Below are 140,615 nucleotides of genomic sequence, written 5' to 3'. Positions count from 1 at the left end.
CGTTGATCAAGGCTTGATCACAACAGGAGGGCATTGCTGCATCCTGCAGCGTGAATGGGGGGCTCTGTTGTATAATCACATCTTGCTGCGTGCAGAGGCTTGGGCCCTTTCCAGGGCTTTCAAATTGAAAGCATGAAACAGATAATGTAGGATTTTTAATTAACTGGGAGGCAGCCAATCTTAAAGCCCCACATCTCTCTCTTAGCAACCAGCTCCTCCTCAGCTTCTGTTAAACACATGCAGGGTGGAGCCCATCCATATGCTCCCCTTAAACGTTTCAAATCGTGGTATTCCTCAGACTGTGTTTTAGTCCAGCAGGGCACTAAAAGTTAAACACATCGTAATGCTGATTCAGTTAATGTTTAGTTGTAGAAAATTCAGCAGCTGTGAAACATGGATGCATTTATGGAAACTTTCTTGAACAACAGAAGGGAAGCTTTATTTATCGGTGTCAGTCAACAGTTAAGTTGTTAGGGAGGAGGTGTGTGTGTGTGGTGGTGGGGGTTACAGGTCTCCATGGAACCATGGAGGACAAGCTGCTGTCATTGACCACCAGATTGCAGCTCTTATTTTAGAGGACCTTGCATTTCCACTCCGTCACAATAATGCCTTATGTGCTCCACTTCCTGTTTCTCAGGCCTGGGAGGAAGGAACTGTGAGCTTGTCACACGGTAGTCACCATTTCCTCCCTCCCTACATCCCAACTACCAACCCCCCCTCTTCTGCACTCCCTACCCCCAAACTTCAGACAGTGTTATGTCCTTCAGAGGGGAAAGATGTCTGCACCTTCAGCATCATAGCAGGATGTGTCTGAGCTATTTTTAAGTTCAAGTCGGAAAGGTAGTGTACAGACATAAACACAAACTTTAGGATGGCCAGCTGTGTTGATTTAGCATTTGAATATGGAGGCTTAACTGTGTGACCAGTTGTTATTTTGACTGAGCTGTACCTTTTAAATGTCTCTCCAAAGAAGGATGAGCATTTTAACATGACACTTTCATATTCTGAACATTGTGAAAGTATTTACAATCCTTGAACTTTTTCACATTTTGTCATGTTACAAAACACAGACTGTGAGATGCCATTGCAGAATCACTTTTGGTTACGGTTGCAGTGGCAAATCTTTGGTGAGGTCTCAACCAGCTTTGCACATCAACGACTGAAAGTCGTACCAATTATTAAATGGATTTAAGTTTACATTTTGACTGGGTCATTCTGACAAATGAATGCACTTTGATCTAAATATTTTCATTATAGTTGTGAACTTTGATCTTTAGTTGTTTTCCTTCTGGAAGGTGTCTCTTTAAGTTTTAGCTTTTTGTTTTTGATTGCCCCAAACTCAGAACCTTTGATTTCCCCTGTTCCTGCTGAAAGAAATATCCTCCTTATGTTAAACATGACATTCTGACAATTAGGGTGAACATCTACATCTGGGTAAGTTTTCATTTTAACAAAAGTCTTTCCATTTATAAGTAATGAATTGGACAGTGTTTTGTCTAGGAATATTTTTTACTAACCTAACCTTGCTTTAAAATTCACAACTTTATCCCTGATCTGTCTTCTGTGGGCCGTGGCCTTCATGAGGCTGCTTGTTCTCTGACATTTAGTTTTTTGATTCAGTGACTTCTGAAAGCAGTTGTTTTCAATTATTTTTTTACTCAGAGGTATCAGAGTAAAGGGATGGATAAGAATGCATACTGCTCTTTAAAGTTTTTAAAATCCAGGGCTCTTCTTCCTCAAATTATAAATTCCACTCTACTTTGTGTTAATTTATTTCATAATATCCCCCCAAAAACACATTGAAGTTTGTGACTTTAATCTTTTAAACAAATTGGAAGGGTATAAATATTTTTCAAAGGTATTGTAGATTCATAACACATCACAGTCTTTAATTATGTTTACACCACTATTCCGATTTGACAGATGAATGTCAGACTGTATCTCAGATCACCTGCACTTGTGGCGCCCTCCAAAGAGCACCCAAAACAAAGGTGTTGGCTCCCTCCCTCCATCCATCTTTATAGAATTACAAAGGAACACAACGGGTTGATGGTCCTGAGCAACCCTGGTGGGGTTAGGCCTCAGATTTCTCCATAATTAATAGGCTGTCATTAATTATTAAACACCAGGATAACTTACTAAAAACCACTCCCTTTAAATAGCACCTTGTTAAACAAACATCTTGTTAGCTGTTTTTCACTTCTAAGCATGTCATTAAAATTTACTGTCGAGTCGCGCTGAGTAAGTGTGCACTCAGATCACGGTGCATTTCTTCAGTACTGCTGAAGTTGTGGAAACGTGTCCTATTGGACTGCTGGATCATGCATAATCTTGTTATTGTTTGTGTGCATTTTTTAAATTTATCCCCATCATTGATTCCTGCTTTAGAGATGTGTTTCTTCTAGATGCCTTTGGGAACAGCAACAAGATCTGTTGATCAATTAGTCTTACTAGACTTAGAGCGTGTATTCAGCAGTTCTAGACCTCCTAAAACAAGCTACATAAATGTTGACAAAATAACACCGGTTTCATTATTCATGGAACCACATGTAATTCCTTTGTATTCCTAAGAATGAAGGACTATAACCTTATATCAGGTTTCGTGAAGCTGCTGGGTTGTGTCCGTGGACTCTGTCTCCCATCTCCCATCTGCTGATAAAAACCTTTTGTTGAACCCTGCTTACTCCACCAGTTCACCTCTATCTTTTCTCACATTACAAAATGACCCTCTTTTGCTCTCCTCAGTTGATTTTCAACTGGAGAATTAATATTTAACGTGGGAAAGATCGACCTTTCCAGATGGTTTCTAAACTCCAACAAAACTAAGAAACAAAACCATTCATCAATATTTTAGCCCCCTTCAGTAACTTTTTTTAATGTATTTTGGTATTCTGCAAATCTTACTCAGGAAGAACTCATGAATGTTTATTCAAACATACCCAGATGCTCGGTCACAGTTTGGATCTTTATGAACTGCTATGCGATGTTTATTCAGCCAGAGTGAAGCACCGTGACTGGGAGGGGCCTCTCCAAAGGACTCGGACATATTGTGACCTTCAGCTGGTACAGACAGGATGAGTGACAGGTGATGGACCTGATGAGAATTCGACTTATGCGTTGAAAGTATTTCTTAGGAATGTCACCATCTAGTTTGCCTGAGTTTACATGCTGCACCAATGAGTTTCATTTTTATACCAAACCTATCTTAGGTAGGACATGTAGATTCAAAACAACAACTCTTAAAAGTCTAAGCCTTCCAGGGATAAAATTAATTTGGTTCCATCAAACATAAAGTCATGAGACAGCTAAAGTTGTTGCAGATATCAAGAGCTAAGAGAGATTAAACCCAAGGAAAATATTTACTGTAATACAGATCTTTTCAGGTTTAGGTGTTATTGTTTTTTGCAATTAAATGATTCAAACCAATAAATCTTAATATTAAAAGACAAAAATAGCTTGAGTAAATTCAAAATGTAGTTCTCAAAGGATTTAATTTAACTTGAAAAGATATCCAAAGTGGACCACTGTTCTTCGTACAATTGTTTTTATGCAACAACATATGAGGACTTTTGTGAATGAATAGCCTGTTTAAGGTCAGGTCACAACATAATAGTCTGATTTAAATCTGGGTTTTGACTATGCCACTTGTGAGCTGCCTTATTTTTGGTATCCAGAATTAGACTTGCTGGTGTGGGTTGCTGAAAGTTTTGCTACATAATCCATGTGTGCTTGAGCTTAAGGTCACAATATCATTGTTCGACATTCTCCTTCATGATTTATGATTTCAGTAATTATGCAATCATTTCTGGTCTTCTAGATGTGTTTTTGGTAAATGTAAAACTGGATTCATTTGTTCTTTTAGACGTCAGTGCTTTTTGCCCTTTCACTCCTCACTGGATGCCATGACGTCTTTTTCCAATTGTTGAATCATAAACACTGATCTTAACTGAGGTAAATGAGGCCTTCAGTGCTTTAGATGTTCTAGGTTCTTTTGTAATTCCTCCTGTTCTGCTTTCCATTTTTGTGGATAATGGGTTTCACTATGTCTTGCTGAAGTTCCAAATCCTTAGAAATTATATTCGTAGCCGTCTCCTTGAAGAACAGATGTCTCATCTGTTCAAGTCAGTTTTTTTTTATTCTTAAGATCAGGGCATAATATGTTGCCTTTTAAAGTATTTTAGCCTATTTTTAATTCTACACATTATGCAATAATCAGGCCTGGTATGACTAATGAAATTAATTTCAAACTTATGATTTAACAAAAAATATATGTTTTTAGTTGTCTTACTCTGAGATAAGCTGCATATTGATATGGGAAACATGTTAGCACAAGGTTAAAGATAAAGATGTGTTATTTGTGATGTCAAGATGTAAAATCAATTCTTTTGTGACTTTAAGACAAAAAAAGGCCTCATTGCTTTAAAAAAGTGCATTTTAATGGTATAGTTCTAATTTTGGATATCACACTAAGCTACACATGTCTGATTCAATCAGGTTTTGGCAGGTTCCTCATAATTAAAGCCTGCATTGTGTGATGTGTGGGTGTGCACACAGATGAGCGCTGGCTTCAGTCGCAGCGAGGGCCTGGAAAAAGAAGGGGTGGAGCGGGCTTCTTGTGGTTGGCTGAATTAGTGCCCGATGGATTGGCCTGGCAGCTGCTCTGTGAGCCTGGCACCTGAACAGGCCAGCGCCAGGGTGTTTTGTTGCCAGGGGCCGAACTGCAGACAGTCAGGGAGGTGGAAACACCAGACACATCAAACACAAAACTCTTTCACCAAGTGCAAGCTTTGTCTTTCAAGCAGCTTGCCACACTTGTGTTGCTTATACCGGCAGTATCATTGGATTAGCATAGGATTAAATTTGGTAATTAGAAAGGGCAAATTCAGTTCATGTCAACAGGGAAATAATTGAAGCCACACTAAGCTGGTCTAAGAGAAATAAAAAATGAGATTCTCATGTATTTAATTTGTTACATTAACTTCTCTGTGCTTAGCTTAAAGTTTTCAGGAATTGAATTGATGTCTAAATTATTCACTTAAATTAGTCATTCACACTTTATTTCACTTGAAAAGCTCTAAGTGGAAAACTGAATGCAAAACACACAGGATTGCCATCTGTTACAGCACCTGCAATAATTGGTCACCATATGGGAGTTATACATCAGCTGAAGCCTACGTCTGATGTATAAATATACACATAAAGTCTAATGAAGCCATACATCTGGTTTTGTTTTTGCTGTGAAGTTACCTCATTCATACTGTAGTGACCACGAATACTTCACATTTGACCTTTCACACAGTTTTAGCTAATTTCTTCAAGTACCATGAAAATATCCACGATAGTCCTTTTAGATTAGACAAGAAAAAAATAACTCCATTTCCACACCGGTGGTGTCCATAGTCTTTATAGCTGTGATGTTTTTTTGATTTTGAGGTGTTTCATCAGAATAATAATTTTTCAAATGTGATTAATTGCATGTTGGAAACTTGAATAAGAGAGCCACTACAACCAGGAGTGTCTTATCTACAGTGATGTTTATGCTAATGAATTCTCTCTAAGTCAAACAATGTGGAAGGAAAAACGTATTTCCCTCTTTTTGGCTGTTTAATGTGGCCACATGTTCCCCAAGTCTTCTTCAGATGATCTCTTTTTCTGGAAGCTCCAGGTGTTGTGTGTGTTGACTCAGAGCAAAACAGATGAAAAGAAACAGAAACTCAGAACAAGCAAACAGGAAGCTGAGTCACATCAAACCAAGCTTGATCAACTTGCCAACTTTCGTTTACATTTTAGGCTTTGTTAATTTAATCTAATTTCTATTTGAAATGCCACTTCTCTACTGTGCTTAGTAATGCTCAGTGATTTTCTTTACACGATTATTTTCTTCCTTCTGAACTATTTAGGTTCTGGAGTGATCCAAAGTTGAAAACCATGAAACATCAGAACGACCCCAAAGCCAAGAACACAGATGTCCACAGAATTGTAGGTTCACATATAAAGAGGCCTTCCTTGAAGACAGTTATTGGCTAAGAAAGGTAAAGTTCCCCTTGGTACGAAAACTTTTAACCCCTTATTTTTCTCTCTCAAAAACCACCCCCTCAAAACCAAAACCATTTGGAAATTCTTGGCTGTGAAGCCCTTCCTTTAAACTCCGATTGAGACAAAAATGAAAGCCATATATTGATACTTAGTACTAACTCAGTATCAACAAAATTTCCTGTCTTAGTTATAGTAGCAGTAAGATTTAGAATTAGTTTTTTTCTTATTGTGCTTTTTTTTTTTTTTTTTTGCTTAAATAAATTACATAAAACTAGACCACTGTCTAATCATCACAACCTGACTGGAATAGTTTCCTTGGACACCTTCTGGATTGATTTATGTTCATTGTAGTAATTTAAAGTTGCTTCAGTTCTGCAATAATTGATTTTTTAGCACTACACATCTGGTCATTTTGTCCCTCATTAAGCACCAAACTGCCAGTGTTAGAGTCTCTCTGCATTAAGACCCTAAAGGCAGTTTCTAGGTTTTAGTGAGTAAATGGTGTGATTTGGTTAGACCTGCCTTACTATCCATCTTGGCCCAGATGCCAAGGCTTCTGTCCAGCTATGGCACCTGACTTGATCAGTTGCTCTCTCAGAGTCACAGACAGCTGTATCTGAATAGTCACAAAAATAAAGGTATGGTTAAATGTGTGTTGATAAGACCCCTTACTGTGTTCGTTTGAAGGAACTAGAGATTCACACCAGGTACAGAAGTTTTAAACGGTTATAAACTCTTGATACTTGGGGAAAAAAGATGGACAAAACAGAGAGACAGAATTTAAAAAGTTATAAATGTGGTTTTAACTGTTGGTACCTTGTAGCGCACTCATGGTAAATTATGTTTTTACCATGTCATGGATCACAGTGGGCCAAATGGGGAGCAGCTGTTCATCTGTGTGACCGGTTGGCTCTCCTGTGACTGCTTTTTCTCTGGTTCTGTTGGATCCCACTTCCCTTTTGTTTGACTACTCACACTTTCACAGTCAAAGCCATGGCCACCGCCACCAAACATGACTTCAACAAGACAAGCTTGGCCTTCTTTGAGATGTGTTTTGGTGGTGCTATGGTCAGCTAATTTGCTGGCAAGCAGCAATGGAAAAAGTGAATTTTTTAGACTGAAGTTCTTTAAAAATGAGCAGATGGTCTTTACTTGTCTGTCTGAATTAGTGGAATGAACCACTGGGTACATAGTAGGACATTTGTGTGCAAATTGTTTTTTATCCCCTCTGTTTTTAGAAAAAAAAATGCAAAATGGCTTCTAAATGTGGGCAGAAAACTGCTTAACCCTACTGAGACCAATGTTTTTTGTTCCTGCTGGTATAATGAGGATAAAATGTAACAAATTAATGCAGCATAAAAAATGGTAACATTTGTTCTGTTATCATTGAAAAATAATGCTAAAACTGCAAACTAAATCTCAGTTATTTTATCATACATACAATCAAGAAAAAAATAGTTACTATTTTACTGTAGTTAACAGTTATATAAAATGTAAGATACATCATAACAGAACTATCATAACACTAGTTCTAATTGGTTATTTAGTAACGCAACTTTGAAATAACCCTATTTACCCCTTATAATTTAACTGCTGATACAATACAAAACCCAAAAAGTAATAAAAGTTTGGATCTTGTCAGTAATAATGTTGGTATGTGGTATAAGATGCTGCTACTCTCCACTTATACCTTATTTGTAATTATTGCTGCAATTAACTTTGTTTTTAAAACCATTAGTTTTAAATCCAGATAAACTTCTTTTAGTACAAGAACCTTACTGTATGTGTGTTTTGCATGAACTGTAAAAGCTGGCACATATCAGAGTATGATGTTTTCATGACATCAAATTTCACACTGATAGAAAATGTTTGCACTTTTTTATAACTGTAAAATAGAAGTACTTTGGGATTCATCTCTTCATGGGAATTTACAGTTTTCTGGACTCTAGGGCTCACTTTTATGTTTCTCATACATACAAAAATGTCTGTATATTGTTTAAATAAAGATAAGTACCACAGGCTACTTCATGTCTCGAAATTTATGGCTGCATAGTGCTTGTGTATCAAAGACGTAAAAGGAGGCATTAATGCAGACTTAGTTTCCCATCAAGCTTGTGCCTTTGCTTTCTGAGGCAGAAGGGCCACAGTACTTTCCTGTCATTATTAGGACTCCAGAGGAAACAAAGAGAAACAAAATGGTTTCCAGGTTTTACTTTAATCTGTACAGGGAGGAGGAAAATTTGGTCACAGGTGCCAATTTCAGATTAAAGAAACACTCAGCTGTGATGAACTAGAATAGATGAAATTACAGTTGGGGTCATAATGACATGTCTTAGTGACATAGAAAAAGTGCTTTTTGCTCTAGTAATGATCACACATGCACATAGCTCCTAACTGAACATATTTTACTTCTGAGATTATCAGTCTTGCATCCAATATTCCCCTGGGGTGTCAGCCAGAGGCAACCATTAGAACAATGCTCATTGTGATGTGTGACAGCAACAAACCTTTGCAATTCTGTGAGTTATACCAGGGGATGATACCCACATCGGGGGGAAATGGGTGTAGATTAGGAAGGAAAATGACACAACATCCAAATTTCATTGTGTTGCAGACAAAACTAAACCCATGTTTAAAAAATTTCAGATCTTCATGGTCCTTTTTGTTTTTCAGTGTGCTTGAGAGACAGTTCAAGAGGTACCTTTAACAGATGTCCGCAGTTTAATAATTTCTATAGCTCATGATCAGCAGACAATCTGGACTCCAATTCTTGTCCCCTTTTCAGGAGACCCGTATTGTCTGAGAAGGTGCCACACTGTCTGTGGAGGTTCCCTTTCTCCCCTGTCCCATGATAGCTTTACCAGCAGCAGATGACTCGCGAGTTAATCTCCCACAGGACAAACAGGAACCAGTGTCATTGTGGTCTAGGTTCTTATCTGATTCTAGTAAGACTGTGTTTTTGGAGCTAAATGCTGCAGATGTCATTTTGGCAGTCTTTAAGCGCTCTCTGTGAAAGTTAAGGTATACGAGCATTAGAAATGCAGCTTCAGCTTTGAGCAGAAGGAGTGCTGTAGTTTGGTACAAAGACTGAAGCCCAGGAGACACTCTCAATTCAAAGATATCTTGTTAACAGCAAAGAAGCGCCAAATCACCGACAGAAACAAGGAGAAACTAGTTTTCCTTCAGTTTATACAAAAATATGATCAAACTCATACAATAGGTTTACATACACCCGTCATGGACTTTATGGAATTAACTTTGGTCTTGATGCAATGTTGATGCATTTGAAATGTTCTGATGTGAAATAATAAGGAACAAATCCCTTAGAAGAAACAAAAATTGTGCACCTTTCAGTGCACAATTTGGACTTAATACAAACTTTCTGCAATCCACAAGGATCAGAATTATATATACAGAATTTAATGTATGCTTGCCCACACTAATATTCATATAAATGTTCCTTAGCAATGGCAGAAAAACTAAAAGTTTTTTTTTTTTTTTGCTCTAATGATTATGGTATAAATCTTGTTGGATATTTGACCACTCCTATGATCATAAATAGTAGGTATGATTTAAATTGGCTGATTAGACACACAGCTTTCAAGCAAAAAAGCACGTTTAATTAAATTGAGGTGAGGCCATTTCCAGAAGCTTATGGTTAGCCTCCCTTTTCCATTTAAAAACCAGTTTTTGTTTGATCATTGATCCCAACTATATTGAAGATCTATCCATCTGACCCAAACTGTTACCCTCAGATGAAAGGAAATTGAAAAATATGTCCAGGAACAAACCAGAAACCACTTAAGCTCAGTCATAAGTAGGGAGCTATGGGAACTCCAGTGTCACCGTCCACAATTAAGAAAGTTTTGATATCAATATAGACTGAAAGGGTACTTAAGAAAAAAGAGACCCTATTCTAAAACCAACACCTACAAACCTGACTGAAATCTGTACCCGAACCTTATAAGGTCAAATAGCTCTGGATAAGTCTTATGTTTAGAAGAATCCTGAAATATTTGACTACAAAGCCATGATAAATCTTTAGAAGAGTAAGATTGTTGATGGGTCAATAATGATTTGCTAGGAAAAGAGCGCTTTTACCAACATAAAACAAGTTTTGCTATATGACTAATATAACGTCAAATTCCAGAATCCCTATATTTTTCTATATTTTCCTTGCAGCTTCTCTCTTTATGAGATTTTGTTAGTCAGTGGCAGTAATGGGACTAAGACTGATGGCACAGGGATTAATTTTTGTTGACAGAAAGCTTCATTTTCTTCATGATGGAGAGATTTTACAGATTAAACTGGGCCAACATAAACAATTTTGAAAGCTTACATAATTAGATGAGATCCAAAATCTGATGGATTCTTGTTACAGTATGTAAACTGTTCCAATGATGAGCTTTAAATTTGCTGTGTTTTTCATTTCCCAAGAGCTTAATATTTCCTGATAAGAAACTAAATGCATGCTTATTCCAAACAAGGCATGCAGTATTTTTCCCTGTAAAAACCAGAAACATATGCAATACATATCTTAAAGTGAATTTAATATAATTTGACATAAACAGTGAAAACATTTCCCTCCTCTTTTTGTCCCGTTTGGTTTCCAACAGTTTCCCTTAACTCAAGAAAGTGGAATTTTGAAGACTGACAGTGAAATATTTATTAATATAATTATGCATCCATTTGTATAAGTGCTGTTATTAACTTTAATTTTTTACCATATGTAACCAATAATCATAATTCTTGTGTATTTTATACCTGCTAAAAGCCAGATTACAGTCTATGTTTTTCCCTGATCTCAAATATTGAAATTGGGAGAAGGACAATTAAATAAAATAAATGTTATTTTTAAGAGGTTTTAACACAATGAGTAATCTATGGATTGAGACAGAAACAAAATTGCATTAGTAGTGTATTCAAAACATACATTTAACATTTAACCTCAGAATAAAACCTGACCACACTGTATGCCATTTGTATAAAAGATAAATAAAAGAAATGAAAAAATAAAACTCCAAAAACATAAAACATCCAGGCTACAAGGGATCTAAAATGCCCACGCACACCTGCTAATAGAGGTTTTTATGATGTAAAAAAAGAGACCATGATGAATCATTTTTAAAACTTTCTTTAACATTTAATGTGACATGTATGCTGAATAGTTCAATCAAAAAACAATGTCTGCAAACTTTGGGTGATGTTTAGTTTCATTATTGTGTTAAACTGGCCAATTTGAATTGATACCCAAAGTTCTGGCTGGTTTCCTTCAGGACAAAACATTTTTTTCCACAAACATTTGGGAAATTTTAAGCAGGACTGGATGTTTTCTTTGAAAGAAAATCTTTTGTTTTGTTTCTTTACTCCTTCATCCACAAATGTGGTGAGAAGAGGATGTTGTACAGTAGAACATAGCCAGCCTGGTACAAACACCTGCAGCATCACTTTTGGATAATACTCTGGATTTTGTTTTCATCTCCTGGTTGATATCTTTGAAAAATGAGATGAGTTTGATCCTTCATTAACTCTCTACAAACTTTGTCTTTCTTGAAAGGATGCAAATGTCCCTAAAAGTTTACAAGGACAGGTGAGTTCCACCTCATCTTAACTAGATTCATTGTTATTTATGTTAGGTGTGCAACAAAGAAATGTAAATGCTGAAACAAAGGTGCTTCACCTAAGTATTAGTGTGAGGGTGTTTATGCTTATGCAACCAGGTTATCACAGCTTGTTTTTCATTACTTGCTCTAACAAGTTTTGTTTTCTTTTCAACTGAATTGTACATGATAAATCTAATATTAAATAAGGGAAAAGTTATTAGATTATTTATTAGTCTTGTTTTTTAAACCACAAAATTCTGGCTTTTGAACTTGAGTGTGTATAATTGTAAGATTCAGTTTGTATGTGAGTTTCGTAGCCTGAGGGGAACTACTTTCATGCTAAATTACAGTAATTCATGGTTCTAATGACTGCAAAGATTTCAATTCCCTCTCCTTGCAACATTTCCTTATCAAAGCAACTTCGTAAAACAGTTACTTATTTGGCCTCATATCAAAAGCCATTTGAAGCTCCACTTGTATCAAAGGCTAATCTAAAGGCTGTTTGCCGAGCTGAGCTGGTTCCCAGCACGGTTCGGTCCGTCTGGAGGTAGCACAGAGCGACCCGTTTGCAAACAGAGCCTCATGTATGGCCTTCCCCCAATGTCCAGCGGGGGATGACTGCTGGCATAGTTTGGGGGCGAAAGGGTTCCCATGTCACAGCTAAGGGCATATTGTTGCTTTGAGCATGCTTTACAACATGTTTTTATTTTTACTTCTCTGACTAGCCTCTTGACTCTTGAGAGACCTTTAATTTCTGGTCCCACTCCACTCACTGTCAATCTCAGCCTCCCCTGGGGTCATTTCTATCCATGGGAACATTGGTTGTGACAGTGGATCCCCCTGGGAGATGGTACAGGGTAGATCTTGACAGAAGGGCATAGTTTTGTCATTCAAAAATCGTCTATTGCAGCTAAACTGAGACAGTTTGGGGTTATGGGTAGGTATTTCATTAGGATTCAACTCCTTGACAGCCTGTAGCTCTCTGCACAGCCAGGCCACTCCGTCTTTATCTGAGACGTCATGATTGGAAGGCTGCTTTGCGACCTAAAGGAGGGGGTCTATGCTCCAGGACCTTGATGATCTAGGTGAGAGCAGGATGGCTGATTAAGAGCCAGGATGTGCGTTAGACATCCTCTGATGTTCAGGAATTCTCTCATTAAAGAAGGTCATGTTGACGGCGAGAAAGAATCAGCCGGCGGAATAAACAGGGGTGGCTCCTCCGGCAAATTCAAATAAACACACTTCATTTACTCAACATGGAAATGCAGCTCACAAATATGTACATGTCTTAATTGCGCAACATCCTGCAGACCTTTCCAGAAATGTTCCTTCTGATTTGAAGGACAATAGGACATTTTCTATTATTACTTCATTTATAGTCTACTATATGTATAAGTAGACTAGAACTGCTCTTTGGGGTTTAGTTTATCAGAAAACAATATAAATGTGATGATGTCAGGAAGCTGAAACATGATTTAGAAAAGTGTAAAATGAGAAAATACCTTCCAGCTAGCCCGCTGCAGAGCGCTCTTTCCTCAATAGCCTGAATTGCTGCAATTAGCCAGACCATTGACATATTTGTTCGATGTACGGTTCAGTGCTAGAGCCACGCCAGGGCCCTGATCTTGTTAATGTTGCTGTTTTTCTTTTCCCCCTTTTTCCTTTTCCTCACTCCTTTCTTTCTCATGTCTGACAAATTGTTTCCAACTAATTTACGATGTTTAAACTGTGGGAGAACAATACCTCATGGACAAAACACGGCGTAAGTTCCGCCGCATGTCCCCGAGAGGAGCGAGGCGCTCGCAGGAAACACTTGCTGAGATAACAAGATAGTTAGGAAAGCAGGGGCTGCTGAAGGTCCATTCAGAGGGCTGCAAAGAGGAAGAGAGGGCACTGGACATGGACATAAATGTCAGTGATAACTTAAGTCTAAACATGAACACCATATACATTTGAAACCAGAAGTTTACGTACACTGAGTAAAAGGATGTGTTCACCTTTTTTGTTTGAAGTTAAATCAGACCAAACATCTCCTGTTTTAGATCAAGTGGAGTTCTCAAAATCATGTCTGCTCTCCAAATGCCACAATAATCAAAGAAAGAATATGTCAGATTTATTATTAATGTCATATAGATCTACTTTTCTCAGTTATCCTAGCAAACTTGTTGGGGTGTGCTTACCAGCTTTACCCAATAGTGATATTTTTACTTGTTTTTCTTTGGAATATGGTAAAAATTTCAGGCTGAATGGATGATGGAGTAATTGTGGTCATTAATTCGGAAGTCTTCCTACAGATTCTCAACTTAATTCAGATCTAGACTGAAACATTCTAACAAATTAATACAAGTCAAAATAAACTATCCCATTATAGCTCTCCACACTTTTCAGTAAAATATTTTAAAGCCATTTACCCCTTTTTTTCCCTTCTGCTTCACAATGATACCCATAATTATGTTGGACTGTCACTTACAATGCCAATAGAAGACAGTGAAGTTTGTGTTGGTAACATGACAAAATATGAAGAAGTTCAAGGGGTAACTTCACAGCACACATTGAGATTAAAATGTTCAGACTAAGATTCCCTCGACTTAACATCAGAACAACCTCAGACCAGATCAAACACTCATGATTACTTCCAACGATGAGGCAGCTATAGATTACAAAGCAGGGGGCAGAAGTGTGTTTATTTGCTTAGACAGCCATGCAAAAGATCAATGGATCAGTCTCCATGTGTCTTCCACACGTGCTCACACTGTTCAGCCCTCTCTCCTGGTGACAGCTGATGTTTGACCAAACAGTTTGGATGCACATCTGCACAGGCTGATTATATGTATTTAGCCCAGATAATAATTTCTGGACCTTGTGCGCCGTGTAATTACAGGCAGCACCTGTGTCTAGCCCACCTGCAGTCATTATTATGAATGCCAAACGGCAATTTAACCATAATTATATCAACAAGGGTACAGAAATGAAACATTGAACTACTGTATGGCTTCACTATTATAAAAATATCCTACGCTTGTTGTACTAGAAGTACTGTCGCTGCAGGGTTCCCAGAAACCAGCAAACAGGGAAATTTAGTTCTTGCCAGCTAGGTTAAGGTTGAGCAATATAGGTGACATGGAGGACAGCAGAATCAGGGTTATCAGTCAAGCTAATTGATGAGTGTACTTGTTGTTGCTGTGCCCAAGTATAGGCCAGAAGAGGAAAAGGAAGGCAGTCTTCAAGGCTGCCATGTTTGTGTTGTGAGGATAGGGGTGAGAGGTCGGTTCAGAGCTCCGACTCATTAGCTTGTTGCTCTGATCCCCGTGTTTGAGTTGAAAGAAGGAGGGTGTGGGTGATGCACAAATTCAAGTCATTCTGGTGAGAAAGAAGACGCAAGGAAGTGACAAAGCTCTCCTAAGATCAATGAACGTACTGGAAGAAGGAGTGGCCCTGGAGGCAGGCAATATGGGCCGGGCCACAGGGAGCTGCGGGGAGACAACGTAAACAAGGAAACCACCTGATGTGAGCGGGGTCAGATAAATGCTCTGCTCCCCTCACAGGCAGGTGCTTCCTGAGTCCTGCTCTCTCAATCAGCCGAGCTGCACTGCCCCTGTCGCTGCTCGCTCTTCTTCTGTTTTCTCAGTCCGAGGCGACGTATCGTGATAAGCAAGTATTTGAGATCGAACGGACACTGCTGCCTTTTTTCTTTACACATAAGATCCCAAAGCAAACAGTGTGGGAAGAGTAAAAAACAGTGCACATAAGGTGATGGTGGCCATAAAGGCAGTAAAGATAAGAACAGCTTGCTCTTTGTAAATACATAAAATGGTAGGAACATTTAACAAGCAGATAAATGGCCTTCAGCTTCAAAAGGGACAGTCAGATGATATGTGCAGATTGTACAGACTATTCTGCTTCCAACCTCTTTTCTCTAAGCTCACCTCTTCTCCTGCTCGTTTTCCTCCCCTTCGTTCCTTTTCGCTTTGCTGGTTGGTCTTGGATTGTTTTGTGCTGTCCAATGAGGAAGGAAGTCGGTGTGAGAAAGTGCCTGTTTTTTTGGGACCAACAGGAATTGGCCTCATCACAAGAGGTTCCTTTTTTTGCTGCTGGAACAATGCACTGGCGTCACACCCCTCAACTGGACCTCGGCATTTCACATGGAAAAATGTTCCCAGAATTCCGCTCCCAGGCTCGGGGTAAGGCCGAGGATGGGGTGAGGGCGAGAGGGCGGGAGGTGGAGGGCGAGAGGGCGGGAGGTGGAGGGCGAAGGCTAACTGTTAGCACAGTTTGACTGACAGACACTCGTCCCAACCATGACCAAGGAAGTCTCACTTCTATATTCATGACGTCTGAGGAGAAGCTCATAACATCCTTGAATGTTTGGTCGACCAACTTTTAATGAAGCCTTCAGAGACATCATATAAACCTTATTATTCAACTCTTTCTTTTGCTTGTCAACTAAGGTCGATCAGAATAAAAAAAGCAAATATTAACCACTGTTTGGTGTTTGGCTGATCTCACAACAGAGTCAGCTTCTAGAAACACTGACATGAGCCTCATTTCAGGAAAAGCATCCCCACAGCATGATACCGCCACCACTATGTTTCAGTGTAGGTATGGTTTGTTCAGGGGGGTATAAGAATGCGCTCTCTCCATGTATGCGTATATACTGTACATGCATCCTGCTATTTGTTTTATGTGTTTTGCCCAACAGCTTCTGAGTAAGGTCTTGCCAATTTATAGAAAAGTATAAATATGAATTGAGACAGAAAAAGTTCAAGTCTTTCCAAGATTTTTTATAGAGTTTTTAAGTGCTTTTTAAGGTTCTGTTTCAAAACATAACAAAAAATATTATTTTTACTATGTATTATTATTATTATTATTATTATTATTATGTGGGCAATTGTACCTTAAAATTTCAAATTATTTGTTAAGACATAAGTTATTAATTGGATTGTAAAAATGTTGCAAAACTGTATTTGTTTTGTAATCAAATTTTATGTACTTAAGAAGGAAGTAAACAAAATTTCCCACACATTAAGTGACATAATAAAAGCAAAATGCAGTTTTATTGTTCATAACAAGCTACACATGAGCTCAAAAGAAGCTTTCCTGCCGGAAACTATACTTGGGTCTATTACATGAGCCCCCAAAACTTTTGTATTATATGGATTGCAATGCTTTGTTCATTTGCTATTGCACAGAGGTTTCAAGAAGCTATTTTTTCTGCACTTATAGTATCAGAGCCATTTATCATTATGACTTGAGTCATTATGGTTTATATAAAAACACAAACCCTGAGCAGAAAGATTGATTTACATGGCACAATAAATGATTTATGTATATCAATTAAGAATGGACTGGTTCCTAAATGAAAACATTAGAAAATGAAGTGTGTGCTTGTAAATCCATTTGCTCTGGCACCATATTTTAGGTTTGTTTGACATAAGGAATAAGATTCTAATAAGTGACCTATCAAAGGTCTGATCTGATCTATCAAAGGTTTGTACGATGGGGTTTCTGAGACATGACAGATGTTACAGAGTAAGCTCAGTAGATCAGCTGAAAAGATGTCTAATGTAACACGATGCCCACTAACTTACTGTCCACAGGAACAAAAGCTGGTCCTGTGAATGCATACATCTGTAATCTGTACAGAGCACTGTCGACAAGACCATCTATAAGTTCTGAGCTGACTTTGATAACAGTCTCTTCACACAAAAGACTTTGCATCTGTTGTTTGCCTTGCAACCTGGAGATGAGTTTGTGTGCATGAACCCACTGAGTGCTCATAAGGTCAGCTCTAGTTCAGCCACATGTATGAAATCCAAACAAGAGTCATGTTTCATGATGATAATGGCTTATGACTGGTGGTAAACACAGGTACAGATAAGTGGACTTTTTTTTTTTTAGACTTACTAAAAAATTACTTTGCATCCACATGTATCCACAAGCAGGTTTTAAATGATAATTGTATTTATTCATTAGAGGGAAAAAAATTCAAAACCAACTTGGTTCTGATTGAAAAGCTCACTTGTATCGTGAATTTACTGGGTTTCACCGTGCTTTTTGCTTACTTTTTACAAGCCACACCAAGTCCTGATTACGATTACTGCCTAAAGTGTATTAAACTGAACTAAAGAAATCCAAGGATCTGGAAAGATTTACAAAGGCATTGCTAAGGCTTTGGATTTTAACAAACCACAGTTTGAGTCATTTTCCTAAGTAGAGATGATAACAGATGGTGGTCAACCTTCCCATGAATACCGGCCCAACCAAAATTACTCTATGAGTGTATGAACAACTCAACCAGGAGTTCACAAAAGAGCCAGGATCAACATTTAAGGCACTACATGCTTTACTTGCATCAGTTAAGGTTAGAGCTCATAATTTAACAGAAATAAATAGTCTGGGCAAAAACCGCATCCATGAGAGAGTTCAGAGGCCAAAACCAAAACTGAACAAAAATAACACAGAATCATATGTTAGTTTTGGTATAAAACATCTTGATGATCCCAAGATTTAAAAAAAAAAAAAAAATCTAATGCAGACTGAAGAGACAAAGTGGAACTTTTTGGAAGGTGTTATATTACATTGTGGGATATGTCATATAAAACTAATGCTGTGTTTACTGTATATCTCAGACAGGGTAGAGGATTGGGTGGTACAGCAGGTGGCCGTGGTTCTGGAGGTTCCCAGTTCAAATCCTGTTCTTGCTCTGTGGCAATCCCTACATGGACTGTACCTGGCTCCTTCCTGACAGCGGGGGTTTACTTTTTGATCTATTATGAATGACTAAAAAATACAGTAAATAAAATCCAGGCTTTAGAAGATCTTAGTCAAAGTGTTTGATGCTTGAACACCCTTTGATGTGACTTAATTAAATCAAGAGTGGACCACAAAAGCTGTAAAAGGGGCTAACACTTTTTTTCACTCACAAAAGAGAAAACTGTAAAAAAGACCTAACTAGTATAAGAAGTAGGATCAAGAGTAGCCCCGAAACAATTAAATAACAATTGCAAATTTAAACTCATTAATGGAAAAAAACAACAAAAAAGGCCATCTTGTATAAAAAGAGTGATTTACTGTTGTTCTGTGTACAGCTGAGGTCATGTGTCCATGCTCGGGAAGTTGGGGGGAAAAAACAACAGATAAGAGATCATTAAGTCTCTGGATAATTAAAGCAAAGCTGCGAGCCCTTATCACTCCACATCACAGGATCTAACAGCATACCGAGGTGAAATTACATGACGCTAATCATGCTGATGGTGTCCAGTGATTATGATGAATTTCCCCCACAGAGACACTGAGGCCAGAGCTTTGAAAAACTTCTGAAGATTAATATTGGCTTTCCTTTCAATGGAAGATCCTGTTTCTCACAGCAGAAAGGAAGAAAACGGAATAAAAGCCATATAAAACTTTATGAACACAGAGTACAAAGCATCCAGTTAATCCACCTGTTCACACCTCCTGTGAACAGGTAGATTGACGAGTGAATTGCAGGCCAGGGATTTACAATCCCAGGCTGTTTTCCTGGCTTGATGACATTGACAGCCCTCTTCACACCAGCACGCTTTTCCTTCAATTCCATTATCTCTTTCCTTTTCCTGCTGTGCGGTTTTGTCCTGCGTAAAGCGATGATGCTTTGACTCTGGCGAGGGAGGATTTCCTCAAAGCCCCAGTAGCTTCTTCTGAACAACCTCACACTGGTGATCGCTCGAGGATTGCGTGGACATTGAAAACATGTTTGGGTTTCACGTGCGGTGCCTGGGAGAGTCCTTTATTTTCTGTTCAAACACCAGCAGCAGGAGGACAATAGGACCAAGAAAAGGGCACGAGCATCTGCTATAATGAAACCCTGATGTGGGCTTTATCATTTTATAGTTAAGGTCGATATAAGAGAAGGGTATTTGAGTAATTTACGTAACCTTCCTGAACTGAGGAATAGAGTTGTGTTAATTCATCCAGAACAACTTTTTATTGTTTCAAAGTGGTGATGTTGAGCTGTAATTTGTGCTGCTTTCACTGTGCTGTGCAAAAATTTTACCACTTGGAACAATGTTTGCATTATGTCCCTTCATGATGACAAGCCTCAATGTACTTCATTGGACTTTTACATAAAAGACAAACAAGTGGTGAATTAAAAACTGAAAAGTTTGACCCCCTTTTACTCTCATACCTCTAAATAAAATCAAATGTAACCATCTGCCCCCAGAAGTCAACTTATTAATAAAAAAGTCCATCCATATACAGTGTGGAGACAACCTAGGATTGTGCCTTTCCCTGAACACACCATCGCCACCTTAAAATATGGTAAAGGTTTATATGTATGGTATCACTGATAGTACTTAGACTGTCTTTAGTGGTACTCACAGTAGATGTTGATAACTATTTGTACTGTAAGTACAAATTGGCAGTAATGTTGGGCTAATAACTAATAGCAGCCAAAAAAGAGAAGTAGCTTTGACAGTCTGATGCTAGTTTGATGTAAAATTAAGTAAAACGTTAGGATGCACTAGAATGTGAACTAAGAGCAACTGCTGGTGGCTACTTATTCTGCGTCCTCTTTACCTATAAATTGCATCTACAAACAATATCTAACCCAGCTTGTCAGTTGCGCTTTTAAGTTTCCTATTGCTTTTATTCATTTCTGTCAATGGAGAGTTGGCGCTTTCCAGTTGCAGTTAAGAAAATTGAGGAACTGCATTGAATTTTATCTCGACCTTAAATTTTGATCATTTCACGCATTTTGATTGGTTGAGGAGCAACAGTGGCTTCTCCCAGGCACTATGTTTCCCACTGTGTGGGAAACTTTTAATGAGACATAAAGCCCAACCCTGCACTTATTATTATTATTTAAATGCGTGGCAGCCATGCTGAATTTCCAGTTTAAGTTAGTGAGGAAGCTTTTCAAGTTTTTCAATTGATTTTTTTCATCTCTGAACTTTAACTTTTGTTTTTTTAAACATGCTGCACAAGTGGATAAGAATACCGTTCTCTGTTGATTTTGTTCACAACTGTGCCAATGTGCCACACCGAGTCCCAATGAAATGCGCTGATGTTCAAGGAAAACTGATCAGTTTGCAGGCATGATGTAATGGTGACACCAAATGTCCTTTTAAACCTCCACTCAGATATAGTGACACCTGCGTGAATCATGTTATGATGTCAGCGAGTGAAGCGTGTTGTTTGTTGTGTTGTAAAGATGTAGTGGTGCAGACACAGGCATATTTTGTCAACAGCATCGAAAGAGGGTGGTTGGAAAGTTCCAAAAAACCTGAAGGTCTCTTATTAAAAGGCAGCCACCATATCAGATACTTTGAACTGAAGCTGAAGCTTTAAGCTGATTGAAAACAGACCATAATGATACTCTTCACTTAGTAATCTGTTTCAGATGTTTAATTGCTTACGAGATGAAACAGATTTTCTTGGTTTATGGATTTCTAGTCCTTGCCTCTTCAAGTACAGCCTAATATGCAATGGTTTAAACAAACTCGTCTCTTAAAGAGGTATTTTCTGAGCATGCTGGGGGAGTATTACGTTACAACAGGACAGCGTGGTGCTTTGAGAAAAGGAAGCAAAGCCCTTGTTTTTCTAATTGCAACAGCAGGTGATTTCTCCTCCCAGAATAGCATGCTCAGATGCCTCGAATCCACTGGCAGGCGCACATCAAAAGCCTCCCATTGATTGGCCGAACAGATTGGGGCATAGAGATCAAATGTGCTGTAAAGAAGTGTTAAACTGCTCCACATCAAATGGGGGCAGATTTCTAAGAAATTGGGGGGTGAGGTAGGGACATCTGTTACCACTGTAGCTAATTTCTGACTTCACTCGCCCATTGTTTGTGTTCACCGAACGGTGGCCACAGCAGGTCAGGACTGAGAACAGAGGTTAGATGAAGAGAAGAAAGTAGAGCTAGTGTGGAAAAAAAACAACTGATATTTTGTAGTCATTTTACAAGGTTAACCTTTCACATTTGTGTCCAGTTTACAGGAAAAAACCTATAAACAAGGTATGTTTTTGTATATATGCATTCAGCGATGGAAAATTCCACCTGAGATTTTTTAATATTTGGAAAAAGTGTGTGACACAATCATCATATTTTTCATATATTTTGTAAATAAGTATTTACAGTTTGTTGATGTGACATTTTGAGCAGCTTAAAATTTCCTTGCAGTTCCATTCATAATATACTTACACAGTTTGTTAACTTCCATCCATCCATCCATTTTCTGTTCACCCTTGTCCCTAATGGGGTCGGGAGGGTTGCCGGTGCCTATCTCCAGCTACGTTCCGGGCGGGAGGCGGGGTTCACCCTGGACAGGTCGCCAGTCTGTCGCAGGGCAGTTTGTTAACTTTCAACCACAAATTTCCATATATTTTATTAGGATTTTATCTGATACAGCAAAGTAAAGCGGGGCGTAATTAGAAAGAGGAAGGAACATGGTGCAAGTTTGGCTTGTATATATATTCAGCCTCCCTTAGTCAAAACTTTACAAAACCACGTTTCACTACAACTACACCTACTACACCACTGCAACTACAAAACTTCAAACAAAGCTAAAAGTTTTGGGGGGATGTTTTTCATTTTTGCCACAGATGTTCAGTTATGATTAATCTGGACTTTGACTGGGACATTTACACCATTATTCTTTAATCTAAGTGCTGGAGCTCCGAATGTGTGTTCAGGTTGTTGTTCTGCTGGAAGGGGAACCTCTGCCCTAGTCTGGAGTGTTTTGCAAACTCTAACAGCTTTTCTTCCAAGGTTTTGCAGTATTTAGCTGTATCCATCTCCCTACAAACTCACCAGCTTCCTTGTCCCTGATGAAGAATAGGATCCCGCTGCCACAGCATAATGCTGCCACCACTTTATTTTGCTGCAGTATTATGTTTTCATATTTGTTCAGTATTCATCTTCATACCAATTTACATGTGAGGTATAAAGATTTTTTGTGATCTGATCACTTTCTTCCAAGTGTTTGCTGGAGTTTCTACTTGATTTATTTAGATATGCCTTTCTTTTTGTCACTCTTCCATAACCAACTCTTGTTCTGCTGACAGATTCTGCCACCTGAGCTGGATCTCTGCAGCTCATCCAGAGTAACAATAGCCCACCTTCCTTTCTTTTATTAGACTAGACAGTAGGTTTGCAGTTCTTTTGTACTGGAACTGCAAATGACCTCCCCCTTTATCATAGTAAATGGGGGAGGTGATTCATAAAATTATTTTTAAATCCATTTACCCATTTTCATCCACTTCCCAGTAATAAACTATCTTGTGTTCTATCACATAAAATCCCCAAAAAATAAATTAAAGTTTGTGGCTTTTTAACACAAGAACAATTTTTTAAAAGGTGCAAGGAGGATTAATGCTTTTGCAAAGCCCTGGAAAAATACCAACTCATCTTGTGACTGATGGGATTTCAAACATGTTTTAAGAAACTATAACTTGTAATAATGAAGGCTGTCTGGGAACAGGCATTAGTCTTTCAAATAAGCAAACAACTGCGGCAGACGGGTTCTCATTAAAAGCAAGTTTCCTAATAAGTTCATACAAATCCTTTCAACGCCTTTCACTTCCAAATCAAAATGTTATTTTTCATGGTTTAATGCCAGCTGAGAAGACGTAGAACAATCAGGAGTCAGCTTCACAAAACAGTGTCAGAGAGAAAAATGATGCTCCACACAAAGCTGCAGATGGAGCTGCGGTGGGCCAACGTCTGTCTCTAAGGCTGTGTTTGTTCTAGCCAGAAAAAGAGCCTGTTATTGTATTGTTTGCATTGGCCTGGAGTAAATAACCCCCACACTAAAATACGCTTTTAATTCAGGCCCAGGGTTTTTGCATTGTTTACATAGCTACAATCATATTAAAAGGGAGATAAAAATCACACAAATCAATATGTAAATATACAAAGGGAGCCCAAATGCATCACCAGCATGGCACTTCTCCATATCAGATCCAAGCCAGTGTTTTTTCTTCACGCAGCCAAACCAAGCATCACTGCGTGTTTAGCACAGTCCATTTGCTTTACATGGAAATGTAACCTGAGCTGCAGAAGAAGAAACTTTACCCACAGGCCATCAAATATTAAAGTGTATGTATGTTTTGACGTGCAAGAAAGGAGGCACCGTTACTCTACACATTTCTCCCATATCTGAAGAGATTGATGAAGCTCTAGAGTCTCTGGCGGCTTCATAAACTAGTGATTTGGCCTGCAGATTAGTGAATTAAGGTCAGTTCTGAACACAAACCAGAACAGGAATACGTGCTTTAACCGCTGCAGAAGGCTGCGCTGATCCAGCACAGGATCTGTGTGGTACAGTCAATGGTGGGAACGGCAAATACTTCAATACAACAGAGTTATGAGATGTCCGGGCCTCTTACTCACGCTGCTGCACACTCAATAGTCCATTGTCTCGTGCTCTGAAGTCAAACCTCAAAACCTATAAGTCAGAGGTGGGGGGTAAGACATGAAGTCACTTCAGCAAGAGAGCGGTTTCAAGCCACATACCTTTTTGGTTGGGGAACTCTCGTCGAATCCTGTTCCCTCACTGTAAATCCTCCCAGAGAGGCGTCTCTGCTGCTGGGGTGATAAAGTTAACAAAGTCTGTGCCCTGCATGAGCTTTCATGTGATAATACACCCATATGGAATTTGAATTTATTTACTCAACAGCCTTTATATACTCCTCCCTGAGTTCATTTTGTCTTTATCCCTTTTGGAACAACATGCATGCAGACGAATGGCTTTAATATTATTTTTTAAACATGGCTCTTGTGCTTGTTAGGTCAACAAACAGTCTGATAGAATGATAGTCTGATAGAATGTCAGCTTTAATTTACAAGCTCAGAGCATGGTGGACTGTGCAGTAAGAACAACTTGATTTGTTATTTTTTTTGTTTAAAATAAGCATAATAAACAACTTTCTGCGAAACGTATGGTGTCTTTTCCCCCTTGCATCACGTAAGTGTGCCTGGATGGCTTTTCCAAACCACTCAGAAAGAGAAATAAATCAAACTGGCAGAACTGGTGGTATAATATTACCTATAAGAAGTATTTGTCTCCAAACATTTACAGTGAGAAGAGGAATAGTTATTTTTGCTTCGCTATGCATCGGTAAGTTTCTCAAATTGGGGTTTCTCAGCTGATTTAAGACGGACAAAGTGTTTACAGTATGTCTATATTATCTTATATAGAGTTCTTTTTTATCTTCTAAAATAAACACGAAAAAGACAAAGAAATAACACGAGTCTGAAACATAATTTCTTTAGTTTCCCTTCTTGTGACAAAAAAAATTAGGAGTTTGAAAAATATTTCCCTTCGCTTAGAGCTTTTTACTTTTTACTTTTTGTCACGTTTTTTGTCACAACCTTCAATGCATTTTATTAGGGTTTCATTTAAAAGACCAACACAAAATAGTGAATAAGTATAAAATCCAAGGAAAGTCTGAAAAGTATGGTGTTTATTTAAATTTATATCCACGCTATGATATCTTTACTGTGTTACCCCAAAATAAAATCCTGTGCAACTATTTGCCTCCAGAAGTCACCAAATTAAGAGTCCAACAGTGCCTAATCTAATTGCTGCTGTTTATTAAAGAATACTAGTGAACAAAAAGTATAACAAAGAACGAACAAAAAAGAAAAACATAAAACATGAGGAAAAGGTGATCTGGTCAGATGAGGTCAAGATGAACTTTTTTAGCCTACCTACAAAACACACACATCACAATGAAAACCCACACAGTGGTGAAAACATCACACTTTGCTGATGCTTTTCTTCAGAGTGATGGGGAAACAAGATCTGATGAGAACAGATGGAGCTAAAAACAGGGAAAGAAAAGCTGCAACAATCTGAGCTGCAGTGGAATTGTTCAGATCAAAGCATGTCCATCTTTTAGGTTGGATCAGCTAAGAGCTCATACTTTGTGACGCTCTTATTAGATCTGAAAAGTCATTTTCACAAACACTGAGCTCTCAATGAGCTTGAGCTATTTTATAGAAAAAATAATTTCCTATACATGCAAAGCTGGTGGAGACATTTAAAAGGTTGATCTAACACAAATTTCTGATTTGTTTTCTGATCAGAAAACCAGTTTTCTGATTTTATTTAAAAAGCATTTAAATGTATAATTATTCTTTGGTTTCACAATATGCCCTGCCCTGTGTTAGTCTATCGCAAACAATAGATTGTGGCTTTTTTCACAATGCTCTACATCCAGAGGAGAAATATGTGACAACAGGTGAATTTAAAGACACTTTTATAAAGACTTGCACTTGATATGTTGATGTTTACACTCCAAGCAGAAAGGAAGGTGGAGAGGACAGTGGGTGGTGTTAACTGCCGGTATATAAAGCAGGAGGGGTCAGACGCCCCTCACTGGGAGCCACCATGCGCTGATGCTCCGTCACATGCTCTCATCACTGTTGGCAACACAAGCCCCGCATCAGCACAGCAGAGTCAGACACCAGCCGACCGGCACGATGGATGGGCCACATAAAGACCGCAGAATGACTCACTTGTGGATATTGACGTTACTGATGATAGTTTAACGTCTAGCACTGGATAGATAACTCGGTCTTTTTGAACTTTTTTTCCCCTCTTCTGGATACGGATTGCGGAGCTGGATTTTATCCCAACAGGGTTTTGAAGAAGGATTATATTTATTGAGATTATATTTTATTCAGTGTTTTCTTACTTTTTCCTTTTTTTTCTTTTATTTCCTTTTTTTTATTTTTTTGCTCTTTTTATTTGGAATTGAAACATTTTTGTGGAAGGGTGAACTGATTTCTGGGATACGAACATAAAACTCTAAAGGATGGCCGATTGGTTCACCTCTATCACCGCAATAGTTATGATGTTATTTACTCAGGTATTTTTTAAATTTTTAATTAATATCTATATAAAAAGATATACATCTGTTCTGCGCTCACTCTTAATTCCCTCTTAGGTTTTGGGATCAAGCGTGTTCGAGATAGATCTTCACCACTTTCAAAATACAAAAGCTTTGCTGGCAAACGGACGCAGCTGCAGCACGGATGGCTGCAGGACTTATTTCAGGGTTTGTCTGAAGAACTTCCAGAAGGAGGTGTCTCCTGGAAGGTGCATATTCGGCAGAGCGAGCACACCTGTCCTGGGGACCGACTCCTTCAGCATCCAACCGGACGCGACCGTGAGGCTGCCGCTCAACTTCACCTGGCCGGTGAGAGCACGCGCTGATCACATTTTAAGGCAAAATGTCAGGAACTCCTCGACTTTAATTACATTATTATTTACCTTAGTTTATACTTCGTAAAAAATAAGGTAGCAAACAATACCCAATTTTTAATTCTGATTAATTATATATAAAACTAACAACAATAACAAAAACACGATAATGTATATCCTAACCTTGAATATTTTAATGTTATGATTTTACCATCCATTTTGCTATAAAATTTATTCTAAAGTAAAAGCCAAACTATGCTACTTAATGTTCTTGCTTTATATTATCCCTTATAATGAATCGAAAGCACGTCTAAATATAATATTTAAATACTTTTCACTCTTGTGTATGAAAATGAACAAAAAATAATGCAACTTAAACAATTCTGAAACATGCAATAAACTGCTTACCAATCTTCGTTTAGTTTTATTCGTGATTTTGAAAGGATTTCTCTTTCCTCAGGGTGCTTTCTCTTTGGTTATTGAAGCTTGGTATTCTCCTGCAGCGGAGCAGCCCGGAGGTAAGGAGACGCCTGTTGCTTTTGTACCGCTAGAGGGAGACAAAGGTGTGATTGGACTAGGCGTCAAATGTTTGTTCGAATGTTTGTTTTCTCAAGGAAATCTTTTCCATACGAATGTTTTATTTGTTGCATCTTTTCGGTTGGAATATGAACTTTTAGAAAAATCATGGGTACTTTTCATACTTTCTCTGCTAAATCTTAGGGAGACATTGATATAAGAAATAGAAAAACGCAGTTTCACCCTCTGAAATAACACATTGCGGGCTTAACTGCATTTTGAGTTTATGCCTTACTTTTTTCTCTACAGATTCCAGCAACCCTGAATCATTGATCAGCTCCTTTGCCACCCAAAGCCAGCTGGGGATAGGGCCTGAGTGGTCCCAGGTTGAACAGACGGGGATGGGGACGCAGACGGAGCTAAGGTACTCATATCGAATCGTCTGCAAAGAAAATTACTACGGGACCACCTGCTCAAGAATATGCGCTCCAAGAGACGACCGTTTCGGCCACTACACCTGCACACCTGATGGTCAAATAGACTGTCTGCCGGGATGGAAGGGAGAATACTGCGATAAACGTAAGCATGAGTGGATGAGGACAAACACTTTGATTTGCTTTTGCTGAAATTGTGATAAGGATGGTGGTCTTGACTTTGGTTTTAGAGAATGATAGGTTGAAATAAGGATGTAAAGATGCTGCGTTGATAGTTTAATTTATGTGGATGTATCTTTTAATCATTTGAACTGTGTGTTCATAATTGTTCTTTTGTCTTTTAAGTATTTGATTGTAATTGATGAGAGATCAACATTTTTAGTCTAAAGTCTTCATGTTTTACATAAACAGTTACATGCTAAAAATTAACTCAGCTGGTGATAAGAGATACAACTGAGCTGTGGATGTGGGTGATATGGCTCTCTGCCCAGGGCGCCCTTATGTTAGAAGGATGCCCAGCTTTAAAAAATCATATGTTTCAGTTGCACCAAAAGAACTTTGTTATTGCTTTTTTGTATGTTCAATCAATGGCCAGTGGGCTCCCTTGTGCTGTGCAGTAAAAACATTGAAATATTATATGATCATGCAATGGGAAAGAAAGCATATGTTTCCCATTTTATGCTATGGCCAATTAAAGGGCTACTGTATAGTTTATTTTTCTTTAAAACTTTTCACTTCATATTACTTTACTTCTAGTTTACATTCCAACACTAATCAAACCTGGAGTGGATTATTCAACAGGGGCTGGATTTCAAAAGGCAGAATCAGGTGGATAAGATCAGTTTTGGCGCCTATTTAAACACGTTTCTGTTACACATGCAGATTACAGTACAATGACAGCTAAATTCACAGAGACTTCAAAGCTTTCACATCTTCTGTTTTAGGTCTTCAAAAACAATCTTTGCTTCATTCTCGAAGAAGAATTCTCAAAACACCTAGTTTCATAAGAAAGTACACAAAACGCTAACAGTAAATATGGTTGGCCTGTATGTGGCAATGTAACAGTCACTGAGATGTAACATGTTTCAGATGGTGTGCATCATTATCTCCATAAAACATGCCAAGATCAAATGGGTAAATAATTCATCTTTAGCATGTATAATGCCTTTGTAAAAGATATGTTTTATATTTGGTGCACCAAAACCTTCAAGGTTTTCTACTTTCCTGAAAAGCCAGTGCTTAAGTCAGAGATTCATAAACATAAAAAGAGCATATTACATACACTTTTTTAAATCATTATTAGCTGATTTAGATTAAAAGAAGTGTTAAAACGGAAACATATGGACTGACCAAAACTAGACTGAATAGTTACCTATTGATTACAGATTTCTGAAACCTTTACTCTTAAAGAAATAGCTCACCCCAGGCTCCATTCATCCAAGAACCGCCACTGCTGTTGAGCCTTAATTTAACTTTCTCTCTGGGCGCGTGCGCTTTAATCCCACGCGGTGGTTGAAGCAGCAGCACGCGCTGGGGTTAATCGCGGCATTATCGGACGCCACGCGCCACTAAATTGAGGGTTTCTTTTGTTGATATGGCGCGGGGCAGCAGCTGCAACCGGGGCTCGAACCGTCCTCTGGAAACAATGGGTGCAGCTGTCCCTGCAAACAGGCATCTGCTGCGCTACAGCAGCACGCTGAAAGAGTGTAAAAGCTGTGCAAAATCAGTACAGCACAAGGGAGCAAGTATAATGGGCCTGCAATGAAAGATTCACATATAATAGTAGGAGATCATCATACCGTGTTGAAATGCTTATTAACAAAATTTTTATATAAATACTTAATGAATAGAGTGAAACTTTTAATTCCCATTTTCAGCCATCTGCCTTGAAGGCTGCAATGAAAGCAACGGGACCTGTCAAATACCAGGACAGTGCATGTAAGTATTAAAGTGTGATAATATGTAATGTTATATTAAAGACAAAAAAAAATTGCCACTGTTAAAGTGTAATAATGCTGTAAGAAGAAGACCTCTGGGTCTGTACTCTTTCAATTGTTCCTCTGAGTTTTGTTTATGTGTGAGTTTAAGTTTATGTTTGAGCCAACTGTCCTGTTTTGTGTGAACAGATGCAGAGAGGGCTGGCAGGGACTGTTTTGTGATGTGTGTAAACTTCATCCGTCCTGTAAACACGGTACCTGCGAGGAGCCGTATCAGTGCACCTGCAAAGAGGGCTGGGGTGGCATCTTCTGTGACCAAGGTGCTCCATCATTCTCAAAAACAACAGGATGTTGGATGTTTAAGATAAAGCAATGCAGTCTGACATTTCCACTCCTGTTTTTTTTTGTTTTGTTTTGTTTGCAGATCTGAACTACTGCACCAATCACAAACCCTGTGCCAATGGGGCCACGTGCATGAACACTGGCGAGGGTTACTACACCTGCGCCTGCCTGCCCGGCTTCGCTGGGGAGAACTGTGACTTAGAGGTCATGGAGTGTGACAGCAAGCCCTGCCACAACGGAGGCCGCTGTGTGGTGAGTCCGGAAGTCGCTTGCTCTCCTTTCCCACAACACAGGCTTTCCTGTTTTTGTTTTCGCCTTGGTCTATCTGCAGCTCCAGGAGGATGCTATCGATTGTCAAGTCAGTCGATGACCCAGTTCACAGACTATGTACTGGAAATAGAATTCAGACTAAGAAGAATGGAGTTTGTCAGGGCAAGATACAATAAAAAAAAACATTTAACATTTAATTTTTTTTAATAATTTCCCCCTTTTTCTCCTGCAGGACTCAGAGACAGGCTACTCATGCACATGCCCAAACGGGTTTGAAGGGCCACACTGTGAACACCGGATACTGACTTGTGCAGACAGGCCTTGCTTCCAGGGTGGCAAGTGCAAAGAGCAGGACAATGGGAGAAGTTACATATGCGAGTGTCCAGCTGGATACACTGGACTCAACTGTGAGAAGAAAGTGGATAAATGTACATCGCTGCAATGCGCCAACGGTAAAACATCAGCCTCAGGCCCTGAGCACACTTTTACAAAAGTTTTTTAAAACTGAGTGGGTTCCTTAATTTGAGCTAGAGCTGGATCCACTAGATACACATCAGTTTTAATAATTTAGGTCTCTTCTTCCATGAAAGATAAAAAGTTTTATTTTTTATCCATCCCGCATAACGAAATTGGATTCCAGTGATGCATTTTCTGAAACTGTAACCTTTGAAATGCAAATTTTATCAATTTAAATGTATCTATTTGTTGTTTTGGTGTTTAAGAAGATCAAATCTATACTCCTGATTTGATGATGATACCTTTAGTTGCCCTTTATAACAATTTAAACCACCAACATGCCATTTTTAGTGAGAGTTTGTTTTTTAATACTATAAAGCCCTCATAAAGTTTCAGTTTTCCATCCCACATATATAAATTTGTAGATTTGCAGGAGGATGGTGTTTGATCATCTGCATTTACGTTGTCTCAAAATTACTGTAGTACCCATGGAGCACCACCAGGAGGTGAAAAGGTCAACAATAATTCCATTATAATCTAATCCAAAAAGACTACAAATAAATACGACTTATGTAATAAGTTATTTATCTTACATTTGAAGCTTAATCAAAACGAAATGAAACAGACGTGGAACAACCAGTACAAGCCTCTGCTATTGTCTTAGTTTTTAGCACAACATTTTCAATTTGGGTCTTTAAAAATCTTTAAAGATCTTTTTTTTTTTCACCAGAAACCAAATTTTCATGTAGACAGGAGGATAAAAATATCAGAGCCAAAATATTTCATTCATGTACACATATTAAATAACTGCATTGAAACTGTGCATTTTGTTTGCTTCATTAGGTGGACATTGTGTGGTTCAAGGTAACCTCAGAGTGTGCAGCTGTCGCTCAGGTTTCTCTGGGCTGCGTTGTGAGATCAACATCGATGAATGTGCCAGGAATCCATGCTCTAACGGCTCCACTTGTGTAGACCGCATCAATGACTACACCTGCATCTGCCCTCCGGGGTACATGGGCCGCCGCTGTGACAGGCCCATGAACCGCTGCGCCTCTATGCCCTGCCTCAACGGCGGGACCTGCACCTATGGACCCACAGGCAAGCCCACCTGCCTCTGCGCTGCCCACTACAGCGGTTCCCAGTGTCAGAACAGCAACCAGCGCTCAGCGAACACCTCCAGTCCCAACACCAGTTTAGAGCCCAGTGAAAAGCTGAACTTGGTTGCCGTCGGCTTGGGTGTTGGTCTGGTTACTGTTCTGCTGCTTCTCTGCATGACGGTGTTTATAGTACGCAACAGAAAAAAGCAGAGGGACAAGGAGCTCGACTCTAAGACGATGAACAACCTCTCCAGGATGGACTTTCAGAAGGAGAACCTCATCTCCTCTGTTGAACTAAAGAACACAAACAAGAAGATCGGTCTGGAGGTGGATTGTCCCTCAGAAAAGTCTAACCATAAGTACATCAACAGCTATCAGCTGGACTACAAATCCCCCATGAGGTACAAGGATGAACTGTCACTCCTGGGCAAAGATGAAAACTGTGAAAAGACATTAGAAGAAAGAAAACATTTGAGTAGAATGTACAGGTAAGGACACAGAAAGAGAAAAATAAGCCATCCCAGAGAGATCTTTATGGGTTCTGGTCATTTCACTCATTTGCCATATTGTACTTGTCTGGACTGGTTGTTTTCTACCCAACCTTTTCATCTGCCGCAGAAATATTTTCCTAACTTTTGTGCCAACATTGACAACTAGTGCTTTAAGGTGATTTTTAATAATCTACTCATACTTTACTGTGAGGAAATGTGTTTTTTTATGGCTTCAGTAAATACCTGCCAGCAAAGTGCTTAGCATTCATTTTAGTTTGATCAGGAATCCTAATACATCACATTTCAGACGTTTTGAATGAGCAAAATGGGGATCACAACCCCAATCAAAAGACAGAGGGGGTTGTGCAAACATTTCTGAACATAATGGCAAATTAATTTGAATAATACAGTAGATTTCAACATTTCTATGTGCATCTATCTAAAGAAAATAATTAAAATACTTACTACAAACAGTAATGAACTGATAACAATAACACCAATATGAAATGAGGGTATGATTTGGCAAAGGAAGAAATTTTTCATCATTTATGAATTCAGTAACTAATTTCTTGCGTCTTGTATTTCACAGTGACCTGTCAGACTGTAGAATATCAACAATATGCTCCTCTAAAGAGTCAGTCTATCAGTCTGTCTTTGTAATAGGAGAAGAGAGGCAAGAATGCATCATTGCAACTGAGGTAAGCATTTTCCTAAGAATATATTAGAAAAATTTGTTGATGTTAGTAATTCAATGCGAAAAGTAGAACTTATATGTATTATTAAATCATTGGACGTAAAGCAATACTTAAATACTTATTTCTGTTCATTTTGATGATTATGGCAAACCATTGATCTGGAATCCTTTTGTATGAATTACTCTATCAATCCAGTGTGGCATGGAGGAGATCAGCCTGTGGCTCAGCTGAGGTGTTGAGGTTGCTTTGAAAGTGACCTAAAACCAGGATGCTTCTCTGGTGTTTTTCATCTTCCTTTTGACAAAACTCCTCAGATTATCTAAGAGTTTTAGGTCTGGTCAATTTTCTGACCAATCAAAAACAATGATACCTTGGTCATTAAACCAGATACTAGTACAATTGGCAGTGTGAGCTGCTGCCATGTCTGACTAGAAATGGAAATAAACATCTTAATACGGCTTGCTAGGAGAAGGAAGCATGCAGAGCTCTTGAATTGGCAGTGGATCAACACCAGCAGATGGCATGCCTCTCTAAAGCATCATTAACTAAGGAAAATTCACACTAAACCTCAAGAAACCTGGACTTAGTGCCTCGGTGCTATTCCTCCGGACTTTGGGGCCCTGATCTGTTTGTGCACTTTTTACTATCACATTTTTTTCTTTTCGCTTAACTTTCCATTTATATGCTTTGAAGAAGCACTCTGTGAACAGCCATGTTTTGTGGCTTACCCTGATTTTCAATGGTTATTGTTGGTGAACTGTCAAATCATCATTCTTGCCAATGATTGTGTATTTCATAACATAGTCATAACAAATTCTCTGTGTTAAAATATTTTTTTACTATTATTGGCTATTATTCAGCTTTTTTGAGGTACTACGTGATGTTATAAATTAAGGAGATGTACCACTTAACCCACAAAAAAAGCTTACTTTAGTATTTTCATCTGACAACTGAGTCTAAAAGTGATTTGTCTTGGTTTCTTCCAGGTATAATAATCAGAACGTGTTTGTTATTGTGAAGAGTGGATCCCTTGCGGACTGTTTACACGTGTGAAGAGACTGGGATTTATTTAAAACGCAAGTTGCTGCTGTTGAAAACTTGATAACTGGATGTGCTCTCTGACTAGAACTGACCTAAAGCGAATAAGCCTTTGAGAATGTACAGACCGAGGCTCATGGATCTGCCTTTGACTGTTGCAACTCAAACCCTCCACTGCTCTGTCCAGCTTAACCGCGAAGCAACAAGAAGTCACTGTTTCTGTGCCGATTAGGACGAGAAGAATGCTCACATAATTCAGCTGTAGCATGAATCAGGATTATTTCTACTCTTTTTGACCTGCACTGTACTATGCAAACAAAAGAAGGACACACACACAAAAAAAAAACTACTGAAAACGGTTTATTTGTGAGGGATATATTTGGGATTCTGTAAAACAAATGTGTTTTTATAAAGAATGTATGATCACAAAAAGCCTTAAATTTGTGTAGGAAAACCATTTTTGCCCCGCCTTATCTTGAGTTCTTTGCACAGCAACTTGGTGGTAACCATAATTGATCAGAAGATGCAAAATAAAAAAAACAAACACTAAAATACCATGCAGGGAAACTTATGACTGGGCCTTGTCTGTTTTATGCAAACTCACCCCAATAAAGACAAAGACACATGTGAAGTGACTATCATACCAAGGACGCCTTCAGTGGAAATTGTTGAATCAATAATGCTATTTTGTAAGATTAGTATTTCATTTGTAATTTAATTATACAAAGCACTGATCTTTCTATGTTTTATAAGATTGTTTTGTATATAATGTATATTTATATGTTGAGAATAGATGTGTTTTAAGTTGATGCCACCAAAATGGCAAATTTGTCTTTTTGTGTTTTATTTTATTAATATTATTATTATTATATATATATTTTTTATTTTGCTATAAAAAAGACATGCAGAACACATATCTGGTACACTGTTTATTTGTGGGTTGTCTGTGAGTTTCTTGTGGTCGAAGTAGAGATTTTACATTAAATCGTCCGTAAGCTCTGTCTGTGTCAGCTGACCTGAAACGCGGCTCATAGATGCGTTAATATTTGCCCTGGTCGGTTTTGTCATACTGTGTCCATAGTGGCGTTGTGTCAGTTTGATGTGAAAACAATGTGCAAGCATCCATTCAGTGGACAAGATTGTAAATGAAAACATTCACATGAAAATATCTACTTAGAAGGTGTATGTGAAAATAAAGGGGCCTTGTGGTCTTAATGCTTTACTGCTTAACGTAGCAGCTGCTGTACCTTTATCTCTCTGGTTCTTATCATCAGTCATATTCTACGAAAAAGAAAACGAAGGCGAAATTATGCGCTGCGCACACTTCTGGTCATATTTCTTACCAATTTGGGGAAAAAAAGTCCCTATTCAGGTCTATTGCAGTAGAATAATTACAACCTGAGAAACTTTAGAAAAATCTGACTTTTAATTTGAGTGCATTGATTCCAAGGTTTAAAAAAATATAATGTTACCTTGTTTAACTCCCTTTCCCCTATATAAGACAGATCTTAGTCTTCTATATTACTTCTCAAGGTTGAAGTACAGAGGGAGACCTCTCCATCTTTTTATGGCTATTGAGGGGCTGACAAGTCCTTGTCTTTTTAGCCAATAAAAACATCTTGGAAATTGTTTTTTTTTTTTTTTTGTTTTTTTTTTTTACATCTTTTCAATCCAATATAAATTTGCTTGGGGAAGGAGAACATAGATTCAACAGATAAATTGTGTTGGTAAACCATGTCTGTGTTGAATTGGTGTCTTCTTTTATATTATAATCATTAATCTGACATCACAATGATCCACATTCAATTTTCTATCTGAGATGTCCAGATTGTACCCAAAATTTTTTATCAAAATTGAATCGAAGAATTCATGTCACACTCTAAAGAAAAACAGGCCCACAGTATGTGCACATGTCATCTGCTATGCTTTAAAGCTGTCTTTCCACCCATTCATCTTTTATTCAAGGCCAATCCCACTGGTGTTTTTAAAACACACAGTTCCAGTTAAAGTCTACGTAGAGTTCAGCAAACTCCATGTGTTTACATTTGTGATGGCAGGACAGACAAAGCTTTTTCTTGACATTACTCCCAAATAATTAGATGGAACCTATATGGAGTCTAATCCTTTTCTGCGTCACTCAAAAATCCCACCTATTTCTGACAGAGGCATTTGCAGACTTTTATTTATAATCTCAATTTCTGTCCTCTACACTCATCACACAATATGATTTCCTGCACAGAATAGTAACCTGTGGCTTCAAGAAATGAAAACAGAAAGCCTTGGATTACTGTTTAGAAGTTCTTAGAAAGAATCAACTACTCTTTCTACAACTGTGTGATTATGGCTCAAGAGTGCTTTGGCTGGTCGCTGATAGGAGATGAGCACTATAAATGTTACGTTCATTTACCTTATAAATCTAAAAAATGCTTAACTTACATTTATTTAAAATATTTTGCTCAAGTTTAAGATCCAGCACTTTCTCGGAGGGAGGCTTTCCACTTGGGGCCAGGATTTGTGTTGTCTTCTATTTCAGCTCTTGAGATGCCATGCACGGTGACAAGCAGAGGAGAAATGTGACATGTATCAACCTACATGAGGACAATGAGGTTAGACGGATTGATGTAGACGCCTAATGAGCTTTAGAGAGCACCAATATATCAGTCCCAGCTATTTATAGGTAATGTGATTAGTCGCTTGGATTCACTGTTTGACACTTTTAGGATGCGATATGTGATCGGATGGTTAACAAATGGCCATAAAAACATGAATATTTTTCGCATAGTGTAAAAGCGTATGTAAAAGTGAAAATATTGTCAGTATGGCAAAAATATCAAAAGGTAAGATTATAGCCAAAGAAAGGTTGAAACGTGTGTTTAAATTTAAACTTTGATTTTGCCTTTCCTTCTCAACTTCAACGTTGTCCAACCTCATGAACTTCGATTGCGTCACTGCTCAATATTGATAGGCTTACATTATTTAAACCCCGCCCACTCTGCAATTTTATTGGCTGAGCTTGTGCTGCTGCGGTCACTGAACAACAACTCCACGTGTTATTTTTCTCTTGAGCTCAGTGGAGGAACGGACAGTATCTACTAGTTTAAATTAGAGGACAGCCAGAGCAAAGAATACACTCAGCCCTTTCAATATGCTGATGATGAAGAATCAACACTTATCTAACAGGAGCAGTGAAGTGTAGCAGACAGGATGGACAGAAGAAAATAAGACGTATCAGAGAGAGGAAGCTACCTGTGGACTAAGGTCTCGTGTTTTTTAGAGAATAGAGATCAGAATGAAACTTATAGACATGGCACATGAAAAAAACAGTCTTTGGATCTTTGGCTACGGATCTTTAGTTTGGAAGCCGGATTTTGCTTATAAAAGACGGAAAGTTGGTTACATTAAAGGATACAAGAGACGGTTCTGGCATGGGGATGATTTCCATCGAGGGGATAAAGAGAAGGTGAGTTTTGAGGCCATGAACCTTCTCTTATTTGTGTATTGAAGACAGTTCATTGACTAAAATGTACATGTATTACATTGTGTTATATAAAACATAATAATTATCTGTATCTTTGCTATTCAGCCAGGCAGAGTTGCCACACTAGTAGAAGATGAGGAGGTAAGTACATTCATGTTTTCTAATCTGTACTAAATATGCCCTACAATTCCCTGGAAAATTGAACTTTTTTCCATTTTGTGGCGTTACAGCCAAAAAACTAATTTTGTTTTAATGTGGTTTTATGTGATAGGCCAACACAAAGTTCTATATAATTGTGAAGTCCAAAGGAGATTTTATCTGGTTTTCATTTTCTTTCTTTTCACTTTTTTCACAAACTAAATATGTGGCATATTTAGTAATATGTGTATGTAATTTAGTAAGATGTTGTTCTGCGACACAGCTGTTGTACTGACGCAGCACTTCTGAGGAAGATGGAAGTACAACATCGAAACATGTCGGATATGAATGAAGATACATAACTGAGTATCTAATAAAAAAAGATCTTAAAAACTGAATCACATGTAGTCACAACAAGTTTCAGGGGTGAAAGTTTTAGTTTTTGTTAGAAGAATGTCATCTAGGTTTATTCTTTTAATTGGACTACCTAATGTCTATTTATTTTCCTTCAGTAGAAGAAACCCAGTAGGTTTTGGTCTACTCTAATAGGTTTTACTTTTTACTTTGCTTTAAAGCCTAAAAATGAAAGAAAGAACTTAATTGTAGTTTGAGCATCCCAGTAAAACATTTTCACTTAGCTTACAGTTCTAAAACTTGGTTTCCAAGTATTTGTTTTGTTTATTTCATCCAAGGTTTAAGTGGATCTAGACAGCATAAGTTGCTGATGACAGTTTTAGGTGGATGGCCATGGATTTAAAAGTTGATGAAAGCTTAGTTTCATATCTGAAATCAACCAAATCTTTGTTGCTGACCTGGCTTGTGTGTTCTTCGGACTATGTACTCATTAGGTTATTTCTGAAGGTAGCGGTTGCACTGGATTTTATTTAAGGGTAACAGAGTAAAGAGGGATAAAGTACACATGCAGGTCAAACTTTTCAGCTTTTGTGTTATGTGTCATTTTTCCTTCCACTTCATAATTGTGTACTTCTTTGAGTTGGTCAATTACTTAACTTCCTAGTAAAAGAAATACAAATTTGAGATTGAAATATTTTTGACAAAATGTGTTTCTTTCTACTGTCTTTTATTTTTATTTATTGCTTCCAACATGAAAGAATAGTAAATATGGATTCCATCATCTATCAGATCTGATCATAGCATAGTGTGTTTGTTCTACGTAGCACAGCTGCTGACACTGCTGTGTTTTTGAGCGCAGGCCTGCACATGGGGCGTTGCCTACGAAGTGCCAGAGTCCCACATGGAGGAGTCCCTTCAGTACCTCAACGTCAGGGAGGTTATGATGGGAGGATACATAACAGAAATTGTGGAATTTGTTCCTAAAGAGAAGAGCCACACTCCTCTGCTGGCTCTGGTCTACATTGCCACATCGGACAACCCCATCTACCTTGGTCCAGCCTCAGATGTGGAGATTGCAGCCCAAATTTCAATTTCCAGTGGAAAAACGGGCCACAATATCGAATATCTGCTCCGGCTGGCAGAGTTTATGAGACTGTGCTGTCCGGAGGTGGAGGACGAGCACCTTTTCTCCATCGAGGCAGCTCTTTTAAAGATCTTCCCACATGGAGAGATCACACTCTCAGCTCAAAAAGCTCTCTAACGGTGACCTTAAATGATAGCACACAGGACTTATATTACTTTTTAATTATTTAAGGTATTTGGTGCTATAAAAAAATGAAAGGATTTCATGTGAAAAAAATCCTATTTTTGTTGGTAATAAGAAAGACTGACTACAAGGGTCTGCAGTGAACACTTGTTTTCCTTAAAAAAAACCCTAACATAATTACTTCTTTTAAATTTGTGTTTAAGCACTTTTAAAAATGTACTTTTAAGTATATTTGAATAAAAATGTTGCATTTTTAATGAAGGTAATTGTTTTCAGCCTTTTCTTTTATCATAAAAAGCATAGACTACAACATGCTATTCTGACTTTTTCTCTTGTAGTGTGTCTGTGGACAAGGAAAAAAGTTTTTAAAGTTACAATTGTGTTTATTTTTTTTATTGTGTTCGCTGGACTCTTAAAGAAAGCATATCAGTGAGTTAAAGGGAAGTTAAAAAACTAGTCAAGATTAGGTCCTTTGAGATTGTGAAAGGGGTTAAAGGCTGCATGATATGCACTTGTAGGGATATAGAAAGATAAATTTTTTTAACTGGTGATGTGTCAAGTGCAAAAAGGATTGCAAAGCATTGATATCCTTTTAATTTTTTCTTGATTTGTCACTTTACAACCACACATTTCAATGTATTAATGTGGATTTTATGCGATTGACCAATGCAAAGCAATTGATTACTGTAAAGTGGAATAAAAATGACACATAGTTTTATGTATACAACAAAGTGTAAATCTAAGTTTGTGAACATAGGTTTTGAACTGTCTTTCCACATTCTACATTTAGATCTGGTCTCTGTCTGAGTCAATCAAACATGTAGTTTGATCTAAACCGTTATAGCTCTGGTTCAGAGGACTGCAACCTGTGGCTCATTGGGCTACAGTGGCTCTTAATAACTTTGGCTGTAAATGGTTACGAACCTACAAATGTTTTTGTAAAATCTAGATGCAATAATAAATGCAAGTGTTTTTGTTTTTTTTAAAAGGTGCAACGGTTGCTTGTGGCAGACAGCGAACAGGATTTATTACGACTTTCTTTAAACAATTGCTTTCTTCTCGCCTCTCTTTCATTCCAAAAGGAATGCAGAGGACTATTGTAATATAGTTTAACTGTCCGTAAAGGGCTATTAATAGTCCTGGTGACAAATTCGCTCACCTCAGTTACCTGGTACGGCTTCAAGGAAGTAGCCACCACTGGGTGCACAATAATTTTGGCACTGAAACTGCACCTTATAATCAACCTGATTAAGAAAACTAGTTCTGTTGTGGGACGTCTCTGGAAGCCTTTAGTGAAGATTGTGCAAAGATTGTATTGAATTTACAAACCTTTGAAGCCTTCACTGTATACTATTTTCCTCCCTTTTCTCAATTATGAACTACTTTATTTTGATAAACTCCACAAAATCCCAATAAAATACAGTGAAGTTTGTACTTGTAGTGATGTAAAACATAACATGTTCAAGGCCAATGGAAAGTATTGTAGGACCGTGGGCCTTTTAAACACTCAGGGAAAATTCTTGGTAAACCAAGAGGAATATCCTGAAGAACATGATACCCAGACATGCTGTAGTACAGAAGAGTGCACAGAGACTTATCTGGGAGGTAGGGGTGCAGATAGAGGTTTTCACTCCTGGCTATGAGTTTGACGCAACTAAACTTGTGTCAAATGCTCAGATGGAAAATAAGGAGTTGTCTCAGAAGTGAAGAAACAAGCTCACATTTTAGCCTCTCAATTAAACCTGTGACTCAGGCTTAAATCACCTTTAATAGACCAGGGGTTAGGGCAAGGGCAGGCAATGCTCCATTCAGACTGGGCTGACACATAAAAAACCTGGTGACAGGAACATTTTCCCCGCATGCTGACAGATCTTATGTTTTATTGGATAACAGTTTTTTTTTCCCTGGAACAGCTGTGTAGCTGATAGATGGAGGAACTGTTTGTGACAATAGTTAGAAAACATTTGTTGGCTCAACTCAATCCTCTCCAACAAGGTAGCATTGTTTCTAGTGAAACTAAAGTTAGCTCGCCCAATGAATGCTGACAGACAGCATTGAATCCATGTAGATATGTTCTTTGTTATTTCCAGTAGAACAACTTGATAATAATATGTGTGGCACATGCCATGCAACCCAATCTGGTACACACCGTTCACCAAAAACAGATTACATGACTCACAGAAGCTCAAGTACTTCTGTACTTTAATTTTCATTCACACAAAAGCAATGAATACTGCACATTCTGCTCCAAATTAAAACATCAATAGCTGTTCATTAAATGCTGAAAGTGAAGACAAAAAAAATATTTGACTGCAACCTCTTTACCCTCCAAAACAACAAAAAAATCCCTGTAAAGTCTGCATCTTACTTTGCAAGCTCAAAAATACTTGGAGACTTAACTCTCTTGTGAATCACTGAACTAATATTTAGTTCTACACCCACTTTTTCTGAGAACTATCTATTCGGCAGGGTGTCAACATATTTCCAGCCACTTTGAATAGGTCTTCCAGCCCATGGCATTAGAACCACATTCCACAATGGCTCTGCATTCCTTGGTTCGACTTCAGAAACAGCGTCAGATCACCAGTGCCAAACATATTAACACACACGTTGTCTGTTGTATTAAGGTACAAGGATTGGAATGGCCACTCCATGATTCATCTTGTTGGTCTGGAATCATTATACTGACTGACTTGGGGTAAGTGTATTTTTAAAACTCCACTGACAAGGGCAACTTGTCTTCAACATAATCCCTTCAAGTGTTGCATAACCAAATAGATCCATGGTCCTTGGTATGTGATAGATAGGCCCAACATCACCAGGTCACATTATATGAAAATAGTCTTGCATAAAACTAGCAAGTACTGAGAAAGTATTGACCACATCAACAGTTTTCACTCTAAGCATTTATAATGCACATGAAACACTGCATGATGGGTAAAAGTAAAAGGTTCTTCTAAAACCAATTAACTGTATATGACTACTTATCTCAGGATTGTAGAAAGCTGGTGCCAATCTCCAGTAATCATTGGGTGAGGTGGGGTAGACTCTGAGCTGTTCATGAGTCGATCACTAGGCAACAGAAACCAGTATTTAAAGCCACTAGTTCTTCTCAAAATAAGATCTCATGTTTTATCTTCTATACACAGCAGACTTTATTTAGCAGGAACATAAACATTTCAACAAAATCTAGAGGTCAAGTCCTCAGGATATGCACGTCAGCACAAATGGTTTAATGTTTCTCAAAAAATGTGATGCATTTTTAACTCTCCATCTGCATGTTTAATGTGCACCAAGTTTGAACCCTGACCTTTGATCTTAGGTTGGTCAGTGCAGCAGTTATAGGTCACCCCAAATGCGTTTTAAAGAAAATGTGATATGGTCTCTGATGGAGTCTTTCTGCTTTCTGGTTCCAGCACTCTATACTGTGAGGTCAACTGGGAACTCACCTCACTCTTGCTTTCATAAAGGCTACTTCATTACTAGAGGAAGAGTATCTATGTGCTGAAAGCACAATGGTACTTTATAGGAAGTCAAAGGCCGGCCATTCTTCACCATTTTATCTTCTAAGTTACATTAGAAATAATTGCTTTACCAAATCACTAGTGCCAAACCTATGGTTATTTATGCTTTTAGTATTTTCTACAACCCCTTGTTATGAATCGAACACAATTTCTACTATAACATCTACTAATGTTGGTTCTCTTAGAGAGAGAGGGATCGACCATTCTTCTCTGTCCGTTCTCTTTAGCTTTCCAGAATTCTGGGCTCCTGTCTTATTATTTCTTTTATTTAGCTCACACAAACATTTTCTGTAAGATATTGAGTCCTTGGCAGGTATGACCAGTATGATCAGATCCAAACGATCTACAATCTTTGATATGTGATGAAATGACAAACACCACAGTGTGAGAACTGCAGCATGGTAGAAGGTTGATTTCAAGTGAACCATTTTTACCTTATTATGTTATATGGATCATCATCGTTCTAAAAGACTTAACCATGACCTGTTTTCAGTTTTCTATAAGATTGTAATTTAAATGTACTTTTCTACATTCATCTTTTGGTTCAAGTTTACAGGGAGGTGCCACTGACAGAAGGGTTTGCTTGCAGCAAGAAGTTCCTGGCTTTGAATCCCGGCCTGGCGTCTCTCCAATGACCTTTGAAGAAAACCACCATCTCCTCTGTAACTCTGCATTGGGAAGTCAATACAGTGGATAGGTAGATGGATAGATGGGTGGATGCCTTAAAATTAATCCAACACAAGTGTTTGGTTTTAAGGCAATGAGTATGAGTCAGAATTTGTTTTTTTGTGACGCCTCCTTCACAGCCAGGTGGCAGACAGATTATGTCTTAATGTTATTGTGGAAACTTGATGATCACAAGGTGTCACAAGGTTTCATATTATTTACTTCTCTTACCATCCTCCTCTTTGTGTGATGAAACAATAAACATTGCACCCTTGTTTGTCACAGCTCCAGATGTTTCAAGGATATTAATTATTGCTCTGATTGTAGCCGTGGAAAGGATTAGGTAGGAAATTGTTTTCTCATAGCCAAAGCTCTTGAGGATGAATATGCTTTTGGCTCACCTGAAAAACATGTTCTCTTCTCTTTCTCATCTTGAAGAATGACTCAGTTAAATGAATTGTCAATTAAAAATAAGTGATGTAAGCATAGATTAATTTTTTTTTTTATTTTTGCTTTAAAGAAATTGTTGGGGATATATCAAAACAATTATTTCTAAAGGAATTGTTGGGGATATATCAAAACAATTATTTCTAAAGGAATTGTTGGGGATATATTAAAACAATTATTTCTTGATGTATTTACCACTAAGCAACTTAAATCCAGTTGAGACGTGCATTTTTCTAGCATATTAATTGTGAGGTGCAACAGCAATAAAAGATTATCTTTTAAGCTTTCTTATATTTGGTAGTTTACTGTAACATGCCATATCTTGTAAAAATGTTGCTCAGTTTTTAAAATGCATTTTCTATAAAAATGCAAATGATCTTTTAGGGATACATGGGCTCGTATATTGCAGACAAAATCTATATTTATGACTCCAATCATTTTACAACTTCCAAACCCTACTCTATAGACATATAAAATAGGTCTAGAGAACACCAGGTGATATTTAAAATTTGTTTTTGTTTGTTTGTTTGTCATAAAAATTCAAGTAATATTTATATTTTCTAAAGTGAAGGACTGAAGCTGTGTTGACAAAATTAAAGACAGAACCAAGAAGCCTACTAATGTTTCATTAGTTTCCTCACTGCTTGAGAAACACTTTTTTATCAATCTAATTTTGTTTCCCTACTTACAATTTTTCTTCAGCTGCATTCAGCATGCCACAACTTGTGTCTTAACACCTGGGATCAAATCTTGTCTATCTTTACGTCATCATGAAGTAGCAACATGATGACGTAACATGTTTGCTAATGTTATGAACAACTTGCTCATGATGCTGTCAGAGATGTTTGCATTGTGATATTAGCTAAGCAGCACCAAACAAGTCACCTTGTTGTCCAGACATTATAACCCATAAAAATAAAACCCATTTGTGAAAACCATATTTATTTTTGTCTTATGTTTTGATTAAAATAAGTTACTATAATTCATGTTAGCACAACTTTTCAATTGGTTTTTGTTAGCTTGCATTTTCCATTCTTTTCTGAAACTTACTCATAATGCAGCTTGGAATATGGCTGTGTTTTCCAGAAAATGTCAAGACTTTCCTTTGACTTATCTCTTTTATGTCTTTTTGTTGAAAAATTACCTTGCACTGCTTCCTGAGTGGGTAACATTCATTGACAAAAGATTTGTGAAATCCTTTTTTATTGCTACAGTCATTAGTTTGAAGCTCTTTCCCACAGGCTCATTGTGTTTTTGTTTCATTTTTTCAGTTTATGGGCCATGACACCAAACAAAACCTTCTATCAAAAGGATATTTAGGAAGACAATGGTGCTAGAGGGAGGTAAGGGGTGTGCTTCCTGGTCTACTGTGCAGGAATGCCAGGAAAGTCAGGAAACATCTGAAACGAACTCAGCAGTGTAATTCAAATCTTTCACTTATCCAGATGACTTCCCACTAGTATCTACAGGTGCAATTGATCCAGAACAACAGACAAGGAGCAAATAAATGTAATGTTAGCTTTCCATGTTGATTCATGTTGTTCTTGCTTCGTTTAAAACAGTCATACATTAAATGGCTAAGAATCACTTATGAAGCATTAAATTTTTTCAATTATTTTTGTTTATTTCTGATACTGTGATTCAGGAAGTGTATCTTTTAATCACAAATGGGAAGTAACTAGTTATATATACTTGAGTAGTTGTTTTGAAAAAATCTTCTATTAGTTGTTTTACTGAACAATCCTTTTTACTACTTCTTGACTAATACAAGGACTGTTGCCTTGCAGCAAGAAGGTCCTGGGTTTGATTCCCGGACCGGGGTCTTTCTGCACGGAGTTTGCATGTTCTCCCTGTGCATGCGTGGGTTCTCTCCGAGTACTCCGGCTTCCTCCCACAGTCCAGGTTAATTGGTCTCTCTAAATTCTCCCTAGGTGTGAGAGTGTGTGTGGGTGTGTGTGTGTGTGTGTGTGCATGGTTGTTTGTCATGTCTGTCTCTGTGTTGCCCTGTGACTTACTGGCGACCTGTCCAGGGTTTACCCCGCCTCTCGCCCGGAACGTTAGCTGGAGATAGGCACCAGCACCCCTCCACACCCCACTAGAGACAAGGGTGTTAGAAAATGGATGGATGGATTACTAATACAATGTTGATGCTATTATTCTTTGAGCATAATATCTGGACCCTCTATTCACCTTATGTTTCTCCACTAAATGAGTAAAAATCATGTTTTTACTCAAAAATGAACTGGACACACAGACACTGTAGCATATATACTGTACATTACTTATTGTATGTATTTACTTCAGAATATATGCAATAAGTAGATTTAGAAATTTGGTTTTATAATGATGTTTTACTTGTTTTTGAAATACCACTTGCACATAACTTTACTTTTCTACGTTTCTGATTAGATACATTTTACAAAGTAAATGAGATGTTATGATCAAAGAGTTACTCAATACTTGAGTCGCCTTTTTATCACATTTTTTGAATGACTACTTTATGCTTCCACTTGAGTACAATTATATTAAAGTAACTACTCTTTCTAGAGTACAATTTTGGTTATTTAACTTCTGCTTTTAATGAACTGATTGGTACTTTGTCACACATAAGAGCTATACTACAGGTAAAACCCCAACCATTTTACAGATATCATGAAATTGCAATATTTTTGAATGAGAATTTGGCTACAACCCTAACAGTTACAACAATAACAACAGATTTAAATTAAAAACAGTATATGTCTGGTCATTAGTAAAAGTAAGAGCAATTCCAATGAACCGCAATGTGACCTAAAGAAAAACATTAATCACTTTGGCTAACCAGAGAAAAGGGCTTCAGTTTGCAGGGGAGCATAAATATTGGACCCGGGATCAATGGAAGAGTTCAGAATTACCTTCTTCCAGAATGATTGGCTCATCAGGGTTAGAAGAGAGGCGGATAAAGTGATGCACCCATCATGCCTAGTGTCTACTGTACAAGCCAGTGGAGGCATTTTTATGATCTGGGGTTGCTGCAGTTTATGAGGTCAAGGTTCAGAAAAATCAAAAGCCTAAAGAATGAATGTCTGCATTACAATGCAGAAGCTTATCAAAACATAAAACTAAAGAAAATAAAACAGAAAGGGGTTTATGCTAATTTATTAAATTGTTTAGATAGATCTTATACTGGCACAATATTCATACCCCTCTCACGTCAACTCAAATTCTTGCACGATATTGTTACTGCACAAATGATTCATGGGAATTCAGACCTGTGCTTTCCTCCAACCCCTGGTCTTTGTGCAGTTGTTCACATTCTTGACAAGCAGCCAGTTATGGAAGGAAAACATAAACCACATCCATGAATTACATTAATCCCGAGATTCAGTATGTTCTGCCACGTCGCTTTTGTTAGTCCGATGCATTTGCATAATCTGAGATAACTTTATTTTAGCAGGATTGTGTAATTTATATATCTACCAGCTTAGTGTGAATCATCCTGTCCTCATTTTTGCCTAAATGTTGGTCAGCGTTCATCTCTGTCAGTTTAGTTACTCCTGGTCCATTAAGGGGTAGTGGGGGTCCTGAACCAGCCAGCTAATCCCACTTTACCCTCCATAGAATATGTGAGGGGTCTGCCTGCTGTCCTTTGTCAGAAATATATGGAATCCCTCCTCTTGTACCATAAATCACTTATACAATTTGATTCAGTTGTTATTCAGTCATATGTTGCAACTATAAATTGATTATTGATGCAACATGACACCCTCCACTCAATCACAAATGCAGCCATGAACACCACTGTTAATAAAAAAAAAGATTGAGACCTTTGTGCACCATTTGCTGCATGTCTTCCTTTCTCTCTATATCCTTCTTCCTGTGTAGCTACTGCTGAATAAAAGCCACTAATGTCACAAAAACCCTATATATATATATATATATATATATATATATATATATATATATATATATATATATATATATATATATATATATATATATATATAATGTATCTATTGATAGGACAGTCAGTAGTTGTCCTATCAATAGATACTCCCACCTGAGTTGTGGATCTCTGCAGCTCCCCTATGGGCCTCTTGGTTGCCTCTGGGAGTGAATCTTTTCTTGCCCTGTCAGTCAGTTAAATTGGGTGGCAGACTTGGATTTGAGTTATACTCTTTCTACTTTGGATAATAGATGGAACATCATTTTCTGTAAGGGGTGTTCTAACCTAACCTCGCTTTAAACCTTTCCACAACTTTCTTCCTGACCTGTATTCTGTGCTCCTTGATCTTCATGATTGCCCACTCATGGTGAGTAAGTGGACATGACCCCTGAAGACAGTTGGTTGCACTGGATTTTATGTTAGAGGAGTGTCACAAGAGATGGTTAAGAAGGGATGGCCTTAAATTGGTATTCAAATACAGGCTATGAACAGTTGATTTGTAACTGAACGGTATGCAAATGTTCATAATAACTTTTTACTAAAGAGATATTGTGCAATAAACATTATGGAAGGGGTTTGTTTACCACAATGTTGCCATTGTGTCTGCATTGGGTCCTGTTGATCTATGGCTTAGGCAGAAACATAATCTTTTAACACTTATCTATCAGATTTTCCCCATTGTTGGATGATTTTTCCATGCATCCAAAATCTATGCTGCTATTACCGTAAATAAAAACTGGATTAATCCATGAGGCTAACCAGTTAAGTATTGGAGCTGACCACCTTACACAAGTCAGGAGTCAGTCTGTAATCACCAAATTGATCTTTTTGATTATAAAAATGTGGAATTAGGCGTGTGTGCTGCATGGTCTCCCCCCTAAGCCACACAGAGACCTTTACTAAGCAGATTAGCTCAGTGAATCTGTGTCAGGAATCAGGATACTGTGCTGGGTGTCGATTCATGAGCTGAGAGTGTGAGAATGAAGATACAAAACATGTTTACGGTAAAAGAGGTGGCAGTAAAGCCTCGAAGTCTTTTTTCAGCACAATAGTGACACCTGCTGCTCCTTTCTGAGTTACATGTGAACTTTGCCTGAGTGTTTGAACTGATCTTGCTCGGAAGAACTGCCCTGCAGATGATCTATGATAAAAGAGGATAATACAGGAAAAGAGTTTTTGAATCCAGAGATATTTAAAGACTGTTTCCTGTGTTTGGATTTTACCTTGGACTGAGGAACAGAGTTGTGACTTGCAGCTGTCAGAGGTGAAGCACAGAAGTGAGTTTGCAACATGAGCAGACCAGATGTTGTCCTCCTGCCATGGAGAATACAGTCTATCACTCACACTGCAGGTGGTGGGAAAAAGAGGGGATGGGAGGGGGGCACACAGGAGAAGAGAACGAACGAGTGAGAAACGAGGGCAAACAGGAAGCAGAGGCCTTAAACACAATGCTCCCAGAGTTTCCTGCAGGCTCACACAGATAAGAAGCAGCACTTTGTTTAAAGGGGCATTTTACCCCCAAACATTTCCCGCTTCTGAAAACACATCTTGCAAAACTTGCAAAGCGATTCGGTAGAACATCGGTGACATTGTGTGGTGCAAAAAGTGTAAGAAAAGGAGTGAAAAAAGTAACTTACAGCCTTGACTCTCCAGAACAATGCACTAAGCTCAAAAGAGGTGAAATACAGAGGGCAGTATCAGATACGGGTTCTGTGTGCTTCCTGATCAAAGGGGAATACCAGCTACACACCTTCAATGCAATGTGACAGTGTTCATCTTGAACCTTTCATTCATTGCAGCTGCAAAGCTCAAAGTATTTTGTTAGAATTTTTTGGTAATAGAACATAACACAGGACATAATATTGAGGTGGAAGGAAATCTGTAGTTCATTGTATTTGCATAAAAAACAATTAGTTTCATATTTTACATTTGCAACGTCACTAATTTCTAGATGAGTTATCTAAAGACTTTTATTTAAGAAAACCTCAATAAATTTTACTTGGATTATTGGATAAACTAGCCACGAGATCAAAATGTCCTCGTGACTGTTTATGTTCAGTAATTCTGAAGGCTACTTATTTATGTTTGCAATATATTCTGCAGATTAATTGGTGTATTTTTAATTATCCTTAATAAAATTAATTTGACTGTTTTGTCAGCCAACTAAACATAGTTTAAGATTATCACCTGAAAGCATTAGCTTTGAGACTACTGAGAATTAATTTGTATAAATAATTATTAATTATATTAGTAAAATAAGTAATAGAATATTACAATAAAATTAAGATGGGGCATATTTTCCAGCTGCTGTCTAGCAGTGCAGTTATGTGCTTCATAATGTGTGAATTTATGAACCCAGTCACCTTAGAAAAAAAGGCAGGATAAACCAAAGCACACAATGTTGCTGCTATAAACAACAGCTGATGACAGTGTAACAATGCCAATCCAGCTGTGCCATTTGGCCCTCAGTTTGCCTTCATTTGGTGCAGATTGTGTTCCTTGGAAATGGCATCTCATTAGGCCAAAATGTTTTTTCCCCTTTTATCTTACTGAGAATTCTAACCTGAATTTTCGTCTAAATTAACTTTCCAATTTAGACGTAAATTGGAAAGTTCAATTACAATATCTTGCATACAAGATATTGCTTTCAAATGTTCCTAAAAACTGCAGAAAAGCGGTTATTTCCACCAGAGAAGCCGCTGCTAACCGTCACCATGTCACACATCGTCATCAGCAGCACGCCCAGCGGCTGCAGGTCTTCCGGAGACAACGGCCTCAACTGGGGTTGCTGAAGATCGGCCAGCTGGTGAGAGCAGATGCGCTCTCACCAGCTATCTTCTATCACTTTTTCTATATAACTGGCAGGTTTTCTTTATGTGACTGGAATTCCAGCTCGGATCAAGCCGACAGATACAGCTGTACAGGTGAATTTCACAGACTTCTGTAACAGAAATATGAGTCATTTGCTTATTGTGTATCTGAAAGGATGAGTTTGGCGACTTTCGCTGTCTCTGCTACCCCCATGTGGATGTCTTCATCCTCTGTTTCAGCCTGGTCACCCTTCCACAGCATCTCTGCAGGCGGATTTCCCATATCAGAGGCTCAAACCCGATTTCCCCATGTGGGAATTCACGCTAACCTGCATCACAATGTGGACATCAGTTGATCTTCACCAACAGGGCACCATGGCTCCTGGCTTCAGGAGCAGGAGCCTTGCAGACAGAATCAGAGCTCAGGACTATGAGTGCTCAGCTCTGACAAAGCGCAACCTCAAAGCTGTGTTTGGTTCTGTATTTGCCATCAATCACAGACATGAAAGTATTAAATCTAGAAACATAAGCCCTCTTAAACAATTAAAATATTTTATTGGTTGGAGAAAATTATTCATTTTTGCATTAGGACAGTGTGAAAGTATCTTATTTGTTCAACTTTGTCTCTTGCTGCTGTTTAGATTTATGTTTTGATATTTCCCTATGACTTTCTCATAGTTTTAAAGTCCAGTTGTATTTGGATTGAACTATAAATATTGAAACAACTATAGGATCAGTATGATTGAGTTGACTTGTTTTGTAAAGTGCGTTGAGATGATATATTGTGAAATTGTACTATATAAACAAAGTGAATTGAAAACAGAATTAAAATCCATGTTGGTCTCTTCAGATTTTTGTTTATAAAATGTTAATCATAGAATTTCCATTTCCCTATGGGCTACATAGTTTAGATCTACCACATAAAATTCTCATGAAATACATTTAAGTTGGGATTGTAATTTGATAAAAGGTGAATTGGTGTATTCACCTTTTATATTGGAGATATACAGTAAGTGATGCTTATATCTCCAATTACCCAGAAGACAGTTTGCCATGTAGAACTACGTCTCCCGTCATGCCACAGCACTCTACTTCCTTCTTCACCCCTTTGACTGAAATAATCAGATCAGCTGATCTGACCTAGCAACAACACAACGTAGCTACAGAAACCTGCAAGGGAGGGGGGCTGAAGAACAAAACAATGACACGGCTCGGAAGGATTCAAACACAGTAAGACTTTAAAGGACTTTTAAAAACATAATTGGGAGGATTTCTGTCCCGGTTTAAAGCCAAACCAGCCGCAGTTACCAGCGGTTCTCTCACCGGCTAAATTTGTATATTCCTCTTCAGTTCAGTTGACAAACAGGAGGCTAGCTGCTTGTTTTGGACGGATGAAGAACATTAGCGTTTGCTGCTTGTCTGTGGAGAAAAAAAGTTAAAACATAAATAGCTAAATTAGGCCAGATGTAAGCCGAACCGATGCTGAATCATAGAAAAATAAATTTTATAAATTAGCTTCCTAAGCTCAGTTTGTTTTGCTAGCCAGCCTGTTGTTAGCATTGACATTTACACACATATTTCTGTCAGAAAAAGCTTGGTTCGCTTGGTACTATCTGTTCCCTCAGATTTGTACGATATTTATTTTTAGCACCACATTTATTTAGTTAGGAATTGAAGTTGGAAAATCAAAATTGATCACAGATATATCTGAGGGATGTGTTTATAAAAATAACCCAACCTAATCACCAACTTCTATTGCACTGGCAAGCTAACTTTGTGTTTAGCATATCTGTTAGCATTACTTTTAGCAACAATAAATGACAATATTTAAAATAGCTAACTCACCTTCAACATTTTTTATAACTTAAACAAGTTAAAAGCAGCTAAACCTGTCAGCATGCAAAATCTTAAGATTATTTATTAATATAGCATAATTTCAGTTCAGTATTACTTTGTGCATTTCACGTTAACTGTTTTTTTTTTTTGGAAATAGCTGCTGCTCTAATAAAGTAATAATCCGAATTTAAGATAATCTTCTAATAAACAATGAGTGGGCATGGCTCATCATCTGAAAAAGGAGTCAATACAAGTTTAACATGTCAAGAGAATTATTCCTGTGGTGGCTCCGAAGAGGCAGCATTCGAGTGTGATGACTGCAAAACCCTCCAGTGTGTCAGATGTGAGCTGGAGCTCCACCGTCAGGAGCACCTGAGGAACCACGACCGGGTCCCGGTTGGTCCTGGCCATGTTCCCTACTGTGACAACTGCAAAGGAGGGAATGGGGATGGCAGCAAACGCCTCAGGTCTGTGGTTCGCTGCCAGAATTGCAAGGTGAATCTGTGTCAGGACTGTCAGAAACGTACCCACAGCGGGAGCAGCAAGAAAAAACACCAGCTCATATCTTACCCTCCACCACCCAAACAAGCTGAAGTGAACACTGCCAAGACTTCTGTCCAGAACGCTGATGTGCCTGAGTCATCTGAGAAAACACGGCTTCTGGAGAAGGTGTCGAGCTTTCTCTTAGTTGATGAGAATGAAGAAATGCAGGTGAGATCTTCCTGTTCTTCCACCCACTGTGTTTCAATCACTTGTGTTTTCATTCAAAACGTTTTTCAGACAGACTGAAAATGTGTTTTGGACAAACCTCACTGCTGTTACTGAGGAACAGATCAAGTTTCTGATAACCAATATATAAATTGTCAAAAGGACTATATTCTGCAGTTTCTTGGCCATGAATCCAAAATTGTGTAATGTTTTGATTTCTTCATCAAAACATTACACAACATTACACATTACACAAGCAAATTCGAAGTTGCCACTTCTATTTTACCTTGTTACACGACACTCCATTGGTGTGGAAAAAAAAAAAAAATCACTAAATTGCTTCTGGATCGTTGGGCAAAGTTTTTGTGGAGGATGTTGTTTTTTTATCCTAGTCTTTTGGCAAAATTTGGAGTGTGCACCTTTTTTCCTCTTTTCAGTCTTTTTTCCCCATGATTCTCTGCAGTTCAATCCTGATACTTCTTGCAGAGTGTTAGAATGGTTTTCCTTAAAGTATTTTGGTAATAAGTTGCTTCTTGATTGCATAATACCATGTATTCAGAAACCTTCCTACCTGTTTGGTGTTACTCCCTTAATAACCTCTGCATTGGTGGCAGTCTAATCCCTTTGTAGAGTTGTCTTTTGTAAATTAGGTTTTTGTGAGGATTCGTTGGTCTTAAATTTTCTGGTTTATGCTATATACTCTTCGTTGTTCCTCTCCAGATAAAAGATGAATCGTCGTTCATGAGATGCCTCGGATGCAACCCCAACCAGCTGCTGAAGGTGGTGTCCATCTTTGGTAACACGGGGGAGGGCAAGTCGCACACCCTGAACCACACCTTCTTCATGGGCAGAGAAGTCTTCAAAACGTCTCCCACACAGGAGTCCTGCACAGTGGGTGTATGGGCAGCATTCGACCCCATCCATAAGATTGTGGTCATCGATACAGAAGGGCTGCTTGGCAACAGCTCTAAACAGGGCCAGAGAACTCGTCTTTTACTCAAGGTGCTCGCTGTCTCGGACCTCATCATTTACCGCACTCATGCTGACCGCCTGCATGATGACCTTTTCAAGTTTCTCGGTGATGCCTCTGATGCTTATCTGAAGCATTTCACCAAGGAGCTAAAAGCCACGACCGCCCGCTGTGGACTGGATGTCCCTCTGTCCACCCTGGGTCCTGCGGTGGTCATCTTCCATGAAACCGTCCACACCAAGCTCCTAGGTTCAGGTGACACATACTCATTTTCCTTGCAGCAAGTAATCACTTTGCATTGCACTTTATGTTGTGTAAACAATAGCCCTTAAAATGACAGTAAAACACTCCCTCTGAACACAAAATGCATTCGCATGTACAGGGGATGGATGGATGTCACATAACAGACTTACTGTATTTAATTAGGAGTTTATGTGAAACACCAACATAAAGTATCACATAATAATTCATTTGGACTATGTCTCTACCAGCTTTACACTGAATATTTTTGTCCGTTATATTCCATTTTAGCCCGTACTGCATGTTTTGTCTGATGTTACCATGTTTCACTAGGGTGATGTGCAGTATTGGTTTTCTAGTTTTGTTATTGCTTTGAGAATAAAACAATACACAACATAAATTAGAAGTCCTATTTGTTATTGCTATATGAAATTATGGTGTTAGGAAAAGAAAAAGGTTCTGTTTTTGCACATTCAGTGATATGAACACATCATTTGTTCAAAAACTTTGGTGAATGTCATATTCCGTCTTTGTCCTACTGTAGATAAATCATTGGAGAGTGTGGATCGGCTGCTATTGGAGCGCTTTAGGAAGCTTTCTCGTTTTCCTGAAGCCTTCAGCTCCTTCCAGTATTGGGGCACGCAGACTCTCCGTCCTCCTACCGATTTCCGGGGCTTGCAGAATAAACTGGAGCAGCTCCTGGATAACAACGCCACGCGTTCTCCTCGTACCCCGGGCGTCATCTTCAAAGCCCTGCAGGTAGAGCTGCATGTCCGCTGACTTTTCAATAATTAATCTGCTTTAATCTGGCTGGATGTTTAGTAGACCTTGCTGATCTTAATGAATGACACTGAACATAGTTTAGGCTAATTTGTAGTGTGACTGACTCTGTTTAGTTGAGGTTATAATTGAAAGTTTGTTTGTTTTTTATCACTGTTCTTGCAGGCATTGAGTGAGCGTTTTAATGGAGAAATCGCAGGTGAGGTTGCAGCACACAGCTGTTTCTTTCCTGATGAGTACTTCACCTGTTCCAGCTGTTGCCTCAGTTGTGGGTCAGTACTCTTGCTTTTTTAAAAACAACAACTGTTGCCCCATCTATTTCAATGTTCTTAATTAATAATTGCATTTATCACAGATCTGGCTGCAAGAATAGTATGAACCACCTACAGGAAGGGTCGTACCACGAGGCGAAGCAACGCTGCCGTTACTCTGCGCAGTATGATAATCGGATTTTCACTTGTAAGGTAAGCATAGTTGCTCAACTTTAGTTTTTGTTATTCTGTTTTGAGATACAATGCTAAAAATACACTTTCTTGATTAATTGATTAGGCATTACTTGGAATAATATTGTCATCTCAGGCTTGTTATGAAGGAGGGAAGGAAGTGTTGGTTGTCCCAAAGACATCTGCTTCCTCAGACTCCCCATGGATGGGCCTCGCCAGATACGCCTGGTCTGGGTGAGTGACGGGGAAGTTCACCTGGCAATGTTTATCCAAGCTTTACTCAACATGTTTATTACATTATACGAGGCACAGATCATTACCAGATACTCAAGGTGTAATAACCTTAACAGCATTAAGACTAAATATTGAAATAAAATTGCATAACATAATCTAGTGGATTTTATTAAAAACAACAAAAAAACCTATTTTGTAATTGCCAAAATTAAATAAATCATAGATTTTTACTGTTATATTCAGATATTCCTATAATTTGTAATTACTTGATGCATAAGCTTCAGCACTGATGTAGAATAAAATCACACACTTACTGGTTTGTAAATCGTAAATTCTTTTTAGGTTCAGAAAAACATTGATACTCATCCATATTTTGACATATTCAATTCAGTCCAAAAAGAGACACTGTCATTTTATTTATTTATTTATTTATTTTGTTTATATAATGAACATATTTAAACATATTTATATTTTTCTTTTTCCATATGTTTAGTTACGTGATTGAATGTCCAAACTGTGGAGTGATCTACCGGAGCCGCCAGTACTGGTATGGCAACCAGGACCCTGTGGACACAGTCGTCCGCACTGAGATCCAGCATGTTTGGCCTGGGGTAATAAAAGCAAACTGCTTGCATCTATTTTTAAGTGATATTATTGTTTGAAGTGAAGTTATTATGCAGTAAAAATATGTTGTATTACTTATGACTATATTTCATGACTATAAAATAGCTACACCTTTACAGCCACTTTTGCCATCACTCCTTCTGATAACATTTTTCTAAGGCTGCAAAGCTTATGTGACATAAAAGAAACATGTCAAGTTTTAAAAATTACTTTTTTGTGAAACATGTGCAGAACCTTGACAATTAAGACAACATAAACATTTCTACAAAATGAGAAATAATTTCTATAGAGTATTTCCTGATTGAAATACTATTTTACTATTAATATGATTAAAAAGTGTATTTTGACAGGGAATGAAGAAAAAAAGTGTGTACTTAGACAAACATGTATAGAAAAAAACATAGTTTTTCTTATACCATTTTTGTCCTTGTCTTATAAATTATTTGCATTATAATATAAATCACGCCCACATAAATTAGCCTTTTTGTTACTGTTATATGTAAAAATTCTACTGCGTTTTGCAGCAAATGAGCAGTTTTAATAACAATCACTGTGTTGATCCTGAAAAGCCACAGATTGAAGACCCCTGTCTTATAATTGTTCAAAGAGAAATTTATACTTTTGTCACTGCTTTCTTAGCCAAATAATATGCGTGTTGCATATATGATTACTGCAAGATCAGCGGATGGGCCAGGATCATTTTTTGATGACTGCAAGATCTGGAAAAGCACCGGACTCTTCCATTTCAAATGTCTCTGCCCAACTGATGCAAAAGAGCAGATTAACGAGCTATACACCCCCTGAGCCTACATAACTGTGTAGTAACACTGCAGCAAACTAAAGCTAGTTCCTGTCACATCTTTTAAGTCCAATAAAGTCAATTTGCTCCCAGTTTATGTAGTGCACACACGTTTGGTATTAGGATTAAGTTTTCAGAGATCTACTGAATCAGGATAGGACAAGTTACTTTAGCTGCTATGTCACTGTTAAGTTGTATTTTTTTACGCACTCAAGGAATAACTTCACTGCCCTCTGAGAGCTCTCACCCCAGTGGTCAGAGAATTATTATCTGAATTAATCAGAAAGTAGTTTGTGCTGTCAGATGAACTTTCAGTTAAAGGTATTTGGCACCCCAAGTACTTTGTAAGAGGAGAAATTGCATAATGTTACATGGTATTAGGTCATTGCAGTGAGATTTAAATATCAGTTGTGTAAATGCCTTAGCGATGGCCTACATATGTGGTATACAAGAATTGGGCAATTTATGCTGCATATCTAAAATATCCACATCACCTTGTCTTGGCTTGTAGTCAGATAATATATTATACTGTATTAAATGTTGAATTTCACAGATATGAACACTTTTTCAGTTTCAGATTTTTATTAAATGGCTAAAATCAGCTAAATAAATAGTATTTTTACTCATTGCTTCACAGATCCTCATTTCACAAAATCCAAACTGTCGCATGACGCAGACTTTGAAATATTGTCACATTCAAACAGATTCTTCTGTGGTTTTGCAGTCTGACGGCTTTTTAAAGGACAACAACAACGCTGCACAGCGGCTTCTCGATGGCGTCAATCTAGTGGCCCAGTCGGTATCAGAGCTCGGCGTGAAACCTGCTAAGGCTGTCACCTCTTGGCTGACAGATCAGATCGCCCCAGCCTACTGGAAACCCAACTCCCTCATCATGGTGAGTGACACAGACTCGCCCTCTGCCACTCGCCATCAGCAGCCAAGTCGACACTTTCATGTCCAGAGGGATGTTTACTCTCTATAGCTCTGTGCTCCTGTTGCACAACTTATGCATGCCTGTCACGAAATGAAATGGGGAAATACTGCTGGTTGCAGTCTCCTCCCTTCAGCTCTTGATCAATAACAACATGTGCTGTTATTGCATTTCCCTCTGTACAAGATGTGCCACAAGTGTCACGCAGTCTTCCAGGATAACGACACCAAGCATCACTGCCGTGCCTGCGGGGAGGGGTTCTGTGACGGCTGCTCCTCCAAAGCTGCTCCTGTCCCCGAGAGAGGTTGGGGTCTTGCCCCTGTCAGAGTCTGTGACGTCTGCTTTGAGCAGAGAGCTTCATATGCAGGTACGCCCACACATATTTTAAATGTCATTCCTCTTTGTGTTTATGCTGATATTTAATCTTTATGTGAGCATGCCTTTTTTTATTCAGGTTTTTCTTCTTTGTGCAGAAATACTTGCGTCAGAGCTTGAGGAGGAAGAAGGTGGAACTCTGGCCAGGAAGGTTGGAGAGGCTGTTACCAACACCATAGGCGTTGTGGCTACTGCTATTGACATCCCACTTGGTAAGTATTGCTTAAAAATCAGATATAGTTGTGTACGTAGGTATGGAAGGTTCAAAATGGGTAGTATATTGCCCCCTTGTGGTTGAGTCTCATAAAGCTAATTTTGTGGATAAAAATATCCCTAGATCAAGTTTCTGACAGCTGTTATGCACAAGTCAGGCCAATTAAACTCAAATAAGTGAGAAATAACAAACAAAGCTAATCACTTGCTTTAAATCAAACAATGACTTAAATTAAAAATCCTTATCAAACCAGAACTTCCTTTGCTTAAGTAAAATTATATGGGTATACTCTTGATCAGCTAAGAGGATAAAATGTGGCTTAAAATTTTGTATTAACTCTAAAGCCTGTTTTATACCTGCACATTTGATTTACCAAAAAATTATAATTTTAACATTAATGTTTAAAGAAGTGGGTTTGCCAAAAGTTGCTGTTTTTGCATCTGAATGACTAAGCCTCCATTCATGGGTCACGCTTTTCCCCTGCGCCACCATGATGTTCCATGAGCTACATTTTTACAGCTTGACAACCTTACTATTGTGATCTAATCAGCGATTTTTGATTTATTGCTCTTTTGCCATCTTTATTTTTTTTTATTCAGAACTCTATCCCTAATGAAATGCTCAAAGAAGTGTTTTGTATTTATAAGCACAAAAAAAAACTGTCGATGTTGAATTTCTTCAGTTTGCAGCTGTTTTTATGAAGGAGTTAGATCTAATCCCTACAGTAAGAATTGAACTCTTAATTGTTAAGAACTAGTTATTTCTTCTTCCTAACTCATTATCAATATGTTTCAGACACTGCAGCCTACGTTTCTGGCTAACTTCTACTAATTCTTTGTTAGTAGGTGCATTTCCTCCTCAATAAGTTTTTCCACGTCCCAGAATAGCTTCCTGATGCCTTTTTGTTTACTTTAACTTCAGTTTGCACTGCCTCTGTCTGTGTAAAAATAGATTATCAGGGTGCAAATGTGATCATTGCTCTAGCCCCTCCCTCAACGTCCCAAGTAAACTCAACCTTTTCCCCAAAAAAGAACTTAAAACGGCTGAATCGTCATGTGAGTATGTATCATAAAATGAATCTTTAACAACACTAATAAAAGGCTAGCTAGCAACAGAGTTGTTCATTGAGCTGAATTGTCAAATTTCATCTGCTGTGTTGAACTCATCCGTTTTTTATTAATGGATATATTGTGTAACACTAAAAGGAATTATTTGTGTCAGAAACATGGCTCTGTTGTGTTCAATGAGTGACATATTGTGACATTCTCTTGCCTGATTTGCTTCTTAAGAAATATATTGACTGTTTTAATGTGTTTGTTAGGTTATTGCATGCTAGCCTGATGTTGACCCAAATGTACTTCTGAAAGGCGTTGATAAATATGCTTTTGATAACCTGATATCCTGCTGGAAATGTCTCTGTATCCATGGCCATCCCTAAAATACCTCAGAGCAAACTCTACTCCAATCACAAGCAAATTAGACCACCTACTTACTAGTTTTTTTTATTTCTATGGTAACAAGAATCACACCTCCTAAAAATTTTATTCACCTCATAATAATGGTCCACTTGAGACATTTATGATTAAGAATATGCACAATCAGTGTTTTTGGTGCCTGTAGTTAGGTAAAAATTTGTTTATGATATAAAGTCAAGTCGAGCAAATCTCAATCTCGTTGTAATCTGTTGATGACAATGACAAATAAATCTTATCTTATCTTATCTTATCTTAAAAAGTGACATGTACTCTGCAGGTCTAATTTTTGTAAAGCATTATATACACTTAAGGATATATAATACTTCCCAGGTAAAGGGAACTTGAAGAATAACTTTCTCCACTATTTTGACTCAAAAGTCATGATGTTCATACTTTTTCCAAGTCTTGCATCATTACAAGTGCAAACATCAACATGTTTTATTGCAGTCAGAGCTAAAATTGAATGATTTAGATCAAAGGATACGCATGTGTTTGAATGGCTTAGTCAAAGACCAGACCTAAATGAGAATATGTGGCAGGACTTAAAAATGTACACAGACCCTTCATATCCAATTTGACTGAGCTTGAGCCATGTTGCAAAGAAGAATGAGGGTGGAGACATACCCCATTAACCAAAAGGACTTGCAGATGTAACTGCAGCAATATGTGGTTCTACAGAGTAGCTTCAGGTCCCCTGAATACAAATTCATGCCATGTGTTTTTCTAATTATTTGTAAAAAAAAAAGGATAATTTTCCTTCCACTTTACAGTGAATGCACTAACTTGTGTTGGCTTATCACATTTAGTTCCATTAAAAAATATTGAATTTTGTGATTATAATGTGACAAAATGTGAGACTGCTCAATATGCATGAGTACCTTTCCAGGACCTTTTCAGTAGCTCTAATGCTATCTATCATTAGACTGACACTAATTAGACTCCATCTTGATCTCGGACTCTTTTCTCAGCAATATTAATCTTCACCTTGCTGCTTTTATATATATTGTCGAAGATGTGTTGGTGTGTTGTCGATGACTATATTTTTGTTCCATTTTCTCCTTAGGCCTAGTGAAAGACGCAGCCCGCCCTGCCTATTGGGTGCCTGACCAGGACATCCTGTCGTGCCACAACTGCCAGCGCGAGTTCACTGCCAAGCTGTCCAAGCACCACTGCCGTGCCTGTGGCCAAGGAGTGTGTGACGAATGCTCCCCACAGCGTCGAACGGTCCCTTCGCGGGGCTGGGATCACCCTGTACGCGTGTGCACCGGCTGCAACCAGAAACCTGGAGAACTTTGATATGGTTGCTTTTCCTTCCTCTTAGCACTGGAGAGAATTGTTCACTCATTGGCAGTCTGTCACTACTCAGGTGTACACCTGCTACTCTAATGGATTGGTCTTGCATATATGGAAAGGAAAACATAGGGAATACTTCAATATTTTAACAAATTTTAATTTAAGAGTTCCTGTGGCCTTTCTAGAACACACAGAACATGGGGTTACTTGACTGATTATGAAACCTGAATTTTAGCTTCATATTTTGATCATTATGGACATAAATCCAGAACTTTTCCGTTAAATAAAGCTGTTGAGGTATTTTTCTATTATTAGAAAAAAGATTTAAAAAATGCATTATTTGAAAGACTGATTGTTGAAGATGATGGTTGGTTGCTGTGGTTATGACTCCAGCAAAACTTATCTTGACTGGTTGTTTCTGATCTTGGGCATGTAATGAAAGTGTGATATTTTATATTTGTTTAGGCATAACTGCAGGTTCTGTTGCATGCATGCATTGCAAGATTTTAGTTTTTGCACTAAGCCTTTTTTCAGCTGTTATAGGCTGTTGCTTAACATGGCCAAAAGTTAGGTATCCAGCAAAGGAAGTATGCAGTTCCAAACTGAGCTAAACTCTGCAACAGTAGTTTCAGATTTGGATTTCTGGTGTGCCAAAATGTATTCAGGTCATTGTGTCTGTGCAAATGTAATGTTTATATTCTATCATGCGATTTGTGGTTGTATGAACTCACAGAGGTGTGTGAATCTGACTTGTTGAAAAATATTTAAATGTTAATTATAAAAAAAATGCTTGTAAGCACACTGTCTGGCTTTACAGTCTCAGAGATCAATGGCCTTTTTACTTGTTCAGACAATAAGATCTGAATCAACCTTACCATATCTTTTGCCAAGTGGCAGTTTAGAGTTTAGATGTTACAAAATATTTGCATTTTATGTTCAGAATGTATTTTTGTGTGCATTTCAATACATGTACTACCTGCTCGTATATATGGATCATGGTATACCAGAGGAAAACAACATCCAGATTTCTCTCCAAACTAGTTTTTCATTATTCAGTAACCACACTGAACATTGGCACAGTACCTTGAAAAAGTATTTATACCCACTCTATTAAGCAAATCAGCAACTTTAATGTATTTTATTAGGATTTTAGGTCATACACCGACACAAAGTAGTGCTTAATTGTGAAGTTTAAGGACAAGGAAACATGATTTTTGATATATTTTATATATGATCATCTGAAAATTGTACTGTGGACTTTGACTGCAAAATTCTAACAAATTAATACATTTTGATGTATTCCATTGTACTTCTGTATAGCTGTTTAGAGTTGCAACCGTCTTGGAAAGTAAACCTCTGCTGTAGTTTCAAGTCTTTCGCAGGCTTTAACAGGTTTTTTTCCCATGGTTGCTCTTTATTTAGCTCCATCCATCATCCAATCATCTCTGACCAGCTTCTCTCTCCATGATTAATAAAAAAATCCCCACAGTAGGATACTACATTATGTTCAGTGCGATGTGTGGTGTTAGTTTTCCCTCCACACCGCAATTGTACATTCTTTTAATCTTTTGATGATAAATTTAACTGATAAGTGGAAATATTTAATGGGTGTCAGTACTTTTGCAAGGCAATGTGTGCGATAAGGATTATTGCAGCTTTTAACTCTTTGCATTTATGTAAGCTGCTATGAAAGGGTTTTTTTTGTCCATCCTCATTGTATTTTGTTTTTTTCATATTACTGTACATGTATATTTATATTTCTTGTGTTGGAAACTAAGCCAACTGCTCTTTATTTATTTTTATTTTATGTTTTTAGCCCAAGACTGGTATAGTGATATTCAGATCTAGTTGTTCTGACACTTTGTCTAGCATGATGTAACAGAGTTTTAACCTGGCTTGCACCATTGTTAGTTTTATTGAATAATCAGCCTGTTACACAGTGATGTCATGGAAAGCACGAAGGGGGGATGCCTTTGTTGGTTAAAACAAAGAAATATGAAGAAATATAGATCTTTGTGGACAGTTATCATTTTTCTCTGATCAAGGTTATCAGGCTGCCTGGTCTCACATAGATGTATTTGCTTTAATGTTCAATCAAACACTCCCCTAGCAGTCTTGCACATAATAGAATACATAATGTTGTAATCCTGTCTGTTCATATCTCATTTATCATGTTTTGACTTTTTTAACACTTAACACTTCTCATTTACAAGCAAGGAGGAATGAGTGATTTACTTTAAACTGTTTGAATCTGACTTGAAGAAGGCTGGTGGGGGAGTTGCAAAGGATTAAAGCTGTGTCAGCACCCGTCTGTCAAAACATAATCTGGAGCTGCCTCCATGTTTTTTAGTGCAAGTGTGTGTGTGTTTTATATCTCTTCATGTACTGTATGTGGGAGGAAGAGATTGTGTGCACTCCATTCCTGTCAAACACTGCAACCACAGAAATAGTGAGTGGGAAAAGATTTAGTGTGCTTATTAAATATGCTAAATGATTTATGCTTATTTTAATAAAGAAAAAATATATATATTTTCCATATTAACATTTATTACCATTTAAAATGTGCTATTTTATTACACCAAAAATTCCACAGTCAGCGTTCGGGGATACAGTGATGGTCTCTTTAAAAGTATTGAAATTCAATTGTGTACAATATGAATACAAGGGAAAACCCTTTAAAATAATTTTGACAGTTTACCCCTATGAAGCCACGCCCCATCCGCTCACGCTTGCCGTGGATTGGTCCACGAATTCGCCTCGCGTTCCGATTGGTCAGTTGCCCTAGGTTTCCCTCAGAACTGCAAGACGCCGATATTGCGTTACATTGTAGCAAAATGGCGGCTGTCATTCAGAATCCACTGAAAGCGTAAGTAATTTAGACATTTATCAAATTCTGAATAATTACTTTGCTGCCAACTCAGTACATTGGTGATTTCCGTTCGTGTGCGTCATTTCCAGCCGTCTGTGTAAGGCAGACGAAGCTGTCCGAATATATTTTCTATACTTCTTTCATGTCAAAGTAGCCCTTTGCTGTTCTTTTATTTTTGCCGAATTTCAACATGTAGACTCTAACATGAGAAAACAGCTCCTTGACATTATTTTAGCACTGAAGGGGGCTTCTCCCCTGCTCGCTTCAGGCAGAGTGTCGCCTCTCCTGTGCTGTACATTTATTTGAAAACTGTCGACAACGTGCCGATTCGCCGCAGCGAATGATTAAAAGCCGATTTCCTTTCGAGCTGGCTCGGGCACAGGGAGCAGCGGAATATCTCCTGGCATTTCCAAAGTCCCTTATAGTTGTGGGAATTGTCGACATGTCAACTTTGGCTCCATGGAGCGCAGACGTGGTCAAGACCCGGTCAAAGCAAAGCAAGCAGGCGGGCGAGAAAGGGAGGAGGCATTTTGTATTTGCAAGCAAGACATGCGAATTTACAAAAAAAAAGTGACAGCAATTTTAGTTTGAAATTGAATGATTAAACAATGTGTGCAAAAGTAATTTTAATCCCTGAATTTCAAGGAAATATCCCATCTTTCCCCCCATTTATCCTTTGTTCTGTTGTACTGTTTCTCTAATGTTAACACTGTGGAATAACTGTGACTTAGCCTCCTGCTTCCTGTCATTTTAAAGTAAAATTGCATTATAATTTAGTAAAGCGTCTAATGCATGATCAGTTCAGCTGTACGTGACAGCAGCAGTCAGGCTGGCTTTATTGATGTCTCCTAATGATCCTGGCTCAGTGGGGACTGAGGAGGTAGAGCTGTAGTTCCACTGTGCCTTTAAGTGGAGGAGTGCTGGAGATTAGCCTGGTCCAGGATCCTGGGCCCATCTGTCAGAGAGATGCTCCAACTGGGAGGAAGTGCTGGGTTGAAGCAGAAGAACCATCTGCTCCTCCACAGAGGTACCGTGCAACCTCTGTGGAGTGGAAGTGGAGGATCAAGGTGCAGATAACTGGACCAGTTGTCACGCGACGGGGCTTCTAGGTTGCCTCAGTCTAACCGAGCAACCAAACCTATAAAAAATTACCACAAAGCAACCACAAACCCTGCAGAGAAACATAATTTGTGCTCAAATTGTATCTTGCAGATAGGTTCCAATCATGTTCTACAATTTTTGCTTCTTTATCTTCACCTTTATATGTTAACTCTTGTTTGCATTTTACTACATTTACTATGCATATATTTGTAGTGATACACCAATCATAAAACCAGAGATCAGAATTAGACAAATTTGGACAAAAAACAAACATAATTTCTAATTTTCTATTCACTGAATCCATAAAAACTAAGAACTCCCCTCATTTTCTGGTGTATGAGCTCATCATCAATTTTTGTGTTGTTGCACTTTTTGTACTTTAATAATGATCAGATACACTTGAGATACTTATACTTTGATGCATAAATGGGGACAGTTATTTTTTTTCATCTTTTATTTGATCCAAAATCACTACATCTATCATCAACCCCTATCAGATGATCCTTTTGGTACGTGATCTTCGTGAGCTTATTACGCTTCACAATCAACTAAAAGGCCTTGATGCAGATTGAAGCACGGGTTGAATTTGACCCACCAGTACTGCGCTCTTGGAGGTAGTCATAAACCTGTAACCACTATGAACAGCAAAGGGATTGTAGTGCAGACTAAAGCAATATGAGTCTGTGGGTGCGCATAGAACTTTAACATCATCATGTCATGTCTGATCAGAGGAATATATTGGTCAGCTGAATCTGATGGAGATGATAACATACTTAAGATGGCTCCCAACAGCTTTATTTGTATTTAAAGCATTGAATGCATTTGGACAGCCTGCCTGCATGAGCCTTTTTGACACAGAGATCAGTGCTACGCGATTTTCCCACACAGGTTTTAAGCAGATGAATTCTCTGAGTTGTAGGCCATACTGAGTTCTGCAACCTCAGTTGCGAGAACTGACACGGCCTGTATTCTCATAAAATTGAGTTGCATGATGTGATAGGTCAAATGCTCTTTCCTGTGTTATTCTTATGGAAAAACTCATAATGATAACGTTAGCAATTAGCATGGCTACCATTACTAAAACTCAGCAGAACTCAGAATTTCCTTACTTTAACTGGAAATCCAACCATTTGAGCCTTTTTGTTATCTGTCTCTCACTCTTCTGCAGCCTGAGTGAACCACAGGCATCTCAGTGCCCTGTATGTCCCATTCTTACATATCTGTACTTTATTTGACTTCCTTGTAAACACCTCACTGATACTAAAATACTGTTCTTCATTAAATTACACACAAACTGTTTTTGTCAGCGCTATGTCTTAGCACTTTCAAATAGCGTGTTTGCTAATTGAGAAAAGTGCAACCAGCGAATCAAAACAAAATCGTCTGCTTCTGGTCACATGACAGTTTCTTCTTGCATTTCTAGTTTTCTGGTTATTCATTGATAAATAAGTCCATAATGTTACACATTGCTGCTGTGCTACTCTCAAGACTGAATAAACCTGTTCATTATAGAGAATATGTAAATTAGAAACTGACAAAAGTATTAACTTTGTTCCTTTATCAAATTGCACTGCATTTGAAATCTTTAAAATGGCATATAGATTAGATAAAATAAACATTCCTTTAACCTTTTCAAATACTTTTGGTTTATGTTGGGTTTTTTTCCTTGTGGAAAATTTGCAAATAACCAGAATAAAAAAATGACATGAGAAATGTCAATATTTCCTTTTAATTAGCTTTTCTAACTACTGACCTGGTAACTCTTAACATGATGGGGTCACTGACCAGGAAAAAGGATTATTTATTAAGTTTCTGGTATGGCCCATTCAAGCTGAAAATTGTATGTTGTAAAACAGCCAGCAATGCATGGCTGTTTTACAGTCCTTGCAGTTGAATGTTGGTCACTTTAGAATCAAGTAAAAGTAAATAAAAACTATTAGTATGAAGGTTGGACATGCATTAAGTAAAAAATATTTCTAACTATGAGCAAAACATAACTAATATGGCAGCACTATGGGGTCTGATTCAGATGTTTTCCTTTATGTCCAATTTTGGCTTTTGCTGCTATATGTCTTTATCTCCATGTCTTTATATCTTGAATAATTTTATCCACTTTCCAGAGAAATCAATCTACAGTTTTGGGCCTGGTCGTGCTTTTCTCCTACATGTGGTTTTCCATGTGGATGTAATTGACTCCCTAGCTACAAAAAAGCTCATTTTAAATTCCCAGAGTAATTCCTAAAATGTTGCAGAACACTCACAGAGGCCTGCAGGGAGAGAACTATCCACCTTTCTCCCTGGAAGAAGTGCAAAAAAAAAATAAATAAATAAAAAAAAAACTTTCCATCTGTACCATGTTTCAGTTTTGCCAACAAGGGAATTACCAAGTAAAATCACGGCTTTCACTTAAACACTTTTACACAAATCAGCAGTGTTTGTCATGAGAATTTTTTTTTAATCAAAAAGTATTTCTTGTTAGTTTGCTGAAATGTTTCACTCTTACATCCCAACAGACTTCTTCATGTGTCTGCAGTGGAGCTGCTGTTTTCATCTCAGAGCAGTTTTAGCATTCTGATGTGGAATGTCTCCTTGCTATAAGCTGTGCTTAATGAAGTGTTTCAATCTGCTATAATTAGCCTCTGTCTTGGGTTTCTGACTTCATTTCACACGTTTGTCAGATTATAATTAGTCACACTTGACACTAATTGGGTGTCGGTCCTGTGGAACAGTTTGACCTTTTTTGTATTAAGAAGATTCACTTTGGGGAAATGAAATGTTGGTTTGACTTTTTTCCTAAAGATGAGGCTGATGAAGCGCTGGAGCTTCACGATTGTGTGAATGTTGCACGATTGTGTGAGGTCTGTGAACAGGACGTTGGCAATCTCCAAAATCTGCTGATTAAAATTGAATCTGGGATATTTAATTAGTAAAATTGCTCATTAAAATTTAGCCACAGCTGGAGCTTTCAACTGGCTGGACTAATCTTTCATCCGCAGCTCTCCTGAAACGACATCGGCCCGTTTGCAGACTTCCTCATCGACAGGGTTGAGTAGAATTTGAGTGAGTCAGGCCTGCTGTTTATTTGCTGAGCGATTGTGGAGGTGTACTGTCTGGTTTTGCTCCTGCCCTCACCCAGACTGCGCTGTTCGGATTGGTGTAATCAGAGGTTGTTGTCAGGATGCAGTCACTCTGTACAAGCACTCCCCCTCACTTGATATGTGGCGGTTCTGGCTTCCTGTGAAGCAGCAGTGCACCTGCAAATTTAGGAAACCCTCTAAAAGAGAATGTGCAAGATGCTAGTTTTGATTTTCTCCCTTTTTCTATAATGTGCAAGTCAACTCTCTTGGGTACATTTTAAAGTAGACACTGGCGCTTTCACAAGTCAGATCCTTCCTGGGAGCTGCAGTGCCAGATATGCAAACTGTGTGTTGACACATGCTCACATTGCGGATGCACCCATGTGGCACGGCGAACCGTTGACAGAAACAAGCTGATAGTGGAGGCCTCACTGGCCACAAGATTTGTTTTTACTCCATCTCGCCCTCATTCTACTCACACTCACCTTGTCCACTCAGCTGGAAGATGGTGAGGATGTAAAGCACATTCTCTGATACTTCTAACATCACCACTTGGCTGCCAGACAAAAGGCAAGTACAAGTTTTAGGGAAATATGACTCAGATTTTCAAACAATGAAGAGTAGTGGAGTTTTTGACACAAAACATTCATTTAAAAGCTATAGTTTTAGATTTACAATTTAAAATGTGTCAGGTAAGCAAACATATGGTAGAAGCTAACAGTTTAGCCACTTCATATAAACCAATCTATGAAAATTGGATATTTTTTGTTAAAAAATTGAATTGTTGTTGTTGGACTGCTAAACCAAGTGTGTTATTGCTAGTTCTGTAAATTAACCCTGGAGTTTCAACTGTGTGTGTGTCACTGATAGCTTTGCATTCCTTAAAATGGCATTTGACAAGAGGTTTCTATATTTAGACAAGAAGTTCTAGCTAAAGATTGAAACCTGAAAGCTGCTGGACCAAAATATGCATATCTGAAATACATCATTTTTTAATTCAATTATGGTCTTAGTTATGCAAAAGAAAACTGAGCACTAGAAATCCACCAGAAAATCTAGTTGAACATTTTGTACCTAGTACAGAAATATAAGAAGTTGCTTAGAAGTAAACTGTATTGTCTACAACATGTCGACAAGCCTGTGGTTTATTTAGACTAGAAAGCGTAAGACATTAAGCAGATTAAAAATGTAGTACAGCGTTCACATTTACAAACAAACCAATGTGTTAACCGGCACATTAACATGAACAACGATAATTGAGTTGTAAGGTTTTTTTTATTGTTGTTTTTGCAGTATTTCACACAGATGCACACGTAAGCTCCTCCTTTGCTGCTACACCGGGTGAGACAGAGAACGGGCTCAAGGGAAAAAGCACAGCTGATTGCAAGTGTGGTGCTTATTTGATATGCATTACCTCAGCAGACCTACCCACACTGCCTTCAATTGAGTGCCGAGTACACAGCAGTCTAACAGGAACATGGGAATACGTCAATGAAAATGACCAATCTAAGTCAGAGAATGCGTAGCTTCTGGATCCATTTTCTTAAGACAAAAACTGTAAAGCATGCTGTAATATGCGTCATAAAAATTTCACTGAAGTCTAGGTAAACAAATAATTTGTTTCACCACTTAAAAACCCGACCCTACCCTGTGCTTCTTTTCAGGAATTTCCTTAGATAAAAGAAGTTCCCTAAAAATTGATCCATAGAAAAATGAAGCAGTCTTTTCAACAACTGTTTCAATAAGCCATAAATCCCATTTCTATTTAAAAGTGTAAGCATTTATTTTCCAAAGTTTTCTCATTAGAAAAGACTGGAAGGTAGGAATTTGTCCCAATTTGTCTGCCTATGACTTTCACTATATTTTATGTGTGCAAAAACCTTACTGAGTACTAAACTCAGGGCTGCTCAGTCATTTCTGACGTTCCTAACCTCTCAGTATAAATAGATTGCGCCATTATTCTTTTAGGCTTGTTGAAATTTTAAAACAACAGGCTGGTTTTATTTGTCCAGCCTGTTGCTTCACTTTTGTAATCTTGGCACTCACATCTGCACTTTTGTGAAAGCTGAATTAGTCTGTAACTAATATGTTGTTGGTTTGTAAACTTTGCAGCTGTTGGAAAATGTCCTAAAAGTTGCAGAACAGCAACGTAAATGTCTGAGAACGGGATAAAAGCAACGCATGCTGTCTGGAGTTGGTGTGGGTCTCTTTCATCTCCTGTGTCGTTGGGCATGTAGGTCTTGTCACTCATTACAGGTGTCAGAAAGATCTCTCACCTTAGCTGGTGCACCTGCTGCTTGAAGTGGCAGGCCTCTGATGGAGGACGTCTCATTGCACAGACAGCCGTCTTCCACTTTGTCATCTGTCCTTTTGCTATTCATCCAACCCTCTCTAAACCTCTGTGCCAATTACCTTAGCAATCTGAAGTTTCTTGACATAGACTTCAGCAAAGCTTATGTCTGATAGCAGCTGTGTGCCGACATTAGTGTTAGTAAAGCACATGAGTTAGTTTTATCCACTCTGGTATCAGGGAACATATGGTACATTTTGACAGTTCATGTATTTTATGAGACAGCTGCATGGTTTTAATTAGGGGTGCACAATAGATCAGCCAGGGTTTCCTAAATTTTAGGCGGTTGGCTGAAACATGTGAAGCCAACCTTCTGCACTAATCATACCTACCTACTACCTATGCAAAGGTCTACAAATCAGCCACTGTGGCCTTTGATGTGAGAGAGGAACAACCGGCAGACCTGTCCACCGGGTAATGTCTGTATGTGTGTAGCTATCAACTTGCAACGTTCACACTTTTCAGACAAAACAAATGGTATTGGCCTAAATTTGCTTTGGTAGATCAGGCTTTTTAAAGATTGATGATCAGCCAGAAAACTGCAATTGGTTCACCCCTAGCATTCTTGTGTGTGTGTGTGTGTGTGTGTGGGCGTGCGCGGGGGAGTGCGTGTGTTATTTCATTTAAATGTTTTGTATCATCAATCAGATTTTAATGTCAGACAAAATTAACATGAGTAATTACAAAAAAGGACATGCCTTTTCACATAGGGCTACCTCAAAAGCTACCTAAAAGCTCATCTCAGATTTTCTAAAAACATATTTATCAAGACCTTTGTGAAGATATCCCATTAAACAGTGAGACAAAAGTTGGACTTTGGATTTATGGAGCTAGAAATTTTGACCATGCTGAAAATCCTGAAAGAGAATTCATCATAGGTGAATTTCAGCTCAAGCGCAGTTGGTTTACGCATCAGCAATCCAAAACACACCAGCAAGGCCACAGCTAAATATTTAAACAAAATTCCTTCATGGTGATGTAAAATCCTCTCTGCCAGTTATCACAAGTGCTTTATGATGGATGTTGCTGCAAAGGGTTGCACAACCAATAAATAGGTTTAGGGGACAGTTTTTTACAAAATCAAAACAAGATAACTTTTGTAAAATTATAAGACTCTTTGCTATATTTTATAGTTTTATGTTTCCATTCTGGAGGAAGAAAGTTCACATCCCCTGGTTGTTGTTGTGTAATTTACATCCAGATGTAAACAAGAGTGAAACACAGGACTTACTTATTGGAGCTCTACTTTTAGACAACACATGGTACAAATTTGATTGTTCAGACATTTTATGGCTAGCTGGGTGGTGGTAATTTTTATGAGTCAAATATTTGTCTGAAGTCAGTGACGAAGGTACTTAATATGTCTGAGCTCATAACAAGCCACTCTAGCTGTTTTTAAGTGTGAAATGAAAAGAAAAAGTGGTTTTACGTGGAAAAAAGTACATTCTTTAAGTAGATTAAATATCTAGATTAGATTAGAATATGGAGAAATTAATACAGTCCCGTGTGTATTTGTCTTGACCTGCCTATTTGCTGTTTTACATCCCCTGCCGCCTCCTTTTTCTTCATCTCTCATCTTCATGCCTCTTCACCTTCACCTGTGCTCCTGCTGTACCTGAGACTGCTTCCTCTCTCCTGTAACTCAAACACACAGCTTTGTTTCTCCTCCAGAGCTTTGAGTTTCTAAGGACTATCATCCGTGATGTGGCTGTCCTTCTGTTGGATGTTTTCCTTATCAAGATCAAAGCATGGAGGATGCAGAAAAGTCACCCTTCCAGCTTCTTCGTCTCAGCTTTAAAGTTGCACTGTGACTCACAACCTACAGCTCATTAGTTTCACTTCAAAATGGCCACCTTGCTAATTGAAAACACATGGAGAATATTCCAGAATAAACACTTGCTCTGGTTTGCCTTTTTTTGGGCCCTGTATTTGAACAATAAACTGCTAAAAGGCGCACAAACCACCTTGTCACAAGAGTTGCTGCCTTTTTCCCATCTTTTCTCGTGTAAATCAGAAGCTGCCCTTGTGCAAGGAATTCTGCTGAGATTAATTAAGTAGGCTAATTACCATACCAGGCGTGTGGCAGAGATTGAGGGCTTGAATGTGAAATAGCCACCCCCCATTTCTCTCTGAATATTAACATTGAAACCCTGAGGGACTGCCAAAATCTCAGTGGCACCAAGAAAAGTGGAGCTAAACTGCAACAGTCTTAGCTGCTTGTCGGTCAAAGGAGTGACTTCACATCAACCCCCAGACTCTTTGTTTCGATGATGAGCTTCACACAGTCAGCAGCAGCATAGCTCAGTCCACGGAGGTAATAATGTGTTTCACAGTGGGAGCAGCAGTGTTGTCGAACAGTTATAAGTGGGTTGCATTGCTTTTTTTTGGTGGGGGGGTTGTCCATAATTTCTCCCTAATGTTAGACTGGAAGATGAATGGTTTGAACAGATGTGTACAGAAATGTCTTTATTGATATGTCAATGAGATTCTAAATTTAAAATGCTGTGGCTTCACAGTACTGTGATACACACATAGGTCATTCTATAAGTTTTTGTTGTAAATTCCTATGCTGCTGAAAATTTAAGATGGAAAAGAAACACTTTTGGCTGCTGCTGTTGATATAGACAGCATGACCCTGAGAGGAAAAAATGATGGATGACTTAATGACATTTATTAACTGTTATTTTTTATTTAAATAAATACATAAACAACACTATTAAATTAACATGGGTAGATTTTACTTTCCGTCTTATGTCAGTTATGCTTCCTGGAAATGTATGTAAATAGCAAGAAGAAGTGTAGTGGCTTTATTTCTGCCTGCTGACCGTCAGTGTGCAGCAGTAGCTCAAATTCATACTTGGATCAAGAGGAAACTGTACTTTATCTAGTGTCTCATTAAAATAATTTTAAACAGAAAATTAGACTATTGATTATGTATTATTAATTAAAATCTAAGATTTTTTAAAATTTTACTGGCGTATTTCTAATGACTGTTAGTAATGGTAAAGAGCAGTTTAAGATTAGAGTGATGGCATGTAGAACTTGGAGCTTATAACCAAAAAGATGATCAACAAAAGAAGCTGGTCAAATGTCAGAAATAAAATTCTGTCAAATGACTGAAAATCAAATTTAAAGGTTATGAATAATTATGAACTTAACTAAGTTCAGAAACAAATTTTATCAATTGTGAATCAATTAAGAATCTAAAAATTACATAACGACATTGGATATTACATGAAGTGTCCACCCCTACTTCAAAAATGTCGTATTTTAAATTTTTGTAATTGTATTTGTATAAATGTATAATTGTACATTTGTTCATTCAATGGTTCTTCCATCATGTTTTTATTTTTTATTTTTGGGGGGGAGGGGGTTTAAGGGCGAGGAGGGTTAGAGAAATGCAGCCTCTTCATTTAACCCATGTGTCTTTGTTTTAGCTAGGGAATTTTGGCAATATCACCCTTTGACACAACTACAAAGCCCATGGACTAGATTAGTAAACAGAAGGAGTTTAAAGCCAGACATTCAGCCTCCCTACAAACAGCAAGATTCATGTCAGAAGACATGAAAAGGACTGGAGTTACATTCCCAAGCTTGAAATATAGGCAAACTTAATTTAACTTGCTTTAGTTGGGTCAATTCAATATGAGTTTTTAGTTTAGTTAAGCTGGTTCTCATCATGAAGCTTAGTTAAAAATTTTAATCAGAATTGTTGTGAAAAACACCTTAAAAATCTTACATTTATTTCACAGAAACAGCAGAAACTCAGCACACAATAACCAAAACAATCTCTGCAGCAGAATGCCAGTTTGCTCATGTGCTTACACATTGAAATTATTGTTATCCTGTAAAGTGATTGCTTGTTTGTGTTCTGCATGTGAGCACATTGTCAGTGGCCTTTACCTCTGCTGCTGTTGTTCCCTGCTGAAGGTTGGGCGACCAGTTCTATAAGGATGCCATTGAGCAGTGCCGCAGCTACAATGCCCGCCTGTGTGCCGAACGCAGCGTCCGCCTGCCATTCCTGGACTCTCAGACTGGCGTGGCCCAGAACAACTGCTACATCTGGATGGAGCGCCACCACCGAAGCCCTGGTAGGATGACACACACACCCCACTCACACACACAAAAGAGGCACAGAATTCACAGAGCGATGTACTCCCTGTTCTGGGTCAGGCTGCACTTTTATACTCAGGAGGCTGCTGTTTACAGCAGTGAATAAAATGCATGAGACTTGTTGCAGACTACATGCTGAAATTTTTTCTGATGATCCGTAATAATCTCCCTGACTCACTGTGAGAAACCTGCTATTTGCACTCTAAGCAACAACCCATTATACACAGATCTCAGCCCGTACTGACTATCATCATAATTGTATTTATTAAAGAATCTGTCCAGGCAATTTATGACTACAGCCTCATCCTGTGGAGATCATATACGCTGATCTTTTTTATTTATTTATTTTTTCTTCTAACAGAATTTTGAAATTGTAAATTATAATTAAAGGCTTGTAAGAAGTCTTTGAATTACTTTCAAGATGTTCAAAGACGTCTTGTAAGAGAGAAAGAAGTCTTTAAACAGGTTTTAAGAGACTAATTTGTGGTAAAGCTCAAGAAAACATGCAATACTGCTGGTAAATGTTGCAGTGGTGATATGACTTGCAATAAACAATAATAAACAGACATATGAAAACAGTGTTAACTTCTTTTTGCTTTGCAAACATGCAGTAGATCCCAGATAGTGAGCAGTCTAACCAGATCTTCCAAGCAGAATAATTTTATGGAAAATATTCCATCTGCCTACAGCTGCTGTTTTGGCAACAAAACTTAGTTGAAGTTTCTTAATAACAATAGCACATCTTATGTGCTTGAAAACATTTTCTGCTACAGTAAGGATGCATCGACAAATATATTACAGGCATAGAGGTCATTTATGTATTGTACTTATACAATATGCTAATACTTAATACAGTTTAAGCAGTTCTTTGCTCTATTCTTATTCCGTACATTGATCTTGGGGTGACTGCTGGAGAACTGTAGTTACCAGCATTCAAAATATTTCTTTTTAGCTTTCCTGTCTTCATTTTTAATGGAAGCAGAGGTGATGATTTGAAAGTAGTTGCTGTAAAACATACTTTTACTGTTGCATTAAAACTAAGAAAAAAAATAATTTCTGAGGTGACATTTTAAAGGGCCTTCAGCACAGTTAGTATTGGTATTGTTAATAAGCAGCCTGCATGTATTGCCTAGAGAATGTAGATCCTTACTCTGAGATTTCCAGAAAATTGCCAGTATTTCCAAATCCAGCATGTTGCATAACAGAAGGGTTAGAAGCTCAAAAGGATAAAACAGATCATCTTTACTGCAATATCTTCATCCTTGCAGTCTCAGTCTCTCTTGAAATAGCAGCCAAGTTGAACCACAAACATCTCTTGCAATGTAAAGATGTCAGCATTGGATGCATTTCCACCAGTTCCACTGCTAAATTGGTCCTAGTTCTTGCTTGGAACCATTTCATTGTGTTTTCAGTACTGCAGCCTCTGGTTTGGCTTATCAAACCGCTGAGCCAAGCTAACAGTTAGCTAGGCCAGAGGATAAACAGGTTTTGTTAGGCGTATTTTCTTTTTTCCCTTTAAGTAGCATGAATAGGAATAAAGTTCAATTTGGCCAGTGCATTTCATACTTCAAGAGAAGACAAATGCAGAAGTTCTGGGAAGTCCTCATAGGTTCCTCCCACTGCAACCTTCGTCTGTGTACCAATCAGGCAATAGTTGTTGGACACTACAGAAGAAAAAAATCTGCCCAGATGATGTGTCGAGAACAATTTGCAAGAACAAAATGATGTCATTTTGTTATTGCAGAACTTGGAAAGAGATTAAACAAAACAGTAAGAAAAATTTTAATTAGTAGCAGAATAAAACTGCTCTTCTGTTTCCTGCTGTTTAAAGAGAGTCAATGATTGAGCATTGCCTAAAGATAAAATTGACCATGACCTTTTAATATCATCAGCTAGAGTTAATAAATCCAGTTTAAACTGCTTCGGCAGTCCTGCTGGAGCCATTTGGAGATCAGCTGATGGTTTTGTGGAGCATTCAGAAGTACAGAAGGTTGACTAAAACTGTTTCAGTAAGTTAATGTGGTAATATTACTGTAGGTCATCTGTTTACAGTGATACCAAGTTGAATATTTTCATTTGTGAGATTAAACTTTCTTCCTGCCCTCTGAAAAAGTAAGAATAAAGAATAGAACTACTTCGATAAAATATTTTCATGAGGTGATTTTAGGGATGTAATGATGTGCTGGCGAGTTGGTTTGTTGGTTTGTCGTAAAAGAATTGGTTCTTTTGTAGAACCAGTTCTAAAGCCACCTAAACGGCTAGCTTTAGCATCAGCTAGTTAATGGTTAACTGCTGGAACTACTTTGGTAGAATCCAGATTTAGGTCTTCTTCCCTCAACAGCATCTTTAACTCCAAACAGTGCTGACACAGGTACGGTGAACAGAAAAAGATTGAATTTTGAGTTACCTACCTGATGCAACTAGTTAAGCTAAAAATTACAGTTTATTCTGCTAACCTTTTTGAATTGTTACAACTTCTTTACAACCAAACCATTTGTTTGTGTGGAGTTTCAGCTACAGAGCTGTTTCAGCTACAGAGCTGAAACTGCCTTGCCTGTGTGCATCTACGTTTGCAGGTGTTGCAGCGGGGCAGATGTACACATACCCCGCCCGCTGCTGGAGGAAGAAGAGGCGGCTCCACAACACCACAGACCCCCGCCTGGGCATCTACGGCCTTCAGCTCGGTAAGATTCCTCCCCACCCACCCATCGATCTCTGCCCCCCTCCTGGCTCTCCACCTCTTACCAGCTTCTAAATCACTGGTGCTGATCTGAAATGATCTCACCACAAGCGAATGACTCTCTCAGCACGCAGAACGGGATGGCAGATATTTTTGTTTCTTTCCAGAAGATAAATGAAATGTGGCTGTGTCCTCCACGGCTGGTAAACTTGTTTTGTGAGAAGTAGAGTAATTAGATTTACCACTGCTGGGAGCGTTGAGACAGAGGCCAGCCACAGTAGACAGTATTTAATAAATGTTAGGGAATGGAGTTTGGCCTTCAGTGGCTGCCACTTGAAACGACTCACTCAACACATTCCAGCTGTCCTCTACATTTCTGCCTGTTTTCTACTCTCCAGCTCCCTTGCTGATTGGTTTTGTTGTTCTGTTTTTGAGACTTTTATCACAGCATTAGTCGACAACGAGCTCTGTGTTGTGACTAGTGTTGCTGAGCTCGTGCAGCCGCTCCATTCTGTTTCCCAAATCTGGGGGGATGTGAGGGATTTTCATGCAAACTCATCTTTTTTTATCTTTTCAACAGTTTCTATGAAAAGATGCAACATTATCATGTGTTAGCAGAAATCCCTAAGACCCAACCCAATTTTTGGAAAGTTTGAAAAATGAGGGGGGAAAACGGATCTTGGAGTAGAATAGCAAAATCCTGCAATAACTCATGAGCTGAGTCTTTGTTTCCTAAAAGCACCCCATTGTTGTCTATTGTTTTCCTCTGCACCCGCTCTGGCTTAGGCTTCACCACCACCAGCTGTCCCTTCCCCTTTCCAACAACAATGGCTTGCATACGTGCCGTCTGCAGGAGCCCAGTAGAGGTGAAACGAAGCCTGATTGAATCTGGCGTCTCGTCCACGGAGCACGTAGTGCACCCGGCCAGAGGTGGCCGGCACAGGGCAGCAGCCAGCGTCTGTGTCGCTGTCTAACTGATGGTGTGCTAAAGAGACTGGGGCTGCATGCAGAATCAGCTCCCGGCTGCAGGCTGCTGCCAGCTCTATTTTTAGCCCCCCAGCTCCCTTGGGTTTAGACGGAGAGAGGGAGAGAACGAGTGAGGGTGGAGGTGGTTGAGGGGGGGGCTGTTGTCTCGTCGCGGAGAGTTGAAAGTCAACGTGTGCAGACACAATGGTGAGGGGCTGCTGCCACGTGATATCTGCTTTCCTTACTCCTACCTTTTGTCTTCCTCATACCTCTTCAGTCTGCTGTTTTTTATGTCTTAATATACAGCAAAAAGTCTCTCTAGTCTGTGTAGTTGTAACATGAAGAGCTGATGGAAAGCTGGATAGTGGGGGGGCCTTGGGCTTTTGAAGTGGCTACTCTCCGTAAACCAACTGAAAGATTGTGCAGCTCTCTTTTGGGAAGAGTTTGTGTGACTAAGATCTGTCTGCCTGTCACACTTTTGTTTACTTTACAGAACCTGCTCGCCTCCTACAATATTTGTTCATAAATGCACTGTAGGAGGAAATACCTTACAAAATATTCACAACCCTTTTAATACTTGCACATTTTATCATATTAAAGCTGAAGCTTCAGTGTATCTTAATTTGTTAGGAAAATACAAAGGACTTGGAAAATAATACATGGTTTGTAATGCCAAATAACATTCTGGAAATTGTGGCACACATATGTGTTCAATCCCCCTGAGTCAGTGTTTTGTAGAACCGCCTTTTTATTGCAAATGCAGCTGCAAGTTTGGTTTGTACCTGCTTACTACATCTATAAACTATATTTTTACTCATTTTTCGTCATGAAACTTCTCAGACAGACTGGATGGAGAATGTCTGTGAACGTCAGCCTTCAAGTTTTGCCACAGATTTTCAATTGGATTTACGTCTGGGCTTTGACTGGGCCATGCAAACATATGACTGCAGTATTTTAACTCTGTTTAGTATTGTCATCCTGTGAAATTTACTTACTTACTACATCTATAAACTATATTTTTACTCATTCTTCGTCATGAAACTTCTCAGACAGACTGGATGGAGAATGTCTGTGAACGTCAACCTTCAAGTTTTGCCACAGATTTTCAGTTGGATTTACATCTGGGCTTTGACTGGGCCATGCAAACATATGACTGCAGTATTTTAACTCTGTTTAGTATCGTCATCCTATGAAATTTTTCTCAAGTCTTTTGCAGCTTTCCAAATTGGCCATTTATTTAGCTCCATGTATTTTCTCATCAAAAGTAGGGATGATTTTTTGGGGAAAACATTCCTGCAGCATGATACTACCACCACCATGTTTTACTATTGGAGAATTAGATACTGTGTTTTTATGTATTGTTTATCTGTGTTATGCCAATGTGAAACCAGTAATTGCAGATTCAGTCAGTCCTTATTGAGGTTAAATGGCAAAGGCGAGAGGATTGTATCATTTTCCTTTGAGATATTTGTATCGTTCCTAATAAATCGCTTTTGTCCTTCAATCAGATGGTGGCCTTATGTCCAGAGACACTTTGCCCACCCAGGGCACCACACTGGAGGCTCTTCTGCGAGGAGAAGGTCTGGAAAAGAGGAACAACTCCAAGAATGATGAGGAGAGCCTGCTAGAGATCCAGGTTGGACAGACACTGTTTTGAGTAATTGAGTAATCTAAATGTTTGCAAAACGAAATCAGCTAAATTTTTCCTACTAACCTGCACAGTTTGTTAGCTGAGAGCTGGAGAGGCAGACTGCCTCACACCTGGTTAGTAAATGTATATGGGTGAAAAGCAGTTGACACAAATGTTGGGTTCAGGTATAGAGAAAATAGAAAGCTTCAGTGCTTTTTTTTGTTTGTTCTGTTTTTTTGTTCGTTATTTTATCAGTGAAGACTTTGGTAAACCTAAACTTATCTCAGTATCACACATTCCACCAGAAGCATGTGGAAACAGGCTTGTTTACAGGAAACAGATATCTGTTAAGCTGCTCTCTCCATTTAAAAATAAAATTAAAAAAAGGTTGTTGTCTGATTTAAAATATCAAATTTAGCTTGAGATATTTACAGCTCCATTCAAATCTCTCTGTCTTTCTGATTCAGAGAGTTCTGGAAGCAGATGCAGCAGAAGATGCTTTCAATGACGACGATGACTACGAGGTGGACACTCCTAAGCGGAGACATCGAGGAAAGGGAAGAGTAAGTAGCTGGAGGGCGCTCTGCAATCATCTACTGAAGTGGCAGTTTTCTTTTGTAATGATATTTAAATCTGTGCAACTGCCTGAAGGTTGAATGTGTATGTTGGAGTCATTAATAGCAGCTTTATTGTTTCTTCTGCTCAGGGCAGGGGTTCAGGCCGCAGGAGGACAGATCTGGATGATGATAAGCCATATGTCTGTGACAGTAAGTGGAGAAAAAAGTCATGATTTTCAGAAAATAATGTATGCAAAAATAAATACTTGTTCATTCAAAGTACTCTTTGTGCACATAATGAACTTGCTGTTGCATATTGACTGAGTATTTTGCAGAAAATCTATTGTTCTTTTTTTTAAAAAAATCAAAACAAAAGGCAGTTTACAAACAAACACAGATCATGATATTGTCTTGTAGTCCCAGACTTAATGCAGTCACATCCAGTTGGTTCGCTTAAGCTGAAACCAGGCGACCTGTGTCTCGATCACCTCAGGTGTCCCTGCATATTCAAGTTGCATGTGGAAAATCCAAGCTAGAGGGTGTTGGATTTTACTACAGTGTGTCGACTTGTATAACCAATTTTCATTCTATTTGTTCTGTCATTTTCTTTTGTTTCAGACAGATACAAACAAAAGCAGAACTCAAAGACTTTGACCTCAGGTACTGTTTTTGTTGTTGTTGTTGACTTCTTTTAGCTTTTTAAAATTGTTTTGAAGCACTGTTGTTTGTTATCTTAGTTTTCCAAAGCTTGGAAGTATTATGGACTGAATACTTAAGATGTACTAAGGTCTTCAGAATGTCTAAAAGCCGTAAAGTATTTTAAATGACATGCAATAAAAACTGTCAAAGTGAGCAGGGCTTCTCTGGCCGTGTGTAGCATAGAGCAGGGTCTGTACACATTCTGGAAAAGTTTTCCAGGTTTGGATTTTTGTGGAAAAGAAAAATATGTATAGGAAAATATTGACATTTCCAGTTTTTTTTTCCCCATTTGATTGTCATAATCAGGGGTTTCCAGTTCCAGACCTCCAGAGCCACTGTTTGGCAACTTTTAGATGCATTCCTGTGATTTCTTCCTAAAGCAGGGATGCATCTTAAACTTTCTCCAATACTGGAACCCTGGCCTAATTGCTTCCTTAGTTCCCTCCTTTTCTTGTTCCTTTCTTTCTTCTTACTATATTACCTTATGTCTTTCTCTCTGTCATTTCTTTTTTTTCTTTGTCTCCTTCCCTCTCTCCTTGTATCTTTAAGCTTCCCCAGGTTAATCTTTATTTTCTCCCAAATATTTTGAAGAATATTTTGAAGTTTTATTACAGCAATTTCTTTCATGCTTTCAGATGCTATTTTTTTTCTGTTGTAACACAAAAAGTATTTTAGTAATATTGCTCCTGTGTGTTCTGCAGTATAATTTCTAATTTGCAGACACAATAAAAATAAGCTGTTTTTATAAGATGAACAAGATATTGAGCTTAATGCGCTCTGTTTTTTGCAGTCTGTACAAAGCGATACAGGAACCGCACAGGACTCAGTTACCACTACACTCATTCCCACCTGGCAGAGGAGGACAGAACCGGGGAGAGAAGCACGGTTGCATCCCGCTCCCCCACTGCACCACAGACTGACCGGCACAAACGTAAGACCCCCAAACCTAAGCTCTAAAATGTTGCACAACTTGTAGGGCTTTGGGAAACATGTTGGTAGTAAAGTACTAGTGGTTGGATAGTTTTAGACAAACTAAAAATATTGTTGCCAGCTGCTGTCACTAAGTGGCTATAGATGCTAAGTTAACCCTTGTGTGTAAAACAACTGTGGTCCATCTGTAGAGTTGGGCGGTTATGCTATTCAAAGGTTTATATGAATAAAAATATTTTGTACTTGACCGAAGAAGGCAAAAAACAGCAAACAAATCCCAAAGAAAGGACCTGAAGATACGTCAATGAACTCCACTTTAAAAAATTTACAAGAAGTTTGTCTCCTTTGAATAATTAGAAATGACTGATGACTAAAGTCATCAGTCTTGTCTGTGCTTTACATTTGGTGATGTACATGAACATCTATTTTTGTAATTCTTACTTTTATAGTCATAGTTTTGAGTTTTTTTAGGTCACAACTAAGAGATGCAAAGTGAAACTTATAACTCTGTATAAGTTAGTGAAGTATATAATTGAAAGTCAAAATATTAAGCCTGTTTTTCAAAATTATTACTCTGGATCTCTGTTTCTGTCATAAGTCATGTCAGATTTGTGTCTTATCAATATGACTGAATTTCCTAAAAATAGCTTTGAAATTAAAATGTCCTTGTATCTTATAATTATGTCATTAAAAGACAGAGCTGACACTTTGTGTTTAAACAAAAGGTTGTTTTAATATAAATGACTTTGAAAGTAAAAAAAAAAAATTGCATCTATTAACACACTTATGACATAATTATCACTAATAATTAAAAACCAAAATTCACTCTGAGACTCATGACATCAAAAGTGTAAATTATGAGTTCTTTATTAAAATGATAACATAGTCAGTAGTGATTGTTTTTTTTTCCCCCAAGAATAAAATTATATCTCATGAAACTTTTAATCTCATTATCAATTAATCTGAAGATAAAAAAAACAAAAAACTTTTTCATAACTGAGGCATTGGAAGAAAAATCTATGACTTTATATTATAATTATGGCATTAAGATATGACTTTCCATCTTACAATGATGACTTATGAATTCTTACCAACCACATAAAGTACACAGCAAGATTTTTGTTTTTGAAATTTACAGAGTTATAGGATATTGTTGTGACACAAGAATCAAACATGGAGAACCAACATTTAGCTTTATATTGTACAAATCTAGAACTCAACCCAGAACAACTGGAAGCAACATTTAGTTTCATACTTGCTAATAGAATCAAACACGGAGAACCAACATCTAGTTTTATCAGAACAAGAATTCAGAGATTTTCCTACAAGTTTATATGGACTACTTATTCTTATTAAAGAATATGTAGTTTTATATTTTTGTCTTTCTTTTGGTTTGTTGTTTTGTTTGTATTTCCTTCTAATTCATGTGAAGCACTTTGAACTGCCTTGTTGCTGAAAATGTGCAACATAAATAAATTGACCTTACCCTACCCTACCTTACAAAACATCAAATAGGATCATATTTGGATGTGTCTGAAAACAACTAACTTGCTTTGAGTTCAACTCTATCCTGAAATCTTTTCAAGGTCCAAAGGTTTCTGGTGGAACCACCATTCCCAACAACTACTGTAATAAATGCCATGGTGCAAACAGGAAAACGGGTAAATCTGGGTCTCCCTGCGCAGCCTGCCAATGCACAAGTGAGTTAATTTGCTCCTATGCACAAAGTAATCACCTACATCAACTTCAAAATGCTCAGAATGGTTTATGTAGGTAACTTTCTCTTGGTCTAAGTTGCCCCTCTCTGCTCTGCGTCCCAGCTGGTGGTGGGGAGGAGAAGGAAGATTGCACATTCGCAGCAGCCGAGGAGCTGTTTGGCACCACCTCAGAGAGCGACACCTCCACCTTTCACGGTTTTGAGGACGACGACCTTGAAGAACCGGCCGCAAATAGCAACGGGATATCCAGCCGCCACAGATAGACTTGTTAGATTTCAACTGACTCTTTTTTCAAATATATATATGGATTACCCTCCGGCAAAAATCAGCTGCTTCTTCAAATTTTTGTTCTTGGTTTTGTTTTCAGAAAGCACAAAGTGAGAGTTTCCGGACAGAAATTCAAGTGGTATTTTATCTACTGAACATTGTTGAATAATTTATGGAGACATTTTTTTATATATATTAATATAGGGTATAAACGGACCTTTAATGCAACAAACTATCAATATTTCCTAAAAAAAAACTGTGTAAAACAGAAGATGCTCTTGGTGTGCTTTTTAAAGATTTTCTTCCCTTCCCAACGTTGGTAGAAGAAGCCAAAAGCTATGAACAAATGCAAACACTGGAGAAATTAGAGACGGTGAAATTTTAAAGTGATGAGTTTGGTTGGTGATCGATTTTCTTGAGGACGATACTTGCAATCGAAGATCTTCTGGGACTTTGAAGACGTCTTCTTCTATGCTCATTCTGGGTTGAATGTGTGAAAGTGAAGGAACTAAGGAAAATTACAAGCCACTGGAAATATTGGAATATGAAAGTCTTTTCTTATTTTCACAGAAAGGGACATAAAAAATTAAAGGTAAGCCATGTAGTAATCAAATAATCAGACATATTAATAAGTTGACTTTCCTGCATGATTACAGACCTTTAACCTTGTTTACCTGCAAGGCCTTCAAAATTATTTATGCTTCCTGACTGTTTCCAAGTTTTGTGTTTTAATCACAACCTTCCATGTATTTTATTGGATTTTTTTGTGCAAAATACACAAATGACATGGAAGGGTAATTATGATGAAGCATATTTTCATATTGCATCTTTTTCACAAATAATCTGAAAACTGTTGTGTTTTCATATTCTCCTTTTTGAGTAAGATACCCCTAATTAAAGTGCAGGTCCTTCAGGTGTCACCAAACATCAAATAGTCACTTTGTCAATACTTTCACAAGCTTCCTTGCCACTTCTGAAGAAATACAGTCTTGCAGCATGATGCTACCACTGCCATGGTTATTTATGTTTTGGGTGATGTGATGGAAAACTCACATTTGAAATGAGTTCTCCATCTCATGTTATGAAATGGATGTTTGCAGACATCAGAGGCTGCAAACAGGACTTCTTATGGTTTTGGCATTGTTGCTACTCTTTCTTAAAGGCCAGCTGTTTGGAACGCAGAACTAGCATGTGTCCTGTTGTCAGAGCTGCTAGCTCAGCCAGTCAGGTTAGCTGGACGGCCATGTTTTGGTGGGTTTTGCGGTCGGGCCTTACTCTTTTCTGTTTTACAAAGATGGACTGAAAAAGGCCTTGTGAGTTATTCTCTAACAAACATCAGAGGCTTTCACACAACAGATGTGTTTATGCTGATTTTGGTCAGTTAGGAAGGCAAACTGCATTTTATTTAAGGGTATCAGAGCAAATGGTGTGGAATTTCACACTTGTATTTGTGTAAAAGAAAAAAAGAAAAGGAAAAAAAAAGTTAAAACATGTAAATTGTTCCTTGCAATTAACAATTGCATAACTACTTTTATTTAGTCTATCACATAAGTTAAAGTTTGTGGTTTTAGCATGACAAAATGTGAAAACAGTCCAGGGGTGTGAATGCTTTTGCAATGCACTTTGTTCCCCGTTCTTTTCTAACTATGATTGTCTATGATGTAGGAGCAGTGAGCACATTGCCATGTTGCCCTGGGATCAGGGGATGACCAGTGAAGCAGAGGATTTAACCCTCAGAAACTATTGAGCCTCCTCGTCTGTCCTGATCTGGGCTCAGAACGCGCGACTGAAGCTGCCTTCCATGAGCAGCGTGGCTTAATTCAAGCAACTGCTCCCCTGATATTATGTATGGAACCCCTTTGAAACATTTGAAATGTGAGCATCCGGCCTCATTTTCTCCTATCTGCACTGTGCTGGGAGCTCCTGTCTGAACTATGGGAACACTAAAGGCCAGGCCTTTGGATGGGTTGTACCTGACCGGCCCACGGAGGCAACCCGGCTGACCCTCCTGCTCTGTGACCGTGTGTCTGCCCTGATACAAGAAGACGCCATCATCCTGAACACTGTGCTAGCCTGCCGCTCTCCATTGAAAGCCAGCTTTGATAGCCATGACTCCTCCAACCTGATCGGACCAGTGACCTACCACCTGACCCCTTTGCTGACCTGCAGCCATAGAGCCGGTGCTCAAATTCACCTCTATTACATGCAGACCTCTGAACTATGTAATTCTCTTACTTTGACAGTTTTTCTTTTCCTGATTTAGTCTGTTTCTCAAGTTGATCTTTAACAAATCACAGCAATCCTTCTCACTGTTTTGCACTCTTTCTCTGCTGTACTAAGTTTTTCTTCATTTCTGTCTGTCTTTACTGATACCTCTGTCTGATCAGGTGCACAATACTCACAGCTACTCAGGCATCTTTTTGTTTCCTGGTGATTGTTTAGCTTCTTAGCTCAGATCAGTGATTGTATTCGGCTGACGAGGAGAGACGGCAACACCCGCACTTCGATTTTCCTCTTTTTTTTTTCCTGATTTTTAATCAACATCTGCAAAAGATTCTGGGAGGCAGCAGTCAGATGCCACACCTGCAATAACAAGCTTTACTTGTTTGCTGATTTTCTTTGAACTTCTATGTGTTTCATATGTAAAGCTTAAATAGAAAAACTCCTTTTTGGCTGAAAATGTTCACACCCTAAATGAGAGTTGAAATTACATAAGTAGTTTGTGAGGGCCTGATTTCTTTCTGACATTTAAAAGGTGCTTCCTGTACTGTATCAAGAAGCTATTGGGTCCAAAGGTTGCACATACTGTTGTAGAGGTGTGTGTGAAAATTCAGCACCGCTGCTTCATTGTTCCTGTACGTCTGTTAGGACTTGTTTGTGCATTCAAATCATCTTTCCTTGCTTCCCTCAGGGACCCCCCCTTTATTCACCCAATTTTTTTTTTTTTACCTCTTAATCTCTGCTGGACAAAAAATGCTTCTGCAACGTATCCGTTATCTTGTCTTCCCTTATAACAGTTATGTAACGTTTCCGTTTGATCATGGGGTCATTGTGTCTTATCTTCCAAAGTCACACCACTAAGTGAAAGATGTGTGTCCTAACCTGCTAAATGTTGCAAATACTAACAGGTGAAGTGCTCGCATCTCTAAACAAGAAGCTAAAAATATAAATATCTGCTTAAAATAAAGCGTCACCTTTTTATTAAAGAGCCGGTATACCTCGTCACAGACACAGCAATAGGCCCTGAAGCTCCTTGAGAAGCCTGCCGAGGGAGGGAGGCTGAGAGGAGGAGGATCTGGGTGCAAATGGAGCCATGAAGAGATGAAATGGACACGACCGGGTGTTGCTTTTGTTCCTGTTGGTTTTTTTTCTGCTGTAAATAGAAGTCAAAAAGGAGAGAATGAAGAAGTGTTTGTTTGGTAAACTATTTTTATTGTTCTGAAAAAATAAATACAAAATAAGGAACAAGTGCAAGCGAGTGACGTTTATTTTTTATTTGTTTATTTTTTGCTTGCGCAGGATGACGAGTCATTTTGAGCTGATCAGGAGAACAGATCCAAACTGGATCAATACTTTTCAGTGACCTACAGGAAAAACTGATGTTCGGATTTGCTAGACTACAGTATGAACTCTAAAACGATACGTTATGATTCTAGAGCAGGTTGGTGTTGCTCGGGGCCGGCCCAAGGCATAACAAACTAAGCAGCCACTTAGGGCCAATAAGGGGCCCCCTCAGTGGAGCTGATTTTTTTTATTTATTTATTTTTTGTAATAATTTATGTCATTATAATATCAAAAACACACAATTTCACTATGAAGGGATTTGTTTTTACGATATATTTTTGATAATGTATGTAGAAATCATTATTTTATGGATAAAAAGAAAAAAATAAATTGCTCTTGGGGTCCCCTGGTGCTTCGCCGGTAACATGAGCTGCTGTGCAGAGCGTATCCAAACGTCCAAAACTCCGGTCAGAAGTTAAGTAAGCAAAACAATGTAAATCATCTAAATATAGCAAGAACGTCGGTGAGTTGGCAACAGTGGGGTGAATATTGTTAACTGTAAACGAGCAGACCTGACCTGGTGGGCTGATCCGTCAGTCAAACCTCTCACTGTAGAGCAGAAGAGGACAGAGGCTGATTTTTAAACCTTTTCTGACGAAGATAAGATTAGGGGATAAGATGGGCTTCACATGGAAGTATCGGCCGATCACAATCTCCAAAATTAAGGAAATCAGCGCCCAGAAATAAACTGGTCGATAAATCAGTTGGCCAAAAAATGTATCCTATATTATACATGTATATAATGTAAACAGCACTGCCAGAGATGCAATAAGTTTATAGCAGGTGTGTGAATGATCTAATGATCGGGCTGCTGATTGCAGCTGGTCCACATTGTTAGCAGAACTAGAGGGCCCCAAAACCACATTTCGCTTAGGGCCCCATGGAGGCTTGAGCCGGACCTGGTGTTGCTTCACAAACATGTATTTGTAGAAATCGTAGCAAAGCAAAGTATTTATTTTTATCCTGGCTTTAAATTCTATCAAAATGGATAAACCAACACAAATTAGTGCATCATTTTGAGATAAAAAGAAAATGGTGGTTTTATAACAACTGAGCGATGTGTATTCACTCCCTTTACTCTGATAATAAATATAACCAAAAGTCAGCTATGACCTAAGAAGTTCCTGCGAGAAATAAATTGAGAGTGTATCACAAAGCCACATATTTAAAGTCAAAACAAATGTCCTAGTTTAGGATTAAATTATAGGATTAAATTATAAAATATTAGATGTTTTATCAATTGTGCACATGGCATCAAAACTCAGAAAAATGTTTTACAACTTGAATCTCAGTTTTAAGAAATTAATCAGAAAGGTGCATTGAATGGCTATAAGCATGGTTCTTTTTATTTTTTTATTTTTTTAAGTATACATTACCTTTATTGTTAGCCCTGGCAAAAAGTGTTAGATGCATTAAAATATATCAATCTTTTATTGCAGTAGTATACTTAAAATGATAAAATAATACAACCTTAATTTGAGTTAGTTAATTCATGGCAAGAAAGAAAAACCCATAGCGAGTAATTGTTTTTAATAAATCCATCAAGGCCGCACTTAATGACAACTCTTACAGTTGTTATGAAACATAAATATGTAAATTAAGCATTTTTTTATATATATAGTTGTCACTTTTTCAACTTTTACTTATAATCCATGTCTTCCTGTTTCCCTGTGGTACATCACACAGAGATTTATTTCTCTTGGCAACTTTTCAAGAACGTACATTCAAGTTAATGTATGTTGTGTGGTGTGTTGATTTCTATAAACTAGAAAATGGCTACGAGAAAAAGGCTAATTAGCTGACCCATCGACCATCAGAGCAAAACAAAATAAAAAACCTTTGATGTAATGATGGTTCATCATATAAATCATGTCTCACCATTTGCAGACTTTGGTAGAACAAATCACTGGATCCAGCCAAGGGTGGTTTCTGTAGAAGCAGCGACTCTTGTCTTTTTATCTTCAAAAGGATCTTTGACTTCATGACATTATAAACCCTAATACCAGGATATTTTGAATATAAAAACATTATATATATATATATATATGTATATATATATATATATATATATATATATATATATATATATATATATATATATATATATAATTCTCTGTTGATGATAATCAAAAAGAAAATAAATATGTAAAAGAAATGTAAAAAATTTTTACATTTCTTAAAATGTAAAATATTAAAATTTGTTGTTTTTATTTTCAGAGTTAGAATAGGCTACTGCAAAAGAGGAGTCTTGCTACGCATTTGCAGAGGTGCTACGACCAGCAGAACAAACATTGTAAAATTAAAACCAAAGATTCAAACACAATACAAAAATATTGATTTTTGTTCTCGTGTTATTTGATTTATATTTTGCTTTTTGTGTAAATGAGAGACTCTTCCAGCTTATTTTTCTTCCATGAGTCAGAACAGCAAACAGCAGCAGAGAGCAGACAGGTCCAGAGATTTTATTATTTGGTACCCGTGAACAGATAACAAGTGCTTTGAGTGTTTTAGAGTGCCAGTAGTTATCTTGCTGATCGAGAAACTAAAAGCACAAAAATGCCCTGAATATGTAACATGCATAGTAATGTGCTCGCATCATACTAAAGTGTGCTTTCGGATAATGAAATGTAACCAGTTTAAATTTACAATGCACTTGGCACGCAGTGTCACCATGTTTGTGCTGAGGATAACATTTGGTACATAGACTCGACTTAAGCATCTCTCTACCTTACATTTAGGAGGTTATTGGGATAGGTTAATAAGAATAATTAGCGTCATGACTTGTACAGTGCATTGCAATGACTACTAAAAAATAACCGATGAGACAGTCAACGGCGCTTTCTAGTTTTTCACTGTTGCAGTCAGTGGCCTCTGAGGGGAGCTGTGTCCCAGCACTTCTTGTGTGTAGAAGAAGGCAGCAGCCACAATGGAGCAAAGGGGCCTTAATATTCTCATTGCTTCCTCTTCAGTCCATTTCAGATTTCAGATGTCCATTCATTAGTGAGTCCTGCTTCAGCTCAGTCCCCTGCACTTCATCGTGCTCCAACATGCACCATTTTCCACATGACAAACACTCGACAGTTATCAGACAGAGAGAAATGAAAATGGGTAATTGTTTCAGAGAATAGCAAATATAACCGTGCAACAAAACAGAAGATGTCCCTCACAGGGCAGCAAGTCATCAAAGAATATAATTAGAATATAATCAGAATAGATTCATTACACACAGATCTTTGTTTCTGTTAAGATTACGAGTTAGCATAAAACCAAGTTCAAAAGTGGATTTTAAAAAAACTGAAATGTTTTCCTATTGCCCACTCAGTCATAGAGAAGAGTGCTGACATGATTATTGTCCATTAGACAGTTATTGATAGCTTGCACAATGAAAGTGTGGTGATAAAGAACATTGATAGAAAGTTAAGTGGAAGGAAAGTATTTGATTGAGAACAGTGATAACCGGAACAATGAAGCAATGCCGATTCAAGGATTTGGAGACGATTCTTAAGACGTGGACATTAGCTGAAGTTTGTGCTTTGAGAGCCATCACACACAAATGAACCCAGGACATAATCCACAACTTTCCAGCCAGTCCTCAACCACAGACAATTTTAGAAGTGTCTTGTCTGGACTAAGGACAAAAATCTGGGCTAAGGAAGCCAAAGTCCTCCTTCAAGGTTAAAGTAAATTTAGAGTGAAGCCACACAATCCAAGTTACAAAGTTCACAATAGTGAAGTTTCCACAGCCAGTGAGGACTTCGGAAGCCATTTCATGTCCTGGTGTCAGCCCACTTCAATTGGTGAATGTATTCGCGAGGAGATTTTTAATGCTTCCATTTTCTGACTAGATTTAAGGAGATGTTGTTTTATGTCCCAGCAAACAAACAAATTTAATACAGAATCATCTTCCTCCATTATCAAGATGAAGATGAGAGACACTAAAGCCAACAATACAGACAAGATAATGGCCGCTATCAAAACAACATGAGCTACCTAACTCCAGCAGCTGATTACCTCCATGCCATGCTTCATTGATGGAGTAATTTATGCTGAAGTACCCCAGACTAAATACTGGAAGCAAATACTGTATTATAAGTCCATTTTCAAAAATTTGTTCTAAACATACTGTTCAAATATTTAATTTGAGAAAAAGTGAAATTTGAGATTTCACACGCAATCATAAATAAACCATCAAATTAACAAAAATAAATACTTAAAATGTATATCTCTGTGTGTAATGAATCTACAAATAAGTTTCCAGTCAGTCTGTCACTCGGTACCACACATGTAATATGAGAAATCACACCCTTGGCTGACTTTTGCTGTGAGTGCTTTAGCTTGATGCTAATTCCTGAAACAGGAAGCTCCAAAGAGCACAGGACAACTTGCAGTCAGTGCTCTATGGGGAAGGCATGCCATTCAGGCACCGTTACACTGATGAGACGAACATCAGAGATAAACTGTAGCCGGTGCTTACAAAGAGCACCGGCTACAGTTAGCCTGTTTCAGAAATGCTCGAACTAGAGAATCACTGTGACAATGGTAGCATTATGGTTCTTTGGTCACATGTTATTTGCCTAAAAGCATGATTAGGACATGCAAGGGCCGTGATGTCCCATGCTTCATGTGTTCTGCCTCATTCCCCTCCTCCAGGTCACTATAGTTAGGTTGGACTGAATTACATAAATAAATTTACTTTTTTATTATGTTGAAACTTATTTAAATCCACCTGTATCATCTTTTAACATGATGTACTCACAGCACAGTGGTGTCCTGAAACACTGTTGACGGTCCTGTGGTTTATACACCACCAGATTGAAGCTCCCATGGCACTGAAAACTTTCAGCACTATTCTAGAACACTGACCCCGGCAGCAGAACACACAAACCTTGTCAACACTAAAAGCTCAAATCACACTGTTTCACTTAACCGTACTAGTGAATCATGCTTTTAGGCCTCGAAGGTATTCACACAGACTTTTGGAGTTGGTTAAGTTTACGAGCAGTCAACCAAACCCACCTTATAGGCACAGGTCTCATTACAAAGCGGTGCTGCTAAAACATGACTCTCAACAAGGACATCGGGATTAAACATGCATCAGTGCCTTATGGTTGCTACATTAAGCCCTTGTGTCAGATTCAGATTTTGGAATGTAATGAAGATTGAAGAATCTGCTATATATATGAAGGGGGGTGTGTACTCTTACTAATCACCAGACTTTTCTTACTTACTTCAATAAAGACATTATGATAGGTGTTTTACAGATATCAAAAGAAGCTAGGTGGACTTTTCTTTAATGTTTCAGATTTGTTTGTTTTTATTGCTGACTGCCTTGTGAGAACAGATGCACACCTCCTTTTAACATTTATGGCCCCAAAGTGTTGTGGAAAACACAAATGAAAGAATATAAAGACAATAAAATTAATAAGCCAAGTCAAGCCGGACAACCGTTTGCCCTCTAGATGATGAAGACAGGGCAGTATTAGTTTGAATGTGCTTATTCTTTTACACCGCATGCCGTGTGATTCGTTAGCTGAGGATCGTCTTGTAGGCATCGTCCCTTCCGCAGTGGTTCTGTTTGGGTGGTTCAGCCCAGTAGACCCAGCACTGCAGCAGCAGAACACCAGCGGACCTCGAAGCAGTGTCCGAGAGCCTCTGCAGCAGCCCTGTGCACCCCGGCTCCGCTGTTTGCGGCCCTGCCCCGGCCCCTGTGTGGCTGTCAGCCCACCTGCAGGGTCTGGTCGTGGCTCTCCAGGACAGGCTGTGTCAGGATGACTGCATAAGGCCTGTCAGACGCTTTCCCGCCAAAGACTTCCCCTGGAAAGTTAAATAAAAAAGTAATAGTAACAAAGAAATCATTAACTGTCTGATATGCTGATAGGAGAAGTAATCTACAAACTACAAAGCCACTAATCTCTTAAAACATTTCCCACCTCAAATTTTCTATTGTGTTCTTCTGTTTCCAGATGACAATTAATCTATGTACATCAAGGATAAAACAATATTATATACTAAGTTACAGTCACCTATCAGGTAGAGGCCAGGATGATATAATTTAAATGTGAATTAGGAGACAAATTAAGGTGCTTTAAAGGTACTTTTGAGGTACAGTTTTAAATTGAATGAGTGGGTATCAATGTTTGAAGTTAAATACTTGCTGCTAGTTACAAATGGGTATTATAGCATCCGCCAGGTTTTGTGTTTGGAACAAAACTGTTTATCTTATTCATCAAAGTCATATACAAATGTCCACAATATATATAAAAAAACAATAACATTTTGCTCACAATATTTCTACTTTCTGCTTGCAGTATGAAGGTTTTTATGTTTCAGTGCTTGTAAAATGGATTTAAGGCAAAGTCCAAACAGAAAACAGTTCAAAAATAGTTTAAAAAAAATCTATTTCTAGTACTGCTAATTTAAATGTAAAGCAGAATAAAATGTTTAAAATTCATTGAATGCTTGTTACATCATGTTTATTGTATATAGCTTAAATATAAATAATAAATTAGCAAATTAATTTCTTTTAAAATATATACGTCTTATGTTCTGTGTATAGTTTGGTTGACTGTGACCTTATTTTTCCCAAAATTTTATTTATTTTACAACCACAGTTTTTCTTAAATAAAAAAAATTAATTAAAACTGCTTCAGTATCAACACTTATTATTTTAAAAGACAGAAAATCTATAAAATTTTGTTAACATAAGTTAAAAAAAAAACAAAAAAAAACTATCTTGACTCAATCATTGTTTAAAGTATTTTAAAATACTGTATATCAAAACTCATGAAAACATGTTTACCAAAAGAAATTAATACAATCAAAAATTTAAGGAGGAAACTTCTGATTGATCTAATATGGGAGGACCCAGAGATTTACTTTGGTGCAATCACTCACGTCACTGTAATAGTCTCTCGTTCACACCAACACATGCTCACACACGTTTAGAAAGCCACAACAGAGTGTAATATGGTTGTAATTGCAAAAGCCACTGATAGTGAGCCAGCCAGTGTGGTTTCTGTGATATGAACAGCCGCAGCTCCAAATGACTTACCACGCTGCGGGTGAACTTCTCCAAGGAGGTGCGACGACCTTGTTCAGTGTCTGCTGGCTGCTGTTTTGGGAGGGGGGAAGCAGGGTGAGTGTTTGGGTCAGGTATGGGTGTTGACGGGAGGAAGGTTGGCAGTGGTGTCAATAGTGCAGGGAATAAAATTAAAAAAAGAGGAGGCCAGGCATTGCAGAAAGCGAGGGCCCAGTGCAGGCAGAGCAGATGGGGTTACATATGGGGAAAAGGGTGTAGGATCAGTGAAAGGCCAGCAGAGGGAGCAGTGTCCAAATGAGAGAGGGCAGAAAGGCTGGCATGAACAGAGGAAGCTGTGATCTGATGAAAAGCTCCATATTACACAATTAAACAGCTAAGAAGATTTTCTTTTAAGAGCTTTAGCTCTACAGGAGGCACAGATTAAAGCAATAAACACATCAAAACAGGTTGTTTTTTGACATCAATCAGTACATCGCTTTATAAAAGATGTCTTGTTTAGTGTCGTTAGAGTTTGTCAGTGTTTCTTCCGTTGGTTCTTTGAATGCTTGAGCAGATTCTTTGCTCTTACATTTTTGCAGTCTTTAATCACACTCCAGTCTCACCAGTGTAAAAACTGAATTAATTTTCTGGTAAAGCATCACTGCCCTAACACAAATAAGCAGAAAGAGGCTCATAAGCACAGCTTTATTTACAATATTTGCAACTATTTACCTTTATTCCTGAAAGAAAGGATGTTTATATGCATATTTATATAGGGTGTTTATAACCAAAACCAAATCAAAATGTCTTCGTACTAAAGGGCATTTTTCCTTACTTTTTGGTGTCAAAAACCTAAAAACAGTTTAGGTCACACAAATAAAACATCACGGGGTTTTTCTGCTGTTTATCAAGTTGATAAGTCATTTTTAAATACACTTTTCTGACATGACGAGTCTTCATGAGACAGTAACCTTGATGACCATATAAGGAGTGATGGCAAGTACTGTTATGATGATGAAACCAAACTGATTTAAAGGGCTGAGGACATTTATTACTTTCTTCTTGGGTTGACAGTGATTTGTTATGCCTTGATGTCTGAATTAGTTTTTTCATGTTTCTTCACTTTGGTCTTGGAAATACGTCTATTTTGATGTACATTGCTGAGAATGTTACGGAGTGAAAATAATGAAATAGAAGATTTGTTTTTTGAAGAAAAAAGACTGAACCTCCTACATATAAACCTGGCTATGTGTGAAATAGGTTATAATATGGTTGCAAGCTGTTTTGATGTACTTTGGATCATTAATAAAATTTGATTTGCACCTCTGGTTTCTAAAAGGAAATATTAAGACACCAATCAATGAACTGCATCATAAAAAGGAAAAAGTTTCTTACCACAATTAATGCAAATCTTGTTCTTGCAAGTGTGTAAGAACAAGGTTTTGCATGTGAAACCCATCAATAGCCCACAAAATGTAGCTCTTCCTTTGCAGAAAGGGGGAGGTACATTTATATATGCTAGTAATAAAAGTGCAGATACTACAAGTATTATTCTACTTATCACTGATACATGATTGTTCTCCTTTACTAATTAAAATACATTTTTTTTGCATTCTTGACTCTTTTTTCTTACTTTTAAACTTGTGTGAAACATGTCATTATTATATGCTTAAAAATTCATACCTATCACCATAGGTATGAATTTGAACAAATATTAAGCAGCTAAGTAACAGTTTTGCCACCAAAATATTTCAGAATTCTCATAAGACATAAAATCCTTCAGGCTCAAAGCAGAACTTAAAGGATAAAATCCAACACTCTCTTTTTCAAGCCTAGTATTATTATTACATCATAAACAAAGAATCAAACTAGTTTGAGAAATGCAGGCAGAATGTGGAGCGAAGGTCAGAGTCAGGGCTACAGAAAAACTCACCTTTTTTCGGGCTGACAGGAGATCTTGGTAGATGTTGGATCGCAAAAAGCGTGCATAGCTGTCACTTTTCATGAGCTTGAATATGTGCTCCTGCAGCAGGAAAAGAAAAAAGATGAATTTGTGTAGCATGAAACCAGCCAGAAAAATACTGATGTATAATTAGGAAGACATTGATGCAGACAGTATGCTCAGACCATTCAAACTGGTTTTTTTTTTTACATTTTGTCACAATGAAAAGGCAAACCTGAATGAATTCATCTTAAGGATTCACCAACAAAAAGCAGTGCATGATGTGAGGTGGGAACAAAGTGGAAAGGAAGAAAAATATATATATATTTCAGAATATATTTGCATTAAGTCTGAAAAGTGAGGAATGCGTTTGTAGTCAGTCACCCTGAGTCAATGTTTCTGCTTTGACTAGATAAAAAGTGTGTTCATCACTTTTTAAGTTTTGTCACAGATTATTTTAAGTTTGATTTAAGTCTGAACTTACCAACTTGTTTGAATGTATAGGGACAATGTGTTCAGGCAATGTACTAATTTTCTTCTTGAGGTAACCTGCTAATATCCATTTGAAGTCATTTCACAGAACATATTTCTCTCCAGCTCATAAACTGAATTGAATTGAAATCCTTTTTTGTACTGAGGCGGCTTTCAAAAAGAGTAAATTGCACTAGATTTTATTTAGAATTAAGTAAAGTGTGCTGCATACAAATTCATCCCATCCCATTTCCTTTTACTACACAGTTATTCCTTGCTTACTGTTGATACAGTAAATAAAATCCCAATAAAATACATTGCAGTTTCAGATTGTAATGTGAGAAACGGGAAAGCACTTTTGCGAGGTTTTGTTTATTGATCCAGTCGGTGTGTGTGTGTGTATGAATGAGAGCTGCTGCTGCCAACAGTAGAGCAGAACTGAGTGATGTACTGCCAGTCAGAGACGCTGCACATGACACATCACCAGTACATTTTAAGACCAATGTAATCCTCTGTGAGCTGAGTGAAGGACCTATTCATGGTATTACTCGCCTCATTAGGCCCTGCCACAAACACACTCTGTCATTTATTTCTCTTTCCACTTACCCAGTACCCCCACTCCCCTCTTAGTCACTTCTACAGTGAAAGGCTTTTTCCTTTGAGTAGGTATTTCTGGTGTTTGTTTTTTTGTGTGTGTATACATTCATGAAAATATGAAGTCACATGCATCCATGAAGAGAGCCACACAGTCAACCTGAGCGTCTTCATAGCTGTATCGCCCGGGGTCTTTGAGGTTCTGGCTGGTCCTCTCGTAGCTGTGAGAGTCCAGGTTGATGGAGCTTGGCGCTCCCTCAGCCAGAAACTCCTGCCAGATCTCTTGGGCCCTGGTGGAAACCTCCTGGAGCGGCCGTCGCTTCAGGTCCTGCACCGCTAACCAGAACCTACCACAGCATTCAATAAGATTTTAATGTGAATCGAATATTTTAAAGCTTTTCTGAAGAATCTTCGTGAAGTGCTGAGAAGAAGTCTCACCGCAGGTTCTCTGAGCTGAACTCTGACTCCAGGAACTTCAGAAACTGGTCCCGTCCCACCGGGTCCTTCAGCGCCTCCTCCAGGGAGAAGCCCCACTTCTTTACCCGCTGTTGACTGGGATCATGGCTGCTCAATGGAAAACAAATCAGAAGAGAAGATAATAAAATAAAAATCTGAGACTGGGATGTCAGTACACATTCGGGAATGCTGGAATTAACACATAGCAGCAGTTCAGCAGCAGTTCCCTCACTTCAAATAGCCCCAGTTATACTGGACTAATGGCCAAAATCCACCAATCCCCCTGTTCTCAGCAACAAGCCTCACCTTGCCTCCATGTCCCAGAAGGCGGCGTCCTCACTAATCCATGGGTTCGAGGGCTCCACGCCTGATACAAAGGGGTCATATTCCATAAACTGCTCTGTGTAGGTCATCAGGCTGTCGGCCACTTTGGAAACCTTCATACAGTGTCTGTCAAGCTGGATGTTCAAAAAGGTTATCTGAGGGCGGAAGGAGACAGAGAAAAAAAGGGGCTTAATAAGGTAACAGCTCATCAGTCTATGTCTCTGATTGTCTTTATGATGGATGAGGAAGGCAGATTGGTGGTAATGAAGTGTTGAGCGTAATGTCACACTTACCTCCTTCTGAACGTCCTCTTTGGTGGGCTTCCTGCTCGGCTGGGAACTGATGTGGATTGGACTTGGTTGGCTCTGGCCGTCGTCTGGCACTCCATAGACCGACTGGAAAAAGTGAGAGAAAAATGATAGACAGATATGGTTTTGTATTAATACCACTGGTATGTGGATGTGTTAGTTAATATTAGTGACAACTTTATGGTTTTGTTTTTTTTGTTGCTTTTTTCCTCCCATGTTTCTGAACCAAATATCTTTCTGATTTCAAAGTAGTATTTTTTCTAACTGTTTGAAATTGAATCAGAATCTCACACCTGTCCTGTTTTAGGCCAGTTTTGATAACAAGAAGGATTAAAAGTATTGTGATAATCACTTCATTACTTCTCAATTACCATAAATGACGTTTTCAATTTTTCCCTTTTTTCCTCCAAATGTCTCTCATTGTGACTTCAATTTTCCTTTTCATCAGACTATAGGGCATAAATTAAGGCCTTTATCTATGAGTGCATATGCACTCACCTTGTCTCCATGTCCTGCACATATAACTTCAGCAAATTATGAAGTTATATGTGCAGAATTGGCTTATCCCTCACTGCGTGGCCTTTCAGTCCATGTTGATTTATTTCACCATAGATAAAAACAGTCTTTTACCATCTTCACTGACTTTTTCATGATATCACTTAAGGAAGGAATGTTTGAGAATTTGCCTTAAAACACTTCCACATCTGTGTTTCAACATTACCTCAAGTGCTGTGATTCAGATGCTAACAAAGACAGGGTATCATCATCATCCATGCTTTCACGAGAAAGTTTAAAAAAGTTATAAAATGTCTCAAATTTAAAGATGTAATTTAAATATGTAAATAATTAAGAAATCACTATATAAACTATAAATGATCTGTTATTTCAGCATTTACTTTAGAGAAAATTACGCTATATTTAATCTGGGACAGTGAAGCTGGACGTCCACTCCTATGTTGTCTCAGTCTGTCACCTTTTTCACCCTGTGTGGGTTCTTCTCTCTTCGACACTTGCGGATGTCCATCTCCGTGGTGTTGACGCAGCCTGGCTGTGGGAGACAGCAGGAAACATGACGGTTCGGGTCACTGTTCTATGAGCATGTGTTGTTTACAAAGACACTGGTGCTACATCTGATTCTGATCTCTCTTCTTTTCATTTTTGACGTACTTTCTGCTTTGCTTCCTTTGTGTGCTCAGTGCCTCTGACATTTGTGTTGTTTTTCTTTCTCTATAACTCACCACTGGTCGATGAACGTCCCAGAACGCCCTCTCCTGGCTGTCAAGGATCTTCCTCTCTGCCTTGTCCTTCTTTCTGTCGATCCTGCATGCAAGTGAGACAGACCTCATGTTTCAGATCATTCAGGACTGAAACATGAGGTCAAATTCAGGCAGACCTGACTTACAAAAACATTCAGCCTTTTCCTCTCTCCTCACTGACGGCTGCAGTCTACAGAGCAAAAACCTCAGGAGTTTAGGTCTTGATCTATCTGCTGGTGTTACCTCTGGAGAGACCTATCCCTTACATAACTGACATTTACTGATTTGCTTCATATTGTCCCCCCGCGATACATGGCTTCCTATATTGACTTTACTTCTGTCCAACAGCAGCCAATGATTGATGTTATGCATTTATTTCCTTGTGTTTCACTGACAGCAGAGGATAAAGTGTCCTAACTATCTGTCAGGGATTATTTTGTGCTTACACTAGCCAGCCACCAGAGAGCAGCCTCACAAAACAACCCAGAGCATGTGATTGTTTGAATCCAGGAGGAATTGCTGTTATTTTTTGGAGAATAACACAAAGTGATGTGTTGAAACGAAGCATGATTGACGTATGCACTCACTTCACTTGAGCCTCAGCTTGCATGAAGATGAATTCCCACTTTCTGGCGAAAGCCCTCTGCAGCCGAGCGAGGTTTTCCTGCAAGATGCAATTTGAATAATGCGTTTGGGGAGAATTTAAGATTTTTTACTGTCAAACCGTAAAATGTTTAAATACTCTCTTGTGCAGTGCTTTGCAGAAGTATTAACACCCCTTAAACCATTCTACATTTTATCACATTACAACTACAAATATAAATGTATTGTATTAAGATTTGGTGTGATTGATCACTGAAAAGTCATAAATAAATTTTTGATCAGCAGCTGTTAATCAATTTTTGCTATGGGTGTAAAACCATCTATTAATGCAAGAACTTTGTTGTATGTCTCTACCAGATTTTCACATCTGAAGACTAAAATTATTCTTCATTCTTCTTTACAAAATTGCTGGAGTTCGGTCAGGTTGGTTGACAATCATATGAATTCTGTCTGACATTTTAGCATATGAATATGCTTTGATCAACACCACAACATAAACCCTCTGCTCCAGCTTTAAGTCTGCAGCAGCCTTTAACAGGTTTTCTTTGAGGAGTATTTATCTCCTTTCATCAACGCTGGCCAATTTCCCCACCCCTACAAAAGAAAACCATCCATATAGTATGAGACGGCAAAAACCAACGTGACATTATGTGATGTGATCTTGGTGATGTTAAGGTTTTATCTTCCTCACACAAACAAAAAGCTCAGGTTTGCTTTTATCTGACCAGAGCACTATCCACAGTTCTGCTGCGTTGTGGCAAACTGCAAGCAGGACTTCTTTGGCTCTCTTTCAACATTAGCCTTCTTCTGCAGCCTTCACAGGACAACTGCATTGACAATGACATTAAAATACACACAAGTGGATTTTAACAATTAAGAGACTAATGAAGGAAATGGATTGGTTCATTTAGGGGTATCAAAGTAAAGGTGAGTGAACAAATCCACACCATATGTTTCATACATTAGTTGCAAAACTTATGGAAAACAATTCTGATTCCCCTTTACAAATGTGCACCACTTGGTGTTTATTCTTCAAATGCGATCATTATAAAATGCTTTAAAGCTTGTTGTAACAAGAAAAAATGTTCAAAAGTTTCAGGGACTATTGATATTTGTTCAGCTCTGCATAAGCGATGTGTCGCTATTATACATGCAAGCAGATTTTGTTTCTTAGATGTGTTTTTTGACGAGTTTCATTGTTGTGTTTTTCTATTTTACTAGAAGCTTGAATGTAAATTCATGTTCAATTTACATTCTGTAAAAACACAAAAGATAGCTTTTAAATGTCAACAAATCTATTCACGTGTTCCTGTTAATGCTCAAAAAAGCATCTGTCCAAGCTAAAGTAAGTGACCTCATTGCAAAAAGGAAAACTCCGGCCAGCAGGCATGTTAACAGTGAAAGCAATGATGCCTGAGGCATAAAGTGACCTGAATAGAACAGGAAGGAAGTGTACTGGACAATAGTTGCAGAGTCATTTGGAATATTAAAGTGCAGTACAAGCTACTCTTTGTAACAGCAAGAGATCAGCACTAGGGTAACGTGCCTCCTGGGGGGCATATTGATCTGCTGATGCCAAATAATCCTGCAGGTATTTTGGGGGTACATTTTGTGGCCAGGAAATTACTGCCATCAAATGGATCTCCTGGAGCGCAACCATTCATAATGGCTTGATGCCATTTTCAAACCCCAGAAGACATGAGTAAAGATTTATCCTGTTTGCAATCGGCTTGCTGGTGATTTTTACGCTAAAATAACATTTTACTTACTGCTTCGTAGTCTGCGAGCTCGAGTCTGGCTTTATTCTGCATGGTGCGCTTGCACAGGTATATGGCTGGGGAGGGGGAGAATGAATAATCACATTTTTAAAAGGTCAAACGATATTAAAAGAAAGGTCAGTTGTTTCAAATCTATTTTTCTGAACCAATATCTCAGATGTTTACACCAATGTTTATCTAATTTAAGCTGGAAGCCTATTAGTTGTCTTTTAAAATAAAATAAAAACAAGAGGGCTATCCCTCAGAGACAGAGATTTGGTCAAAGCAGTCAATGCATCTTGATTTGTTAGGCTAATCCTATCCCATTGGGTTCTTTCTGGTTGATGTTCCTCAGGGCCAGATACATTACAGGGAAGAGCCCTGTGGATCAATACTTAGTGAGTGTCAACAGCAGCTCTACAGTGTGAGCTGTGTTTAAGCTCTGGAGAAAGAAACAGATGAAGACATCAGGGAAATCTTAGCAAGTTTTGAGAAGGAGGTGGAAATCGACAGCTTTTACTCACCATAGTCTGTATTCTCGGGTTCCCAGCAGTTTGAAGGCCAGAAGTATGGAGACTGAGAATAGACAGAATTTAATTTTAAAAAATGGCTTATTTTCTATTTTACAAGTTAAATAAAGTCGTTCTGTCCATTCCTTTCATCACTTTCAGAACAGTTCAGAAGTGTGAAGACACTCATCTACGAATGACAGTCAGACTAATTTAGACTTTTAATGATACATTTGAAATGCCACTTTACCAAAATGCAACCTCCAAGAGTATTTTAGATAAGAATTGGGTGAGCAAGTTTAAATTTAGACTTATGCTTTGATTGTGCGGTTTTGTTACGGTTGGTGTTCCATTTTCAATAATTTTTTTAGACGCTTGTCCTCTTGTTTTTAATGTTTTCATATTTTTAGATTTTAGATTTAGATAGACTATTTGTAGTTCAGTATTCACACATTCACCTATTTACAGTAACCACAAATTGCCTGAGGAAAATTGGCCTGGTAGCAGTTTTTGGTCTAAAATATTGGGGTAAAAAATGTAGTTTGGAAAACTGAAATATCAATGCTTCTGGACATGCTACTGACTGCCGTTTGCAAAGCTGTCAATTTGCACCATTTATTTTTATTGACGCAAATTACCTGTACACCCAAGAACAGAAATAAGGAAGACTGTATATGCTGGTATAGTAGGGCTAAAATAATTTCCACTACATATATTAATGCATATTAATATTTATTTTGTGTTTGAATTATTAAAATAAAAAGTTATAAAATATTTAGAGGAACTCTCAAGTATTTGTGGATTATAGATATTATATTATGATTATCTGTCTTCCTGGTTAAGTTACTATGTGGTCTGTAAGCACATGGTTCTCTTGAGGTTTTCCTCAATTTCTTGTATCTTTTGGATTTTCATGGACTTTCTTATTCATTAAGTTATTCTGTATTTTAGTATTCTCGCTGGATATTTGACCGCCCTTCCCATCAGAAATGGTAGAGTCAATTAAAAAGTATAATTTTCTTGGAAGGTGCCACATTTCAAAAGTAGCTCATACATTTTATTGAGGTTCTGACCATTCTAGAGTCTCTGTGTTAGATCATTTTCCCCATTTCAGTGTAAAAATATTTGTGAACTTTGTTTGAAAGCTGGGTCTTTGCCAAGAACTAAAGCAGTTTGAATATATATCCAAATATTCAGTCAGAATTATGCCAGAATTTCATTGCTGTCTATAATAATGTGGTGGTTTCTCTGAAACATGAAAAATATATATTTACTCAAATATTGTTTGTATGAACACCCCTGAGCGTGTATGTATCTGTGTGCATCTCAGAAGAAAATATATTATACTTCAAAAATGTCCACACATATATTGTTTTGTTCAAATGTATTGTTAAAGGTAAAATAATAATAATAATAATAAAAGTTATGCACGTCTCTTGTATGTAAATGTATGACCATCAATGTACATTCCCTCACCTTTACCGGGATCAAAATGTAAACAAGTATTTGTTCAAACACAGTCTTTGAAATAAATTCCTTTAGCTACTATACATAACCATGAAGCAAAGGTGACTTTTTTCTCTCTATTCTAGCTGAAATTACAGATTCAGAATTCCTTCCTGAATGCATTCATAATTGATGACTTCAATTTGTCATGCATTCTTAATAGTAGGACAGAATTAGAACCACATATTTCATTTGCACTATTTGTCATGACGATAATTAGCATGAGGAGAAAGACTGATGCTGATAAATGCACCTGTGGAAGAATAATAACTTGCTCTCATTCAGAACTGTCAGCTCAGAATAAAACAGGCCAGTCTGTAACACAATGCACAAAAGTGTGACAAACATTGGAGGACAGCTGCCATTAAATCTGGATGCTCTACCAGTTTAGTATCTATTTTAAGGCTGTCACAATCTCTTGCAGTGCAGCTATGCAGATGTTTCAGCATGTTACAGTGGATTCTTCTCAGGGTTTCTGGTTAGTGGGCCTGTTGCATCATCATCAGAGGGAATATTTTTAGCCCCAGCTGAATGAGCAAGTGTTGCCCTCCCTGCACAGATATAATAATGGCTTTTAATTTTGGCCAATAAGGGGCAAAGATAAATGCCCCTCTTCCCTTCTTGGGGTTTCCCAGTGGGTAAGATGGAGCAAATAAAAAACACCTTCGTGACAAGCTCCACTGCTGGCCCACAGGCTCTGTCCTGCTGCCTCCTCTTGCTCTGATGCACCATGCAGCAGGGGTGCACTGTATAGTATCGACCTTGGTGGAATGAGTAATAGGCTTAGGAAGGATTGCTCTCATTAGCATCACGCAGTAAACACATCCCTCTGATAAACAACTATCATCTTATTATTCCATACTCCAAGGCCTTGCAAAGCCCCAGGACAGCCCCTCAGTGAACTTCTCTGTACCTGAAAGCGGTAGTGGGTTCCGTCATCCTTTAAGGTCAGGACGTGGTCAGAGATGGGAAAGATGTAGCCATGAGCTGCAATCAGACTACCGAGGTGGATGGCTTCAGCTAGTGACGGAAGAGCAGGAAAGCACATGAAATTCTCTTCCATCTCTCTGTGTTTTCATTACTCAACATCTGTCTGCAGGCCTACCTGGATCCTCAATGGAGAGGTTTTTTATCAGCCACTGAACAATGTCTGCCCCTGTTTTCCAGAGAACAGCAACGGTCAGAAAGGGTGTCACAATTACAAATACACAACAGTTCAGACAAAAGCTGCCTCTCTTCAAAGCTGTCAAAGTTGGGTAGGTGTCTAAATATAGCGCATTGTTGGCAGGTTTGCACTGCATTCGCTGCTCCTGGACAGCAAAACATTCGGCCCCCCTGTTGGTGCTTAGCAGAAGCTGCTGGAAAGCCCTGGAGGAAACCATGTGAAGGACTGACTCAGACTCAGCCTCACAGAGAGACGGAGCAACCTCCACGTCCTATTTTTGTGACTCACTATTACACAGAAGCACAAACATAAAGGAATACAGCACCTACACAAATAGGCACACAGACAGAGGGAAGAATGCGCTTTACTGAATTGGTGGCAACAACGGGATGAAACAGCCTGGCAAAGACATGATCTGCCTGCTTCTACAGTAGTAGCATGGAAAATGAGCACAGAAGGTCATACATGTATAATTTATTGTGACTCATATATTTTGCATAGTTAAAGAATGCAAGGATGGAAAACACACAATACCAAGGACAAAGTTATAAATGCATCAGGTGAGATTAGCCCTTACTAAGGAAGAAGCAGCTCACAGGGTGCAACATTTGTAAATGTTAAAGCATGATTCACACACACGTACAGTATATGCTCATTTATGGTTTCCACACAAATACGAACCTGATACCACACTCGGGATCTTTGAGAGGAAGCTTTTAACGGTCCGGATGGCAACTCCTCCTGCTTTCTCATCTTGTATTCGTGTAACAATGTCTTCCATCTGTGGAGCAGAAAGTTAGAGGTTGGTCATGTCATTGCATTTTATACACTGTTGGTCAAAAGGTTTTCAACACAACTTAGTCTGGTTTTTAAATTAAAAGTCAAGCAGTTCAAGTACAAGGAATAGCTTGAAATGGTACAAAAGTAATGGTTGAACAGCCTGGTGTTGAAGTAAGGAAGCAAAACTGAAAAATAACGTGTTTCATAATGTAAATGCAGAATTTTTTGTTCAACCTGACTTAGCTGGAAATCACATATTGTGAAGTATTGTGTATGTTGTTGCTGCATCTGCAGTGATGGCGCTGTACCAATTTGCTGTGGTGAAAGATGAGATAAACTGAGAAGCTCTTGATTTGTCAGTTAACCTATGTTCATACCCTTGTCTACAACCAAGAGAAATAGATTGTGGATACAAGCAGCTGAAATGAGTTTGGACGGATGGACGCATGCTTTAAGAGTTTTAAGTTGAAGCAAATAATGTAAAATGCCATGCAACATTCTGCAGCTGACACGTCATATCCAATTCCACACTTGTGAAGAGGCTTGAAGCTGAACAGTTTAATTTAAACATTTCTCTTTCTGACAATAACATGAAGTGACACCCATAAGATCTTCCACTCTGTAAAGCTCAAAACCTCCAAGACTTGGGTCAAGGGTTCAGTGAAACTAAACCCAGGGTTTGTGTGGCTGTGGCCACATATTTAAAGTGATTTATTTAGCTACAACTAGGGGTTAGAAGTTTTCCACAGCCGAAAAAGCTGTCAATGTTAATCCCAGAGGCAAAGATAAACATCACACCTCCGACCAAGCCAGAGCCTCAAACACATCACACATTAGCTGCCTAAAATTAGGTGCTTCTCTACACAGCTCTCCATGCAGCCAGCACACAGCACAGATCTCACAGCAAGCAAGCAAACATTCAGTCTTTCAAGGGTAAACACGATACATCCTTATAAGAATTCATAATTTATTATTATTACATTTAAATATGTTTAAATGTCAAATCTTAAATGATTTATGAGGTGGGTTAGATGGTCTGGTAGAGCCTGACTAGAACCAATTAAAAATCCCATAAATATTTACACATAGGTGTTTAACTACAGTCAGTTTACTGTGGTACTTTCCATTAAGGTAGTTGGATTGGCAGATAAATGCTTTATGCCTCGCTCCATGTCTGTTCAGCGAGCGAGCGCTGTCAGATACACACAAACATGCACACGGTTGCTGCAGTTTGTGTGAGTCAGTTAACAAGCAACTCTTGGGATAAATGCTATGAGAATTTTAAGACAGCCGTTTACATATTTCTTTTTATGTTCCTTAATATCACACCACAAGGCAGACGTCAAGTCACAAAGTCTGGCTCACAGCATCCCGCTGAGCTCTACAGTTACTGCCATTTCTGTGCACTTCTAGCCACTTGCACCACAGTTCATTCATCATTTAAGAAAGCGTATCTGTAAGTGAATGTTTTTTACTTACACAGGCTGGCTTGAAAATATAAAGTTAAGCGGCTTCCAGGAGCAGACCTACAGTATATACATGTAGTATTTCCTGTGTTTGCCTCGTCAGCCCATCTAAAGGATCTTGTTTTACACTCAAAGCTAGAAGAAAATTGGTAGCAGCGACATTCCTGCCACTTTTGGATTATGGAGATTTTTATATATGAATGCCAAATGTCTTCAATCATTAAATACTGTGTATCATTGCGCTTTAAGATTTATAACTGGTAGTAGACGTCTGACACATCATTGTGATTTGTTCGCAAAAGCTGAATGGCCCCCATTAAGTGTACGGAGAAACAATCATTTAATGATCCTGATGTATAAATCTTTACTCGGTCTAACCCCAGCATATTTATCCACTCTCCTACATAGAACTGTCAGTTTTCATTCTCTTCGCTCCAATAACATTATTCTTCTGCATGTCCCACGCTTTCGAACTGAAAAAGGGAAGCAGGCATTCAGTGTGTTTTGCCCCCACAGCATGGAATCAGTTGCAGTCTGAACTTAAGATGTCGGAAATTATTTCACTGGACTTATTTCGAGCAGTTCTTAAAGATAGGCAACAAGATTCTGTGAAACAGTGTCATTGTTTTTAAATTGTTTTTATTGTTTTATACTTGTGCATATGTATTAATTGTTTTTATCTTGTAACCAGGTTGCTATGTATTGCAAATTTTTTGCTCAGGTCCGTCTTGAAAATGAGATCTAGATCTCAACGGGTTTTACCTGATTAAATAAAGGAATATGGATAAAGGCCACCTCCAGTTTTGCCTGCACGGATACCTCAAAATAAATTTTGTGGAAGTATCCTAATAAAATTTGGTAGAGACATTTATGGCCATGATAAAATAAAATAAATACCGTAAGTACTTCTCTACTTGGTCCAATTTGGCTGCCAAGCCCAATTTAACACACAATTTAGTCTTTTTATCTAATTAATAGGTGCTAATTAATGGTTGCTATTTAGCAACATTTTGCAGATCTTTTGACCACTATTATAATCCAATGACACCCCAAAAATTAGCTTCAATATATTATTCAATATATTATTTTACTCAACACTCTTATGCACTATCAATGTTTTATAAACAAAAGAAAATTTTAATTTGTTTTATGCACTATCAAGACTATATAAAGACCATGCAAATGTTTTTATCAAAGTTGCTTAGTGCAAATTTATGACAGCAATTAACAATTTCAATAGCAGCATATGAGTGATGTTTTTTTTCCATCAGAAAGTATGTTTTTGAATCAGCATTTTGACTTTGGCTATTATTTTATCATCCGATGAATTGCTCTGTCAGAAATATGCTTTGTTACACTGCTGTGTTAACAAAATGAAGCATTGTGGCACATCAGTCTTTTCATTGAAGATCAGATGCAAAACAATCTAATGAAAAGTAAAGAAATTAGCTTTGAAATTTTAAATAGCTTTGATCCATCTCGGAAGAATAAGTCAAAACCCGCTTTTAACCAGAATAACAAAAAGGCAAAGATCTTCTTGTTCTCATGTAAAAACAAAGACCAAAGTATTGCTTATCTTCCTATACAGTGACAACAGAGGAGAAGCACAGCTATAGAAAATGTAGTCCACTTAATGGTATCACAGTTTTGTGTCAAGGATTTCTGATCAGTGCAGCTTGCATAATAAAAGCACTTTAGTCTGTGCTCCGTTTCACTTATCAGAAAAACACAGTTTACCAAAAACCTATGTATATGCTTTTGTAGCACACATAAATTCATATCCTTTTGGACACTCTAGCTTTAAAGGAGACCTATAATGTTTCCAGAAAACACAGCCATAAATAAGCTGCATATGTATCATCATCATCATATATGTATCATCTTTATAAGTTAGGGAAGTAGTTCTTTCAATGGACAGTGAAGGCACTGCTAAAAAAAATGTGCAACCTACCAAAGGAGCTGCTGGTCATTTTTCTACACTGCTGTTATTTAGTCTATTCTGTGTTCGTCCACCACTGTGTGGTTTGGCTCATCCACAAAACAGGACATAGGGTGAGACAGCAATGACCAATTATGTCTGCAGAGCAGATCATCAGGACTGACCTTCACTCCATTCAGGACTTGTACAGGACTAAGGTCACTAAAAGGGCAGCCAACAGCTCTTCAGACCCAACACATCCAATCCACAATCTGTTTAGACTTTTACCTTCAGGTCAATGACACAGAGAGCTATTCACAAAAAACAGCCGCCACAGAGAAAGTTTCTTTCCCAGAAATGTGGATGATAATACAAAACGTGTGATCGACTCATGACAGAAATCTGATCTCCTAAACCTAAGCCTTATGCAAAACATATGGGGTATAAACCCAGAACTATTTGGAGAAATTGTGCAAAGACAACAAGGATCATACAGCAATAACAGATTAAATTTATTCTACATTAGTAGGGTCTTTTATACATCTTTACCAGGGCAGCTGGTATGTTTGAAAAGGGCTGTCAAGTAAGCAGTTCATGAATGTTTGGGCCATGCAGCCTAACTTGATTCTCAAAAGTGATCACCAGCTCATGTTAACGGCACATCAGACTTTTACCAACTCTCTGTTGCATGTTTCTATATTTAGAATTAAATTAATTGGAGAATTAACCTAAAAATGACTTACAATCTTTTCTTAAACAGGGCACAGCAGGGACAGAAATAGCAATCAAGTAAATGTGACATGCTCAACTCTTGTGGGCAAGATATGAGTGTAAAAGCACCTACTAAAATTAAAACACTGTGCCAGTTTCTCTCAAAAAATGAAATGGAGTTGTTAAAAAATGAGACCCAAGATGGATCCATCAGTAATAGTGCCATCAATGATTCAGGAGACTCAGGCTGGATGTCACTGCTGATTTTTGGAGCTACAGAGAAAATGGAAAATGTCCAGGTAATTGTTGAAACAAAGGAAGATATCCATCCTGGAGATGAGTATGCTGTCAGGGAGCGCCTGGTGAAAATGAAGAACTCAGTATAGTTTGTCTCAAATCAGCTCTTTTATATTTTATAGCCAAAACTCATAAAAATGTTCATGTATTTAAAACATGATTATTTAGTCAACTGAGAATCTGTGGCCAGGTTAGAAGCTGTAATTGAAGCAAAAATTTGCTTTATGAAGTATTTGTTCACAGTGGCTGAACACAAATGAACACCACACTTATTAGATTTTTATTTGCAAAGAATTTTGAAAACCTGTAGTTTATTTTCACACTCTTGTTCTATTTTTTTGATGGTGTAGGTAGTTGGAATACCCTGAAGTTTGTAGCTGTACCGTGAAGAAATGTGGAAACATTTATGAACATATTTGGATAGGCACCGCATGGACATTCTTACCTGATTTTGCCTTAAAGGACACACAGCTGAAGAGGACGTGAGTGCATCACTTCTTTCTTAGGTTCTTGTCTGAGGTCACAACCACACCTGTCTCAACAGCAACGTGCCCGCTTAAGTTTTTATGCAGGCTTTTTGCAAAAGCATAAAATACACTGTTTTCCAACATTAATATCTGTGTTTTTGCAAGAATGCAGAAGCAACGAGGCTCGCTGAAAGGAGCCGCCATCTGCTCCAGCTGCTCCGAGGTCTTCTGCCGACGGTGAGATTGGCTCGGCGGAGCCTCAAATCCCTGATTGTGTTAAAATGTTTATGGCTTATAATTCTAGCGAAACTGCTGTTCAGAAACTGTATCGTTGCCAGTTGCCTCACGGTGGGCCAGTTGGTCTTGCTTTGCATTTTGCAACTTGCTCTGTGAGTTAGTTCAATACAACATGTTTTAATTGGATTGCAGTTTAAGCTGTTTATGTGTTTTTTTATAAAGTAGTTTGTATCTTAAAGACATATCAGTTAAAACTTAATACAAGTTTTATATACAAGTGAACAAAAGCAACTAATTATATTATTTTATTAGGATTAGGTATAGCATAACAAAATCTTTATACTTGCACAGATTATTCATGTTGCATAAAATCTGATTTCTTTTGCTACTTACAGTGTGACGTTTTGCGAATTAACTTCTCTAAAGTACACAGCCTGTCACACAATACTCCCCTCAATGCCACTTTGACCTCTGCACCATGCTGACTGCATAATAAAGGGAGTTCCAGCTGGTATGTGAAGCCTTAGGGGACTGAGGTGAGAATAAAGCCTGCAGGAGAGAGAAGACACCCCTCCTATTCTTTTCATTTCTCCTCCGTACTACCGACACCAAACAACTCCGGAACATGCCGAGTCATGACGAGGGATCTGGGAGAGCTTCCCTGCTGGATCTGACACAGTGTCGAGAGCCAGTGACAGCTGCTCGCAGAGCTGCACACAGGCTGGAAAAGCCAAGCTCAATAAGAGTGATGGTTGGAAACTCGGACTGCTTGGAGACGTGTGAATGAATCACATTTGCATAAACTCCCTCGCACTCTGACACATATTCATGCACAGTCATGTGTGCAGAATTCGAAAATGAACCAAAACATAAACAGTTTTTTTTGTGGATGTGTAAATGTGTAAATTGCTATCTTCCACAGAAATGTCCTACAGGGAAAAACGTTTCCTTTCACACAACAAACTGTTTTCCCTTCAGGTCCTATGGCTGAAATATATATTTAAAAAAAAAAAACACATTTTACTCCTCAGTGAAGATATTTCCCTCCTGTCAAGATCTTCTATATATCAAGTGCTTTGTACAAGTATTCAAAAGTGTGGTGTGCATTTGTGCTGAACATTCCTGAGTCAAGACTTTGAAGAATCACTTTTCACTGCTATTCCATCTTGGGCGAGACTCCATTAGCTTTGTAAGGTGAAGATGGAATAATTACCAGTCTTTCTTTAGCTCAAAGTAAAATCTCTATGGAGAACATTTGAGATAAATAGTTTTCAAGTCTTGCTAAAAATCACAACATGGATTTAGGTTTGTACTTTGAATAGGCAATTTCATTGTCAATTGGCTTTGAACTTTAAAAGTTGTCATCCTGTATAGACTTGTATTTAGTTCCATCACATCCCATCAACTTTGACCAGCTTTCTTGCCGATGCTGAAAACTAAGTATCAGCACCAAGATTCTGTCACCACAATGTGCATGTAGGGCAAAAACTTTAAATTTGATCTCATCTAACCAGAGGACGTTCTTCAACATCACTCCTGTGTCCCTGGAAACCATAAAGCTTGCAATTATTGCTTTCTTTCAACTATATTTTTCTTTTTCCCTCTCTTCCATAAATGACAGCCTGGTCAAAATATCTGCAGCTCCTATGGGCCTCCTTACTGCTCCTCTAACTAATGATCTCCTTGTCTGACCTGTCTGCCGTGTTCCTTGATCTTGAAAGGGCTTTTAGTTTTCTAATGTTCTCTAACAAACTTCTGACGACTTCACAGAACAGTCAAATTTATTTAATTGCTCTTTATTTACTTCTTTTGTGACTTCTAAATGGAATTTCTTTTCATGTTTAAAAGGGGCAGAATGAAAATGCATGCCACACATTTCAGATTACTTTTCATAAAGTTGGTGTATTACAAAAAGTCCAATTAAATTACAAAGCATGTAAAATAATATAAGGGTACTGCGATCTAAGTAATCAGGGCAGTGATGTGTTGGAAATGCATTAAAGATTAGAGTTTAAAAATCTGAACCACAGCGTGTGTTGTTGAACATCCTTATCTGATCCTCTGAAGCATGCAAGCATGTAAAATATTCATGACTGATGGAAATCTAGTCCCTTCATTTCAGCACCCTTCATTCCAGTCAGGTGTTGACAGGTTGATTCATGTGTAATTAAATTACACAGCGTGCATTAGCAGTCTTTACCTGTGGCATCCACAGCAGAACAGAGTCCTAGAAGAAGTTGCAGGAATGCATTGAGTCCACATTTAGAAACAGTTTGATTGCTAGCCCTTCTGGATGTTAATGGCATCCTTCTAAACCAGAAGGATTCTTCTGTGATACTTAACCTTCAGCTATGTTGGAAGCAATCAGACCCAAGTATGAATAAGGATGTTCCCTCTTGTCAAATGATAATTCGTCAAGATAACATTTTTAAACTGCGTATATGCCAGATCGGATTATCTTTCTAAAAACGCGAGTGGCATGAAAATCAAAGCAATTAAAAGTTTAGCTTCTCTAATAGGCCTGCTGGTTGAGCTTTCATCCTTTCTTTTTATAAGCTGGCATAATAAGTTGAAACCTTATTTTATGCTTTGCTGTGGCAAAATGAGATGAAAGTCAGGGGTTTGACGTTGCCAAAAGTTCTTGCGATGAACACTAAAACGGAAACAGAGCCAGGCTGAGCAGCCTGTGCTGAGGAGAGTGTAAGTCTGCCCACAAACCACAGTGACTCATCGGGTCACCTTTTGTTGATGAGACTCAAGGAGGACAGAAAAAGACCCCTCTCCTCTTGTAAACGTCTGTTGTTAGATACTCCATGGGTTGCTAAGGGCTTGAGTGATGGGAGAAAACAGGAGTCTGCCATTCCTCTTTAAAACAGAGTGCCCCGCTCAGACAAGGAGGCTGCTTTTAAAAAAAATGAAGGGCACAAACTGCCTCAGACTGGACAGGCTGCTTTTAGAGGCTGGTTTGTACACTGCTGTGTATAAATGTTTGGGTTTTGTGAGTTTTCGTTTTCTTGTAAAACAAGCTGAGGGACATTTACGACATGCACTGTGACAGTCCATGAAATGTCACTTTCTTCAATACCTGCAGTTTCTTTCTCTGTGGGAGATCACTTACTAGCAGAAATTTGCATGCAGAGAGGCACAACCTCTCACACCACCTGCATTTTAAGTGCCTACAGGGTTCTGCTTTAAAACAAAAAGTTCAAAAGTACTGATCTTTTTTTAAAAAAAAAAAAAAAAAGAGGCTCAGTGGAGAGCAAATTGCATGCAGAGTAAGGAAAATGACAGGCGGGAAGGTAAAACAAAAAGGCTGCAGAGAAGCCACAACATGTTAAACTCCATCAAATACAGCTGTTTACAGAAACATTTATACTCATTGATCATTTCAAAATGTTGTCACATTGCAACTTTAAACTGCAGTGTTGGATATTTCTATCACATACCAACATGAAGCAGGTCATAATTGTAAAGTGAAAGAAAAACAATTTTTGCAAATAGAAACATAAAAATAATCATGTATGTAGTGTATTCAGCCCCTCTTTACTCTTATCAAATAAAATCAGTTACAACTAATTGTCCTCAGGAGCCATTCTATTATTAAATGGCATCAACTTGAGTGTAATTTGAGTTCAATATTATCCAGCTGTTCTTTGAAGGCCTCAAAGGTCTGTTAAAGAACATTTGAGAATAAACCTGATAATGAAGACTGAGGAACACACCAGAGGAGGCAGGGACAAAGAGATTAAAGAAAGTTTAAGTTGCTGCAAATCTAACAAGACACGGCCATCGACTGTCCACAATTGGTAGCTCAGAAATCCATTGATCAGATTGTAGAATCTGTCTGTAATGCTGTACCTGGCCACACCATCTTTACTGTGAAACATGGTGGTGACAGTCTCGTGATCTGGGGATGGCTTTCTTTGGCAGGGAAATTTAAGATAGGAAAAAAATGTCTCAAGTTTCAGAGGAGTTTTTGAGGAAAGGTGTCATGAGCCGAGTATACTTGCTAAAGGCTGTGAAAGACTTGAGACTAAGATGGTTGTTATCCTTCTAGGAGAACAGTGACCTTACAGTTACAGCTAGAATGGAATGGTTTAGATTAGAGCTGAAGATGTGCAACGCAGGTAGTCATACTTCAAACAAACTCCAGGTCCTACAAAGTACTGACCCATGGTGATTCTTAGTGTTAGTCTGTCATATAAAAACAGACAGTTTATTGAAATTTGTAGTTGTTGAGAACATTTTAAAAAGTTCATGGAGGATGAATAGCTGAAGATACGTGTTCAGTTTCAGGCTTTCACATCAGGATTTCATGTCTCCACCTGCAGTCCTTTTCTCTCGTCCTTAGAGAAACTCTCACTGCTGAGTCGCAGCACATCCTCTGCCAAACTGCTGGTGACATGGGCATATTTCTATGGCTGTTAATACAAATTCAATTTCTCCAACCTTCTTGGTCAATATATCTTCACCTTGGCTTTTTATCTAGGGCACAGCACAAACTAACATGAACTAATGCTTGCAGGAAATTGGTCTGAGGTGCTGAAACCTCAGGACCATCTGTCTATCTTTGATGCAGGCATCGTCCCCTGACAGCGCTCCTGCTGGCCCGCTTTCCTCCAGGCCTGGTGGTAATTGGGTTGCAGCAAGGGAGGAAAGCGGATGAGTCGTCGAGCCTGGGTTTGTCTGGTCCCTCGCCGGACTCACAAGTCTGCTCTTGATGTCTGACGCTCATGAGACGAACTCCCCTGCTGAAGAGTCTACTTGTGGGTGAGGATGGGAATATTGAAGGTGTCTATAAGACTGAAATAGGCATACAACTTAGCAACTGGCTTATTTTAGGTTTCCCACAAACAGAATTTGTCTTTTAGTGACTGACAGTAGTAAATAACTGAAGAGGAAAGAAGAGAATATATTGTTTTCAGCTTCTTTTGGTTATTTGTGAAAAAAAGTAAATAAATCGGATAAGTGTGGTGTCTATTTGTACTCAGGTTCCCTGAACCAACACTTTATAGAACAACATTTTGCTGCAGTTGCAGCTGCCTATGTTTTCCAGTTTTGCACGTTTTTTCCAAACTGAAATAATTTCAACTAGTACTAGGATAAAGAGTATTTATAGACATAAGTTTTGGGGTTTTGTTGAAGATTTGCTATTGGATTTAGGGACTGGACTTTAACTGGGCCATTCTAACACATCATCATGCTTTGATCTAAATAATATTTTATAGTAGCACTTGCTGTAGGTTTAGGGTTCCTCTGCTGCGGGAAGATGAACTTCCCTTAAAGTCTAAAATCTTTTAAAGCCTCTAGCAAGTTTTCTTGATGTCTTTCATGATTTGGTCACCACCATGATCCACACAGGATTTTTTTAATATAAGTTCAGTTTTGGTCTTATGTGACCAGAGCTCCTCCTTCCACATTTTGTTTTGTGGTAAGTAGTTAAAAGGACTTACGTCTTTCTTTCAACAATTGTTTTCTTTTTCCTTCTCTTCCACTAAGGCTACGACTGAAGTGTGTGACTAATAGTTGTTCCAGATTCTCCCATCTGAGTTGTGGCTCTCTGCAGCTCCTCCAGAGTTACCATGATTGTGTGTGTCAGTGCAGGTGGATAATAATCTCTTTCCTTTTTTGGGTTACATACCAGTACTGCTACTGTGAGATGTTCAAAGCTTTGAAAATTGTTTTGCAAACCAAAACAAACCAAAACAAACTATAATTTTCCCTCCACTTTATAATTATGTGCTATTTTGAGTTAGTCCAATTCACAAAATCCTACTGAAATGCATTAAAGGCAGAGTCTGAAAAATGTCACGGTGCATGAATACTTTTGTAAAGCCATGTGTCTGTCTGCCATTCCAATATCCACTTTAGCCTCTGGAGTTCATCAGGGGTGTGTGCATGTGTGTATAATAGCATGTAACAGCACTTTGCTGCCAAATGATGTGTCACATCTTAATCAGCTTAACCACGTTTTGACCTAAATGTTATTTTTCTTCATCTTTTTTTTTTTATCATGTCATGAATTCACAAACACCATCTGTTCCTTATTCCTTCTCTCTGGCGAAAGACTTTATGTTTCAACCTGCCAAACATTTTATACCTCAGTCCTAAATGATCCTGTTTCTCCTCAGCTCGGCTGCTTTTGCACTTCAATACTCACAAGAAATCCGTGTGTGAGCGAGAGGCCCTTGACCTTTAAATATGCATGGATTTTCTGTCATGGCTGCCGGTGTAGAAGAGGATTTTTACGGCTCCACTGTGTATCATTAAGCTCCAGCCGTCCTCTCTTTTTCTGCACTGTTGTACAACTGGCACACACACACGCGCGCAGGTGTTACTGCAAGACCTGATATCCCCATTACCTGTGCTGGATCTGAGCTACGCAGCACAAAGGAGACCCACGCAGATCCTTTCATACTCTCATAACCTCAAGGAATCTGCATTTTTACTAGTAGGATGTTTTTCTAAGAGCGGCCCTTCAGTTCTTATGATGACCTATGAGGACATCTCTGCCTCTTACTGGATGACAGATTAGCAATGCTGGCAATAAAGCCTTGTTATTCCCAACTCATATGTGCAGGTAATAAAATTTGGCCAGCTGGGCTCACATATGGAGGTAAAATCTCATCTCTTGGTGCCACGGGGCGGCAGGCAGCGCTGCACACTTGTAATATGCTTTGCTGCACTCAGTCCCAGAGGCGACGACTCCTCTTCCTGACAGAGACCTGCAGAAGAGATGTATGCAACCCTGGCTTTTGTCTTGCTGTCGTCGCTCCCCTCACACAGCTCTATTATGAGGCAAGCAAATGAGGCATGAGGTGTTTGGTGGGAAGCTATGAGAATTGTAGCACAGGTAGGAAAATAATGTGCTTCATGGAGGTTTTTAAAATGGAAAATTGGGCTCACCGCACAGGGTGAAAATGTTACACTTCCTTTGCTTATTTACATATTTAGTCAGTGAATAAATGTGTTGGTGTCTGATTTGTATGCCAATTTGAAGGGTTGTTAAAGATTTACTCTAAAATACTTAAACTGATCAAACTTTTACTGGATACTTCTACACTAAACAGAGCTTCTTTAAAACATGATCTCATATTTTTGTCACCTTTATTTTATTTGTGAAAATGAAAAAAAAAAACTAACTTTTTTGGCATTAATCCCACCCTAGATTGAGCAATCTAGATTGTCAATCTAGATCTAGATTGACTGTGTAAAAACAATACACAGAAGTGTCAAACGTGGCCTAAATTGTTTTTCTTTATGTTAACAATTCTCTTTGAAACACAAAGTCTAACTTCAAAAGAACTGTATAGTTTAGTTTTTAATGATTAAAACATCAAGTATAATCTGAAAAGTTTTTTTTGTTTTTTTGCAGCGTTGGATTCTCTGGGAGAGTGTATCTGTGTATATCTGTGTGAGATGCTCGTCTAAGACACAATTTATGCAAGAACCATTACTTGCTATGTTGCATCACTGGCAAAAACACATAATGATGCCGAATGGAGCTATTACTGATAATCTATAGAGTCCAGCCGACCACCTTGTGCAGAAATCTAATGCATTGCCAGGAGACAACTGAATGTGCTCATAAATCTTGAAATGCTTCACCTAAGGGAACCAAAAATGAACCATTCATTACGTCTGCAGAGATAGAATTTGCAGTTTAACCGTCTCACAGCTTTAAATTATTAAAAAGACTTTCTAGAAAAAGGAAATAGCCATGCTCTGTGGTCTAATATCCTTTCAATATATTTTAAAATTAAGTGTCTTTTACTGTCTCCCACCCAGCCACAAGCTATCTGCCTGTGACAGCAGGCTGTAATTTTAGCAATGGCTTGCAAGGCCGATTTGCTCATCCACACCTGATTTACAAGGACATGTTAGTTGTTTTATCATTTTCTCCCCAAACACAGCGTTTTCTTCTCTTGGAAGAGCTCACAAATATTTTTCAGATGACATGGAGGGGGAAGACAGACAGCGAGTAGGTAAAATGAGCTTATGTCATTGTTTAATCCAAAGCTCGCTGAAATGTTATTTAGTACAAAATAATCTGAGTCTAAAAAGCTAATTACCAGAAACGTTTGCTCATAACCTGGAGCCTTAGTCACAGTTTGTAAAATGGCCAAAGCCTCTCACATGCAAATGAACATGGTAACAGTTTAATTCATAAAAAGTTTTCTGAGCAAAAGTTCAATGGCATGTATGAAAACTTTTATGCCATTGTGTATGCTACTAGGGAAGTTATAGTGTAGCTGTAAGATAGAAGTTGAGGCATTGTATTGTCTATTGTAAAAATATGAGTTACATGATATTTGAGGAAAAAGATTTCATTGCATTACTATTCTTAAATAATGCTATGACAATATCAATAGAAAATAACAAACATGTTCCTTCCCAACTCCCAAAAAGTCAAGTTACTATATTTAGATCACTTAGATAGATTTATTTTGCAATGATTCAAAACAAACATATCCATTCGAACACTCTGTAAAAATAAAAAAAAATCAACATAAAACAGAACCATTCACACACAATAGTGCTCAAAGTGCTTGAGCCTCCACAAAACAAATCACAGCAGGAGACAGAAGATGAGAAAAAAATATGAATGAAATCTGTTATTCTCATGTTCCCATCATTACCATCTTCGTGACTATCTTCTATATCAGGTGTGGAGTTCAAGGGCAGGAGTCTATTTAACTATCCAGATAGATTACAGTCACACGGAGGTTGAACACATGACACTTAAAACAAAACAGTGCGCTAAATGTGCATATTTCATGGAAATGCAATAAATATAGTAATTATTGTATTACTCTGACGGAGAAGTGTTCACAATTCTGTGCATCTAGAGAGAAATTGCTGAGTGCTGGCCTGTTTCTTTAAGTCATTATATATGATTTTCAGGCGTAGCCGTCCTCTGTGGTAAGCTGTTAAATCTCACAAGTCATTTGCAGCACATAAGACATTAAGCCTATTGGATAATCGCCCGTTGGGTGTTGTAGTGTATATCTATCCTGCATGTCAGTGATGACAATCTGTTTTATGGTCAGGAAACACTTAAAATGCTACAGCTTGGCTTCTTCTGTGAAAGCCCTTTAATGGAGCTCGTCTGTGTAATGGATGACATGTGATGAGTTATACTCTCAGGAGAACATTAAGGCCACATCAAAACCAACAGCTGCTGACCGTTGCTTCATTCTCAGAAGTATTCAGCGTGTGCTCACTGTGGAAAACAAATCCTGTAATCATGAATTTTTATTTGCACCTTTCTGTCTTGCGCAGCCACTAAAGTGTGGGAGGAACCCCTTCAAATCCTCTGGAGGTGCTGCCCAAAAACCATCGTTATTAGCCACCCCCGCCTCTCTGGATCAGCTTCAGTTCTTATAATTATTTCAAGCTTAAAAGCATTTGGCGCTCCCTTCCTACTTTCTTTGCTGCTAATGAAGACCAATTTCCAAATAAAGCAAAAGGCGGTGGTGTCAAATGAAAGCCTGGATGTATTGGAGTGTCTAAATGAATTAAGCTCAAGTTGCATGACACCTCTAAGTAGCTGTTTGTGGGAGGGTGGGATTATTATTAGTTTCACACAGTGTTAATGGTAGGGAGCTTCTGTCTTTATGTACAGTGCCTTGTAAAAAAAATATTTAGTCTTTAAACTGCTTCACATTTTGTCAACCACAAATGTAAGAACATTTAGTTTGGATTTTTTTGTAATTTTTTTCTGCATATGGGAATCTGAAAAATGTGGAAGGCAAAACAGTGCAACCAGTGATATTCATAAGTCACATAAATAGAGTCCACCTGTGTATAATTTAATCTCAGTGCAAATACAACATGACTACATTTATGAACAAATAGCAGCATGAAAACCAAGCAACACGACTCACAGGATGTAGATATAGAAAAGCTAAATGCTGAGTTTGTTGGAATACTGCTAAAGTGTCAGGTCTAGTAAGTGGAGGATCAGTTAGAGAAGCAGCCAAGAGAGTCATGAGCTGCATTTTTACTGATCTTAAATCTGCACAAATTTGAATTATGAAAATTAATTGTTTTAATGGAAACATGCCAATTTCAAAAAAAGATTTTCAATAAAGTTTTTGCACTATGATTGGAAAGTTTTTCAGCTGTATCAAAATTAGTGTATTTAGCAAAACTGCAAAACTGTACACGACTCACGTGTTCAACAACCAAACATTACTTCCATAAACTACAGGCCGAAAAGACGAAGAAGACGATAAGAAATGATCGGAGGATGATGGTGCAGAATGTTTTTTTTAAAGACTTATTGTGTGAACAAACTTATGTGTGACTTTAATTGCATTTCTTAATGAACAAAAATGTCACAATTGCAGAATTTTGCTGTTGTTTTTTTTACATTAGCAGAGTATCAACAAAGTTTTGCTCAAAATGGAAAAGCAGATATGATCACTCTTGAGGAGTTGCAGAGATTCGAATCGTTAGGAAAGAACTAGTTGTGATGCACTCCACAAATCTGGACTTAATTGAAGCAAGGTAAACAGAAAGCCATGAGAAGTTATATTTGCAGCTTGCCACAAGCCAAAAACCAAGATTGTGACAAGAAGGGGCCTACAACTTCCTGATATGTGTGTAAAAATCTCACATTGCGCATCACAATGAAAACATCATCCCTGTGGTGAATTTGTGGGGATTTTTGGTTAGTTAATGACATGACTTGAAAATTGATGTTCACAGATGTTCTCCTTAGAATGTGACCAAGATTTATGTGTTTGCCATTTGCCAGAGACATAACAATGTAAAAGATGGCAACAATTTGAGTGTGGCATGCAGCCACATGACACAAAACACTTCCATCTCTAATTGTAGTAAAAAGTGCTCTACTTTTCACTTGAGGATTATGTTTTCACATGAAAAATAAGATAAAATGTGAGAAACCCTGACGGGTGTGAATATTTCAGCAAAGCTCTACTGAATATAGATTTGCATGCAGTAAACTTAAATCAACCACTGTCCTTTTTGCCTGATAAAAGGCAATCAAATCTCTGCTCTCAGGTTATTGACATAACAACTGGAGAAGAAAGTGGAACAGGAATGCAGCAAGGTCTACCACGACTGCTTTAACATTCAGCAGAAGAAAGGGAAAAGCCTGCAAAGGATTATTATGTAACGCCTGCAAATAGTGACAAACAGCGCAGCCTCTGTCACGTCACAAATTCATTTTGAAATCTCCCAGCGCTCCGCAGGATAACAGTGTCATCCTTGACAAATGGGTTGCACAGACATTTATGACTCTGACTGCAGCTACACACACGTACACAGAGATGCTTGTGTAATTAATTTTTTTAATGTGGGGTTATAGGGTGGGGTGGGCCACTGTGCTGACAGTGTGGTTAACAATGAAATCCCAACAGGCAGGGTTACGGAGGCCGGGTTAGTCGAAGTGAACCAGAGCAGAGGGAACGCACGTCTCTGAGTCGGAACAAAACCAGATGTTTGGTCCTCTGAACCATGTTTAGTCAGACTAGTCCGTGAGGGTGATTAACATTTGGACCCTGATGACTCATTCCTGCTTCATCCTGAACCCGGTGACAATTACAAAGAGTCTCAGCGCTCCGACTACACACGGTTCATCACTACCTGTGCCTCCGTGGTGCACAGATGACGCCGCGTCCCTCTGCGTCTTTTTCTGCCCTGCTTATATGAATCAGACATTTATTTTAATCAAAACACATTTTTTCTCTCTGCCGACCTTTCAGACGAACAATACAAATGGCTGCACTGGCAGATGGATCTGCAGTGACAGTACATTTGTTGATCAGAATATTTCATTCAGGCTTCACTGTGTGACGAGCTGCGTCATGCTCTTTGTCAGCAGCAATCATTCTCCTTTTGAATGTCGTGGATTCTTTTGTTGCTGTTTCGTCATTATCTAAGCACTTCTTTTAGTGCCTGAGCAGAGAAGGCCCACTTGATGAAGACTTCATTGATTAAATTATGAAATATAACGCAGCCAGACCAGCACAGCTTTTTTCAGGAGAGAATCACATCTCATCAGTGTTATTGAAAATACTGAGGGTGCTCTCTTAGCTGACTTTTGGGGAATTCTGTGAGAATTTGGCTCAGAAATATACAAAAAATGGTGCAAGGAAAGGCTTTTTTTAAAAGCAAAGTGTGGGTGTGTGCATATGGAGGTGGCAGAAAATCTACCAAAATTAATGAAAAAAATATTATTTTAACCAGCTTCTGTTTTTATTGTAATAGTGTAAATATTCTGAATCATTCAAAAATAAACAATAAAAAAGGTCAATAGGCAAATAACAAAGTACAAGGCACTGTAGCTGACAAAAACTAGTATTACTAAAGACTGCATTTCATATTAATTATTATAAGAAATAATTATTATCATAATAATAATTAATAGTGACACTAGAGGAATGGTATGTAAAAAACAAATATGTAAAAAAATAAAAAGTGTAAATATAACAAACACATCAAACATGCAAGTGTTTGATATGATTTACTGTTTATTAACAGTATTGTTAAACACTAGTGGTAGTTTTGAATAACACTATTAAAAATAACATTATTTTTTAATAGTTATTAAAAATAATACAATTGCCATCATTGCCATCGTCATCAGTAAATAGGCTCATACTATTGCTACTATTTCACCATCGCCGCTACTACTCATCCATCCATCCATCCATCCATTTTCTGTTCACCCTTGTCCCTAATGGGGTCGGGAGGGTTGCTGGTGCCTATCTCCAGCTACGTTCCAGGCGGGAGGCGGGATACACCCTGGACAGGTCGCCAGTCTGTCGCAGGGCACGCTACTACTCATAATATTCATAATCATAATGTTGCTTATAAGAAATATCATCACATTCCTAAATGCTAAGATGTGTTTAGGGGAAGATAAAGAAATAAGCAGAGATCATGTTGCAGGTTGTTTACTGTTAACCATAGAATGAATTTATTGACGTGTTCATCTGAGCTCAGCTCTCCTGAGGTTGGAACATGAAATGGCAAAGACGCATTTATAAACGCATGATGTGGTATTCCCTCTCTGTGGTTCCCTTTTGAATAATGAGGAAACACGGCGCAGAGCATCTGATCATGTGATAATCACTTTTTAATGTTCTTTTAAAGACGTAACTCAACAGGACAGATGAACCAGCTGACCCTACATTCTTATTGCTTAATCAGCTGTCAAATTTTCATCAGCCAAATTGAGTACAACAAAGTATTTCTGCTGAACTCACTGCAGCCTGCACGCACAAGTGATCTGCTTTGGCACTTTAATAACTGATCCTCGTCAGCTGTGGGCGCCTTGAAAAGAGGATCGCTTTTTCAAAGTTAATCTATCACCGCAGTCTAATGAGGCAACGCCAGTAGTAGGAAGAATAAAGGGAAACACAAAGAGAGGAGAGAAAAGCAAGAATATAAAATCTTACCAGTTATGTTTGGTGATGAAACTAGCAGAAGCCTCGAAGTGTATGGACTTAGAATAAAGTTGCATTTTTTAATTTTTTTAAATGTAGGTCTGGACTTTGACCAGGCCACTATAAACATCTAAACATTTGCTTTGATTAAGCCATTTTATGCTAGCTCTGGCTGAATGTTTAGACATGTAATGTTTTAGAGCTGACAAAGTTGAACCTCGATCCTGTCGAGCTCATGTCTTCAGCTTCCCCTGCCACCACTATGGTTCACCGTAGGACTGTTATGATCAGTGTTCTTCATCAACTTTTGAATTTTGCATGTATCTGACCAGATCTTTACAGAGTGTCAGTGTTTGTACTGAGACAAACTAACACATGGTAAGATCATTCATTTCTGCTTTGGAGCCTGATAATTGCAAGAAAAAGTGATGTGAATATTTTCAGAAAACTCTTTCTGAAGCTCCTTATAAGAATAACCTTAAACACACAAAAAAGCTTAATTGACAGAGCAAACATTACTTAATGTTTTTTCTTTTATGTTTTTATCACTTCTGTTGAGAAAATAGAAGAAGAAGAAGAATTACTTTATTCATCCCAGCAGGGAAATTATTTCGCAGTTACAGCAAGAATGTTTTTTTTTATACACAGATTAACACACACACGACAGGAGCTGCGTCTGCAGGCAGCCAGCTGAGCCGGTGCCATTTTTGAAGGAGAACATGCGGCAAAGGTCGTCGGGACCGGGAGTCGAACCCGTGACGTCCGCGGGTCTAAGGCCTCCAAATGTGGGGCGTGCTAACCCCCTGCACCACCACAGCATGCAAATAGATATTTTGTGCTTCTTTTAAATGCTTTCAGTAGCTCTTTGTATCTATTTATTTCCATTATGTATCAATTTCTGGAAGGCATAACGATTTGTGCTGATAAATCTCGGCATATAAGAAAATCTTGCTGATGTAGTAACTGCTTGCTATCATTTTAAGTTTCATTTTGTTCCTGATACAACGTATCAGTACTACAGCAGGGTTAGTCACCAATCTTAAACATGTCAAAGTGTTGCCTTAAGGCTCAGAGAACCAGAACTGGACACCCAAAAGTTATCAGCATTTATGGCTTACAATGAAGTGAATATTTTTTCTTTTGGGGGGGTTAATTTAAAACAGCTAAACTGGATATCACTTTCCCCATAGATGGTGTTACATTTCAACCACACAACAGTTCCTGTGCAGATCCTACACTAAATAAAAGGACATTATCCTTATTCTCACTTTCTGGCATTAAATAAGGTTGAACTTTTTCTTTATAAGGTCACTTGATATCATCAAATGGATTAGCCAGAATAATGAAAGTATTCCAAGGCATCAGCCCGGAAGTTAAAACTCGAGCACAAATGGGTCTCCCATTTGGACAAAGATGATGGGGCCTAATTAGTTTTAAAGACAACAAGGTGAATAATGATTTGGAGTGGCTGTCACTACGCCCTGATCTCAGTTCCACAGAAAAAAATAGGTGATTTTAAAAATTTATTGTTTCCTTTGGTGGAGCACCAAAGGAAACATCAAGTTTCAACAGAAATGCAGTACGTCCATCATCTCATCTCCTTCCATGGGAGTGCAGGCTGCTGTTACAGCATCCAGCAAAGATTCTGAGGTTATCATCAATACAGTCAAAGGTGTTTGAAGAGCACTCTGTCTATTGTGCGACTTCATGCAGAGTTTTTATTCTGCATCAAGAGAAAGGTTCAGAAGGCTTTGGAGGGCTTTAAAAAGTGGGACACGGTGGTAAGAGCAATTCCCCCACATCAGCCACCTCTCATCTTCAGCCTCTGCATGCATGCACAGCATTACACTTGCCAAAAAAGCACAACTGGCTGCATTATTAAATTATTCAGGGCACATTGTTGACAATGTGCAAACAGATAGGAAGGAGTTTCCTTTTCCACCCTTTTCAGTCCTTCATGGATAAAGTAAATCAAGGCACATGCGCCGCATGCAGGCTGTTGAGGAACTATAAATTATTCTCCACCTACACTTTGCCTTCAAGATTTCCATGTTTCACTAAACAGAAGAAGACACACAACACATGACACAGACGAGAGCTGGTTACGTAAGACATGGAGCTTTGCACTCATGGGTTTTTATCTCATTGACCCAAGCAGGGAAGCAGCTCAGCCGCCCACATTTACACTTAGCATGCACAGGCACATAGGCTTCAGCTCATACCAGCGCCTCAGATAAAGGCTCCCATGGAGCAAGTGTTAAAATGATCGTGCATGATAAAGCACCGGGTGAACTCGTCCCTACAGTTGCAGAAGCGATATCAAGAGTGTTCGGCTGCAGCGCGCTATCTTAAGTGCACACAGGAACAGCAAACAGTGGTCCATAAACACTTCAGACTGAGGTTAGCCTGAAAAGAGAAGAGACATTCCCTCCATGGGCCTCTTTAGAGAGAGGCGAGAGGGAGTGTGAGTCACTGGCAGCAGGAGGAAGATGAGCAGTGCAGCTTCCTTCTCCTGACCAAAGTGCTTCTGTTAGCCCTTCATATCCACCCAGCTGTCATCCCTGCTGTAGCTGGAGAATCAGTGGTGCAGGAAGCTGCCATTTACAGTTATATTATCTCTCTCTAGCCAGCAAGCAAGAGACAATGTTCAACTGGTGGTGTGCTGGCTGCAGTTTTCTATTAATTTCCATATAATTTACACAGCATACTCAAGGGGAGCTCCCTCTAAGAAACTTCCCCTTTGTTGCGTCTAAATGATCGTCAAGCCAACAAAACGATAATCATCCGTTTGGATGGTGAGCGAGGTTCAAGTTAACGCTGACGGTAATTTCTTTTTTCATCCCTCGGGGAATATTAGATTTAACATCCATCTACCTAAGTGGTGCGACACAGGTGTGATAACCTGTATTAGTCACCCCATAGCTGTTGTTACAGGAGCAAACACTTTCATTATCTCTCTATAATATCCAACCCAGTAAACTGATGTACTCAAACCATATGCGAAATAAGAGGTTTTGCCATCAAGGAGGCCATTCAAGTAGTCATAGACAAAGTGCCATGCAAGAGCAGATAAATGGAAGGAGAGACGGGTATGATGTCTCAGAGGAGCCGATATTTTTCGGAATATGGAACGCTCCAAATGGGCTTCAATTATTAATTAGCAAGAAGCAGAAGAAAGGCCGCAAAAATCAGTGAAAGATGAAAAGCGGAAAGATGGTTAAAAATGTCTGGCCTCTGCTCTGCATGCAACAACAGACACTGAAAGAAGCATTGCTGTTATTACGCTAGCAATTAGCATTTTGGACCACTAATAGTTAGGTTTTTGGTGTCTGGAAAGAAAATTATGGCATGAAAAAACGATCTTGACACTCAACAAGAGTCAGTACAGGCTAATGGGGATTTTTATTTTTTTTCTATGTTTTTGTTCCATGTGTAGCTTTTTTTTTTAGTTAAAGGATGGAAAGACCTTTGAAATCTGCCAGAACTTACTTAACAGTGTAAAGTATCATGACAAAGTATTTTTCTGGCTGCAGATGGCTTGTATTTCAGTACATTTATGTGTTTCAAATCATCAAACACATTTTAATATCAGAAAAATGTAACCTGAATTTATATAAAACGCAGTTTCCCTACCAATTGAAAGAAGTTTCTCCTATGTTCTGTTTTTCCTACATCATTAGATAATGGCTTTTTTAATTGAGAAGATCAAATGCTTTAGAAATGTTTTTGCAACTCTTTCCAAACTGATAGATACCAATGACATTGTTTCTCATGTGTTCTTAAGGCTCCATAGATCACATGTTACTTTTGAGCTCTTTTAGCCTACTTCATGTTGTCAAGTTTCCATTTAAGTGATTATTTGATGCTATACAGCCGTCAGCATTTAGAAATAAAACAAGAATATGATTAACCTTAGCTAATTCATGATTTAACAAGGGAAAGATGTAATGTTTTCATATTGGACCATGATGATTTGAATAATTTTTTCTTGCTAATAAATAAACCACAACTTTGAATCTGATGTTTATTTTTATTTGGTCATTTTTATTAGGTGATTTTAATTAAAGCTTATTTAATCATCCAAAACATTGAGGTTTGACAGAAAAAGCAAATACAACTGATATTTGTAATGAGATGCACACAGCACTTTCGGTTGTGAAATATTTAGCTCCCCCCCCCCTCCACACACACACACACACACCCCACACACGCACATCTCCCAAAACCAATTTGGCTGAAATTAAAAACTAATTTGGATGCAATTTTTTAAAAAAGCTACAAATGTACATATAATCTCTGTCTACAAAAGTTTTCTCTTTACAGCTATCTCCACAAAGGGGCCTCAGCCTCAACGATGGCCAGGTGGAAAAAGGGAAAAATACATGCACTCATGCACTTAGGGGACAAGAGATGTTTGCTATAAATAGTTAGCAAGCTTCACCCCATCAGAGCTGAAAAGTGGGCTCTATTTAATTTAATTTTCCATCACAGTTATGCCTCTCTTCTTTGTTTCTTTGTTGCATGCTGAGGTCGTAGTTCTAATCTCAAGCAAACAGACAAAAGGAAAAGTCTGCTCAGTATGATGAGTACGTCTGCAACCTATGTCTGCGCACCCATTCTTTTTTCTTCTTTGGCGATAAGACGTGTTGCATTTATTGGTTTGTTGTTCTACTTTCTTTTCCTCATGGGGAGCGAGGCAGAGGAAGATAGCGCTGCATCGCCTACGCTGCACGAACAGAGACAACCTCCTCCTCTCCAGAGCACTCCACATCTCTTACGGCTAGATACGTCACAGTCACCTTTGTCTAACTGCCTACGCAGTTAACTCAATATTCTTTAGCAGAAAATGTGGCAGATTGGACAGTATATTCCTTTGTGCAGTACTACCAAAGGAGATCCGCTTTTGTAATGTTTTGGTCTCTATGAAATCAAACTGGCCCTACTAACTCCTTATGGGTAAGATTGTGATGTTTTCCAGCTGACAGAGGCTGAGGCCTTTGGGACGAGGCTTCCAGTGTTTTCCCAGGCGGCAGAGCATATTGGCGGCCATCTGGCTCTCTGTGAGCAGCGTTCAGCTTTCACACTGCGCTGGCTTGCCCACCCACTGAGTCCAGAGGCGCTGGGTGCCTATAGCCCCCACAGATCCAGCACCTCTCTTCTGTTTTGACTCCAAGAGTCAAAACTTGAGAAAACATACAAAATTTTGATTGCTGGTAAAGTTGCAGATCTAGATCAAATGGAGTGTGATGAAATATTAATGCTATTTCCCTCTTTTTAGATTTTACCACTGTTTGTTTTATGAATTTAGGTCTTTAAAAGTTTTTTTTTTAAATTCAAAGCAGGAAGGGCACAAATTCCTGTCACCCTGAGAATAATCTGTCTGTTGTCACATCGTATGACCAAAACATGAAATGACTGATATTCCCCAGACGGCCTCCTGACGAGCAAGATCTAGTCTCTTAAATGCATCGCCTCCAGGCATGTGGAGCGTTACGTAATCAAGCCGCACTGTGAAATCCATGTGTTACAGCAAACTACAGTGTTCTCAGTTGTACATCTTCTAAGGATGCATGAATGTACAATGAAGCATGAATTCTTAATTCACTGCGATGCTAAAATAGACACTCAACCATACACAAATGCTAATGACAACTGAGAAACATTGAAATCAAGGAACCACTGAATGTTAGACTTCAGATCTTTACTGGGTGGTTTTATATGCACAGAAAGTGAATAAAAAATTTAGATTATATACTCTGGAAAGCATATATAGTGGCAAGCACATATAGTCTATCAAAGCTATTATACTGTTGAGGTAAAAACGCTACAGAGCTTTGTTCCTAAACAAATTTTTTTCTCATCATGTTTCAGATCTTCAAACAAATATAATCTGGGTAGATAAGAACATGGTTTTTAAATCACAGAGAAATCAATATGTAAACCTACATGACTCTATGTGAAAATGCCACCATTGACAGCTACAACTGGACTTGAGTCAGTACTTTCACTCTGCAGCTCTAAAGCATCATTCTTTCTTTTTTAGGTATTTGAAGCTGGACTTGCCACTTGTGTTGCTTAAGCTTTTGGTCGCAAAGTGATTAGCAGACATTCTCTTTTAGGATTTTCAGCTAGAGAACATAATTAAAGGTTTCATCAATTACAACAGGTTGTAAAGGTCATGAAGTAGCAAAGCAGCAAAGAGTATCAAACTACCAAAATGTTTCAAAGATAGTTTGCTATTTTCCAAAGCTCTACTTTTCTTTTGTTGGTCTACAAAATATTGTCTCCACTGTCTTGGAGATCTTCAAGATGTTTTTTTCGTTTGTTTTACAAAGCTCACAAACTTTGTAATCCTTTTTGAGTTTGCATGACCATGAGTAGATCTGTCTGCTTAGGTCTTAATTTGTCTGAGCTTCACAAGTTCAGATCTTAATTCAAGCAGAGATAAGAAAGAAAAAAATCTTTTCCAACATAAAAAGAATGCAAATTTAATAAATCACAAATTTATTTCTTATAGAAAATCCATATTTGTACACTTGAAATACTTATCCATAAAGAATCTTAAAAAACAAAATAATAAAAACGAGACGAAAGCCGCTAAATGAAGCTTGGTTGCCTTGAATGGAGAACATTTGGAGAACCCAGATACAAGATGTCAACAACTATGAATTTATGTCTCATCATACAAACATCGGCTCCATCTTTGTCCTCCATGCCTGCCTGGATGACTCGTTTCCAGTGCCCACGCAGGTATTTGTCACGCTGCGCTGTGGTCAAAGTTCAGCCAAGCTGAACAGCATGTGTACAAGCACACCGTGCTGTGTGCTGCCCTTTCTTTGACTCAGTGGCAAACCACTGTGCTGCGGCACAGGGCAGTGGTGATAATGGGCTGTAGGTTGCAGTTGATTTGTTTCTGCAGAATTTCTGGAAGGAAATGTGACAATTTATTTTTGAGAGCTAAGCTTTGTGTCAGGATGTTCATCCATCATTCCAGTTGTCTCCTGTCATACACTTATCAGAGATTGGTTAGCAGAGGTAGCAGGTCCAGGAAAAAAATCCAAGCCCCCCATGTCCCTTTTTACTCCAAGCTTCATTCAGGCCACAAAGTTCCTCAACTTATCCTTATAGAAACTTGTGTCCACAAATCTTGGGAAAGATCAGAATGTGAACAGACAAGTAAATAAAGAGCCTTGATTTTTGTCTCAGGTCTTTCTTCACCACAGCAGACCAGACCAACATCTCTATCAGATGAGGTGCTGGTTTGGATGTCAATCTCCTCCACCATCCTATAATCACTTGTGAACAAGTCACCAGAAAACCTGACCTCCACTTGAGCAAGAGGCTCAATTATTTTTAAAACATCCTCACCTCAGATTTCATTTATGATTATCAAGAAGGCATTCCAGGTAGATATTTACAAGGATTTGACATTCTTACTAGGATTCACAGAGCAATATCAGTTGTTGCTGTCTTCCCACTTTTACTATCCCACATCCATATGCTAACAACCGATTTGACACAGTCTATTCACACACTGCCAGCATTTTTTTTTATTGGGAGATTCAGAGATAAATCAGGATTTATCATGCCAGAGAGGAAAAGGTTTTTAGCTAGGAAAAAAATATGACTAAAATTCCTTCAGTAGTCACAAAATCCTAATCTCTAAATGGCTACAACATGAAAAAACAAATCTTAGCTATTGAGGCAGATGCTGTCAACAATTATTTCACATCCTGTCTTTACTGCCCATACTTCCACTAATCTGTTTATTTCACCATATGAATGAAGAGTTATTTGGCTCAGAATGAAGCAGGAGATTTGGGACAATTTTGCAGTAATCCAAACAAAATTCTCAATGGTAGCAGTGGACACCATGGGAAATCAAATGAATAGAGTCCAAGCGTCCCAGTAAAGGGCAAGGAATTTCACAAGCTATCTGTTGTGTGTGGGGAAATACCACTCCCTCATTGGCTATTACAGATTCCAGCCCTGAAGACTTAGCTACTTCTCCCCAGCAGAATATGCACATAATTAGCCTCCAATACCGCTAACCCTCTCCAATCAAACAGTACTGATTGAAAGTAAAGGCGCCATGGGGACGAGGTAATTACCCCTGACAATGAAAGGATCCCTCACTGCCCAGACCCTTCACTGAAGGGATTGGGAGATTATTAAAATGTTGGAGGGCAGCCTGGAAACGGACACAGAAGAAGGAGTATGGCTCTGAAGAAAGAGGAAAAAGAAAGAGTGGGACTTGATTTAAAACGTCTGAAAGGAAAGACATCCTGAGCCCTCAATGTGAGACTGGTGCATGGTTGGTGGACTTTGATACAAATGAGAGGTTGTTAGGCGATTGTTTCTCACATCATGTAATGTACTGTAGACTAGAAAGTGTGCATAGGTCTACCTTTCTGTAGACAATCATATTGGGGGAGTCTTCCTCTGGTTCTGCGGCGCCAGTCCCTCCCTGATCTTTGGACCCCTCCGCCATGTTCAGTAAGGCCTGAGGAGAAACAGAATAGCTACATCACCACTGCCCATAGGGCTGAATAAACAGCATGTAAGTGCCTTTGATAATTATCTTTCTGTCTTGACTAAATACATTTAAGCTGCAGCTGTAAAGGAGTTGGGTTTTTGTTTAAGCCATACCGTATTTATGACAAGATAAAAAGTTATCCAACTGATGATGGAAGCAACTTGGCTTAGAAATGCATGGAAACATCTGAATGCATAAAAAATTCAAGCACAGGTATAAACTCAGTAGTCACGCCAAATGGCTTGTTAGCAAGTTCAAGCTAAAGCTTGAACTTGAAGTTCAAGCTAAAGCTTGAACTAGCATCAGAGTGAGGAGAAAAGGATATTTAATCGAACAGAAATGCTTTGTTAATGGCAGCATACAGATGAGAATTGTTAAACTGGTTTGACATTATACAAAGGCAGCTCTAATACAGATAAGTTACAGCTAAGCTGTGTGAAATGCAATTTCTGAATGCACAACAATTGGGTCTGTGAGCTAAGTGGGGAATAGCAGCAGAAGACTACACTAGATACAATCCCCTTCAACTAAGTAGAGGGAACTTAGCTACAAGTAACTCAGGCTCACCAAAACTGCAACATTAAGAGATGAGACAAAAAAATATTGCCTTGTTCAGTTGCTCTGATTTCAGTTTCAACAGGATCAGAATTTTTTGTAAAAAACATGAAAAAAGGATGGTTTCTGTGTTGTTTCAGTGCTTCAGGCTGCAGGCAGTAGTCCAAAGCACTGAATAATACCTCAGTATTATTGTTGACCATGTTCATCCCTTTGTGAGCAGTTTTCTGATGCTTCCAGCAGAATAAATGCAGCATGTCCCACTGTTCAAATCATCTGAAAGTGGTTGCTGGAAAACAACAATGTTCACCGTACTCCAACGCCCTCCATAATGTTCACATCTAAATGCAACAGATTGGGATTGGGATGCGGTGAAACAGGAAGTTTATATTAATGAAGTGCAGCTAGCAAACCTATAGCAACTGTGTGTTGCTAACAGGTCAACATAAACTCAAAACTCTAAGCAATGTTTCTGAAGCCTTGTCAAATAAATTCTATGAAGAATAAAGGTAATTCTGAAGGCAAAAAGCGGTCCATATCGGTTCCCTTTATGTGCATGTAATATATTGGCCAGTGGTTGTGATTCCAGCTTAAGAGCATTGGTTTTCACATTTGTCAGTTTTTGATCAATAAAATAACTTTACAAGATGCTGACCATCATTTAAGCATGTGAACATTAAATGACAAAATGTTAATCATATAAAGCAGCATCAAAATCCTCTATAGTTGAGCTAGTACTTTTCTGGAAGACAACGTAGAGTAACCTAACATGTGTGAGGAAGCTGGAGCACCCAGGGAGAAACAAAACATCCTAAGTGCTAATAACTGCACCACATTGCAAACCAGAATGACATTAAGAGTTTGAACTAAGTGAACTATATTTTGCGACACTCTATTAGATCTAATTTAATGATGGATATCTTAGACTTGACAGCACTCCCCACATTAGCTGGCCACCACCCTGCGGTCTGAAAGAAGTTGTTTTATTCACAGCTTTCAAACAGTCCCAGGCACTTTGTCTGAGCTGCCACATAGACGTATTCCTAAGAAAAATAATTCTGCTTAACTCTGGATTTCTACAAGCTACACTTTATAAAGCTTCTGTTGTCAATGAAGGATATGATGTGTATCCAACTGGGGAAACCATTTCTCCATCAAAGGTTCTGTATGCAAGTCATTCATATTTGTCACAGATTTGTTGATGCTGAAATTTGAAGTGCAAAACGGTGCAGAGAAAAACAAAATCACACCTTGATGACTCCTTTACTATTCATTGTGAGTACAGTACTACAATAGACCCCTATTCATGGTTGGTATTTACAGATTCACCTAACTGCGGATTTTTCTGTGGAGTGTAACTCCAACTTCATCCAGCCATCCATTTTCGTTCACCCTTGTCCCTAGTGGGGTCGGGAGGTGCTGGTGTCTATCTCCAGCTAACGTTCCGGGCAAGAGGCGGGGTTCACACTGGACAGGTTGCCAGTCTGTCGCAGAGCAACACAGAGACAGACAGGACAAACAACCATGCACACACACACTCACACCTAGAGACCAATTAACCTGACAGTCATGTTTTTGGACTGTGGGAGGAAGCTGGAGTACCTGGAGAGAACCCACACATTCACAGGGAGAACATGCAAACTCCAGAAAGACCCCGGGCCGGGAATCGAGCATATCTAAACCATTCAAAAGAAAATGCAGCTTGGGACCTGAAAAGTCATAAAAAGTCCCATTCCAGCATACACAAGACACAGCTATCATATGGAAGAATATTCTTTGCTCAGATAAGACCAAAATAGAACTTTTTCAGCAAGCATACAAATCAGTAAAAGCAACTCCTCTGTGACATATTGTGGTGGCAGCATCATGGTATAGGGAGTTGTGTATAAGAGAGATTTGGAAGCTGTTCAAAATTAATAGAACGATGAAGGAGATACATCGACTAGAATACTGGACAATAATAAAGCTTATCTTCCAGCAGGATGGTGACCTTAAAATTTCAGTCAGAGCTATGATGGACTGGTTTAGAACAAAGCCTGCATGTTTGATTGACTTTTTATGACTTTTCTTTCCACTTCACAGCACTATTTTCTGTTGTTCTGTCGCGTGAAATCCCAATAAAACACAACACAACAACTTCAAGATGTGTGAAAACTTTTGCAAGGCAAAGACTATGTTTCATCCTGTATCTAATGTACTGGCACATCTTTTGGAGGAGGATTTGGGTTTAAATTAGTTATGTAACTGTTGCCACAAATTACACAAGTTTGAGTGAGATAAAAGCAGAAATTGTCCATTTTCAGATTGCACAACAGCAACATGCAAGGAGGCTTTGTAACCGCTGCTGAGCACTCAGGTGTATTACACCGCTGAGAATAATGATGTGCATGAGTGAATAAGTAATCACCTGTTCTCGCCTCTCTGTTTGTTATTGTCACCAGAAGCAGGGAGAGCAGCATTCCATTTTGGTCGACAGGTTTGTGCTCCTTTCAGAGTCTGAGAACATTAGACAGCTAATCTTTGCATCCTCCTCAAGTACTTTATAGAACACCAAGCAAGTATGGATTACATAGCACCTGAAAACAAAAGTGTGCAAATAGTTTCCTTGTGGACAGGAAGCTCTAATTTAAGAGAAGATATTGCTTCCACTTCACCTGTTCAAGCAGGCAAAACCAAAGTCCACACAAGGTCCCTGGGGTCTGATGACTGTCTGTCAGAGAGTTAAACAATGCAACAAAATAAAGCAAGAAGACAGAATGCACAGTCAGAGGATAGAAGACCTTGCAAAGACTCAAATAACCAAGGCTGAAACAAACTGGATAAACTGGGAAAGAGTTTGTGGACAGAGCATGCATACCCTGCTCCAAATTCACTAAGAACCATTCTAAGACTGAAGGTCCCAAAACCCTGATCTGTCTCTGTAGTGCAATGCAACATCTGTGACACCTGACAGTTGCAATCAGGGAGCCATTTATTACCTTGAAAACACAAAAATAACGCCTGGTTCACTCTGCTCCCCCTGGTTGGCTGCCCCCTTAGCAACAAGCAGCAGGCGGCTTCATGGTGTAGCTAGCAGTAGGGAAGAGTGGATGAAGAAGACAGGGCGGTGAGGAGGTGGGGGATGAAAGCAGTGAAGCAAAGAGAGATGGAGAGTGAGAACTCTGAAGAAAAGGAAGCTGGATGGCCACTGCAGTATTCCTCTAGACCTCCTCTTCCTCCTCCTCCTCTTCGTCTTCTCTCGTAGCCAGTCCTGCCTTGCTCTGGCAGTTGAGGAGATCCTCACATGTGTGCACCTCGTTCATCCCTTCCTCTCCCTCGGTCTGCATGCGAGCGAGCGAGAGCAAAAGAGTGAGTGTGAGAGAGAGAACGAGAGAGTGCGTAGACTGTGCCACGGAGAGGGGCAGATCAAGCTGAAAAAGTGGGAGGGATGAAGGAATTAGAGAGAATATAAAGAGGGAGGAGAAAGGACAGGCAGCGAAAGTATGTAGGGTGTGTGTGAATGTGTGTGTGTATGGGGTGTGTTTTGGTGTGTACACATGAGAGAAACAGCAAGCAGTAGAGAGAAAGGACAGAGATGCTCTCTGCAGCAGCGCCCACTGATGCAGGAAAAAAGTAACAATTAAAGTGGTATTAAAATGCTGTGATTAGTAATGCAGAACATAAAAAGCATTTGACGCTTTTGACCACAACATTGTATTTTAAAAACTAAAAGCTACTTTTGTTGATTACATGAACAGCGCCTAACTAGTCTAAGACATGTTTATCAGACAAATCTTTTTTCATTGAGGTTAATTATGTGGTTACCGCTGTTTCAAGTCATGGAGATCCTCTGGGTTGAGTGATTAGACCAACTCTTTTTTTTTCCTTTAACATGTTCTTTTGGGGTTAGGGAACATTGCAGAAATTGCAAAAATGGGCCTAGTTTACACTGTTCCAAAATGTTTCTCAAGAGCTGTCAATTCTGACCAAATCTTAGATAAACAGCAAAAAATCAGGTTTTATAATGGAGATGGGGCGGTGAGGATGGGCATGGGTGATTAAAGAGAAAAACAAATACTGAGGAAAATTTCATTTTCTATGAAAAAGGAAGAAAAATTATTTTAAAATAACTTGTGCCAAATTAAACAAAACAAAACATGATCTACATGATTATATCTCACATGAAATGACAATAAATTACTATATTTAAATCATAATTTTACATAAACAGACAAAAAAGGAACAAAAAATTCAAACATCAATGTCGACTGACTGAGAATAATATCCATCCACAGTATTTGAACTAAATATTGAGTCTGGGCTCTTTTTGTATCATTTGCTGCATGTATGCAATGTGAGTTGGAGGCAATTAGCTTGCAATTAGTTTGCAAATGATATGGATTCCCAAATTTATCACTAACTTACTGTATTTCCGCCACAGTTTTTCCATGCACTCAATTTTTCAATAATATTCTTACCTACACCATTCTGTGAACTGTCAGTTCATTTAGCAGTTAAACTTCATGGCTTTCCCTACATGTGGAGAATGATACTGACTAATTTTAAATTGCTTATATATTGCTTTGGTATTTAGATTGTTTTTTGGGGGGGGAGAGGGGGGTATGCTCACAGTAAATGTTTCATATTGAAACTAATTTCAATATCAGATTAGGAATGATAAAATCCTTAGTTTTCAATTGTTAACACAATTTAATATGGAGAAAAGATATCAAATCAACTTGTGGGAATATATAATCATCCTCTTGTTTAATCATGAAATAACCATGTTTTTATGGTTTGGTTTTATTTTGTTTAATGATTTAAAAAAATCAAGTGTGACAAAAAGCAAAAAGAGGATAAATCTGTCTCTCTGTCCCCTTTCGTCCAATCTTTCATTTCCTCTTTCTTTTCATGTAAACTTTGGAATCATTGAAGCTTAAATGGCAATCCAATCCATCTGACGTTTTTTTTCCTGCAGTAAATGAGATCCTAGGAGGCCCCAGGGAAGATCCAACAGGATACACGCGGTGGCCAATTTGTGAAAACGTGCATGCAGAGTGAAAAACCCCCCCAACAGTCTTAGATGTTTGTGTAGACAGAACCCGTTCACCAGTTATAATAGACTCACTTCAATGGTTTCTTTCCACTGTTTCTTAGTCTTTTTTCATGCTTGCCTCTGGGATGTCCTCTCTTCACTGCTCATATTAATATTTCACATTCTCCAAAAGCACCTTGCGTGCTGCTTTAAACAAGCCTTACGCGGAAAAAAAAGGCCACTGCTATTTACTTAACATGCTTCTGCTCTTTGGGGAAAAAACGACAACACACAAATCGGCTGTTCTCTATACATTTGGGCATCTGCTGAAAGCGAGGTCACATGTTCACATATGTGGTGTGCCTGGTGGAGTGTAAAAGCATTTGTTGGCCCAAAGGATTAGTGCTTACCTCACACATTTCTTTTTTACAGCAGAAAAGAGCATCCATTCACTACTTTGTGTCTCTATGCAATCAGTGCAGAGAGCAAAATGACACCCACTCTGCAATGATTGCAGCAAACTTAAAAAAAAGAAATTTAAAAAAAAGTGCTGATCCACAACATGCACGCCTTCAGAAAGACACAGAGAACAGGCAAGCAGACAGGCAGAGAGTTCTCTAATCTGCTTTAAGGGGGGCGGCCCTGTTATAATCTGCATTACTGTGAAATTACTGAACACCATGTTCAGACTCTCACCAAGGCAGGACAGTAACACCTCAGGCCTCCCACAGCACAGCAGATACAGCAGGAATATGTTGACTGACGCAGTACCAACACATGAAGATGCATTGGAGGCATTCAATATTTATAAAACTTGCTGAAAATCAACGTTCATTAGGTTTGCAGATTTTATTGTATTGAAAATAACTGCAACGCAAAAGAACAGGAATTAAAGTCCCATGCAAAATCTGTAATGCAGTGAAAGCTACAGCAGTGTCTTGCAAAAGTATTTACAGCCAATGACGTTTTTCACTTTTGCCACAAACTTCTAAGTAATTTATTTATACAGAAGTATTAATTGTAAAGTGGATGGAAAAATCTAAAATTTTAAATCTAGCTCTTACTGTATGTTTGGGTTAGTCCTGTTAGAAGCTGATTGTCCATTAATTAAAACACCTTCCCACACCATGCTACTGCCACCTCTGT

The 140,615-nt window shown here is 38.4% G+C and overlaps 5 protein-coding genes across 9 annotated transcripts; 4 read left to right on the top strand and 1 right to left on the bottom strand.

The window, feature by feature from the left end:
• Positions 1-25,989: 25,989 nt before the first annotated feature.
• On the top strand, positions 25,990-35,333 carry LOC114134677 (delta-like protein 4). The gene is made up of 11 exons (XM_028001403.1): positions 25,990-26,495; positions 26,574-26,825; positions 27,291-27,348; positions 27,656-27,925; positions 29,658-29,718; positions 29,907-30,037; positions 30,142-30,311; positions 30,562-30,781; positions 31,629-32,370; positions 32,963-33,071; positions 34,055-35,333. The coding sequence occupies exons 1-11, from the start codon at positions 26,442-26,444 to the stop codon at positions 34,058-34,060; spliced, it is 2,073 nt and encodes a 690-aa protein (XP_027857204.1). The 5' UTR covers positions 25,990-26,441; the 3' UTR covers positions 34,061-35,333.
• Positions 35,334-37,154: 1,821 nt separating this feature from the next.
• On the top strand, positions 37,155-40,016 carry LOC114133797 (glutathione-specific gamma-glutamylcyclotransferase 1-like). Its single transcript, XM_027999881.1, has 3 exons — positions 37,155-37,566; positions 37,690-37,725; positions 38,936-40,016. Exons 1-3 carry the CDS (start codon positions 37,396-37,398, stop codon positions 39,335-39,337), a joined length of 609 nt encoding a protein of 202 aa, XP_027855682.1. The 5' UTR covers positions 37,155-37,395; the 3' UTR covers positions 39,338-40,016.
• Positions 40,017-51,847: 11,831 nt separating this feature from the next.
• Positions 51,848-63,961, top strand: LOC114134332 (zinc finger FYVE domain-containing protein 1-like). The gene is made up of 11 exons (XM_028000868.1): positions 51,848-53,262; positions 53,980-54,484; positions 55,014-55,228; positions 55,415-55,521; positions 55,605-55,713; positions 55,829-55,926; positions 56,420-56,537; positions 58,074-58,244; positions 58,467-58,647; positions 58,754-58,867; positions 61,408-63,961. Exons 1-11 carry the CDS (start codon positions 52,762-52,764, stop codon positions 61,638-61,640), a joined length of 2,352 nt encoding a protein of 783 aa, XP_027856669.1. The 5' UTR covers positions 51,848-52,761; the 3' UTR covers positions 61,641-63,961.
• A 469-nt stretch (positions 63,962-64,430) lies between these two features.
• On the top strand, positions 64,431-88,065 carry LOC114134096 (zinc finger protein DPF3-like). The gene is made up of 11 exons (XM_028000395.1): positions 64,431-64,503; positions 74,965-75,125; positions 77,724-77,831; positions 80,302-80,429; positions 80,891-80,986; positions 81,130-81,190; positions 81,599-81,640; positions 82,470-82,610; positions 84,196-84,309; positions 84,430-85,186; positions 86,260-88,065. The coding sequence occupies exons 1-10, from the start codon at positions 64,472-64,474 to the stop codon at positions 84,588-84,590; spliced, it is 1,044 nt and encodes a 347-aa protein (XP_027856196.1). The 5' UTR covers positions 64,431-64,471; the 3' UTR covers positions 84,591-85,186; positions 86,260-88,065.
• A 2,441-nt stretch (positions 88,066-90,506) lies between these two features.
• Positions 90,507-137,859, bottom strand: LOC114134095 (regulator of G-protein signaling 6-like). Of its 5 annotated transcripts, none has more exons than XM_028000391.1 (17): positions 137,434-137,858; positions 133,772-133,867; positions 106,749-106,848; positions 106,008-106,058; positions 105,816-105,922; positions 103,412-103,463; positions 102,900-102,964; positions 101,115-101,191; positions 100,510-100,591; positions 100,245-100,319; positions 99,257-99,358; positions 98,946-99,118; positions 98,622-98,747; positions 98,344-98,530; positions 97,110-97,199; positions 95,210-95,269; positions 90,507-93,972 (listed from the first exon to the last, which is right to left on the bottom strand). In XM_028000391.1, the coding sequence occupies exons 2-17, from the start codon at positions 133,853-133,855 to the stop codon at positions 93,922-93,924; spliced, it is 1,482 nt and encodes a 493-aa protein (XP_027856192.1). In that variant the 5' UTR covers positions 133,856-133,867; positions 137,434-137,858; the 3' UTR covers positions 90,507-93,921. The 5 variants fall into 5 exon arrangements, with proteins under 5 accessions (XP_027856192.1, XP_027856193.1, XP_027856195.1 ...); XM_028000392.1 differs by having other exon boundaries at positions 95,210-95,266; XM_028000394.1 differs by lacking the exon at positions 95,210-95,269 and having other exon boundaries at positions 137,434-137,857.
• Between the last annotated feature and the right edge of the window lie 2,756 nt (positions 137,860-140,615).

This window comes from Xiphophorus couchianus, chromosome 19 (assembly GCF_001444195.1).
Source record: "Xiphophorus couchianus chromosome 19, X_couchianus-1.0, whole genome shotgun sequence".
Taxonomy (NCBI): domain Eukaryota; kingdom Metazoa; phylum Chordata; class Actinopteri; order Cyprinodontiformes; family Poeciliidae; genus Xiphophorus; species Xiphophorus couchianus.
Note: the sequence above shows the minus strand (reverse complement) of the source record. Positions and strands in the feature narration are given on the sequence as shown.

What these genes read in the sequence shown, in the direction of transcription:
- LOC114134677 (XM_028001403.1), top strand. Translation starts at nt 26,442, where the DNA reads ATGGCCGATTGGTTCACCTCTATCACCGCAATAGTTATGATGTTATTT. An exon ending in TGGCATCTTCTGTGACCAAG is followed by an intron (nt 30,038 to 30,141) that starts GTGCTCCATCAT and finishes TTTTGTTTGCAG; the next exon opens with ATCTGAACTACTGCACCAAT. An exon ending in CATTTGAGTAGAATGTACAG is followed by an intron (nt 32,371 to 32,962) that starts GTAAGGACACAG and finishes TGTATTTCACAG; the next exon opens with TGACCTGTCAGACTGTAGAA.
- LOC114133797 (XM_027999881.1), top strand. Translation starts at nt 37,396, where the DNA reads ATGAAACTTATAGACATGGCACATGAAAAAAACAGTCTTTGGATCTTT. An exon ending in ATCGAGGGGATAAAGAGAAG is followed by an intron (nt 37,567 to 37,689) that starts GTGAGTTTTGAG and finishes TTTGCTATTCAG; the next exon opens with CCAGGCAGAGTTGCCACACT. An exon ending in CACTAGTAGAAGATGAGGAG is followed by an intron (nt 37,726 to 38,935) that starts GTAAGTACATTC and finishes TTTTGAGCGCAG; the next exon opens with GCCTGCACATGGGGCGTTGC.
- LOC114134332 (XM_028000868.1), top strand. Translation starts at nt 52,762, where the DNA reads ATGAGTGGGCATGGCTCATCATCTGAAAAAGGAGTCAATACAAGTTTA. An exon ending in CACCAAGCTCCTAGGTTCAG is followed by an intron (nt 54,485 to 55,013) that starts GTGACACATACT and finishes GTCCTACTGTAG; the next exon opens with ATAAATCATTGGAGAGTGTG. An exon ending in GCAGAGAGCTTCATATGCAG is followed by an intron (nt 58,648 to 58,753) that starts GTACGCCCACAC and finishes TTCTTTGTGCAG; the next exon opens with AAATACTTGCGTCAGAGCTT.
- LOC114134096 (XM_028000395.1), top strand. Translation starts at nt 64,472, where the DNA reads ATGGCGGCTGTCATTCAGAATCCACTGAAAGC. An exon ending in GCGCCACCACCGAAGCCCTG is followed by an intron (nt 75,126 to 77,723) that starts GTAGGATGACAC and finishes CTACGTTTGCAG; the next exon opens with GTGTTGCAGCGGGGCAGATG. An exon ending in CATCTACGGCCTTCAGCTCG is followed by an intron (nt 77,832 to 80,301) that starts GTAAGATTCCTC and finishes TCCTTCAATCAG; the next exon opens with ATGGTGGCCTTATGTCCAGA.
- LOC114134095 (XM_028000389.1), bottom strand. Translation starts at nt 133,855, where the DNA reads ATGGCGGAGGGGTCCAAAGATCAGGGAGGGACTGGCGCCGCAGAACCA. An exon ending in ACCCGAGAATACAGACTATG is followed by an intron (nt 102,965 to 103,411) that starts GTGAGTAAAAGC and finishes CCCCCTCCCCAG; the next exon opens with CCATATACCTGTGCAAGCGC. An exon ending in TTCTGGGACATGGAGGCAAG is followed by an intron (nt 98,748 to 98,945) that starts GTGAGGCTTGTT and finishes TCCATTGAGCAG; the next exon opens with CCATGATCCCAGTCAACAGC.